Source organism: Oryctolagus cuniculus, chromosome 5, assembly GCF_051225735.1.
Source record: "Oryctolagus cuniculus isolate XC-2025 breed Fujian yellow rabbit chromosome 5, ASM5122573v1, whole genome shotgun sequence".
In the NCBI taxonomy this organism is placed as follows: Eukaryota; Metazoa; Chordata; class Mammalia; order Lagomorpha; family Leporidae; genus Oryctolagus; species Oryctolagus cuniculus.
Window position 1 is genome coordinate 31829103 of NC_142871.1, and position 102228 is coordinate 31931330.

The 102228-nt window shown below is 43.0% G+C and overlaps 2 protein-coding genes and 1 non-coding gene across 4 annotated transcripts; all 3 read right to left on the reverse strand.

Annotated features, from left to right (window-relative positions):
• Window positions 1-385: 385 nt before the first annotated feature.
• On the reverse strand, window positions 386-3838 carry SLC35D3 (solute carrier family 35 member D3). The gene is made up of 2 exons (XM_002714842.6): window positions 3084-3838; window positions 386-2120 (listed from the first exon to the last, which is right to left on the reverse strand). The coding sequence occupies exons 1-2, from the start codon at window positions 3520-3522 to the stop codon at window positions 1291-1293; spliced, it is 1269 nt and encodes a 422-aa protein (XP_002714888.1). The 5' UTR covers window positions 3523-3838; the 3' UTR covers window positions 386-1290.
• A 5636-nt stretch (window positions 3839-9474) lies between these two features.
• On the reverse strand, window positions 9475-89767 carry PEX7 (peroxisomal biogenesis factor 7). Of its 2 annotated transcripts, XM_002714756.6 has the most exons (10): window positions 89322-89541; window positions 87961-88018; window positions 86282-86432; window positions 71425-71502; window positions 70982-71090; window positions 58602-58708; window positions 55286-55399; window positions 53713-53768; window positions 29928-30027; window positions 9475-9946 (listed from the first exon to the last, which is right to left on the reverse strand). In XM_002714756.6, exons 1-10 carry the CDS (start codon window positions 89449-89451, stop codon window positions 9878-9880), a joined length of 972 nt encoding a protein of 323 aa, XP_002714802.2. In that variant the 5' UTR covers window positions 89452-89541; the 3' UTR covers window positions 9475-9877. The 2 variants fall into 2 exon arrangements, with proteins under 2 accessions (XP_002714802.2, XP_089188755.1); XM_089332629.1 differs by lacking the exon at window positions 87961-88018 and having other exon boundaries at window positions 89322-89767.
• On the reverse strand, window positions 82904-83086 carry LOC127493398 (U2 spliceosomal RNA). Its single transcript, XR_007923436.1, has one exon. It is a non-coding gene; the product is annotated as a U2 spliceosomal RNA (small nuclear RNA).
• Window positions 89768-102228: the final 12461 nt, after the last annotated feature.

A 102228-nucleotide genomic window follows, 5' to 3' on the forward strand; every position in this document is an offset into this window, starting at 1 on the left:
ACCATGTGACTGTCAGGAGCATGCTGACAGATAAGAGGCCCCACCCTAACCCTACACTCCCCCAAGAACTCTCCTGGCAGGGGCTGGCAGAAGATCAGTGATCTTACTATCACCTCTCAAACTCCATGGGAACTAGAGTCTGACACGGAGGGCTTTCATCCGTGAGCGTGGGACGGTGTTTTGTTTTACTTCACAAAAAACAAACAAACAACTATGTGCTTATGTTTTCACTGTCGTTTGCAGACAAACTGCCATTTTCTCTTATGTTCCCAACAGGCTGGCACCTACCTGCCTGATGCTACGCAGCGCACACTGAGAGCCCCTTGCACACTGCCCAGCAGCCGTAGAACACACCGTGTCCGAAACAAATGTCTGACACTGCATCTTTTAACATACAGACTCAGATTTTATTTTGACAAATTGAAGATAGAAAAATATCGTAAAGTGAATATAGTGGTTGCTCTTTTTGTGACATGGTTGGGATACGCAGTGCAACTTGAAAGGGATTACGTTGTGGGATGGTCCCTTCTGGCCGAACTTCAGTTAATACTGAGTTATATTCCAGCAATTGCATTTGCTTGAAAGAATACTACACAGTAAAACTGGCGTTTTTTTAAATAAAAGGTTATGCATTCCATAATAAATATTAGAAAGCAACAAACCCAAACAACCTTGAAAATACTTTTATAATAATTACTAAAAGCAAACCTTGGACTACATGATTAAAGCTAAGAACTCACATTTTTTTCAAAATAGCTTTAACATTTTCTACCATGATATAATAGATCACTTACTCTGAGAAACAAGTGAAGGAAACCGAGAGTAAACATGATATTTCAGATGACTATAAACAGTAAACATCAATTCCACCCATTTATAGCTGTCATTTCAACAACACACTGTACACCCAGCCGGCAGTACAAACGGTGGCTCTCTCATCAAAAAATGCAGCCCTGGATGCAATCTTTGAACTTCAGTGCAGTCGTGGGTTCTACACCCCTCTTTGGGGAGGGTGGCTGGCGAGCTCTTGGTACATGCAGCTATGTGGTTATGGTTAGAATGACAAGAGATAAACGTGCTGGCAGTCTGAAGCCAAAACCCCTGCCTGGCCCTGGGAAGCAGCTTCCCACTCTCCCACGCCTTGGGCACAGCAGCGCTGAAGGATCCACCCAGGTGCTGATTGTCTTTGCTTCCCTTCCCCACCTGTCTAGAACAACCAAAAGGCCTTGCGTGTTCTTTCTAACATACAAAACAACTGCAGGTACAGATGCATACACATGCATCTCCTGCCTAAGGACTGGGTAACTCCTCGTTTTCTATCAAATAATCTTTCTTCATATATTTGGTCCCCCTAACTAACCGCCACACTTCCAAGTACGCATCCTTGAGGGATCTCTTGCTGCCTTCTTCAGAGCTGTCTGAGGTCGGCCCGCTCCTGGCCACCAGCGGGACTCCCCTGCGGCTGGCCCTCGCCCCTTGCCCGCTCTGCTGCACGGAGCCACCTGCTGCCTGCCCACCTTCTGCCCCGCCATTTCCACCCTCTCCCGGCAGCTCCTCCATGACGAATGGCAGCTGGTCTCCACTTGGCTGCGCCTCCTCTCCCCCAGGCTGCGCCTCCAGGTCCTCATAGTGGCTTTGCTTTCTAGTCTCCAAGAATTTGGCCACGCAATAAATGATGGAGCCCAGAGTGTTCACCACAACACCGGCAATGAACAGAGAGGTGGGCTCCACGTCGTTGAAGGCCACCATGCCCACCGTGATGGTGGCGATGCTCTTCACCACGCCCACGAAGCTGGTGGTCACGGCCGAGTTGATGTAGGTGCAATGCAGCGTGGTGAAGTTCATGGCGCAGCCGATCAGGATGCAGGCCACGAAGATGCAAACCATGTTCGGGTCCTTCCAGCCCGGGAAGGCCCAGGCGTGGATGGAGTCGGTGCTGGCGAAGGAGCAGACGACCAGCAGCGGCGTGGCGGAAATGGCGATGACGTACTGCGCGGTGAGCGGCCCGTGCTCGGTGTCGGCGCTCGCCTTCTGGATGAGCACCAGGTAGGCGGCGTGCACCAGCACAGCCAGCACGCCTGTCACGTACCCGATGGGGTCGCCAGTCAGGTCACCGGCTCCTGGAGCGCGCGCCGAAGGAAGCCGGCGGGGACCCGCGAGGGGAGGAAAAAGAAGACACCGGGTTGGCGCGCGCGTGGGCAGCCACGGGGTGTAAAGTAGCCGGGGTCGCGCCCCAGCTCTGCCCACCGATTTCCCGGGTGGCAACAGACGCCCACCCTACTCCCGCTCCCTGTGGAGAACGCAGGAGCCAACCTCAGCCAATACCCCGGGCGCTGCACCCTTCCAGCCCTGTCCCCGGCCGCGACAATGACCCCTGAGGGCGCAGATGTCCTCGGGGTGGGCGCTGTGGTTTCCCCTAACTGGCGCTGCGGTCATCAAGGAGAGTGGTGCCTCCCCCGCCCCGAGGGGGACCCACAGGGAGAGGCAGCCCCAGCTACGGTGGCCCCTGGGCCCGAGGGAGCGGGCCAAAGGAGGGTTGCAGGACGACTGCCCTCTTGGCCTCCAGATGAAGCTTTCCCGCTCCCCCGGCCACGCCCGGCCCACCCCAGGTCCGCTTCGTGCCCGCAGCCCCTGCGCTAGACATTGCCAACTGGCCCCGGGCGCCCAGGCGTCGCTCCCCGCCCCCCCCATTCCACCCCGCGTGACCTGAGGAAGTTCACGGCCCCGCTCCTTCCGGCTGGGTCGGCGGGCTCGGCGGACTCCAGCTCCCAGGCCCGCCGGGAGGAAGGGGTGAAGGGGGGAAGGCCGAGAGGGGGCGGCGGGCAGGGCCACGCCGGCGTGGTAGCGGGGGAGCTGGGGCGGGGGTCGGAAGTCGGACGCCGGGCGTGGGGGATCTGGAGGAGGGGGCCGGAGGGCGGGGGAGGAAGTCGCTTCGCCGAGCCAAGCGGCCACTCTAGATGCTCCCTACCCCTCTGCCTCAGTCTCCCCATGGGGAAGCGAGGCCCTTGCACTGAGTGACCCCCGCGGCCTCTGCCCAGCGGGGTGGGGTGGGTGGGCTGGGGGAGGGCGCGGGCCCCTCTCACCTGCCAGGGCGGCGCCGCAGGTGGTGATGAGCACTGCCGCCAGCACCCCCGGCGAGGGCGCGCCGTTTCTGAGGACCAAGACGCCGATGAGCATGGTGACCAGGGGCAGGCAGCGCTTGAAGACCACGTACATGGGCAGGCTGAGGCCGCGCAGGGACCAGAGCGTGAGGCTGGACTGCAGCGTGGAGAGCACTGCGACCCCCGCGAAGGAGCGCGCCAGGCTCAGGCCGAAGGGGGGCACCGCGATGAGCCCGAGGCGCCGCAGCAGCTCCAGGCTCAGCGCCGCCGTGGAGCTGGTCAGGCACTGCACCAGGGTCAGGAAGGAGAACTGGTAGCGGCTGATGAGGAACTTGAGCAAGATGTTGAGGGAGCCCGAGAAGACCCCGTGCGCGATGGCCACCGAGATGCCCAGCACGCGGCCCCGGCACAGCTGCCGCATCGCGCCGGCCCCGCCGCGCCCGGCGCTGGCGGAGCTCGGGGACCTGCGCGAGGGGAGCGGGGAGGAGCGCGGCGGGGGCGCCCGCCCAGCGCCGCGGCCAAGGGCAGGGGGCCCCCCGGCTCGGCTGCAGGGGGCAGCTCCAGCCAGGCGTTCCTCGCGGCTCGCGGTTTCGCCTCCGACTGCCCCGTAGCCCGGCGGAGGCAGTGGCGGGGGCGGGGGACTCCGAAAAGTGGCGGGGGTGGAGGGGGCCGGTCTGGGGGGAGTGGCGGGAATCCCAGCGACGGCGATGTGTGAGTAGGCGACGAGCCGCTGTGGGTTGTGTCCCGCGCGCCTTCGCCGTCAGGGCAGAGACGCTGAGCGCAGGGGAGCGGGGCGGCTAGCGCAGGGGAGCGGGGCGGCTGCCGCAGGACAGCACGGGCCCTCGGGCACCTGCGCCCACCCGCGACGGCTCTCCCGGGTCTCCCGCGGCGCCTGAGCCTGGTGCAGCAAGTTGGGGGGATCCCCGCACAGATGAAGCCGATTTAGAAACAGCAGCGCTCCGGGATCCAGCGCCGTTTATTGGTGGCAACAAGTGACGGCGCCCCCAGCCCCGGGCCCCCGCGCTGCGGCGGCTTTACCGCCCACGCGCCCTGCTACACTCAGGATCTGACACTGCGGGGACCCGCGGCCCCAATCTCCGGCCCGGCGTGCTTTAGAGCCTGGACAGGGCCACCCCCTCCGGGGCCGGCAACGGACTCGTGTCCGCGCGCCCGCCGGGGACGCTCCTGCGATGTCCCACGTGGCGCTGTGGCCTCGCCGGGCGCCGGAGCCTGGGGGCGACGGACACCTTCGAGGTGGGGCGAGGGTGTACAACAAGCTGATGAGCTGAAACCAAGTCGTCTCCGGGGCGAGGAGCCGCTCCCAGTTCCGGGGCAGCGCCAGGCGACGCGGCCACACAGGCGGGGCAGGGTCAGAGGCGCCGGGGAACCGGGGTGATTGGGGGCGCACGTGGGACCAGGTGCTCATGGCCCTCCGCCAGCCAGGGCTCAGTGCAGCGTACTTTCGGTGTAGGGGACGGGTCGCAGCCTGCGGGACTGCCGCGAACAGGGCGTGTAGGCGCCACCTTCCCAAGCCAGGGCACACCTTCACCCGGCAGGACTTGGAAACTGTACGCTTCCCATACGGGTAAGAGGAAAAGGAGATTCTTAGGATTTTGCAGGTGCAAGTCCTCAGTGACTCCCTAATTCAGGTTTCGGGGAAGTAGCGCCCGGACCCGTCGTAAACTCAGCAGCGACACAGGGGATCGCTCCGGGGTTTGTGTGCGAGGGATGGGTTCGAGATGGCTGCGCTCCGCCCCTTTCGCTGCCAGCTGTGCACTTGTGGTGGCCACGGAGACGGCAGCCTCCTAAAGGTTAGATGCTGCACGGCGTTGCTTTTCTGTTATTAATACGTGGAGACCCATTCCTACCGTGCGTCTTCTTTCTGTCCGTTGTTTCCACCTGTGCTGATCAGGACATTTGAGCCCCGGTTTTAATGTGATTATTATTGGAGCAGGAAAAAAAAAAAAAAAAAGATTACAGCAGGGATTGGCGGTTCCTCTGCGGTCCTTCCTAAGGGTCAGGTTTTATGTTGCGGTGTGAGAGAGGGGTCTCGCCCAGGTCCTTAGGTGCCCAGCGCCTAATAGGGACACCACCCCGATCGTGACAGGCGAGCACTCGGAAGTGTTTGTGAATGACCCAGTGTGCAGCTTTTCAGGAATCACACTGGATGGACACCTTAAAGGTCCACTGAACGCGTGCTTCTGCTTCCCTGGGGAGCTCTTGGGTTTGGTTGCTCTAAGTCCTAGTTCCACACCTTTCACTATGCAAGGGACTCTTTTTCAAGCGTTGATGTTATTGAAGTCCGGAGCAACAATTCAAATCATGTATATTGTGTGGAGTGTACATGTTTATTTAAAATATACCCAGTGACAAAAACTGTGAAATCTATCTTCTTAGAGACATCAGCAAATAACAGATTTCTGCTTCTAGGGACCATTCCAATTAAAGGATGGCTGCCCTGAGCCACCCTCAGCGAATATTGTAAAGAAGTGGCTGTGCAGAGCTAGTCTGGGGATGATTCATGGCTGCCAGCGACTATACTTGCTTCCATTTGTGATACTAACATTAGGTAAGAGATTGGGGCTGATTCAGCCGCCTCACCCTTCCTATTTAGGCAAGACTAGCTTAATAGCTGAACCTACGGCACGTTTTCTCCATTGCCTTGCACATCTATAGTTCTCTTCTATGACAACTTTTTTTTTTTTTTTAACTCCATCGCTCACAAAACCAGTTACGAATAGGTGGGTTCCTCAAGAAAACTGGGGGAGAGAGAACACTATGTTTAGCAAGGTTAACTGAACAAGAATGTGGATCTGAAGGTCAATTACAAGCAGCTATTTGATCTCTTAAGGATCAAGGGTCAAGATTCAATAATGGGCCTTTAAGGGAGTCCCACATGGCTCGTAGCTAAGGCCTGCTGACAACTGTGAGTGGTGTTAGAAGCTGATCCTGCAGCCCTAGGTGAGTTTCAGGGCAACATAGTGAGAAAACCGAAGTTTTCAGTAAGCACTGCTGAATTCGGACTTCCAGAAACTGAGACACAAATGTGTGATGTCTTAAACTGCTAAGTTTGGGGGTGATTTGTTACACAGGGATAACAAACGCACACTAAACAGCGGGGGTATTGTTCCAGCTTACAACACTTTGTACTTTTAATTGACTGTCCTTTCTCCTGTAGTCAGGCATTTAAGTCTTACCCACCAACAATGTAACAAATACGCCTGGGTGTTTATTCTTAAATACCTTCAAATATCTCAGGATTTCCAGAAGCGGGACAGGTCAAGGAGTAACTTTAAATCTTGATTCATTGCTACACCGCCTTCAAAAAGGTGTCTAACACTACTCTCATTTTAAGCAGTACTGGACACGTCTAATATTTTTAACATTTGTCAAACTTGTAAGAAAAAAGATCTCATTGACTGAACCTTTGTAAAGCATACGAGGGTCTTTAACCTCATGGAAGATGCCTGTTATGAAAAAACTGTAGGGATTTCAAAATTTTCCCACCAAAATAAACTTATCCTCTGATTCCCTGTTTTGTAAGAAACACCTGTGTATCAAGTCTGTGCCTTTCTTTGTTGTGATCTCTAGTGCTTCCACTTCTGTGCTTGGTTGTTTTACTGCTTTTCAAGAGCTCTTTATCAGTTCTGGGTCTTAACTGTTTTGTTACCTATGATGCAAGCATACCCTTTCATTATTCATTATGTCTTTTAGCTTTACTAATGGTGCCTTTTGTAGGTTGTAGGTTGTCCATCTTTAGTCTTTCCACATGACATCTGCCAGACCAAGGGCAGGCGGCCCAGCACACCCAGCTATAGTGAAGACAAGGATGATCCCTGCACGATTTCCACCGGGCACTGGTGAGCACGCTGGTGCTGCTGGGGGAGAGGGGCAGGCACTGGCCCAGAGGACCTTGCTGTCTGGTTAGCGACCTTGAACATTTTTCCTGTGAGCAGCCCTCTACGTAGAGAAAGGTTTGACACTGAAATTGAGGTAATCAGATTGCACTTTAGATTCGTCTTCAGCAGCTGTGTTGAAGAGGACGGGTGAGGGCACAGAACTGGAAACAGACACACTGTTTAGGAAGCTGCTGGAACTGTCCAGAGAAAAGCCAGTGGTGGCTTGAACTGAGGCAGGGCTGGTTGGACTGAGAGGAAGAGACAGAATGGAGAATAAATAGGGATAAAAGGGACAGGACTTCGTGAAAGGATGGCATTGAGGTCTTTAGCTTGACCTACACAGGTCCATGAGCTTGACTCCTTGTTGGCAAACTCACAAATGGAGAATTTGGTGAGCATGATGAGTTTGGTTGGGACAAAATGAGTGCAAAGGCTTGTGGGAGACCTTGGTGGGGAAGGCAGGAGATAACAGATTTCAGTATAGATGGAAGCAAACAACAGTGGATTAGCACCTCCAAGGAAAGGCCTGCTAAGTAACAAATTAATGAGGGTTCATTTTTGGAAGAGGGAAATTATTGCTAAGACATCCAGCAAAGAAATGCCAAGTGCAGCAGGGACAGCTGGCTCTCAGCCTGGCTCTCCCTGGGCAGGATGGACTTTGGAAGCATCACCCCAGAAGCAGGCTTAGCTTCGCAGCTCTTTATAGGGTTGCAAATGCAAATCTGTCAGAGAACGGCCAAGATCGAGTCACCAGGGAGTTCCACCTTCGACCATTTCTCCCTGGGCCAACTTCTGCTACTCCAAGGAAACAGAGGCTGTGTGGCAGGACCAGGGGTTGGATTCGGTCATTTCAGACTTGAATTCTAGTTGCAGGACTTCCCGTCTATCATGACTGCCGAGAACGCGGGCTTCCGTGTCCAGGAAGTACGGAGGCCTCCCTTGCAGGGATGTGACAGAGATGAAAGGGGACAGCATATATAAGGAAGCTCACGTAGCACCCTGATCACACATCAGTGACTGAGTTGTTCCCTTTTCCTTCACAAACTCTTTAGTGCTGTTCTGTCACAGCTGGTGCAGAAGCAGCCTGGGGAGGTACACAGGATGAAAGCTAACAGCGCAGTAGCCAGGAGACAAGTGCTGCTTCAGCCAACCTGGAAGGATCTGTGCTTATCCACAAGTTGTTTACCTTGGGAGCTACCAAGAACTCAGGAGAGAATCCGGCTGGGTTTCTTCTAGTGTTCCAATCCTACCTCCAGAGAACCAACTGGATAAGCATTCAACCACCCTCTTTCCCACTGACAAACTCCAAGACTCTGAGTTATAGGGCAGGCATCACGGTAGAGCAGTTGCTAAGTTGCCTGGGAATCAGAGTGCCTGGGTTCAAGTCCTGGCTCTGCTTAAATCCAGCTTTCTGCTAACGCACACCCTGGGAGCAGCAGGTGACGGCTTGGAGTACTTGGGTCCCTGTCACCCATGTGGGAGCCATGAATTGAGTTCAGGGCTCCCGGCTTTGGCCTGGCTCAGTCCCAGATACTGCAAGCATTTGGCGAGTGACCACTTGATAGAAAATCACAGTATCTCTCTTTTTCAAATACTAATAAATAAGAAGTTAGAGTTCTAAATATCTCTAACATCCCTGAAATACAGGGAAAAAAATAAACCAAGGGACATGTTAGTTTTTAAATCCCAAGTTTGGGTTTCAAAGGATATGTGGTAGACTATTTCGTTAATAAAATCTCCTGCATTCTAAAAGGACAATAATTCTCTGTTTCGTTTCATTGTAAATACCATCAGGGTTGGGTATTTTCAAAGGCCTACTGTAGTTCTATGGAAGTGGGGAACCACCAACGTGGACCTGCTCTTATTGAACCAAATCTTGGTGTAATGCATTTGTTTCCAGGGAAGGAGCTACAATACCATTGTGTTGAAGGAGCTACATACCCATTATGGCGACAACTCTAAGGAATGAGCACCATGAACGTCACAATCCACTATGTTAAGCAGTGCCCTTTTTATGGGGCCTTTCAAAAATAATTATTGCTGACCTAAGTTCCAGAAAAAGCTGTACTTTCCCTGAGATCATCCATTCAAATAACAAAATTTACCAGGTGCATTCTGCATACCAGGCCTGGTGGCAGGGCCAGCCTAGGACAAACAACAGTTTTAAAATTTTTTGATAGCAGAAAAATGGAAGAAACTGTCTCAGGAGCCATAAATACTTAACATGACTTGGAAAACGTGTAATAAAGTAAACTCGTAACCTACTGTATTCCGTGTTCTGAAAGCATGGCCCAGTCTTTGAGAGAATCTCATTCAGTCCATCTGTCAGGCACACAGCAAATGTTCAACAAATAATTACTAAACAAATGAGTAAGTGAAACGTGTACCACAGCCCTGTTACTCATCCCTGGACATGTAGAATTGCATTCATATATATACAACATACTGGAAAAAGCAATCTGGTTGGGGATATCTTAAGTGATAAATGATCAAGAGATGTAGTTTATTTTGATTTTTATCAACAACAGTGATTATATTTTACATCAAAAGTAACATAAATTAAGAATGAAAAGTATCACTATCAATATAATCTACTGATCTCCCATACTTTAGTCCATTTTACAACAGAGATTACATTTTAATAGACATTATGACATTAATTAGTTCTTAGAAGTTTTAGAAATATGGCTTATGTACCAGGCCTAGATAAGCCAAAGTCTTTGTCAGCTGCCTTAAAATGCATTCCAGGGTAAATCCGAAAAAGTTGAAATCTGAAATAGCGCATGTAAAAGCAAACAGCTGTGCCTGCAATAGTTAATTTATTTGCTGTTAAGCTGTTCTTCACACAGCTTCCTCCGTTTCTGACCATCGTAGATCTCAAGCAGGAGCAGCAAGACAAGCAGGATCATATATCTTTATTGTTTCATCCCAAGAACAGTCAGCCACCTACAAAACAAGAACAAAGCAGGAATCCTGTGTAGATGTATGTAATTCAAAATTGGTAGCAAAATCCCAATATATGCCATTTAGAGTGCAGGTCACCCACTAGTAAGTAGATTTTTAGGTAGGAAAAACATAAGGATAAGTTTTTGATAAAAGGTCTACTTTTCCCTTTTTAAGAGACATTTCAGGGATAATTTTCAACAGACTGAAGTTGCCTGTAAGGAACTGCCCCTCCCCCACTCTACCTGAGTGCTACATGATTCCCTACTTCCTGAGATAGATACTGAGAAATGCATTCCGAGACTGTGAACAAAGATGCCCTGCTCAGTATGTGTGGACAGAGAGGAAGCTACAGCTTAGCGCTCGCCTTCAAAAAATGATCCACTCAGGACCGAATGTGGGAAGTGCCCTAATGGAGGCTCTGAGAGGAGAGACACAAGCACGATTCGAACTGGGGCAGTGTCCAGGGGACTTCAGGACGCTGTGGCCTTCAAACTGCCTCTCCGTACCCTTCACAGGAGTTCCACACCTGCAACCAGACTCTAACCCTGCTCAGGGTATCCACTACAAACAGTGCCTCACAAAGGCAAACTGACGATCTTATTTGGTTACCCTTACACTTTCAAGTTTTTATACCACAGGACACAAAGATCATGCATAAATCTCAGCTCTCTACCCTTTGTCACATGCTAGGCCCTTTAGTATGTTAAGCATCAGCTGTTCTGCAGAAAAGAATCAGAGAAATGGACTTAGGCTTCTAGTGAAAGGTATCTAAAAGTGATGCTTCTGAATCCTTATTCAGCACTCTCCAGTTCAGCTTCTTATTTACTCAGGACTTACAACAGCTGACAAATGTCAAGGCCACCGAATCAGCAATGTTCATAAATCTAGACCTAATTGGTAACACGAGAAAGACCTAGAAGAGTAGTGATACAGAATCATGAATAGGGTGATTCAAATTAATGCAAATAATAATGATATTTTACCATTAGTTAATTAAACCCTATCTTGTTCCATAAATTTAAAGCTTATAATAAAAACCAGGAAGATAATAAAAAGCACTTTACTAAACTAACCAAGAGGCTCCAGAGTCCCCAGGATTAGCCCTTAGAGACTTCCTGGTAAGGAACAAAGACCATGTGTTGGGGGAGGGGGAGGTGTATGGTCTCATTAATTACCATGCCCACCCCAATGGCCTCTGGTGGCATCACTTCCCTCTTTAATTCTAGAATTGAGAGGAAACACAGGGCTCTTCCTTAATGTCCCATGGTTCCCATCTATGGCCAGCCTAAAAAAAATTAAGAAAAAAAGACTGCTAACAAAAATAAAACAAATGGCATGAAAATAATAATGGCTTTACAGGAAGAGATCCACTCATTCTTCCCTGCATGCCCTGCCCGCTTCCTGCCTCGTCCTGACAAAAGCCATCTCCCCTGGCCCCCTGCCCGGGAAGGTACTCCTGGCCACAAAGAGCCCTTCCAGGCCAGACTCAGGACAGAGAGACATGCCAGGATGCCTCCTTTTCTGACCCCCTCAGGTCCCCTGTTCTTCACTCTCAGTTCTGACATGCAGACTCTTTGCCCATTACCTTGCTGTCACAAAGAGTGGAGGACTGAAAGAAAAAAGATCAAGAGGTGTCCTTCCAGAAGACAGCTGGCATTGTCTTGGGACCCGTCCGGGTGGGTTACCTGATTCTGCAGGGGTATATGCCTTCCACACTGCCTTTCACTGGAATATTTTACAACTCTGCACATTACAGAAAACTGAGAGTAATGCCAATGTTTTTCATCCATAAAAGTTGGCAATGAAAGCTGACTTGTGGAGTTGCAGCTGATGTCCCAAGACATAGCTCCAGTTTTGCACCAATTAGTAAATTAATTCCAGCATTCAGTGATTTCCTATGTGAGGGTGCTTCAACACGTTCGTGGAGAAATGGAACTGAAAGATAAATTTGGGATGGGCTTTTGGCGCAGCAGTTAAGATGCTGCTTCGGATGCCTGCATCCCCTGTCAGGGTTCCTGGTTCAAATCCTGGCTCCTCTGCTTCAGCCACAACTTCCTATGCATGTGTCCCTGGGAGGCAGCAGATGATGGCTCAAGTACTTGGTTCCTCCCATGAGGGAGACCCAGATTGAGTTCAGGGTTCTTAGTTTTGATCTGGCCCATCCCTGACTTTTGCAGGCAGTTGGGGAGTGAATCAATGGGTGAAGTTCTGTTTCTCTATTTCAATAAAAATGAAAACATAAATTTAAACAAAATAAAAAAACAAAAATTTAAAGATATATTTATTTTGGTGTAAAAAGTTTTTTGAAATCCATGATTCCAAGAACTTTTTGAAGATCCATGGGTGTGTCTGTTAAGATTTTTTGCTGTAAAGTCTTAAATGAGTTAAATAAAACCTTTGACACCTGTCAAGAGTCATGATTACCGCTTTGAAAATTATCCTTTAATGTGGTCACACAGGCACAGGTTGGTTTGCCTCAAGAGGGTAATCATTATTTCTATGGAGCATGTTACAGGACATAACAGTAAGCAACAAACTCCACTGCATTCTGAAATGGGGAGAAGGTGAAGATAATTAGACTTAAAAGAGTGACTGAGGGGCTGGTATTGTACAGAAGCAGGTTAAGCTGCAGCTTACAACGCCAGCATTCCCTTTCAGAGCACTAGTTCCAGTCCCACCTGCTCTGCTTCTGATCCAGCTCCCTGCTAATGCACCTGGGAAGGCAAGCTAAGAGGGCCCAAGTGCTTGGAGCCCTGCTACTCATGTGGGAGACCCAGAAGAAATTCCTGGCTCCCGGCTTTGGCCTGGCCCAGCCCCTGACATTTTGGCCATCTGGGGAGTGAACCAGCAGATGGAAGACTTCTCTCTTTGTCTCTTCTCTTTTTCAAATAAATAAATATAAAAAAATTAAAAATAGGCTGAGAATATTTGCTAAACTGGGCATGAAATTAAAGGCAACTGATGGGGGTAGCACTGTGGTACAGTGGGCTAACCTGCTGCTTGTGAGACACTGGCACCACATAATTGGAGCACTGGTTTGAGTCTCAGCTGCTCTGTTTCCAATCTAGCTCCCCAGTAATGTGCCTGGGAAGGCAGCAGAGGATGGTCCAAGTATCTGGGCCCTTGCCACCCACATGAGAGATCTGGACGATGTTCTTGGCTTTGGCCTGGCCCAACCCTGGGGAATGAATCAGTGGATAGGATCTTACCCTCTCTCTCTGTCACTCTGCCTTTAAAATAAATAAATCTTTAAAAAAAAAAAAAAAAGAAACCAACATAAGATACACAGATATCATAATCAACTTACCAGTTTATCAGGGGATATAAAAGTGGTTTCCAGTACTTAACTCTAAGAGAAATATGTAATATACATCCATTAAAATTATCATTCAATGCCAAGAAAGTGATTTTGCGATGATAATGTCTTTCTTCATGTGGCCCTCAATAAGGCCAAAACAATAAACTGTACTTTCCCACAGGCATTTCCCAAAGGCTGCAATCCTTAAGCTTCAGGGCGCATCTGAACCATCTGGAGGTCACAGATGGTCATGGGGCCCCTCCTCAGAGCCCTGTTTCCTAAAGTGTGGTCCCATGGTCAGCACCACTGGCATCACTCCGGGCTGGTATCCAGCCTAGGGTCCTTACAACCAACATTCACAGATCAGCTTTGTAAAGTCATTAATGCACCATTTGTCTGTATACACATTTAGGGAAAAAGAGGAGAGAGAATCCATAATTTCCTTCAGACTCTCAATCCCTGACCCCAAAGACATTGATCTAGAGCACTGTGCATCTGTGCATTAGAACCACCCAGAGAACTTTCTAGTATGCAGCTAGAATCTAGAACCTCTAACATATTGCTCAGTGTGCCTCAATTTTCTTAGCTGGGTTTTTGTCATGTGAACTAAGAGTTCTTTAGCAGCACTTTAGGTACAAGGATTTTTTTTTTATTGTTGACTAGAAGAAATTAAAAATTTCATAGGATTAAAAAATACTTAAGGGGCCAGCTCTGTGGTGCAGTGGGTTAACGCCTTGGCCTGAAGCACTGGCATCCCATGTGGGCACCAGTTTGAGACCCGGCTGCTCCGCTTCCCATCTAGCTCTCTGCTATGGCCTGGGAAGGCAGCGGAGGTCCTTGGGCCCCTGCACCCATGTGGGAGACCCAGAGAAAGCTCCTGGCTCCTGGTTTCGGATCAGCTCAGCTCTGGCCTTTGGGGCCAATTGGGGAATGAACCACCGGATGGAAGATTCTCTTTCTCTCTCTCTCAATCTGTGTGTGTGTGTGTGTGTGTGTGTGTGTGTGTAAAACTCTGAAAAAAAATACTTAAATACAGAGATAGACAGAGATCTCTCATATGTTGGTTCATTCTCCAAAGTTCTGCAACAATCAGAGCTGGGACAGGTCAAAGTAAAGTGTCTAAAACTCCACTGGATCTCCAACGTGGGTGGCAAGGACCCAAACACTTGAGTCATCATCTGCCTGCTCCCAGGATACACATTAACGGGAAGCTGGAATCAGAAGCAAAGCCAGGACTTGAATTCAGGCATTTCAATATGGGAGGTGGTTGTCCTAAGAGGAGTCTTAACCAATGGATCAAACACCCACTCCCATCCTTCCTTTCTTGAGGAGAACGAAGAGATTAATATGCCACTAGTACATCAGAAAACACCTTTGCCCTATTTTCACTTTTAATTTTAGAGATTTATTTATTTTATTTGAAAGGTAGAGTTACAAAAAGAGAGGGAGATACAGAGGAAAATAGTGAGATCTTACATCTACTGGTTCACTCCCTAAATGGCTGCTATGGCCAGCACTGGTCCAGGCCAAAGCCAGGGGTCTTGAACTCCATCGCTCTCCCAAGTGGGTAGCAGGGGCTCAAGTACTTAGGTCATCTTCCACTGCTTTCCCAGGCAAATTAGCAGGGAAATGAATTGAAGTGGAGCAACAAGAATTCAAACAAGTGCTCGTGTGGGATGCTAGCACTGCAGGTGGTAGCTAACCCACTGTGCCACAACACTGGCCCCTGTTTTCACACTTGTATTTAGAAATCTGTTTCAATGACAGATCTAAGAGATGGAACATGACTGAACTATCTTTTAAAGACTGATATAGTGAAAGAGAGAAAGAAAGATATATGTATCTTTTTTTTTTGACAGAGTGGACAGTGAGAGAGAGAGACAGAGAGAAAGGTCTTCCTTTTTGCCGTTGGTTCACCCTCCAATGGCCGCCGTGGCCGGCGCACTGCGGCCAGCGCACCGCGCTGATCCAATGGCAGAAGCCAGGTGCTTCTCCTGGTCTCCCGTGGGGTACAGGGCCCAAGCACTTGGGTCATCCTCCACTGCACTCCCGGGCCACAGCAGAGAGCTGGCCTGGAAGAGGGGCAACCGGGACAGAATCTGGCGCCCCGACTGGGACTAGAACCCGGTGTGCCGGCGCCGCAAGGTGGAGGATTAGCCTAGTGAGCCGTGGCACCAGCCGATATATGTATCTTCCATCTCCTGGTTCACCCATAAAATGGCTGAACAGCCAGGGCAGGGCCAGGCTGAATCCAGGAGCCAGGAACTCCATCCAGGTCTCCCACAAGAGTGGCAGAGGCTCAAGCACTTGACCCATCCTCTATTGCCTTCCTTGGTATATTTGCAGGAAGCTGGATGGGAAGTGGAGCAGCTAGGACTAGAACCAGCATTCTGATATGGGACACTTGTGTTGTAGGCAACCACTTATCCTACTTCACCACAATGTCTGTCCCTTAAACTATGTTTATACAAAAACTCAAGCCCTCCTTGAAGCATTCTTAGTCTCAGTCTGTGGAGTTTCCTGGTCCTTTTCTACACAAGCCAATACTGAGAATTTCTACTTAAAGATATGAGAAAATTTGATTAGTTAAGCTATGGTTAATAACAATTCTTTTTGTATCCTGTTGAATTCTAAATGAACTGAGGTGCTTAGAGATGAACCTAAAGAGTAAATAAAGTAAATAAACACCAACCAAAGAAAAGCCAAAATCCATTCTAAGGAGAAGTGGAGCCAAAGCTATTTCCCACATCAGAGCTGAGCACAACATAGTACTTGCAAAAATAACTTGGGTTCTGTGTTGTATGACAGCCACAGAGAAGGCAAAGGTATGACAGGCAATACAGCTTTTGTATTCTAGCAACAACCACATAGGGATGGAAGCACTTGTGTGCAACTAACCCTGAGATTTTTTTTTTTTCATCAAGATACAGTGACTGTATCTTGATGAAATTTCCTAAGTCTGGATTCCTTTTTTTGTACAGTAACCCTTTAATAGATGCTTATTGAATAAATGAAATGAATGAATCTAAAGGTTTCCCTTCTAGTAGGGTTTTGTTGAGTAGAGAGCTTCTCATATGGTAAAGAACAGCTGATCTGGTGTAAGGTCAGAGATTTGGGTAAAAGCATCAAGTTTTTTGGGATTTTGAGGATATATGGGAATCTGCAGTATCATGAATATTATTCAGAAAAGTTTCACAGGCAGCTTTCTTTCCCTAGGAGCTGTTAAATATTCCTCTGCACAAGTCTTTCTAAACATGATTCTTATACACACATATTCATCCATTCAGTCAACATTTATTGAGAGCCTCTTCTGCAGCAGAACTGTGCAGAGGCTCCGGCGCGCAGCACGAGGGTCCTGGTCTCTGTCCCACAGCTCATGAGCCCGGCAGAGAGGTGGAGGAGGGAAGAGACACCCATGACACAGAGTATTTCTGCTATAGGTGATTTCAAAGTATTTAGCACCAGAAGAAACTTTGAATTCTATCGTCAAGAACTTTCTGAAGTACCCCCATATGTACAATGACAGAGGAATTATGAAGCCCAGCAGAAGTAGGCAAAGGTCGCCATCACCACATTTGAGTTAAGTGTGTGCTTCCAGGAAGAAACTGCCTGCCTTGGCCACAGTGTCTCTTGTCACTGTGGGAAAGAGGCACGGGAAAGGAAAATGTGGGCAGTGGGATGAATAAGAATAAATGAAGAATTCAAAGTTCTCGCTTGAAGGCAACCAAACTACATGATAAGCCATCTGAGGAATCCCTGAGCAATCTTTTGAGAGGGGCCTTTTTTCCTGAATCCCTCCTAGGTTTCTTGAGGGCCAGCTGCCAAGGTCTGTCTTGTTGACCCTCTTCCCTTGCAGTGCAAGTGTGCATGGAGACACGGAAGGGTGAGAGCCTCCAGGCTCAGCTTCTGTGTTCAACTGGAAAATGTATTCCTGCCCCTCAAGCCCCATTGTGGCGCATTTCATCTCAAAGGCCCCTCTGAAGCTCCTTATCCTGAGACCAAAATGCAAATTTTTCCATCAAAACTTAGAATTCAAATTATCAACATAAGAAAAAACTGTCAAAACATTGCATTTCTTTATGTAATATAAAATTTGAAGAGAGACTGCATCTTCATTATTGTAAGAGCTGCTATTTTTCTATGGTCGTGAATAATAACTAGTAAGGTAAGATCTCACGTAAGTTCTATTATGAATATTTAATATTTTCAACTTTAAGAATTAGCACACTGGGGTGGGTGTTGTGGTATACCTGGATAAGTTACTTTTCTAAAAAAATATTTTATTTATTTATTTCAAAGTCAGAAAGACAGAATGGGGGGGGGGGAATCTTCCATCTGCTGGTTCACTCCCCAGATGGCAGCAACATCCAAGGCTGGGCCAGGATGAAGCCAGGAATCAGGAGCTTTTTCCAGGTCTCCCACATCGGTGCAGGGGCCCACACACTTGGGCCACCCTCCATGGCTTTCCCATGCACATCAACAGGGAGCTGGATCAGAAGTAGAGCAGCCAGGACTCGAAACAGCGCCCATATGGGATGTGGGTGCTGCAGGCGGAGGCCTAACATTCTACGCCACAGCGCCAGCCCCAAGTCACTTCTTGAGACACCCGAAACCCACATCAAAGTGCCTTGTTCAAGTCCCAGCTACTCTGCTTTCAATACAGCTAACTGAGGAAGCCAGTGAGAACATTAAGAAGCCATTGGAAGGAATGGAAACAAAGATGAAACAGAAAGAGGTGAAAGAGAAGGAAGAAGATGTACACTCCTGGGAACTCTCCATTTATGGCCAAGTAGGACAGAAGGTTAAAAGCCTACATACTGACCTTAAAAGAGGTTGAGAAAAGATACCCTGAAGAATGGTTTTTAACAGTGACCTACATGAAAGATCTCTGTGAGTGAGATCCCGGTGCAAAAAAGGGGCCATCAAAGAAGGAGGTACCTTTCTCTGAAGGGAGGAGAGAACGTCCACTTTGACTATGGCCTTGTCTAAATAATGCTGGAGTTTGTGGACTCAAGAGGCTTCCATAGCCTTGGCAGCTCATGACAAAAGCTTTAGGTGATCACTGACATCATAAATAAGCGTCAATTGATAAATCAACAACAGGAGTCACTGTGCACTTGTTCCCCATGTTGGACTTCTGTCCTTAATGTGTTGTACTAGGAGAATTAAAGGTAAAATTAGTCTTTAAACAGTAAAAAAAAATAAAATTTTGATATTAAAAAAATATATTAGCCCAAGAGCCCAGCTGAAGTTATTTTGCAAGGTACTTTGGGAAAAGTGCTGTGGTGCAGTGGGGTGATGCTGCTTGGGCTGCCTACATCCCATCATGAAGAACCTGCCTAAGTCCTTGCTGCTCTGCTTCCCACCCAGTTTCCTGCTGAAGCAAACTGGGAGGCAGATGACAGCTCAAGTACTTGGGTCCCTGCCACCTTCATGAGAAATCTGGATGGAATTCTGGGCTCTTGGCTTCAGCCTGGCCCAGCCTTAGCTGTTGTGGGCATCTGAGGAGTAAACTAGAATCAGAAGACGGAAGATCTTGATATCTGTCTCTGTCTCTCTGCTCCCCAACTCCCATGGCTCTGCCTTTCAAGCACGTGAAAAAATGAATTTTTTTAAATACAAAAGTAATTTACAATGTGCTAAGTCAGTAAGTTTGCTTGGTTTTTACAGCAATCCTCCACAGTCTATGGAGGGAAAGTGAGTAAGCAGGTGGGAGATTCAGGAATGGGAAGCAGAGGCTAGGGTGTCAACAACGCTGAGAAGCTGCCCTTGCAAGCGCTGTCCGGGTGCAGAGGCCAGGAAGCCCAGGCCAGCCCTGTCCACCCCAACAGTGTGTGAGATCCTACAGAGCTGGGCCTGGGCAGTGTTTATGGCTGGGGGAAAACAACAGGCTCTTGTTATATAACTTTAAGCTAAAAAATTACACAATTAGGAAAGCAGCAAGAGGAAACAGCAGAGACTAATGCCTGAGGACACTGACTGCTCCTGGCTCATGTTCTTTTCAACTCTAAAGCTAGTCTGCTGCGACAGATGCTGCCAACACCACCTGAGATAAAAGGTGCACAGGACACAAATATCCTTACTACCAATCATGTGGGATCCCTTCTAAAACCCAAAATTAACAATTGGGATTACATCAAATTGAGAAGTTTCTGTACTCCAAAAGAAACAGTCAGGAAACTGAAGAGGCAACCAACAGAATGGGAAAAATATTTGCAATTATGCACTTTCAGCTTTAAAATTTTATTTCTTTTTACTTACTTAAGAGAGGGAGAGGGAGAAGGAATGGAAGGAGGAGGGGGAGCCGGAGAGGGAGAGAGATCTTCCATCAGCTCGTTCACTCCCCAAAAGGCCACAACACCTAGGGTTGGGTCAGGCCAAAGGCATGAAATCCATCCGTGTCCCCCACATGGGTGGCAGAGGCTCGAGTATTTGAGTCATCATCCACTGCCTTCCAGGATATGCAGGAAAGCTGGATTGGAAGTGGAGCAGCTAGGATTTGAAACAGGCACTCTGATATGGAATGCCTGTGTCCAAAAGCTGAGGCATAACCACTGCACTACAATGTCCACCCCATGCCATCAGCCTGTTATAGAATACTGTGGGGAGAATGGAACCAAAGTATGAACTGAATTTTTAAATAATATCTAATATTTTTAGTAAAAAATCCACCCCAAAGATATGTTTAAAAACATACCTGAAGAAGTAGTTTAAATCAGAACCAACTCTCAGCACCTTCCACTGAAGCAAAAGAAAAATCTGCAGGATTTCTCCTATTTTAAGGAAGTCTTTTTAGTAGTTCTGTTCCTAGCACAGATAGACTAAGGTATTTATTCCTATAGATGATGTTTACAGAGCATTTGGGGAGTCTCAGAAGTCATGTCTGTAGTATAACCACAACTTTGAAACACATGCATACAAAAAGAACAAAGATTGGAAGACCAAAACTGTTGGGAAAGAGGGATGGGCTAAGATTTGGGAAGAAGCTTCTTGAGTGTTGGCAATGTTCTGGCTCTTAATCTGGCTGGTAGTTGTACAGGTATGGCTACTTCCTGATAACTTACTGAGCTGCATGTATACTTAAAATATACAGACTTTTCAATATGAATGTTACACTCCTATTAAAAAGTTTTTTTATAAGGACTGAAAAAGAAACATGGTAATATGGTAAAACAGAGCTTTTTTCTAGAATGGTAGGATCTTTAATTATTTTTCTTTCTTTCAAATGTAATTTCCCAAATTTCATCATGATGTGAACTTTATTAAAATTTATAAACTTGATTAAACATATAGAAGTGTATCTTTAGACAGATTAATAGTGTCTACTTTAAAAAAGACATAAAAATAACTATGTCTCAAAAGGAATATGGGAATTTATGTAGACCTGGACTCAGCCTACACACTAAAGTAAGTTTCATAGAGCACTCAAAAGACCATAACTGACACTGTAGTAAGTAGAGGAATTCTAATGGTAAATTATACAGTCTAATTATATAAATGGGTATGATACAGGTCTAGAATCACAAACCCCAAAACAGAAAGGAATATCCAATTTAGAAATAATAAGGATAAGGTGGGAAGGAGAAAATGCCACGACTGTACAAATCATGATCAGAGAGAAAAAAAAATCAAAGAAAAAATTTCTCAAGCGAAAGATAATTTCAGCCTGGTTAACAAGAGAAGGCACAGAGTATTTCTCAGCAATTATCCTTAAAGAATGACCCCAGACACTTATTTGTCAAGTTTTAAACCTTTAAAGACTAGATCTTACATTCTGTCAAGAAGAAAGGTGGTAAGAATGCCTTTGGAGCTCATTTTTCAGATCTCTAGGAAGTGAGAATCGAAATAGAAAAAGAATTATAAATACAAGAACTGAAAAAAATCTCTTTTAAGACCAAGAATATATTAAGACACAGAGTCCCAAAGTCTCACCAGCAAGGTCCTACCACTGTTAAGATCAAAAGAGACAACAGGGTGTCTTGTTTTTTTTAATATGTATTTATTTACTTATTTGAAAGTAAGAGAGATGGGAGAGACAGTGAGAAAGATAGAGAGAGCTCTTCTATCCACCGGTTCACTCCCCAGATGGCCACAATAGCTAGGGTTGGGCCAGGCCGAAGCCAGCAGCCAAAAGCTTCTTCCAGGTCTCCCACATGAGTAGCAGTGGCCCAAGCACTTGGACCACCCTTTGCTGCTTTTCCCAGGCTATCAGCAAGGAGCTGGATCAGAACTGAAGCAGCCAGGACTCAAATCAGTGTCCACATAGGTTGCCAGCATCAAAGGCAGTGGCTTTACTCATTATACCACAACGCCAGCCCTGACTAAAGAGTTTTGAAAACAGATGTAGAGATATGAAGAGAAAGATATTTTCTAAAAGAGTAACATATGAACAAAGAATGAATTTACATCAATTTGCAATTAGTAAGCCTGACCATAGAGCATGAAAATAAAGGCTAAATACAACATGTAAAAAATAATGTAGGGGTGGGTATTTGGGCTGGTGGTTAAGTTGCTGTTTGGGATGCTAGCATTCCATAATATCAGAGTGTGTGGGTTTGTGTCCTGATCTACTCCTGATTCCAGCTTCCTGCTAATGTGTGCCCTACAAGGCAGAAGTATTGGCTCAAGTAATTGGTTCCCTGCCAAGCAAGTAGGAGACCTGGGTTAAGTTCCTGGCTCCTCACTTTGGCTTGGTGTAGTCCTAGCCATTGTGGGCAAGTTAGGAATGAACTAGCAGATGGGAGTCTTATCTGTCTCTCTCTGTCAAATGATTTTTTTTAACTTAAAATAAAAAATAATAATTTAACCCACCAACTATACCAAAAAGATTAATGAGGCTGATTTTGAATGACTACAAATTCTTCGCAGCTCCTCCCATCAAGAGGTGAACTGATTCTCCAACTGCTGGAATCTGAGCTGGTCTCCTGCTCTGCTCTGGAACAAAACCATGTCATGTGACTTCAAGGCTCATCTTCAAGAGTACACCCTCTTGTTCCCACCCTATTAGGACATACAACTGCTAAGTGGAGAAACATGAGCCCACTTGGAGAAACTCAGCCTGGAAGACACCCAGCACCATACACCAGACATGTGAATGAGGGTCATCTAAGACCAGGCAATCCCAGGTAAGCCATGCAATGACTGAAACCAACTGAGATCAAAGAACTGGCAGACTGAGCCCAGCCCAAATTGCTGACTCAAAGCACAGAATCTTGAGCAAAACTGTCACTTTAAAATAAGTATCATGGAAGAGTTTACTATACAGTAGCTGATAAACATAATACAAGTGAGAGAAAAAATACGAAGATTAATCATGACCTTGAGTCTTACTTCCTCAGAAACGAGCTTAATATTTCACTGTAAAAACATAAATTATAAGCATAACTCATTTTAATGCATTCTGAATTACTGTGCTTTACACTGCATTTTTTACAAATTGAAGGTTTGTTGCAACCCTGTGTCAAGCAAGCATATTGATGTCATTTTTCCATCAGCATGTGTTCACTTCCTGTCTGTTATGTTCTGATAATTCTAAGAATGTTTCAAACTTTTTCATTATTATTGTTGCTGTTACAATGATCTGTGATGTTATTTTAATTTATTAATTTATTTTTATTTATTTGAAAGGCAGAAATAGAGACAAAAGGAGACATTCCAGAGCTGGTGCTGTGGTGTGGAAGGTTAAGCCACCACTTACAGAGTCAGTATCCCATCTGGGCACTGGTTTGAGTCCTGGCTGCTTCACTTCCATTCCAGCACCCTGCTAATGCACCTGAGAAAGTGGCGGAAGACGGCCCATGTGTTTGGGCCCCTGGTACTCATGTGGAAGACTCTGTTGAAGCTCCTGACTCCTGGCTTCAGCCTGGCCCAGCCCCAGCTGTTGCAGAAATCTGGGAATGAACTAGCAGATCGAAGATCTCTCTCTCTCTCGTCTCTTTCTCTAACTGCCTTCAAATAAATAATCTTTAAAAAAACTGAAAGAGAGGGAAAAGAGAATTCTTCCATCTGCTGGAACTCTCTAGATACCTGTAACCATTAGGGTTTGGCCAAAACAAAACTAGGAGCCCAGAACTCAATCTGGTCTCTCCACCAACCTTCAGTCAGGAGTCATCAACATCGGGGCAAGATCCTTCACCAGCAAAAAGATCACAACTTGCTGAAGGCTCAGATGATCATTAGCATTTTTAGCAATAAAGTATTTTCAAATCAAGGTCAATATATTGTCCTTTTACACACAATATCTTTGCACACTTAACAGATTACAGTATAGGGTAAATATCATGTATATGCACTGGGGGGCAAAAAAATTCGTTTGATTTCCTTTACTGCAAAGTTCACTTCATTGCCACTGTTAACACATAGTATCTCTGAAGTATGCCTGTAATAATATAAATAATCCAAATGTTTGTGTTAAAATGTGTTGGCAATGATGTGTGGAAGGGACCGGCACTGTGGCGCAGTAGGTTAAAGCCCCAGCCTGCAGTACTGGCATCTGTTTTGGGCGCTGGTTCGAGTCCTGGCTGCTCCTCTTCCAATCCAGCTCTCTGTTATGGCCTAGGAAAGCAGCAGAAGATGGCCCAAGTGCTTGAGCCCCTGCAGCCATGTGGGAGACCCGGAAGAAGCTCCCGGCTCCTGGCTCTGGATCAGTTCAGCTCTGGCCATTGTGGAGTGAACTAGTGGAATGGAAGGCCTCTCTCTCTGGATCTACCTCTCTTTGTAACTCTTTCAAATAAATAAAATAAATCTTTTAAAAAAATAATGTGTGGGAAAAAATACTGATGGAGAGCATCATTCTAGCTTCAAAGGAAAATTTAAAGTCTAAACCTGAATATAAATAAAACGGAGACAAAAAACATAAATTTACAAGGAGACAAATATTGCAAACACATCACTGAAAATACTCCCCCCCAAAATAAGCGGATCCCGGATTTGTAGTTAGAGGACCTCTTCTTCAAATCTAAAGTCATAAAGTTTAACCTAAAGAGTCTCTTAAAGTTTCTCACATCTGTCATTTTTATCTTTTTTAATGGGGGTGTTTTGATTAATTATATTTAATATAATTATTGATATGGTTGGATTCAAAGGTTTTCTACATATAAGATCATGTTACCTATTGAGAGAAGTAATTTTACTTATTCACTTCCAATTCTGAAGTCTTTTTAATTCTTTTTCTTGCCTAATGGCACTGGCTAGGACTTCATGATGATGGATGTGGTGTACACAGGCATCTTTGTCTTGTTTCTGATTTCAGAGGAAAACCTTTCAGTCTTACCACTGAGTATGATGCTGGCTGTGGGTTTTTCATACATGGCCTTTGTTATGTTGAGGTGACTTATCATTTTTTCATTATTCTATTTATCTCCACTACTGGTTTATGAGTTATACCTCTTTTTCTAAAATTTCATAAAAGGTACCACAGGATTTACAATACACATATTGAATTTATCACAGTCTACCATCAAATAATATTATATTGCTTTACATTTAGTGTAAGAATTTCACAACAGCATACTTTCAATTCTTCCTTCCTTCTCTTGCTCTATTACTTTCACATATCCTACTCTTCCAAATAAACTTTGGAAGAGCCTAGATACAAAGCTACCTAGATAAAAAAAAAGCCTAGATACAAAGCTGCCTATCAGATACCTTCCTTGGAATGTCAAACAGGAACTATCGCCAACATATCTCATGACTGTTCCTGTTTCAAACTTATTCCATTCCCTCTACTTCAGGAAATTAAACCATTGCCCACCTTGTCTCCTAGACCCAAATCACAGGAATAAACCTTGATTCTTCTGATTCTTTCATAGCCCATTTCTAACCTGTCAGTAAATGCTGTTGTGGTTACCTTCAAAATGTTAGGCCGAACCATATGAAAGTTTCAGCATTTTCTCATGTCTATTCCTTTTTATCTGACTTTTAATTAGGGTTTTTTCACTATGTATATTTAACATAATATTTACACTTAATACGTCTTTTAAAAATTCATGGAAATATACATTATCATTAAAAACTTTTTAAATGTATTCATTTGACAGGTAGAGAGACAGAGGAACAGATAAACAGAGATAAAAGAGAGCTCCCATCTGCTGGTTCGTTCCCCAAATGGCTGCAATAGCTGGGGGCTGTGCAGATCTGAAGCTAGGAACCAGGAGCTTCTTTCAGGTCTCCCAAGTGGGTGCAGGGGCCTGAGCACTTGGGCCATCTTTCACTGCTTTCTCAGGCACATTAGCAGGGAGCTGGATTGGAAATGGAGCAACAGGGACTCAAACTGGTGCCCATATGGGATGCTGGCGCTGCAGGCCATGGATTTAACCCACCATGCCATAGTACTGGTCCTGAATTATCTTTTTTTTTTTTAGAAAATTTTTATTTATTTTTATTTTATTTGGAAGGCAGAGAGAGAAAGAATGAGATCATCCATCTGCTAGTTCACTTCCTAAATGTTCACAACAACAGCTGGGCCAGGCCGAAGCCTGGAGACCAGAACTCTACTAAGGACTCCCATGCGGAAAGCAGGGACCCAAGCACTTGAGCCATACCTACTGCCTCCCAGGATTAGCAGAAAGCTGGACTGGAAGCAAAATAAATGGGATTCAAACCAAGCACTTTGATATGGGGTGTGGCATCCCAGGCAGCAACTTAGCCACTGCACCGAATGTCTCTCTCTCCCCTCCGGTCCACGTGTCATCCTTTCATTCTATTTTGCCATGAACTTTCTGAAACACCCTCATATATTCTGAATCTCTATCTCCCTGTGTCTAGGGCTCTGAGTAATTATTATTCTTTGCCTGGTTTACTTTAAGTGACTCAAAATTGACCTCTTAGCGTCCACTCTTACCTACAGTCTAGTCTATTCTCCCATAGCTACCAAAATGATCTTCTAAACATACAAGTCTGATTTTATCATTTCCTGCTAAACCTCCAATGGCTTTCTAAAGCAATTACAATAACAGTCACACGAGGTCTACAAAGACTACACAATTTGGTCCCTACCTACTCCCTATCACTCCCCCCCACTCTCTAGGCTTCTTTCTGTCCCACAATCACACCAAGCCCATTACTCTCTCAAACAACTGACATGTGCCATTACCTCTGTGAAAAACATTCCTCCCTTAGGGTTTTGAATGGCAGGCTCCATTTCATTAGTCAGGTTTCAGCTCAAATTTCCCTTGGAGAGCCTTTGACAGACCATTCATGCGAAAGCACCCCCTCCTGCGTCATTCTGTATCGAATTGCTCCAATTCTGAAAAGCACTTATTACCACAGACCAATACCCGCGGTTAGCAGGCACTTGACAAATACTTATTAAATTAATAGATATTTCCCCAAAGCAGCCTTTGTGTTCCTCTATTTTAGCATTTTTCACACTACACTGTAATTACCTGTTCCACCCAGCCATAGTACTCAACAAATATGACAGAAGGAGATGAAGGAGTAAATCAATGCATGTCAAAACAGCACTGAAACAGTCACTACATAGTAACACTTTTAACAGATTAAAAACACATTAGATATAAAAGCTGCATTAAATGATAAAGATTCTTCAACACTTCATTCTTATGACCAATAACACATAGCAACATTACATAAATAAAACACCAAAGAATAGGGAATATACTGGACTGGACTGTGCCCTCTGTTGAAGCCCTAACTCCCTATGTGACTATATTTGAAAACAGGGACTATAAAGGGTCCTTCTTATTTTCAGACTCTACATCCGTGGATTCAACCAAACACAGATCAAAAATAGCCGGAAAACAATTACTGTGCTGGAACTGAACATGTGCAGAGTTTTTCCTTGTAATTCTTCCCTAAACAAGTTAGCGTAACAACTATTTACATAGTACTGACATTGTATTAGGCATCAGAAATAACCCAGAGATGCTTTAAAGTACATGGTACGATGTGTATAGGTCACAGGCGCCATTTTAAAGGATCTGAGCACCCACAGATTTTGGCACCTACAGGAGCAGGCAGTGTTCTGGAGCCAATCCCAAGGATACAGAGGGACAATAGTTAGGGGGAGATGAGGTCCAACCAGCTGGGGCCCACGATTAGTGTCCTCATGAGAAGAGCACTCTTTTTCTATCATGTGACGACACAGGGAGAAGGCAGCCAAGAGAGGCCTCACCAGAAGCCGACCCTGTCAGACCCCCATGTGGGACTTCAGTCTCTAGAACAGTGAGAAAATAAACATGTGCTGCGTAAGCCACCTAGTCTCCAGTATTCTGTTATTTTGTATTAGTCTCAGCTAATACAGGGGGAAGCAAAATTCAGTTAATAAGCACAATACTCAATTTTTAAAAGTATTAACAAGTTCTTCAAAATATGCTGTCAGAATTCTCATGCTGAAAACTCTACAATAAATCAGGAGGATATACACTCTTTCACTCCCAAGCACTGGCCTCTCATGGCACAGTGTGTGGCACACTGGCACCGTGGCCTCTGGTGATCTTCCTCCTGTCTCTTCCTATCCTTAACACTTACTTACTCATCGGATCTCAGAGGAGCCTGGCTTCCACACAGACCTTTTAACCAGGTCAAATGCCCATCCTGACCACGGACGCCCGAGGCACAGGGTCCGTTTCCTCTGTAGACCTTGCTTCAGCTGTCTGTTGACATTCATTTGCAGACAATCTGATGTCACCTGGACTAAATGCTTTATGAAGTCAAGGGCCATGTTTATTTTTGCTCCCCATTCAGTGTCTAGTACCTAGCACAAGGTCTGGCATATGAAAACATTTCCTGAAAGAATAAATGAATGAGAGGGAGTACTCTTATTTCTAAGGTCATTCCAATCCCAAAATGGTCTCACTATGGATAACTCAGAGGTGACTGCTACTACAGTTGAACTGTGTAACATGCTGCTGAGCCTGCTGCTTATTTACAGTTCAGACTCCTGCTTCCCGACTCCCGGTTGCTTTCAACAGCACCTACTTCCTTAATACAAATGTAATTTGCTTATCCAACTGGAAGAGACAGATGGCAATCACCAGGCTACAAACAAAATACATGGCTTGGCCATAAAATCTCTTATTATTGAAGGATGTATGTCACCAATTAATAAGTCCTCTGACCCCAAGGTTCCTTTAATAAGGGTGGGCCTATATATGAGGATTTAGACAACATGTGGCACTCCTCGGCCATGGGTGTGAGGGGAGACTGCAGTGCCCAAGGAAATGGAGGAGCCGTAGGTGTTGATGCAGGTCCCAGCCTGGCTCTCACACAAGACGAGTAACAGAGATGTGTAAGAATGAATAGTTGATGAATATTTACTTAGGATTCTTATTTTGGTATTGCTATGTTTCAATGAGTACACTATAACTTGTTTTTTATTAACTAGGATAGGAAACAGGTTATTAAAAAGTATCTGTAAGGAACATATTTCTTGGAAAAGAAACTAGTTCGTTTGCGGCACTTTCACGTTAAAGATAGGGCCATTTCACTCATAACCATTTCCATTTCATCTCTGCTTACATCCTAGTAAGTCACTTTTAAACAATTATTTTAATGTGGAGCACACTCTAATGTCTATTGAGAATATTTTAAACTCAGAATTACATCTTAAATTCCTTAAATTAAGTCTATGTATTTATTTAAATTTAAGAATGTTGTTACGTGAGCTGGCGCCACGGCTCACTAGGCTAATCCTCCACCTTGCGGCGCCGGCACACCGGGTTCTAGTCCCGGTCGGGGCGCCGGATTCTGTCCCGGTTGCCCCTCTCCCAGGCCAGCTCTCTGCTGTGGCCAGGGAGTGCAGTGGAGGATGGCCCAAGTGCTTGGGCCCTGCACCCATAAGTACCTGGCTCCTGCCATCGGATCAGCAGAGTGCGCCGGCCGCGGCAGCCATTGGAGGGTGAACCAACGGCAAAGGAAGACCTTTCTCTCTGTCTCTCTCTCTCACTGTCCACTCTGCCTGTCAAAAAAATGTGAAATGGGATTTTTTTTAACTTCTAAAACTTATCATAAAAGCATAATTCCTTAGAATTTCCACATATTTTGTGTTTCATTGATATGTGAAGTTTTTTCAGTCTCTGTTATAAAGTGCTTCATCACTCAATACATAATAATGTTTCTGATCTGAATTTATAATTTCTGAAACTGAAACAGCTTTAAAAAAACCTGAAGAATCTTTAAAGTCTAAAATATTCTAAGTCCTCAAGAGAACAAAAAGGGGGAAATATAAAGTTTATTCATTAAAATAGTAATTGTTCTCCATCTGAAGCCTGCAGCTCGACATGGGTTGTGGAGACGAGAGAGACAGGCCTGGGGGCACGGATTCACCCCGGGTCTCCCTGCCTATTTGAAGAGCTGAGTCTGGCACTCCCTTCACTCACCTCAGTGGACTTTCCTCCCCACTAAATCTTGCTCTTGTGCCTCCTCTCTCTACTGGGAGAGACCCACTCAAAGCCTTCACGTTAGGCATAACCCCTTTTGAAAAAGTTCCTTTTTGCCTTATGAGAAGAGAGGTATGTCCAGTTTCTGGGTATGTCTTATTCTCTAGTATTTCAGTGCACTGATGATGAAATTTATATAGCAAAGAATATCAGGTTACTTAATGTGCTCAGCTCCACCCTAAAGGGAACGTACATGTTTATTCATAAAGCAACACATGCCACACGTAGAGCCAGCTGGAAACTGTGTGAGCAGCAATCCACGTCATGAGATTGAACCTGTTACCTGAGTAGGGCTTTGAAGACTTAAATCTAAACCACAGGTGAATTCTGTATGATGCTCCACTGTTTCAAGAAGAGGATCAGGCCTTGAAAAGTTCCAGAATCTGTGAAGATAAACACAAAGAAACAGTGCTAGTACAAAAATGATCTTCTAAAACCTTTATACTAAGAAAAATTAAGATAATCGACTTAACAAAGATTTTCTCAAAATAGTCTCAACCAATTTATAAATGCAGAGCTCCACTACTAAAAATCTAGTAAGAAAAAAAGCTCTCCGTTCCACTGTATCAGAAAGCAAAACAGAATTATTAATCAATCTAGCCACATAAAATATCATTGTGTTCCCATTAGTACAGCATTTGATAGACGCGTCAGTTTTAAACAACCATTTCATACTGTACAAGGACATTTGTGATGAGCGACACTGTGCCTTTGTAGCAGTTTCCGAAAGCACTTACGGCTGTAACACAAGCATACTGGATTAGCTGAACTCTAACACTTTGATGTTAAATACTACTTCATTTCTCAACAAGGGACTTGAAAAGACCTTAGGTTCAAGTCATATTTCAGCAGCAATTCAAATCCTTATGAAAACCTCCTTAATTCTAAAGCTTTTTTTTTTTTGAGGCACAGACTTATTACATTCTTTATCAATATAATTTCTAGAATCAAGAAAGTCAGAAACGTGTTTCCTGAGCTAATATTATGTATTCTACTCCTCCTCTATATACTGGGGGTGGTAATATTTACCATAATACAGCTCTGATTTCTACTGTGCAGAGAATTTGGCCCTATTTTCAATACACAAAATAGTACTTTATTTCTAAAGCTTTTTTTTGTTCATCATCATTTTTATTTGGCTCTAAACATACCATAAAAATGACATATTCAGAATCATAGAATCAGATCCCAATTTAACTTCTCTAATGAGCTACAACATGGCACACACTGAAGGTTTGGCAGATCCCTTTGAAGCAGAGTAAACACACAGAATCAACAGTCACAGTTTGTTTAACCTGGTGGTATTATTTTCCTAATAAATACAGAGTTGGCCCTATTAACTTCTGAAAAGGATTGTTGCTATGGATAATTCACTGTGGGGTACCAGAGAGACAACGAATAAACAGCTCATTTATAAGATTACTAAAAGCCACAGATATTTAGGCAGAGGGATTTACTTCTGAACATCTGTCTGTTCAAACAACCGAGGGAACAAGCTATAGGCTTTCTCAGAAATCCTGAAAGTGGTCTCCTCTGTCTTCACATATTCGTCTCTTCAGGTCTAGACACTGAATTGTACCAAAATCAAATTTCCTTGATAACGTTTAAATAAGCAAAAGTAAACATGAGATTGTATAATTTCATTTCTAAAATATGGTTATTCATTGATTTACATGATTTGAAACAATAACCAAATTATTTTGCATATACACACGATGTTCCAAAAGCAATTCAAAATAGTTTGTAAAATATGTATTTCATGACAAAAGAAATGAATTAAGGGAAAATTAAGGGTAGGAAAGAAGCTGGAAACTTCAATGGGATTGGTAAATAAGTTATATATACTTGACAAGCCAGGACCTAAAGATACTAACTTTTCAAAGAGCCAAAGGAAAAGGGAAAATACAATCGGGCCCCAAATTCAGAGTTCTACAACCAAACTGGCCCTGGAAGGTTCAGAAGGAAACTTTCCCTTGGGAGTTCCCTACTAAGGAAACACAGAGATGTTGTTTCAGGGCCCAGGGAGTAGTGCAGCTGTGAAGTCAGCACCCGGGACACCCCCATTCTGCAATGGTTGAGTTGCCTGGTTAGAGTCCTGCCTACTCCTGGGAGGCAGCAGATGATGGCTCAAGTACTTCCACCCCTACCACCCACATGTCAGACCCAGATGGGAAACCCGAATTCAGTCCTGGCCTCTTGACTTTGGTCTGGCCCAGCCAGGGCTGTTGTGAGCATTTGGGGGAGTAAATTACTTGGGCCCTAGCACCCACATGGGAGACCTGGAAGAAGCTCCTGGCTTGCTTGCTTGCTCACTTGCTCTCTCTCTCTCTCCTTCTAACTCTGCCTTTCAAATAAACAACATATTTTTTTTAAAATCCAATTGAATCTGCTCTAATACACAACTAAATGGGCAGTCAAGACCTCAGAGAATTCTACACCAGAGTCACAGACATCATGATTCTAACCTTGGGATAGACCATCTAGTATCAGTCTTACTTTCTGCAAAAAATTCATCAAACAAAATGCAAGTTAACTCTAAAGAGGCTCTTTGGTAGAGAGAGGGTTAGTGTAGTGAATCGCAGAGAAACACTCCTCTCCATTCTACCACTTCACAGTTCTGACAGAAATCACAGGTACACAAAGCATATACCTTACGGTGTAAAAATCACGAGAGGTTCATTTTCAACAGCATGCTCACTAGGTGCCTAGTTCAGCATTTTAAAAGCAACTGAAAGTCCTACATAAAACATAAAACAAACAACAACCATCACAAAAACTTGGAAAGTATAGCAGTAAATGGAATAATGAAGCCAGCCTTTGGCTGGAGAGGATTTGCTTAACATGAGGAACTTAGGCTTCAAAATTCTTAACCTCAAGGGGATCAGTAGCCAGGAAAATCAGAAGAAATTTGTATTAACATGTATCTATTTAAAATAATTTATTTATTTAAAATAATTTAAATAATATTTAAAATAAATAATATTTATAATTAAATATCTATTTAAAATAATTTAAATATTATTTAAAATAATTAAAATAATTTAAAATAATAATTTAAAAATAATTTTAAAAATTTACAATTTATTTATTTATTTATTTTATTTTTTGACAGGCAGAGTGGACAGTGAGAGAGAGAGAGACAAAGAGAAAGGTCTTCCTTTGCCGTTGGTTCGCCCCCCCAATGGCTGCCGCGGCCGGCGCACTGCAGCCGGCGCACCGCGCTGATCCAAAGGCAGCAGCCAGGTACTTCTCCTGGTATCCCATGGGGTGCAGAGCCCAAGCACTTGGGCCATCCTCCACTGCACTCCCTGGCCACAGCAGAGAGCTGGCCTGGAAGAGGGGCAACCGGGACAGAATCCGGCGCCCCGACCGGGACTAGAACCCGGTGTGCCGGCGCCGCAAGGCGGAGGATTAGCCTAGTGAGCCGTGGCACCGGCCCAAAAATTTACAATTTTTAAAAATCATTTCCAAAAAATTTATTTGAGCCAGTGCCACAGCTCACTTGCCTGCAGCTCTGGCACCCTGGGTTCTAGTCCTGGTTGGGGTGCTGGGTTGTAGTCCCAGTTTTTCCTCTTCCAGTCCAGCTCTCTGTTGTGGCCTGGGAGGGCAGTGGATGGCCCAAGTGCTTGGGCCCTGCATCCCATGGGAGACCAGGAGAAAGCACCTAGCTCCTGGCTTCGGATCGGCGCAGCACGCTGGCCGGAGCGGCCATCTGGGGGGTGAACCAACCGAAAAGGAAGACCTTTCTCTCGGTCTCTCTCTCTCACTGTCTAACTCTGCCTGTCAAAAAAAAAATATTTGATGTACTTGAAAGGCAGAGTTATACAGAGAGGGAGAGATAAAGAGAGATTTTCCATCTGCTGGTTCACTCCCCACAAATGTGCCCCAACAGGCAGGGCTAGGCCAGGCCGACACCTGGAGCCAAGAGCTTCATCTGGGTCTCCTATGTGTGTACAGAAATCAAAGTTTTTGGGCCATCTTCTGCTGCTTTCCTAGATGCATCAGCAGGGAAACAGAGCAGCCTGGATTGGAACTGACACCCAATTGGGATCCCCCATTGCATGTTGTGGGTTAACCCACTGTGTCACAATGCCGGTCCCTAAAAATTATTTTTAAATATAGTAAATTACACAAACTAGGTTGAGAAAGCCAAAAGCTAAGCAAAACGTCAGTACACTATAATTTATGTTTAAACTGCTACTGGCTTTTTAGTAACAAAAGAAATATATGTAGTTCTTTCCTCATTCCCTCCGCTGCTAACCACTGTTAATAGCCTGATTTGCATGCATTTTCTATGTATCTCCATGCCAGTTCCACCAAGCAAGGGTGAGTCAAGGGGAGGAGCTGACAGGAGGAAGGGGGGTGTTTCTCCAGGTTTTCTCATGTTCTCAACTCTGGGAACAGGCAAGGAGTCTCTCCCTGCAACTTTCTTCTGGACTCAAGGGTCTCTTAAGTGCTATGTGTTCAGCACCTATCACACACGTAAAATGGGCTCCTTTTTATTGGGAGCAGTCAAACTACATCTACCAGTAAGTGGTCCATAAGACACACTATATTTAAGTGAAATGTTTGTTTTAGTCTAGTATATAATACAACCTGGTGCCTTTTTGTCTCTTTGCTGATGCAATTACTCACTCTTTAAGCGCTCTCATGGGAAGTAAATAGACTTGCTAGGCCTCCAGTGATTAAAATATTACAGAACTATATGGACATTTTTCATTTAAATTGGAGAACATAATGCAACATCAGAATACAACTTGGGTGAGTTACTTTTTGTCTTTTGGTTCCACAATTATTTAACAAACCAAGTATGCAGCACTCTATTATTTCAAAAATTAGGCTGCAATTACTTCTATTTTACTCAAATGTAATCTGAAATTTCTGCAGTAATAGTTTTGAAACGTAGCCAATACATGAATTCAGCAGAGGGTTTAAACTATCTTAAGCTCTTCCTTTTTCTTTCCTGTCCTTAACTTACATGAGTTAGGCATTAATTCTTTGCCAATCTTTGCTAACTATGAGAAAAGTATAGGGAAATGTAAGGTGATTTTTCAATGCCTTGCATGTACATTAATTTCAGTTGTGTTTTATAATCTTAGGCACAATGCACCATTATAATCCCCTCTGCTTCCACTGCTTGGGTCTAACAGTCTAAAGAGCAACGATCAATGGCCTCGGCCTTCGTGCAACTGTTTGGTGGAATACACTATTTCATTTTGTTTGTTTTGAAAAATCACCAAAACATAAATGTATGAGTAACTACAATTGTCAAATACTCCAGGAGAAAATGCAGGATGAAATAAGAATGACAACACAAAGAAGCGACATTCAGCTGAAAGCTCAAGGTTGAGGATTTGGTCAGGTGTACAGCAGCAGCAGAGAAGCTTGCCCCCTGGTCAGCAAGGAGCCTGGTCCTTGTGACAGAGACAACCTGGGGGACCTGGACCAGGAGAGGAGAAAAATGTCACCAGGGGAGGTAAACAGGGCCAGATCACACAGGTCTTATAAGCCGTTTGAAGAATTTGAGATTTTTCTCTTAAACAAAACAATCCTCAACTCTTCCCTAAAACACTGGAGATTCATTAATTTATAAAGTAATTCTTATTTTTTTTAATTTATTTGAAAAGGAGAGAGAGAGAGAGAGAGAGAGAGAAAGAGAAACCACCTCTCATCCACTATTTCAATCTTCAAATGCCTGCAATGGCTAGGACCACGGGCCAAATCCAGGATCCAGGAACTCAATCCAGGTCTCCCACGTGGATGGCAAGGACCCGCCACTTGAGCCATCACAAGTGCCTCCAAGGGTATGCATCAGCAGACTACTGGAAGCAGAAATGGAGCCTGGGCTCCCCGAGCACTTTGACGTTGGACCCAGGTGACCCAACCAGTATCTTAACCACTAGGCCAACTGCCTACCTCACTGAAGGGTTTTAAGCAGCAATTTATATGGTTTGTTTTGCCTTATTTAAAACTTTTTTTAGTAATTTTCAGAAAAGTTTTAAATTTATGGAAAAATTGTGAAGACAGTAGAGAGGATTCCTGTGTGCCCCAATAAGCAGTTTCCCCAAGCACTGCCTGTTTTGCTTAATGTGGTCACTTTTGTCTTTAAAGAAGAACAGACTTAAGGGCCCAAGAGTTAGCACAGGGAAATCGGTGGTTATGAAGAGATGATAGCAGCTTATACTTAAGGTGGTGACAATGATGAAGAGAGGTTGAGGAACTGGAGATACATGCATATTCAGGGAGAAGAATGAACAAGACCAGGTGGTTAATGGAATAGAAGAAATAAAAAATGACGTCCAGGTTCCAACCTCTACTGCAGCACTTATAATAAAAACCTCCATGCATTTATTACTTTAGAGATCCATCTCTACCTGGCACTAACCTCCCTGAATTCATGGATATTGTCCTATTCATCTTGCTGTATAAAAGAGTCTCACATATGGGCACACAAAGAATGTTTCACAAAGGAATGAATAAATTAATAAACCAAATGAGAATATGAAGGACAAGACAAATAACAAAGGCCAACCTCACAAATAATTTTTTAATCTTCCACAGATATAGCTCTGAAATGACAGCCCAAGGATTCATTATATCAGACATTCAGGAAATAAACATTCCTCAACTTTGCGTCTGAAAATTCCAATGGAGGGATCCAGAACCTTCTTTCCAGGCATGTTGATACCTTACTGGCTATTTGGATACCACCAACTAAAGCAGTACTTCCCAACCTTGTCTCGACAAAGATTTGCTCAATTCCCATTAGAAACAACAGTGCTTTCAGGCAGGAAGTGAGCAGAAGGAAAAAGCCAATATGGCACTGGTTCTCAACCCTGACTACCTTGGAATCAACTGAAATTTTTTTTTTCCAGAATACTGATGTATGAGAGCCACAAGCTAGAAACTGTCATTTAACCGCTCTGGGGTATGGCATGGGCATTAGGAGGTGCAAACATTCTCCAGGTGATTATAATCAACAGCCAAAGTTGAGCCTCCTGACATGGGTGGGAGTCATCACCCACTGAGAATCACTGATCTAATCCAGTGATTCTCAAACTTAGATTTGAATCAGAATTACCTGGAGGGCTTGTTAATCCCAAACTCAGGCTCTCTGCAGAAAGGATAGAAAATAAATAAGAAAAAAATCGTAAAACAGAACTTGCATTAGAAGCCAGCTCCCAGTTGATGCTGAGGCAGCTAGCCCAGGACCAACACTGTGAGACCTACAGATCTGAAATTTGTTACTGGTAAGAAAGTATTACACTGTGGCTCCAACCACTAACCGAAGGCAAAACTCGGGATGGACAAATGTATTAGACACAAAGAATAGGATAGGCAGAGACTTTCACAGGAAAGTTATTTCATATAACTGGATTTAATTCTTCTGTATATAAAGATAATTAAAAAATGAATCTTAATGAAGAATGGAATGGGAGAGGGAGTAGGAGGTGGGATGGTCTCCGGGTGGGAGGAGGGGTATGTAGGGAAGAACCGTTATAATCCAAAAGTTGTACTTACGAAATGTGTATTTATTAAATAAGAGCTTTCTATATATAAAAAAAAACTGGATTTGATTAACTCAGCAACTTCATCAAGAAAAGGCTGCTCCCATCTATATTACTGCCAAAAAGCAATGGCACAGAGTCAGTGCTAGGTGCAGCTGCCCACCAGTGAGCACAGATGATCTAGGACTGACTTTGCCATTTTATCAATCTCTCCTCAGCAAGGAAGAATCAACACATCTAGCATTTCACAAAGTATGCATGGTGCTTTCACATTGTTTTTTAAAGGATTTATTTATTTATTTGAAAGGCAGAGTGGCAGAGAGAGAGAGACAAAGGTCTTCCATCCACTGGTTCACTCTCCAGATGGCTGCAACAGCAGGAGCTGGGCCGATCTGAAATCAGGAGCCAGGAGCCAGGAGCTTCTTCCAGGTCTCCCAAAGACCTGAGCCATCCTCCACTGCTTTCCCAGGTCATAGCAGAGAGCTGGATCGGAAGTGGAGCAGCCGGGACTCGAACCAGCACCCACATGGGTTGCCAGCACTGCAGGCGGCAGCTTTATCTGCTACGCCACAGCGCCGGCCCCTTTCACGTTGTTTTATACTGCCTTTGATCATCACAAAATCTAATTTTCAAGATGGATTCAATAGGTACAATAATTTTCATTTTTAGAGATGAAGATAAGCTCAAAGAGATTAAGCAACTCATGGTAATACAACTACTCCAAGGCAGCCCAGAGCGCAGGCTATGGACGTCATGGCCAGTATGATTTTACCAAAACATGCTGCCGTTCACTTTTCTGCCAGGCCTGAGAATTTAGAAAATGGGTGAGAAGGATTTTTTAGGTGAATGTTCAAAAGGGCTTCTGCCAAATCAGGCTTCCCTCAAAGGACATAGAAAATTCCATAAGCCAAAGTCCATGCCAAGACTCCATTAGCCAGTCAATTTGCATTTAAAACCAATACACTAAGAAAATTATGAGCCAGAATAAATCTGAACTCCCATGACAAGGAGTTTAGGAATTCCCTTTCCTCTCCAATATTTTATATGCACTTCCTACATCCTCTCATCTACTGTTATCTCTTCCTAACTTATGTATCACTCAACTGATCCGTTCTTTTTATACCCACAGACTCTGAATCTTTTGCAAGGAATACACCCAAAGTAAAACACATGGAATCATGATCCCATTATTTTATTGTCTGTGTCAGTTTTGGATGGGATTAAAAAACAGAAATTGTAGTTTAGCTAAACAATTTTGTTAAGTGTTAAACTTCCATTCACTTAAAAATTTTATAGACTGCTAGTTCATTTATCTGTGCCATAGGATTGGAAAACTTTTGTTTTTGTGTTCAGAACTTACAATAACAAAATAAAGTTTAAAACAGAAAAGCACCAACTGTCTGCTAAATGAATATAAGATTAACATGGAGAAAAGAACAAAAAATTTTCAAAGATGACTTTTAGTACAATCTATCACAAACATCCAAAGACCACACCATACTAGGAGACTTCAAATTTTCTGTGAAAAAATTGAATTAAAAGATAGCATGTGGGGCTGGCACTGTGGCTTAGCAGGTTAAGCTGCCATCTGCAGTGCTGACATCCCAGATGGGCACCAGTTGAGTCCTGGATGCTCCATTTCTGATCCAGCTTCCTGCTAATAGCCTGGGAAAGCAGCTGAAGATGTCCCAAGTGCCTGGGCCCCTACACCTACATGGAAGACCTGGATGATGCTCCAAGCTCCTGGCTTTGGTCTCGCCCAGTCCTAGCTGTCATGGCCATTTGGGGCATAAACCCACAGATGGAAGACTTCTGTCTCTCTGCCTCTCTCTCTATGTAACTCTACCTTTCAAATAAATAAATCTTAAAACAAACAAAACAACCAAAAGACAGCATGCATCTTCCATCAACTTTTTAAAGTTTCTTCATGTTTTCAAATGTTCAAGGTTAACTATAATATGTTTTAGACTTAAGTTTCTGTATCAAAATGAGTTAATTATTCTATTTCAATTAAAACTGTCATTAGATCAGTATTTTAGAGAGGTAGACTCCACTCCACCACAATAAACACTATGCCCAGGAACCACGTACCACAGAGTCAGAGTACTTTGACAAATTGAAGAAAACCATTAGGCTGAAGGAAGACTTGCTCTGAGAATATTAATGGCTGCAATCCACAGACATGCAGATGACTTTCTGAAGAATGCCACATCTCAACAAGAAGGAAAAGGGAAAAAAAGAAAAACTTCTATAGGTCTGTTCATAGTTTACTAGTACAAACTGAACAGTAATTAAATAATTTTTTGCAATTCAGTTCCAAATAAATATTTTACTAAAAACAAAACAAAACTGGAAGAACTTGCCTCATGAAAGAATATCACAGTTTCAGTGATGAGAACAGCCTATGAGGGCACGTGTTGTGGTGCAATGGGTTAACCCGCCACTTGGGACTCCCACATCTTACACTGCAGTGAGCCTCAGCTACTCCATGCTTCCCATTCAGCTTCCTGCTAAAACACATGGAGGGTGGTAGACGATGGCCCAGGTACTTGGGTTCTTGCCATCCACATGGGAGGCCCAGATGGAGTTCCTGGCTCCTCGATTCTGCCTGACCTAGCCCTGGCTGTTGTGGGCACTGCCAGAGGATGAAAGATTCATCTCTCACTCGCTCTCTTCCTGTGTGTACATTTGTCTCTCCTCTGTCACTTTGCCTTTCAAATAAAGAAAGAAATCCTTAACATTTTTACTTTTCAAAAAAGGATAGTCTATGTACATTTGAACTGTAACCAATCTCAGAATGTGGCTAGCTGGAGCAAAAGTGCATTTTACCTAAGTACTGATGGAATATGTGATCAGACAAGGCTGTGTTTGAATTTCATTCCATGCCAAAATACTGAAAATCATTAAACTTACAACAGTTGCCACCTGAGCTCTGGTCATTTATTATCTCTGTCACCATGAAATACCTAATGTCCTCATCTCGGCAGCTAGGCACTTATGAATAAACTCACTGGCACTGCCAGGCTGTGGCATGTCAGCAAAGCCCGCAATGGTCTCCTCTACTCCTTAATCAGACAACTCTCCTCCGTGGAGGAGTGACACAGGGACGGGGCTTGAGGAAAGTGGGGAGACACACAGCCAAACGTGGAGACAGAAAAACAGAGCACAGCAAATCACTGTTTTCTTTTTTCTGCAGACTGCATGTGCAAGCCTGAGAAAAGAAAGAAAGAAAAAAGAAAACAAATCAGTCTGCAGAAAAAGGAAGGGTGATGAAACAGGCACTTGGAGGAAAGCAGCTGCGGTACCTCCCTTGGTCCTGCTACCCCGGGCTCTGCGGTACCTCCCTTGGTCCTGCTACTCCAGGCTCTGCAGTACCTCCCTTGGTCCTGCTACCCCAGGCTCTGCGGTACCTCCCTTGGTCCTGCTACCCCGGGCTCTGCGGTACCTCTCTTGGTCTTGCTCCCCCGGGCTCTGAGGAACCCCATACCCTGACACTGTTATTTCACTTCTGTATTTGAGCTGCTACAAATGGTTCCTATTTTGCACATGATGCATGTTTATGTACACTCTTGCCCTAAATGATACAGTGGAGAAAGGTAAGGGACTCGGCTGAATCTTAAGATAAAAACAGATTAACAATTGTGGTTTTTTCATCCTTTGTAGAGTTCATTTCTGTAAGTCAAATCTCTAAGAATTTAATTTTAGAATACTTATGTTGCCACATTCCAGATCAGGGTTTCTGGATGGACTTCAAGGGTCACTGACTTATCTGTGACTTCTTAGGGAACACAGTAAACGTCCAAGGCCTTCTACAGTTGACCTGAATAAATAGGTTTAGCATGTGTGCCAGTGGCTAAGTGAAGCAAAGACTGGGGTTTTCTGCTCAATTACCATTTTTTAAAAAACTATAATTGCCAGATTAGAATTAAGACTTATACAAAGAACCACAGGCTTCCTGTCATACTTCTTTATCAACTCTTCACCTCAGAGGCAATCACTTGAGATTCTTCTAGTTGTTTCCTCTGATATTTTACTCTCTATTTCTAAATAATGTGCTCACAGAATTCATTGATTTTTTTTCATTTTCTGATATTATCTTGTGACTTTCTACCACAGAAAATGAGGCAAAGCAACATCACCTACATTAGAAAATACAAATACTTGTATATTCAACAAAATTTACTCAGTTGCCTTAATGAAACTATACAACAGAATTTTCAAAAAATTATAATATAAATTGAGAAAATCCATAAATTTTCTGTTGGAACTAATCAGCACAATTCAAAGTTCAAAGCAGTGACTTACCCGGCATTACGCTAAGGCTTAACATTCCTTATTCCTTTTAGATTTATCTGTGTATTCATGCGCTTGCATTAGGTTGTGAATTAGACATGCATTTGGTTTGATTCTTGAAGAAAAAATTTAGCTCTAAATAATACTGAAAATGTTCTGTAGTTTTAAATCAAGCTACTTAAAATCAGAAGTCCTACAAAGTCTTTTCTAATTAATGTATGTTGTTTAGTTTTATAGGAAATTATTTCCATTTTTCACCTGACATTTAGCTTATGAAATTATACCTCAATTCATGAGAAGATCCTTCCAGTACAGTACAACAATAATTAACAGAAGGCTTTTTTTTTCATTTACACAAGTTAAATGGAACACTCTTTTGAGACATATTACAAAACTAACTTACCAACAAACCTGAAAGTTACTGCTTCATAACCCATACTTTAATACACAAGTATATAAAACTCAGATTAGTATGTTGCATATTACAACAGATTACAGAGAAAAACAGAAATGTCTATCTATAACTGTAGCTAACAATCAAGATACCAATATAATGGTTCCAAAGTTATTATATGACACAATTTTCACTCTCATTGGTATTGACTTAAACACAATAAAATAGCTGAGATTTCTCCCTGTAAAGTATTTCCTCATCCAAACAGGGCTTTCCACTTTAAATCAGTCTTATTAATGACTACTTTCACATTAGTAGAGTAGAAACCATAATAAAATGCAATTGTTTACAAGCTTTTATAGCCAAAGGGTATGGTAATTTTCCATACAATTTAAATTTACTTATATCTGTGAACATTTACTTGGTACATCCATGTCCTAGGGATGAAATAGATGAATCCTATTCTATAATCAGGCTATGTGCTTTATTAACACAAAATATATTCAGTACTAAAACATCCTTAAAAGCATTAGATCTGGGAAGCTAAAGATTGTATGGTAATTTTTAGAAAGGAAACCAAAGATGGCTCCATTGAGATGCTTTCCTGATGTCAGCGGTGAAGTCTGCAAACCTTTGCCATGAAGCAAAAAATGGGACAGGGTTACAAAGACATTTATATCTACTAAGATATCTGAAAGGCATGGAACATTAAACAATCTCCCATCACCTGAAGAAACCACAGTTTCTGCAAATGTTAACAATGAGTGTCGTATCACGAGCTACACTTCACATGGCTTGAAGCACAAATGCAGAGAGATTTATAGCAGGTGCAGTGAGCGTCTGACACCGTGCAGGAAGGAGCTCACACTCAGCCGCCTGTCTCACCTGTTTACTCTGATTGACCTTTTTTTCACAGGGAAAGGGGAGCAGGTGAAGTTGACAGGGAAGGTCTGTGAGACAGAGTACATATTCAGCTATACTATGTGTTGACTTTGCCTGACCTTTTTTTATGGGGAAGGGGAAGAAAGAGAAGTATCTGCCTGTGGAAATCTCTGTGCTAATAAACATAAGGATCAAAAAAGCCCATCAACCACACCGAAGTTAAGACACTTACTATATAAAGGCAGATCCCGTGAGTGTAAAGGTGACAAAGACAAAAGGTATTTCTGTATCTGAGGCTGTGTTAAGATTCTCAGTTGTCTACAATCCAATTAAAGATCATTTTCCTGCTTATGCAATACAATATAGCCATTTATCTTATTTCATAATTAAATACTACAAGTCAATTTATTAGAAGCCATTAGAAACATCTTCAGTGGCTTATTTTGCATGAACAAATGCAATTCAGTTTTTTCTGATTTTTTTTTTAAATTATCAACCTTGGGGCCGGCGCTGTGACGCGGTGGTTTAAAACCCTGGCCTGCAGTGCCCACATTCCATACGGGTGCCAGTTCGAGACCCAGCTGCTCCATTTCTGATCCAGCTCTCTGCTATAGCCTGGGAAAGCAGTAGAAGATGGCTCAACTCCTTGGGCCTCTGCACACACAAGGGAGACCTGGAAGAAGCTCCTGGCTCCTGGCTCCTGGCTCCTGGCTCCTGGCTTCGGATCAGCTCAGCTCTGGCCATTGCGGTCATTTGGGGAATGAACCAATGGAAAGGAAGACTTCTCTCTCTCTCTCTCTCTGGCTCTACCTCTCTCTGTAACTCTTTCAAATAAATAAAAATAAATCTTTAAAAAATTATCAACCTTAAGAAAAAAAATCAAACACCTAATACCCTTCATCTAGTTTGCCAACTGTTAAAAAATTTTATATTTTATCTTTCTCCCTCTTCACAAACTTATGTAAAATAATTTTAAGACATTTATTTATTTGAAAGTCAGAGTTATAGACATAAGGGGAGAAACAGAGAGAGATCTTCTGTCTACTGGTTCACTCTCCACATGGCTGCAACACATGAGGCTGGGCCCGACAGAAGCCAGAAGCTTCTTCTGGGTCTCCCACATGGGAGACAAGGGTCCAAGAACTTGGGCCATTTTTTTGCTGCTTTTCCCAGGCCATTAACCGGGAGCTGGGTCAGATGTGAAGCAGCTGGGACATGAACCAGCACCCACATGGGATGCAGGCATTCTAGGCAGTGGCTTTACCCACTATGCCAAAATGCCAGCCCCAACATAAAACAGTATTTTTGCTAAAGCTTTTAAAAATAAATTACAGATATCATGACTTCAGAGTCTTTGTGATTTTGCTGAGTTTTAGCAATTTTGATCAGAAATATATTTATAATAATATGGTACTATAGATAAAGTTTGAAGAATATATGTTTGAGTATATGGGATTGAAAAAGAAAATAAAAGTTACTGTGTCTCTAATGTGGGCTGGGCACTATGTAAGAAGCTTTCCATCTTTGTTGACATTTACATTTCCTAACAATTTATCTCGGGGCTGGCATTGTGGCATAGCAGGTTAAGCCACTTCCTGCAATACCGGCATCCCACTTGAGCACTGGTTCAAGTCCCCACTGCTCTACTTCCAATCCAGCTCCCTGGTAATACACCTGAGAAAACAGTGAAAGATGGTCCAAGTGCTTGGGCCTCTGCTACCCACATGAGAGACTGAGATGGTGTTGCCTCCTGGCTTCAGCCTGACCCAGCCTTGGCTATTGATGCCATTTGGGGAGTGAACACACAGATGGAAGGTGTCTTTCTCCCTCACTCTCCATTTCTCCCTGTAACTCTGCCTTTCAAATAAATAAACCTTTTTCTTAAAAAAATAGCAAAACAGCAAAAAAAGGACAATACATCTCATGATTGACAAAAAAGCCTCAGGGAGGAGTTGTGTGCATAAGAAATTAAATGTAACTAAATTAAATTTTATAATATATAAATATACTTTTTAAACCTATATAGGTACTACTGCAGTAATTTAGAGGAAAAGATTTAAATAGGTGGCAATGAAGTAGAAACGGTCACTTGGCTATGGATGTAAACAAAACGCCCCCTATGTTCAACTTCACACTGTGTGACCACTGTTCTGGTTCATGCTGCACCAGGTTCACCAGGTTCACTTCCCCTACCTCACCTTCACAGTGTGATAAAATTGTCCATGACAAAGCTCCTTGGTGAGTTTAAGCAATGCAACTGTCTTAATGTAGAGTGGGTAGGGCATTAAGGCATAAATGATTAATACCCAACTCTCCCTAAGGTACTTACACACAAGATAAAACAGGAAACGCATTACTGAGTATTCTCATTCCAAACACCTGCCATTATTCTTAGCGCTTACTACAAGTCAAGAGCATCTACGGGGGCCGGCGCTGTAGCGAAGCGGATTAACGCCCTGGCCTGAAGTGCCAGCATCCCATATGGGCTCTGGTTTAAGTCCTGGCTGCTCTTCTTCCAATCCAGCTCTCTGCTGTGGCCTGGGATAGCAGAAGATGGCCCAAGTCCTTGGGCCCCTGCACCCACGTGGAGACCTGGAAGAAGCCCCTGGCTCCTGGCTTCAGATAGGCGCAGCTCCGGCTGTCGCGGCCAATTGGGGAGTGAACCAGTGGATGGAAGACCTCTCTCTCTCTCTCTCTCTCTCTCTGCCTCTTCTCTCTCCGTGTAACTCTGACTTTCCAACAGAAGCACCTGGCTCCTGGCTTCGGATCAGCGTGGTGCACCTGCCGCAGCGTGCCGGCCGCAGCAGCCATTGAGGGGTGAACCAACAGAAAAGGAAGACCTTTCTCTCTGCCTCTCTCTCTCTCACTATCCATTCTGCCTGTCAAAAATAAAATAAAATAAATAAATAAATAACTCTTTAAAAAAAAAAAAAGAGCATCTATGGATACTACCTCATTTAACCCTCTGAACACTGTCACCAGGTAAGCACCACTTCCCAGCCAGTAAATGGAGGAGGCAGCCTTTCATCCCAAGTCTCACTCAAAGGGCCACATGCTCACTCCACCTTGTAACAGGTGTCTAACCCACTGAACTTGCCTAAAGGTCTTTAGAGAATAAGGTAAGTGGAGGGACAGAGATGATTCTAGAGATCTTCCTACCCTACTTTGTACTTGCCTCTCCCCCGAAAGAAGCAGATGACAACAAAAGGCCATGCTGCGACTGTTTGCTTTCACTACCATAAAACAAAAATGAGTAGTTCACCTTTGAAGGCTAAAGCTGAAATGGACCTCAGACCCAAGGAAACTAGTCTTCTATCACCACTCATTCTGCCAGACAGTTACCCAGCACTTAGTATGCTCCAGCAACTGTGTATATTAGCTCATCACAGAACTTACGCGGTAGGAACTGTTATCTCCAGCTTTTGGACGAGGAGCTATATGGTTTTAAAATAACTTGCTCAGCATAATTATTTAAGTATTAGCAGGCAGTCTGGCTCCACAGCCTGTGGTCCTAACTGCTATGATACTAGGGAATGTGCCAGCCCCCGAGTACTTCATTAAATATGTACCTTCTATGACTCCATATCTATACTTGCATTTGTGACCATATAATCTCCCATTACATGAACGAAACTGACACGATCAGGGTTCCCTCAGGCGTGTTCGTACTTTTCTCCAAGTCTTTATTCTTATCATTTCCCCAGTAAGAATTCCAAAATGTCTATTACAAGGGCTGTCATATAAGATATTCTATAAACATGCTTGATGTTAAAGCAGAGCACAGCTGTACAATTTTGTAACTGAAAAGTAGCTTAACAGTTGAGCTGGAAACATTAGTGCTGCAGGTATGGGCAGAGAGAGATTCCCATCATACAAACTGTGGATGACTACAGCTGGGTATCATTAAAACTAAAATTCACTTCATGTTTTTTTCACCAAAAAAATCTTTAAAAATGAAGTGGTTATTTTGTTTTATTATTACGAAAGATCACAAATTTTTAATTTTGATTTAAGGGTTAGAATACTTACAAAAGTATCATGAAACCAAAGAATGTTACCTTATTTGAGGCTATCATGATTTTTTTTTTTTTTTTTTTTTTTGACAGGTAGAGTTAGACAGTGAGAGAGAGACAGAGAGAAAGGTCTTCCTTCCAGTTCACTCCCCAAATGGCCGCTACGGCCAGCGCTGCGCCGATCCGAAGCCAGGAACTGGGTGCTTCCTCCCGGTCTCCCATGCGGGTGCAGGAGCCCAAGAAATTGGGCCATCCTCCTCTGCCCTCCCAGGCCACAGCAGAGAGCTGGACTGGAAGAGGAGCAACCGGGACAGAATCTGGGGTGCCGGCACCACAGACGGAGAATTAGCCAAGTGAGCCACGGCGCCTGCTCTTCCATGATCTTTTTAGCTTTATCAATTTATGGAATTTACATCTTTAAATATCTGAGAAGTATACACTACCATGTGGAAATGATAAACTGTTACTCTCTCTAAAGAAAACACATAACAGAAGCAGCTTTTACCTTCGTTTGGCAGCCAGACATACCTGGTTTACTGATTTCTGATTGCTTATCAAATGATCTGCTTGATAAGAAACCCAAAACAGCCATTCAGAGCTCAACTCATGCTTATGGATGGTTAATAAAGCCAATAAGGCTCGACAAGGAAGAGAAGTAACCTAAGAGAGGCTACACCAGGAGGAAGATAATGAGCCACAGTCTTTGATGATGACATTCAGAGAAGGATGGAACTCATTCACTATGAAACATATTAGATTCTGTACCAACCTGAGTGAAATTTAGAAAGAATGAATGTATACTTTCATGCAGTACAGTGCTCATTACCAGAAGGAAGTTCTGATATTTTTCATAAAGGTTGAAGTTTTTCTTTAACTAAAACCATGGTAAATAATAGAAAGTGCCATGTTATATATGACATGGTAGATTTTCATTATTTAGTGAAACATAATGAATTACTAAATAAGTAAAGAACTCAAAGCTTCTTCCTCTACAGGGTATGATACACATCTACACAAAACAAACACAAAACTTGCATTTCATAACACTAAAATACCCATGAATCTTCAACTTTGATATAACACCCACCAAATGTTATATGAAAATGCTAGAATGAAAATTTTAAAGTTTGAAAAACTAGGGCCCAGTGTTGTGGCAGCAGGTTAAGTTGCTGCCTGCAACACCAGCATCTCATATGAGCACCAGTTCAAGTCCTGACTGCACCACTTCTGATCAAGCTCCCTACTAATGTGCTTGGTAAAGCAGCAGCAGATGGCCCAAGTCCTTAGGCTTCTGCCCCATGTGGGAGACCTTGATGGAGTGCTAGGCTCCCAGCTTTGGCCTGGTTCAGCCATAGCTGTTGCAGCCACTAGAGGAATAATCCATCAGACGGATAATCTTTCTGTGTCTCTCTGTAACTCCACCTTTCACATGAATAAGTTTAAAAAACTAAACAAAATGTTAACAATGGGCACTTATATTGGAAGAGCCTGCATTATACAGAGTAGCTATCCAAAATCTAACAATGATAGCTGTGTAATTATCAGTGCTAAAAACTAAATAGCTTACTATTGGTCTTATACCATAAATCTTTTTTTTTCTGCTGAAATTATTTTTCTGGCACTAAAAACACCAATTCAATCAGATGTAAAATTCTTCAGAGGATAAATTTAACTCATATCACGTGGGATAAAATTCGACCAAAAACGCACTTTTTTTGACCTTTCCATTTGGTGGTCACCACACAGAAATAATGAGACTGGATTCACAAAAAATCATTAGTGCAATTAAAGTCTTGTCAGCATGTGCTGAGTTACAGATATTCAAGTTCATACACATAATGAATATATCCAAAAATGAAAGTTTTTCAAATGATTTGATTTCCCTTTTTATTTATTTTCCTTTTTATAAGTGATAATCCAATATTGGAATGCACAATTTCTAGCCTCCAGTTATACTTCGTATAGAGGTAAAACAGTACTGCTAGAGCTACAATGTATGTTAAAATTAAAATTCTATTTCTGCAAATGAAATGACACTGTTCTTTTTAGTGCCTGTGAAGGAATTTGGTTTAAAAAGTTTTGCACTCTGCTTCATATTTGGAAAAATATTTATCAATCTCTCAGAAGAGGGAGAATTCCAGGTCTCAGAGTTTGTTTGATGAGGAATAATGTCACCATTAGCTGACAGATAAACAAGCAAGACCAGCAGGAAACAAGGAGCTCAGTGTGAGACATGCCTGGGGGACACTCAGGGCCAATGGCCAGCACTCGGATAGCTGAATTTGAAGGGCTAAGGCGCAAGCCCAAAGAGGGCACAGCTGGAGACAGGGGCTGGGAGTCTTGGCTCATATTGGGTGTGTAAATGAGAGCTAAGCCAAAGGGACCCTGTCATGGTTAACGGGAAGGAAGGAGAGGCCACAACAAAGCACAAGAAGAAAGGGTCAGAGGAGAACAAGGGACAGGAAATTTCTGGAAGGGACGTCTCATCAACAGTGTGATACGGCAGCAAGGCTCAGCATGACAAGTGCTGACAGGTGGACCAGATTTGGTACGACACAGACCGCTGGTGGCTCTTGCCAGAGCGACCTGGGTAGAGCAGTGGAGGCTGAAGCCAGGGTGGGCTGAGGAGTAAGTGTACATGTAACCCTAAGTGTCTGAGCCTATATGCTTCCAAGGGTCTAATGCCTCTGAGTGGAAAATTTTAAATAATCTTACATGAACTAAATTTCATTATATTTAAAATTAATGTAATAACATTATTGATAGATAAATTGGTATTTGGAAACATTTCATTCCATGTGAAAGCAATTTCTAGGTTAGATTTTTTTTTCTTCACAAGAATTCCTGAGTAAGCATAATGATTGCCAAGAAAAATCATAATCGATCATAAATGAATTACTCATGCCAAAGCACTTCAAAAGCAAAGCATAAAAATCTCTTCAGTATAATTAACCCTGTTTAATCAGTGATGTGGATCCATTTTATAGCCTCATAATATAGGGTAAGACCTCCACAGTGGAGTGCCCTGGGACTATGAGGAGCTGAGAATGGGCCTATGAAAGGAAACTTAAGCAGACACTAAAAGTGTGGCTAAAAAGGAAACAAAAACACGGGAGAAAAGGAAAAGGAAAGCACAGGATACAGGAAGGATTTGCAGGCTGAGGAGAAAAGTCAATGGAGTTGCAAGCTGATGATACAGGAGGAAGAAGCAATGTCAGGGAGTAAAGTCCTGGAGACACAGGAGTTTCAGGCATCCAGACCACTCATGTCCAAGGCTGCAATTAAGGAAAGAGAAATGAAGAGGTATAGATTTATATAAATTTGTAGGCGGAAACTGATAGAGCTTGTGCTTGATTTCCATGATTATATTTAAGGAGATGTATAGTCTTTTGCTGAGATTATAGGCAATAGGGTTCAGGACGTGGTCAGAGACACAAAAGTTGAGAACAGGGGACCAGCTCTGTGGCCTAGTAGGTAAAGCCACTGCCTGCAGTGCCAGCAACCCATACGGACGCCAGTTCAAGTCCAGGCTGCTCCACTTCCAATCCAGCTCTCTGCTATGGCCTGGGAAAGCAGTAGAAGATGGCCCAAGTCCTTTGGCCCCTGCACTCACATGGGAGACCCAGAGGAGTTCTTGGCTCCTGGCTTCAGTTTGGCCCAACTCCAGCTGCTGCAGCCATTTGGGGAGTGAACCAGAGGATGGAAGACCTCTCTCCCTTTTTCTCTCCCTCTCTCTGCCTCTCTGTCCTCCCAAATACTACTAATTTCCATATTACATGTAAAGAAACTTGGTCTCTATGTTACACAGGACAACCACCTACTGAAATATCCTTTTCAGCTTTATGTTAAAGCCCTCCTATTATGTAGCTATCATCTCAATGATTCCACATGCTCACAAATACAGCTGTCACACCTTTAATTTTTTGGCATGTCTCACAATCAGGACCTAAGTTATCTCTTGCTCAGCATCTCTTGCTCAGGAGTACTGAAAATCTATCCCCCCAAGGGCCGGCGCCGTAGCACAGTGGGTTAATGCCCTGGCCTGAAAAGCCAGCATCTCATATGGGTGCCGGTTCAAGACCTGGCTGTTCCTCTTCCGATCCAGGTCTCTGCTATGGCCTGGAATAGCAGTAGAAGATGGCCCAAGTCCTTGGTCCCCTGCACCCATGTGGGAGACCTGGAAAAAGCTCCTGGTTTCGGATCGGCACAGCTCTGGCCGTTGGAGCCATCTCAGGAGTTAACCAGCAGATGGAAGACCTCTCTCTCTGTAACTCTATCTTTCAAATAAATAAAAATAAATATTTGAAAAAAAAAAAAGAAAAGAAAATCTATCCCCCAATCTACAGACTTGCTCAGTGCTCAAAAAAGAAGCAAAGCCTAATTCTGAAAAGTAGAGGGAAATTAGACTGTGAGCCAAAAATTGTGATGATTTCTGAGAATGATTTGATACCTACAAGATTTTAAGAGGAATACAGTTGGAAATTCAGAAAAATTTACACCCACAAAAGTAAGGCATTTCCTAACCAGGTGCTTAGAGGTACTGAAGTATACAGACAAAACAGGGAGTAGGTTAAGATCATGATGACAATTCCAAAACCAAGCATGGGTTGTCAGTAGGTCGTCTCCTTTAATCATAAACAACACCTAGAGAGATTTAAGATGTCCCTAAGTTGATAGCACACACAAGTCAGAAAAACCCAATTAAATCTGTCAAGGACACTGAAGATGATGATATCAGCAAAAGATTACACATCCTCTCCATTGCTAATGCCATCTCATGACCAGTTTCAAACACCAGGAAGGTTCTGAAATTCAAGAACTAGATTCCATATCTGGAAATCCCTGTTGATCCCACGAGTGACATTACATGTGAGTGGATCCTAGCCTCCCTCTTCCTCCTGTCCAGCCTATCTGGAGGATCTCACAGCCCCAGCCATCCTCATCTTGCTTAAGCCCTCTCCTCCTGCATTTTCTATGACACACAGCATGCTCCAGGTCTCTTCCTGTTCCTAGCAGGCTGTTCTCCTCTGCCTTCACACACCATTTTCCTTCCAAAAATACTCCTTTTGCTCTTCTTTCTCTACACTTATTTCCCTTTGGCTCATTCATTCTTACAGACTGAATCTCCAGTAAGTGAATGGCCTTCATCTCCACATGCAGAGCTCTAACCCGCAGCCAATGATCTGGCTCCACAGTTTCAGTCTGGAAATGTTTGGGGTAGAAGGTGAGCACTGACATGGAGAACCTAAGTAGGTTACAGCACTTTCCTATTATATAACTGTTAGAAGAAGGGGAAAGGCAAGCAGAACTTCTTCATTTTTAAAATGATAATGAAAAATTATGTATCAGAAATCTTAAGCTATAATTGAAATAGCAAACAAAAGAAAATCTATAGCTTTAAACACTTAACAAAATGAAAGAATAAAAATAAACTCCCAGGTCAAAAAACTGGAAAAAAAAAAAAAAAAGAAGAAGAAGAAAGTACCCAGAAGGAAGCAAAAATAAAAGCAGAATAAAGGAAAGAATAGAAAAACAATTCTAATAAATCAAAATTCCGGCCAGCGCCATGGTTCACTAGGCTAATCCTCTGCCTGCGGTGCCGGCACCCTGGGTTCTAGTCCCGGTTGGGGCACCAGATTCTGTCCCGGTTGCTCCTCTTCCAGTCCAGCTCTTTGCTGTGGCCTGGGAAGGCAGTGGAGGATGGCCCAAAGTGCTTGATCCCTGTACCCGCATGGGAGACCAGGAGGAAGCACCTGGCTCCTGGCTTCGGATCAGCGCAGCACGCCAGCCGTAGCGGCCATTTGGGGAGTGAACCAATGGAAGGAAGACCTTTCTCTCTGTCTCTCTTTCACTGTCTAACTCTGCCTGTCAAAAAAAAAATCAAAATTCCATTTGCTAAAGAAAAATAGCAACACAAATCACTATATAACTTGATCAAGGGAGTATTCACAATATTAAAACTTAGAAATGACAAGAGTGAAATAACCATTGGAAAAAGTAATTTAAAAAGCATAAAGCAGTACACAAATCTATACAAATCTGAAAAATTACACATAAAGGGTAATTTCTAAAATTTATCCCATTAGAAATAGAAAGCTTAAACAAACATTTCCATTTCCATAGAAGAAATTTTTTAAAAATTAAGAAAAAAGTACTGGGCAAAAAAAGGACATAGCAGCTAATATCACAGGAATTCTTAGAAAGCTTCAAAGACCAAATCACCTGAATGCTGCAAATATTGTTCCAGAATTTTGAACATGAAGGAAAATGCCTTAATTCTTTTCTTTGAACCAAGTAAAATACAGTTACAAATGCCAAAAAAAAAAAAAAAAAAAAGTTACAGATTAATACCACCTTTGAATACTGATGCAAAAGCTCTAAATCAAACATCAGCAACCAGAATCAACACTACAACAAGAAAATTAGATACAAAGAACAAGTAGGAGTTAGTCTAGGAATGCACAGTTGGATCAATCCCTTATTATAGTACACTGATGTTGTGGCTCTGAGAAGAAAACAGCATGATGATCTCCATAGATGCTAAAAAAAGCTTTCCACAAAATTTAAGATTCATTACTTATTTTTAAAAAAGAAAACATGAGTCCATCACAGCATTGATAAAGAAATATATTTCTGTCTGTATAATTTATCTTAATTCCACACCAAAGACATTTTCTTTAACACCAGGAATTATTTAACCTTGTACTAGAGACAACTGCCAATAAATTAGACAGGAATAACAGGCTTTTAAGCAGAGAAACTAAGCTTATCTTTGAATAGAAAGAATTTACTCATATATGTGGCAGGATCATGAAAGCAGGAAAAAACCAGTCCTAGTGGTAAATACTCACATGTGCCCAGCTCAGATTATTTTCCTGATAGAAAGGCAAACATACTATCTTTGATAAAAGTTGCAAAAACACAAAATTGCTACTTAGTATTTTATTTCGCAGTGAAATGTATTAAAAACCACTGTACCTTACAGTAAAGTCATAAGAGCAAGAGGCCAGTACTGAAGCGTGAAATGGTGAAAACTGCAGAAAACAGAAACAAAATTGAACTTAGCTATAATGACAACATGCTACTTCCCATGGTCATTCCATAACATTATTACAAACGTAAGTTTAGTCAGGGATGTTACTTAAAAGTATGTTCCTTGAATCTGACATGCTTTTATTTGAGGCAAAAATCTTTTGGTTTTTTACATATCCACCTACAGGAAAAAATTTTATTTTTATATTCTCCAATTAGGCTCAGCTTTTTAGAGTTTATCTGGAATAAAATATTTCCAAAATGTTGCTCTTTTGGAGAAATTAAACATAATTTCATACTATTAAAAATGATTCTTACAAATATAAAGGATTTCTGTATGTGATCATATACACATATATAATTATATAACCTAACAACTTTAAGAAAACATATGATTGCTATAATCATAAGTATAATTTAAATAATAACATCGTTAGAATAATTTTTATATAAAAATTTAACAATTTTGTTATTTCTATGTACAAATACAACTAATGAAAAATATCAAAGATTAAAAATTTCTAATTTAAAAGCAATATATTCTAGAGAAGTAATAAACATACTTTAATAGGCTGTCCTTTATAATTGTATTTCTTCAATGTTTGTCTTACCAGCACTGTAATATAACTACATCTGAATAACTCTTTACAGGTTTTTTTGCAAAGTATTTCCACTATATTACCCCATTTTATTCTCAGAACTGTGCAGAAATATACATATGGAACATTTTTCAACTATTGAAAGCTGGGCACAAAAGGGTTGCCAAGAAAAACTAAAACAGAGTACTGTGCCTCATGTGTTATGTTACAGCCAGTATAAGTTTAAATATTAATCTAAGTGAAATTCAGAATTTTTAAAACAGTAATAACATAGTAATCTTATTAACAATATCAATAAGGTACTTTTCTGCCCTTAATGTAAGAAAAAAAGAATCGGCCCTGAAGATGTCACATAGTAAGACTGTGTCCACAATCACTAGTAGAACCTGCCTGAACAAAAGCTGAGACACTCACTCAGGTCACTGTAAGGATGGTCAATCAAGTTACGTCCTTCCTTGCAAGTTACAGAGAGGAAAATTTTCTATGTATCTAACATGTGTGAACATTCACATACGACACCATACTAGGGAAAACAAAGAATTAACCACCTCTTTATACCAGTTTCAAACAAGAAAAGACAACTGCCCACTACATGGAAAATTATAACCTAATACCAAAAGTAAACTACTATAGTTATAAAACAGTATTAAAAGGAGTAAGTAGACTGAGGATGACAGAATGTGAAAACATTTTTATTCAATTCTAAGTCCTGAAGGTCTACCAGTTCTGAGTCATTAAAAAATTATTCAAATAACTTACCTAATTTTATCTTTCAGTAGCCATTATCATTAATTAGGTAACAAAAACAAACTATAAAAGAATCATTAACCCCAACCCATAAACACAAAAACATTCTTATACGTGCTTCGTTGATTGCTTATATTTTTATTCTACATATAAAAGTAAAAATAAAGACTTACTTTCACTCTCCTAATGGCATAGGTGTGACCCAGAAGCTCAAACACTGGTTGTCGTACATTTCTTAAGTCCCAGCCTCTCAAACTACAATCAACTGCCCCTGTTACCAGCAAATTCTGGAAAACAATTCAGAGAAAAATAAACTGTTACACCTAGGCAAGCAAGCAGTACACGGCCTCTCATACTGGAAAGAATATCTATTTTCTGGTAATTATCTAATACGAACCCAAGAGTTATTCTTCAAAAGCCAAAAAAAAAGTATGTAGGAAGGGATCAAAATAGACACCACACAGCAAAAATTAATGTAACTTGAGAGAAAGGAAACTCAGCTTGTTTTATGACTATGATGGAACACTACATACAACAGAAACAGGCACAGTGCTGATGGCATTGTGGACTCTTCTGCTCACCTTTGGTAGTAGGAGTAAGTACATATTGGAGAAATATGTACTTACTTATCTAACAGGGGCCGGCATTATAGCACAGCGGATTAAGCAGGTTCAAGTCTGGGCTACTAACTACTCTGCTTCACATCTAACTTCCTGCTAATGTGCTTGGGAGGGCAGCAGATGACCCAAATACCTGGGCCTCCGCTACCCACATGGGAGACTAGGAGGGGGCTTCTGGCTTCTCTTGGCTCAGACCTAGCTGCTACAGCCATCTGTGGAATGAACCAGTAAATGAAAGATCTCTCTCTCTTTCTCCCTCTTTGTCACTGTGCCTTTCAAATAAAAAATCTTTTAATAAACTGTATCTGACAAATGAGCCCACTTTTCTTTTCAAAAGGTTTTCAACAGGCATTGAAAGGCAAGTAGTCTATTAATTTTAGAATCTTTGAAAGAGCTCAGGGTATAAATTAAATTTTTATGTTCTTCTAAATCTAAACCAATCATTGTTCCCAACTCTCTTGGATCAGGCCTTAAAACAAAATCTGAACAGATCTGGGAATCTATGCCAACAGTGGTGAGTCTCTTACCTAGTCAAGTGCAGAAATCTCACTATACAGGGTCCAACATGAACCAAGAGTTCCTGGCTGAATAGGCCAGATGCTGGGTCCACACTCAGCCTACCCCACATCAACCAGAGCAGCACTTCATTGTCTGAGTATGTTGGGATTTAACGTAAGTTCACTGGAGGAAAATTTTCAATGATTAAAAAAAATTTTTTAGGCCGGCGCCGCGGCTCACTAGGCTAATCCTCCGCCTTGCAGCGCCGGCACACCGGGTTCTAGTCCCAGTCAGGGCGCCGGATTCTGTCCCGGTTGCCTCTCTTCCAGGCCAGCTCTCTGCTGTGGCCAGGGAGTGCAGTGGAGGATGGCCCAAGTGCTTGGGCCCTGCACCCCATGGGAGACCAGGAGAAGTACCTGGCTCCTGCCATCGGATCAGCGCGGTGCGCCGGCCGCAGCACGCCAGCCGTGGCGGCCACTGGAGGGTAAACCAACGGCAAAAGGAAGACCTTTCTCTCTGTCTCTCTCTCTCACTGTCCACTCTGCCTGTCAAAAAAAATAAATTAAAAAAAATTTTTTTAAAGATTTATTTACTTATTTTGAAAGAGTTACACAGAGAGAGGGAAAGAGAGAAAGAGAGCTCTTCCACCCACTAGTCTACTACCCAAGATGGCCACAAGGGCCAGCGCTGGGCCAGGCCAAAGCCAGGAGCTTCTTTGGGGTCTCCCACATGGATGGCAGGGTCCCAAGGGCCATCCTCTGCTGCCTTTCCCCCAGGCCATCAGCAGGGATGTTGAACTGGTGCCTACAGGGATGCTTTACCCTCCATGCCACAACAATGGCCCACCAAAAAATTTTTTAACACTTTCCAATATATATCAGAATCCTTTTCAGAATTCCCAAAGCTATAACACATAAGCCACCATTTAACTACCCTAACATGGAAAATTCATTTCTAGTGAGAGACTGAAACTATAGTCATCAGAACTGAAAGTGTTTTTTAATCAAGTATAATTATTGAATATGTGCTATATTTATTTATTACTTTTTTCATTAAAAGAACTTGGCCAATACAGCATAATGTTCTTTTAATTTTTATTAAGTAATTTACAACTAGGACAAAAACAAAGCCTCTGTCACGGTCAACAAACCACTTCAGGTACATAAACAAAACATTAACACATTTTCATCCATTTCTCTCTCCAATTCATGTGCTCATGTGTTTAACTGAAACTTTTACAAAAAATTACATCGGGACACTGCTTTTTTACAAAAGCATGAAAATTTAGTAAGCTTAAAAAGGAAGACGAACATAAAATTATGGTGCAGCAGGTTAAGCCGCTGCCTGCAATGCCGGCATCCCATACAGGTGCCAGTCCAAGTCCCAGCTGTTCCACTTCTGGTCTAGCTCCTTGCTAATGCACCTGGGAAAACAGCAAAAGATGGTTCAAGAGCTTGGGTCCCTGCCACCTATGTGGGAAAACCAGATGGAGTTCCTGGCTCCTGGCTTCAGCGTTGTCCAGCTTTGGCCATTGTAGCCTTGGGGAGTAGACTAATGGATGAAGATCTCTTTCTCTGTCTCTCCCTCTAACTCTGCCTTTCAAATATAGTAAAAAAAAAAAAAAAAAAAAAAAAAAAGAGGGCCAGCGCTGTGGCACAGCAGGTTAAAGCCCCAGCCTGAGGTGCCAGCATCCCATATGGGCGCTAGCTCTGGTCCTGGCTGTTCCACTTCTGACCCGGCTCTGTGCTGTGGCCTGGGAAAGCAGTGGCCTGGGTCTTTGGGCCCCTGCACCCATGTGGGAGACCTGGAGGAAGCTGCTGGCTCTTGACTTCGGATGGGCTCAGCTCCAGCCACTGTGGCCATTTGGGGAGTGAAACAGATGATGGAAGCTCTCTCTCTCTCTCTCTACCTCTCTCTGTAATTCTGTATTTCAAATAAGTAAAAATAAATCTTAAAAAAAAGAAACATGAAATTTGTAAAACTGATAAGACTGTCTAATTAAAAACTAAGTTACAAACAGTTCAGCTGCCTAACAAAGTGAAAAAGAAATGAATAGAAGAGATGAAACAAAGTGGCAGGGTTAAGACCAATCAAGAAAAAAATTCAGTAAATTGTTTCCCAAAACAAACAATTTAGGCTGTGCTGCTGAACTTTTGAGAACTTCTGTTTCTTATTTTGCCTGTTTATGAGCACTTAAATCCAATTAATGCTAATACAGGTCAGTAAGAATCATTAATTGGAAATGAAAGGCATTGAATTTAACTTAATGGGTCCAGGAACACAATCAAAGCCCACAGAAACAAAGATAAATAAAATCGAGAACATTTTAACATGAGGAAGAGCAGCAGCTCAGGACGGTCATTTCCTATACCTCATTGTATTTACACCAGTCACAGCTCAAAACTTCTGCCTGATGGGCTGGAATCACAATTCTGACTCCCGTTGTCTTCACATCCCAAATTCTGAGAGTCTGGTCACCTGGAAAAAAGGAAGATTTGGTCACCTTCTACCACAACATTTGGATACTGCTCACAGTGATAGACCCAGCAAAAAGACTCTGCTTTCACTGGTAGGATACTTTTCTCTTTATGCATTTCTTAAACCATAATAATGCATAAGAACTACTAAAAGTGAAGGACTACAAAAAATTAATGCACCATGATAATGTTTTTTAGTGTACTCAAAGAAAATCTGAATCTTACCCTAAGACAAATACAACAGTGATTAAACACATGCCCAGTTATTTTACTTTGGGGTGGGAAAAGTACTGAAAATCATCATGTTTAGTAAACAATATCAGCACTCTACACACAATTCTCTACGAAACAACACAGAGATTGGTTCTAATCCACCTCAGTCATTTGATAGCTGCTGGGGTTTAATCATGTCTCTCAGATTTGCTGATCTTCAGTTTCCTTCCCTGTGATAACGTACGTGTTTTATAAAGTTGGAATAAAGGTAGTGAGGGCTTCTTATGTATATCTTCTTATACAAGATATACACTAAGTTCTTAATAACTGTTTAAAAACATAAAATGAGAAATACACCCATGTTTAGAAGTCATTCTATGTTCAATATCCTATTTATTGAGTGTTTCCTACATGTCAAACACTGTTGTAAGCATTTCATGTATATTAGCTTTTTGTAAGACATCACAGTAACTATGCAAAGCAGGGATTCTGACAGCATAAAATGATTAGAATCCTTTACAGATGAGGCGCCTGCAGCACAGAGACGAAATAACTCCCCCAGGACACTCCGCGGTGGGAGCAGGAGGAGAACAGGAACCCAGGTCAGCCGGCTTCCCAGTGACTCACGCTACACAATGCTACCTCCTCAGGCTACTGCAGGACAAATGCCAGAAAGTCAAGGATGGCGGCCTCTCGAGCCACTACTCTTTCACCTGTGTCATTTCTTCTACAAATTATGGAAAAGGCATTTTTTCTCAAACTTTTTAAAAAAAATACTTAAAATTATTTGATTTGAAAGGCAGAATGAGACAGAGAAAGAGGGAGAGAAGACAGTGTAAGAGGGAGAGAAAGAGGGAGAGAGAGAAAGAGAGAGTGAGAGAGAAACTCCTCAAATGCCCACAACCAGGGTTGGTCAGGCTGAAGCCAGGAGCTCCATCTGGGTCTCCAAAGTGGGTGGCAGAGACTCAAGTACTTGAGCCATCATCTGCTCTGCCTCCCATGCACACCAGTAGCAAGCCAGAGTGCCAGCAGAGTAGCCAGGACTCAAACCACTGCAACATGGGACGAGGCATAGAGGCACTGCTCCACAACACGGGATGAGGGATACAGGCATCTGAGAGGCAGCTTAACCCGCTGCGCCACAGTGCTTGCCCCCAGATACTTTGTATATTTGCCCCAGTTATTTTAGAAATAAAATAAGATGCTACCTAAAAAGCTGCTATTTCCATTTGCATTTCCAATGTCACTTCCCATCTTCCCTGTCCAGAGGACACCATAATCATAAATTTGGTATGTGTCCTGTATTCTGTGCTTTTGTAACACTTTCACTCCATTTTTATGGATCCATTAATATGTACTATTGCTTTGTGTGGGGGATTTGCTTCTTCTTTAATTTAAAAACACCATCCCGCTACTTTATAAAAGGCTAAAAACCACTTTGATAGATGAAAGTAACTAACAATTTTTTATATCTAGATAAGAAGATAGGGATGAAAGAGAACGATGATTCTGAATGTACCGAATGGAAAAGACTCAGAACTGCTGCAGTCCAGAGCTTCAAATATCTTCAGGGACCCTAAAAATAATCACTATCCGTGGCCTGACCACGTAGAATTTGTTTCAGAATTCCAAACAGTTTTGATGCAACAACCTTTCATGACCTTCCAGCCCTCGGTGTGTAAAGCAAGGTGACACGCATATCTGCTGACTGGTCTGCCGGGAATAGCACATCCCCGTCTCATCAAGTGATGATGCAGCTCCACTGATGCAGGCTCCCACCAACCAGGGTCACGTCCCAACAAGGCCAGTGGTGGGATTTCATTCCCTGCTCTGATCTCAGCTTCTAGGGCGAAGACGGCCATTTGGGGTTTTATTCCTGAACAGTTTGCTGAAAGTATAATGCCAGTGCCTCTCTTCTAGCCGAAGGTACAAAGGCCATGCATCTGGTTATGTAGGGAAATCCAGTCTGGGGTGACACAGTACCCCTTCCCTTCCAGGGGTATGCTTTTCAATACATTTCACAGCCACTGAGGTGGCTCCAGTTCTAGCCCTTGTAGGCAAAGGAGGTTATTTATGATGGAGGTAGTTAATGGTATTTACCCCAAATTTCTATTCTAAAAAAGCCCAGTCCCAGAGAAAAATGTTTGATTCACCACAGACCTAAATGCTGTCTATATTAGCTTTCAAACATTTGTATCTAATATTAGGTCTGAAATGAGAAAGTCTGCAACAGCCATGACTAAAAGCACTAAGATTACTGAGTTGGTGCTTACCCCATTACATTTCATAAGTACATAAACTGCTTTAAAGGACCAAAACATTACAATGAGTGTGGACTAGGAGATAAGAACTGTTCAGCTTCACAAGACATAATGCTCAAAAACATCCTACACGAAGGATCTCTGTGAGACTCAGTGGAAAGAAAGGGTCATCAAAGAAGGAGGTACTTTGAAGGGAGGAGAGAACATCCGCTTTGCTTATGGCCTTGTCCAAATACTGAAGGAGTCTGTGGTCACAAAAGGCTTCCATAGCCTTGGCAGCCCATGGCAAAAGCCTCGGGTGATCACTGACACCATAAATAAGAGTGTTAATTGTTAAAGGAACAACAGAAGTCACTGTGCACTTACTCCCCATGTAGGACCTCTGTCCTTGATGAGTTGTACCACGAGGATCGACTGCAAATCTTGTTCTCAAACTGTACTCCCTACGTTGTGTGTGTGTGGGTGGGTGCAAACTGCTGAAATCTGTGCTTAACATGAAGTTGGTCCTCTGTATATAAAATCAAACTAAAAATGAACCATAATGAAGAAGGGGATGGGGCCGGCGCCGCGGCTCACTAGGCTAATCCTCCGCCTAGCGGCGCCGGCACACCGGGTTCTAGTCCCAGTCGGGGCGCCGGATTCTGTCCCGGTTGCCCCTCTTCCAGGCCAGCTCTCTGCTGTGGCCAGGGAGTGCAGTGGAGGATGGCCCAGGTGCTTGGGCCCTGCACCCCATGGGAGACCAGGAAAAGCACCTGGCTCCTGGCTCCTGCCATCGGATCAGCGCAGTGCGCCGGCCGCAGCGCGTCGACCGCAGTGGCCATTGGAGGGTGAACCAACGGCAAAAGGAAGACCTTTCTCTCTGTCTCTCTCTCTCACTGTCCACTCTGCCTGTCAAAAAAAAAAAGAAAAAAAGAAAAAAAAAAAGAAGGGGATGGGAGAGGGAGAGGGAAGTAGAATGGGAATTGGGGTGGGTGGGGGAGTATGGGGGAAAGAACCACTATATTCCTAAAGTTCTACCTATGAAAAATGCATTCATTAAATAAAAAATTAAAAAAAAAAAAAGGACATAATGCTCAGCTAAAGAAACCAGACATGGAACTGGCATTGTGGTACTGCCCACAGGAGCACCAGTTCGAGTCCCACTTCCTTTTTTTTTTTTTTTTTTTTTTTTTTTTGACAGGCAGAGTGGACAGTGAGAGAGAGAGACAGAGAGAAAGGTCTTCCTTTGCCGTTGGTTCACCCTCCAATGGCCGCCGTGGCCGGCACACCACGCTGAACCGATGGCAGGAGCCAGGTATTTATCCTGGTCTCCCATGGGGTGCAGGGCCCAAGCACTTGGGCCATCCTCCACTGCACTCCCGGGCCACAGCAAAGAGCTGGCCTGGAAGAGGGGCAACCGGGACAGAATCCGGCGCCCCGACTGGGACTAGAACCCGGTGTGCCGGCGCCGCTAGGCGGAGGATTAGCCTAGTGAGCCACGGCAGCGGCATCGAGTCCCACTTCTGATCCAGCTCTGTGCTAATACACCCTGGAAAGCAGTGGAAGATGGTCCAAGTGGCTGGGCACCTGCCACCCATGTGGGAGACCCAGACAGAGTTCGATGTTCCTGGCTTCAGCCTGGCCAGCCCCAGCCATTGCAGCAGTGCCCCAGCAGATGGATACTCTCTCTCTCTGTCATTCCCTTTCAAATAAGTAAATCTTTTAAAAGACAGAAAAAAAACCAGACACAAAAGTACAGAAACAGGCAACTGGAAAGCAGACAGAGATCACGCTAGTGGGGATCGGGTGGAGGTCTCTGCTGATATTCTGCTCCTTGACCCAGATGTTGGTCACACAGATGTGCTCACTGTGAAATTTCATCAAGTGCTTGCCTGCTGAGTTTATTCACTGTTCTGTATGAGTTTTTACTTCAATAAGAGATTAAACAACACAACAGCTAAGGTTAGGCATGACGTTATTCTTAAATTCTATGATGTATTTTTGTGCTGTGGAGTAGCAAGTTAAACCGCTGCCTGCAGTACCGGCATCCCATATGGGTGCCAGTTGAAGTCACAGCTACTCCATTTCCAATCCAGCGCCCTGCTAATGTGCCTGGGAAAGCAGTGGAAGATGACCCAAGTCCTTCAGCTCCTGCTCCCATGTGGGAGACCTAGAAGAAGCTCCTGGCTCCTGGCTTCGGTCTGACCCAGCCCTGGCCATTGCAACTATGTGGGGAGTGAACCAGTGGACAGATCTCTCTCCCCTTGCCTCTGCCTCTTCCTCTCTGCAGCTCTGCATTTCAAGTAAAATGAATAAATCTTAAAAAAAAAAAAAAAAAAGCAAGGCCATGGATTTGTAGTTTAACTTAAGGGGTACAAAAAGTGATGACTGCTCTGCAGGAGTTAAGAACTCCACTTCCTTGAGAGTCACTCCTGTGTTTGTTGTACAGGTTTGGCACTCTGTCCTCATCACTTTGTTTTCCAGGTAAAAAAGGCCTTCTGGCCAAAAGGTACAATGACTCACTCAAGTCTCTCAGCCACCAAGACATCTGTGCTTACAATGCTTGTTTTAATCACATCTTGTGGCCAACTGGCCTTTCACTGTAGCCAGACACTTATCAGAGCCCTGTGGTGGTGCCATGGAGGCACCTGATTTGCCAACTTCTCTTATCAGCTGCAGACCTGCCACCAGCTGTAGAACCCGCAAGTTTAAACACACAACATGGAATCAGAAGTGCTGGCCATGGCTCTAATTGCAAACTGCAGTAGGTAAGAAGTTAGGTAAGGAGAATGAGTACAAACGGAGCCTCCAAAACTGTGAAATAAATAGAGTAGCAGCAAAAGAGTGCTTTGGGACCCAGATAACTTTAATCTAATTGAAATGCCAGATGCCTATCAGACTGAATACGCCTTTTTCTTACAGTAGAACAAGGTTTATTTTTACTACTGGCTGGACCCCACATATTCAGGCATGGCTATGACTTATGCAATTATATGGAGTCTGCAATAACAGTAATTTAGTTTTCATGGCTCAGAAGAAAGTTATTTCATATTAATCATATTTATGTAAAAAGATAAATATTCTTCCCTTCTATCTCATACAATTTAGAAATATGAAGTTTGTACTAATGTGACTATCATAAACTAGATAAAACATAATGTCCTTTGAAAAGTCTGTTATGGAAGGTAAACGAACATGTCACTCTAAAAACTAGTCACATTTTGTCTTAACTTAGCTAGCGATAAAAAAATTGGATTCTGGATTTGCAAATACTATACAACCTAGAATGTGATTAAATTATTGGAGTAACCTAAATATTATTCCTCATATATTATCTTAAAATAGAAATCGTTATCAGCAGTTGAATGACAGAATTAGCTATAAGTGTAGCACAGGATTAGATATTTAAAAAAATCTTGATTGTCTATCATATAAGCTTCTACCATAAAAACAAGTATTTTACAACTTTGGGTTTTATAACCAAGAGTGTTGCAATTGAGCTTATATTTATTCAAAGATCATGGTATGTTTTATAACAAGCTTCTGTCTGTAAGCAAGAAGACAAAACTAGAGAATTAACTATTAAAGGCCATAATGTCACCAAGAAAATGAGAAAAAAAAAAACAACAAGAAATTCTGAGCCAAAAGACACAACTTTCTCTCTGAATTCAGTGCTGAAAACGTTCTGTATTTCTTTCAAAGAGATGAATATATTTCTATGAAAACAAACATGCAATTCCCACTCCATCAACAGGAACAAGTAACTAATTTGGCATCACAAACAGAGCTATTCCACAAACTAATGCAGGGCTTCCCACGTGGGACTGCTCACTTGATCCAGCTGGGATTAAAAACACGCCTCCCAGAGGCACTCCGATTCAGCAGGACTCAGAGCCTAGAATTTTTTTTTAAGCTCTACCAATGATGCAGATGATTAGCAAGGTTTAGAATCATCAGACTCATGTGCTATCACACAATCGTGCACTCCAGATTCTAGTCAGAGCAAGTTTCTTAAACCTGTTCTCAGAGTTTTAGTTCTGATAAGCAATGACCGTTCGTGCTTGCAGCACATACACAGTGCGAAGGCCATTCTGATGCTCTGCTCTCCCCGTATCCCACACCGCTGCCTCCCGCTTCTCATCTGCTACCTCTTACTCGTTCACACAGTAGCAGCTTAGACACAATTTCTTCAGGGACGGTCAGCCAACCCTGACAAGATCAGGAATCCATTTCCAGGTTCCCACAGAACTCTGGGCACATGTGTTACAACAAGAGATAACTCTGAGGTAGTCCTTACTCTGTGCCAGGCTCTGTTTTATGCCCTCCAAGTCCATTAACTCATTTAATCACTCGCAGAACTCCATGATGGAGACATTATGGTCATCCCTATTCTAGAAATGGGAAACAAAGAGCTGGTGATTAAACAGTAACACTAAAGTCACACAGCACTGGAGAAGCCAGAACTTGATCATGGGCAGTCCAGCTGCAGAGTCCATGTTCCTGGCCACCATGCTGTATTACCTGTCCTTCAAAGAACTTCACATTCCTTGCCCTGGTGTATTTCCAATTGTCTCTCAGCAAGTAACTGACACTGGAACATAGGCTGTCAAAGGGCAGGAGCACTGTTTTCTTCCTCATTAAATCCCCAGTGCCCAGCAAACAGCAGACACTCAGTAAATATTTGACTGGGCCAGCACTGGTGCAGTGGGTTAAGCCACCACATGTAGCAACGGCATCCCATGTGAGTGCCAGTTCAAGTCCTAGCTGCTCTGCTTTCCATCCAGCTCCCTGCTGATGTGCCTGGGAGGACAACAAAGGATGGCGCAAGTTCTTCAGCCTTTGCACCCAGGTGGAAGACCCAGAGGAAGCTCCTGGCTGTGGCCTGGCCCAGCCCTGGCTGCTGCAGCCATCTGCAGACTGAACTAGTGAAGAGACGATATCTCTCCTCCTCCTCTCCCCACGCAACTCTGCCTTTCAAATACATAAATAAAAATCTGACTTTCAGACAAAATCTTTCTCAAAAATCACAATGAACCTTAGATTTGGTTTAAAAATTCTAAGATGGTTACTCCCATAACAACCAAAAATACTGTTGGCTGTGTATGGCATTCAGCTATATAAAATAACATACAAGTGCAATAGAAAATACATAAAAACAAGTCAAGCAAACAAAATCTGCTAAGTAGTTCAACTGCCTATTTTTTTTAAGATTTATTTATTTATTTGAAAGGCAGAGTTAGAGAGAGAGAGACAGAAAGAGAGAGAGATCTTCCGTCCTCTCATTCACTCCCCAAATGGCTGCAACGGCTGGAGTTGGGATGAACTAAAGCCAGGATCCAAGAGCTCCTCTGGGTCTCCCAACGCAGTGCAGGGGCTCAAGGACTTGGGCCACCTTCTACTGCTTTCCCAGGCCATAGCAGAGAGCTGGATGAGAAGTGGAGCAGCTGGGACTCAAACTGGTGCCCATATGGTATACTGGCACTGCAGGTGGCAGCTTTACCTACCATGCTACAGCGCGGCCCTTTGACTGCCTATTATCGCACTGTATATAACTTGGTAAGCAAATCTGCCTGTCTCCCTTGAAATGGCTAAGGCACAACAAAAGTTTCAGCATCTACCTTAACTTTTTGCCATACCACAACTCCTTCCATTATTTTTGTAAAGTGAAAGAGAAACTTCAAATTTTTTCAAACTTATTAAGTAGGCTAATATTTGAAAATCATCAGTAAGACTGTCTCAGCAAAATGTGAAATGTTTGATAAATCAGTCTTCCAATGAATTTCCAAAATTATAAAATTTTGGCAGAGAACAGATTTGCTGTATTCAATTTCACAGAAACTACTTTCAAAGATATTTTGTTTTAAGACATAATTTATAACTTATAGGTCCATTGCTTTATTGTCATCAAATTCCATCTGATTTCTTTTAAGCCTTTGATGTACAGCCAATTCAATGGACACTGGCCCTCTAGAATCTATCCACTAACCTCACCTAATCAAGATTTACTCTTTGCATTCTCCGAGTATGTCACTTGGGTACCACCTTTCCCCAGTTTCCATTCTCAGCTGCAAGAACTATGCTGGGCTTAAGCCAATCAAGACATTACAAACTGCTCCCCCAAGAACAGTAATCAGTTCAGGAACATCCACATGGAACCATCAGAGCCAATGAGAAAACATGAAATTCTCCTGGACGTCTAAGAATCTCTCACCATTTCCTACTGGACGGAAATCAGGATGGATGTGGGGTCAGAGTTACTGCCATCATGCATTGCTTGTTACCTAATGATGAATCCAACAGAAGACAGAGCCCTACACCTAAGCACTGCCTGTAAGCCAGCTCTAATTTTTCAACTACATGAGGAAGTAAATTATCTTTTTTCTTAAGACAGCTGGGGTCAGAATTTCTTGCATTTTCAACCAAAGAATTCCTGGTTGATAAGATCACTATTTACATTAACTTCTAATGCAACACTGAAGGTAACACAATTAAGCAGATGATCTGTTCTATGAAAGCAAATGATCACTCTGTTGATAGCAGACTGTTTTTATATAGTACCCATTTAAAAAGCTGTAATTATCTTGCTAACTCTCTATAAACAATGAATCTTTTTTTCTGCTATTTGGTCTCATACACCAAATGAGTGTTCCATGTGTAATATCCAGAGTCAATATTATATGTGAGTATACCATGCCACACAAAAGCCAATATAAAAGGAAGAGGTGCATGACTCAGCCCAAATAAAGGGCTAATACACACAATATACCTGATGTTTAAATAAATGCAGCTGTACTAGTTTATGATTTTGTGGCTACCAGATTTCATATTCAGCCATGGGCATAAAAAGAACAACAATTATAAGCATGAAGACAATTTTAGAACTCTAAACAATAATATAAATTAACAAGGTAACATACAATAGTAGGATAAAGGACTTTCTAAAAACTCATCAGGAGTTCAATGAGTTCTACTTACTAATACTTTTCCCAATACGCAAAATTATACTCATTTTTAACTTCAGTTTACTGTGAATGTTGCCCATCAGAATCCCAAGCAGACACGCTTTCACTGTTTTACTTTCAGAAGGAAGCCTGTTTCTGCCCATTTTGAAGGCGGATCTATTCTTTACCTCTAAATTCGTTCAGAGTTTGAAACAACTTCTCTGCATCATAGTTACGGCTGAAGGGCATCTCACCGTAAAGAAAATGAAGTTAAAGTCAGTCTAATTCATATCCTTACAAGCATTTTAATTCAACTTGGGCTAACACTCTCTGTGTTAGGGCTTTTCACCAATGGTAAAATTATATCCCTTAAACTATAGTCATCTTACAGATCTGATCCATTATAAATATAAAACTCAGCATTTATACTATATACAGGTTAAATGGTTCATTAACTCAAACTAAGTGTATTAACACTACTACCATTGACTTAACACACACCCAGCCTTATGGTTAGCTGTGTCACAGAAGGATAAAACATCAAAGAAGAAATTCATCCTTGGAAAAGGAAATACAATGAGGAAAAATATATCACTGATCCCATCTCAAGGTATTTTAGAAAAGATTTAACTTAGATTATGACCAAAAGAAGCAATGACTTGTTAACTTAGAAATTTAAAAATAGTAATAAAATTATATAAGTTTATAGAGTACATTGCTCATCATTCTAGAAAATAATATCAGTAATTTCTTTCAGAGAACAAAATGTTTCTTAAATTGATTGCCTCTAAATAGATTAGTCACCATTAGGATCTCAAAATAATAATCTAAATGTATCTAGTTGTCCATATACAGGTTACCTAAGGTTACCTGTTTGTCTATACACAGGTTACCTAAGGTTTCCATTTTTGAGTGTCATCAGCTTAGTAATACTTTCAGAATTTGAGCAATTGGGGGGAGGGGGGGGAATAGTGAGTGGTGGCCAGTGAGTGAGCGACTTTCCACCTGCTAGTTCACTCTCTAAAGGCACACAACTACTGGTGTTGGCCAAAGCTGGGAGCTGGAAACTCAGTCCAGGTTCTCCACATGGGAGGGAAGAACTCAATTATTCGAGCCATCATTACTGTCTCCCACAGTCCACATTAGCAGGAAGCTGGAGTCAGGAGCTAAGTATTCCGACATGGGACAATGGTATCTTAACCACAAGAGTAAAGTCATGTCCCAGTTTGACTACTTGTAGTTTTTAGAATTAAAAAATTAATAAGAAAATCAACTAATGGAAAGGATTTCTATGATGTCCTATTTCCTAAGGAAGCCAACTCAGAGCACTGATAGTTTATTGGCAAGTAAGGTACGATTACCCTACCTGTTCTTTGTCTGGATGTAGCATAACTAAATGAGAGACACCTGGAGACACACTGTCACTCTCTCTAGCTCCTGTCTTCTCTCCTCACTAAAACAACCAACTGTGCTCAGGATTGATCTTCCCTCAAGGCTCTATGCCAGGGGTGAGCAAACAGTCCCCATAAAGGGCCAGTCTTTTATGGCTTTGAGGGCCAGTTTCAGATGTCACAACTATGCAACTCTGCCACTGTACTTGAAAGCACCCACAGACACTATGTGAATAAATGTCATGGTTCTGATTCAACAAAACTTTATCTACAAAAACTGTCACTGAGTCAGTCACTGTGACATGAGGGCAGTAGTTTGCCAACTTTTGTTCCATCCCAAGTTTCTTCTGTTTAGTCTTCCTGGGTACTCAGATTTCCTGCCAGCACTTCAATTACCAGTCATGAGCCAAGAGCACAATTTCGGGTCACAAGGCTAGACTGAGCTCCACAATGAACCTGCTTGCTGACATACCCACATATACGTCTTCAGAGTCAACAGTGTTCTAAAACAAAACTCAAGGGGCTGGCGTTGTGGCGTAGTGGGTGGAGTGGCCGCTTGCAGTGCCAGTATCTCATATGGGTGCTGGCTGCTCCAATTCCAATCCAGCTTCCTGCTAACATGCCTGGAAAAGCAGAGGAAGATGGCCCAAGTGCTTGGGCCCCTACACCTATGTGGGAGACTAAGAGGAAGCTCCTGGCTCCTGGTTTCAGTCTGGCCCAGCCCTGGCTATTGCAGCCATATGGGGAGTGAACCAGCAGGTGGAAGACCTCTCTCTCTCTCTAACTCCACCTTTCAAATAAATAAATATTTAAACACACACACACACTCAAGACCTTCTCTTTCAAAAGTATTTCTTACCCTAGTTTCTGATCGCCATCCATGGATTTGTCCTTACCAGGAAGCTATGAGTTATTCTCCAAGAGTTAGAATCCCCGAGAAGTAATCTGGGCCCCTGGCTAACTCTTGTCAAGAGGTTGGTAATGAATGAAACAGTCTTTTTTTTTTTTTTTTTTTTTTTTTTGACGGGCAGAGTTAGACAGTGAGAGAGAGACAGAGAAAGGTCTTCCTTCCATTGGTTCAACCCCCAGATGGCCACTGCGGCTGGCTCGCACCGCGCGGATCCGAAGCCAGGAGCCAGGTGTTTCCTCCTGGTCTCCCGTGCGGGTGCAGGGCCCAAGCACTTTGGGCCATCCTCCACTGCCTTCCGGGGCCACAGCAGAGAGCTGGACTGGAAGAGAAGCAACCGGGACAGAATCCAGCACCCCAACCGAGACTAGAACCCGGGGTGCTGGCGCCACAGGCAGAGGATTAGCCAAGTGAGCTGCAGCACCAGCCCAATGAATGAAACAGTCTTAAGAGTACAAAAGAACAGTATGTCATATACTCTGGGTTCCACCCTGAATCTGAGGTATACAGCACCACCTAATGGGGAAAACAAGGCCACGCTTTTCTACAAATAATGCTTCTGGTAAGCAGACAATTATTTACCTGAGGCTGAAGCAAAACAACCAGGGATGTGGGGAGACCAGATTGTGCTATAAATGACACTCTCGTGGCCTCTAAAGGTGCACAGAGACTTTCCAATAGTTGGGTCCCACTACAAACAAATGAATAGATCAGTTACTTAACAAAGGGAAATTCAAATTCATGCACATGTATATACTATATATATATAAATAGGTAATATACATACACAAGCAATACATATCATCAATTTTAATATCTATTTTTATGTAAAGCAAGAGGTACCAATTTTAAGGGGCCAAAATAATCAATGCTGAGCTAATTATGGCCCAAAGAAATCTATTTTAAATTCTAATAACCATTTCAATACATGTCTTGAAAACAAAACTATCTGTGAAATTACAGAAGTTATGTTTTGGAAAAGAAACAATTCAGTGTTTGTTTTAAATACAGTAATGCTGACATACCACTTTGACAGACTGATCCCATGAGCCAGACACCACAAGCTGTTCACCTCTGGTTTGGCTCCAATCAACACTATACACCTAAAAACATTTTAATGCGTTTAGAAAGCAAAAGGGCATCAAGTTCAACATTACATTTTATCTCTTTATTGCAGTGATAGCCAGTTAGAACAAGTAATTTGCTTCATTAAAACATCAAAGTCATTTCAACACGCTGAGAAGTGGAAAGGTGACCTTGCCCATTCTTCCACATTATTCCCCACAGACCAGACTCCACCTTAACAGAACTCTACAGAATACTCCCAAACCTTCCCTAAAACAAATTATACCTATTTTTAAACCTGCCCACAAATCACTGTTTGCAGCACCATGAAGAAATGTCAGAGAAGATTAGAGAGGTAGTCATCTAAAAAACCTTACTGGGTCAGTGTTTATCAGAAAGCATTATAAATTCAATTAATATCCCTATTTGGCCTTTCTTAGAAAAAGCTTATAGAAACCAGGTGATCCTTTCAGATCTCTTGGTAAACAGCTTTAGTTATCCAATGCTGCTATTCTAATTTATGCTTCAGTATTCTCACTGAACCATTTCAAACGGACCATCTGAAAACTTAACAGAAATATTTTTTATTCCACCATTTTATACCTCTGATTATATACAGATCACTGAGTTTAAGTTCAAGAAAATATGCACAATTATACTTTAGAAAAAGCCCAGACATGAACCTGAGTATATGTCATTAAATGTGACCACCCAGCAGGCTAATGTGAAGCTGACAAGTCTCACTCCCACATACCTGTGGAGACAATGAACAAATGGGGCGCTGCAGCTGCAGGCTGGGCTCCTTGCTCTCTGCCGCCCAATGCCCTGCTGAGCAATGTTACGGCCTAAGGGGGTGAAAATCAGTGATACTGATCCTCCCTTTATTTCAAACTTTTCATGCTTCATCACTTCTATGCAATCCAGCACAGTAGAACTTAAGAAAAACACACTGTACAGTGCTGGCTGCCAAGGGTTGGGGGGTGAGGAAAATGGAAATAAACTTTCAGCTGCAAGTTAAGGTCTAGAGATCCAATGTAAAGTATGGTAATTGCAGTTAATAGTAATGTATTCTACATTTGAAATTTGCTAAGACAATAGCTTTTATATGTTCTTGACACACATACAAAATGGTAACCGTCTCAGATGATGGATATGCTAAGAGGCTTAATGGGAGTAATCATTACTCTATGTATACTTGTATATTAAAGCCCTACTTTACATACCTTAAATATATATAATTTTTATTTGTGAATCATATCTCAATAAAGCTGGAGACCTTTTGAAAAAAATTAAATTTTATTAATCTTCCAAAAAAGAGGAAGGATAAAAGAAAACACAATATTGGTATTTGGCTCATCATGAATTTTTTGCATCCATTTTTATTTTTTGAAAACACTGCATTAACAGACTATTACCTTAATTATCAAGTTTTGGGGAACTCCCTTAAACTGTATACTCTGTGAGTGCCTCACAACCCCACCCCCCCCCCCACAAGCCCTGGCCCTGTCACTGCCCATATTCATGCAACAGAAGAGCAGCTAAGACATGAAAAGAACCATAGTCTCGCAACAGACAACAGCTCATACCCAAAGAGCTGCTGTGGCCGTATGTCAGCCACAGATGGAAAAGGATGCGTTCAGAAGCAGTCACTGAAGATCTGCACAGCTGAGGGGTTTGAGTTTACGCTCTACATTTACTTTATAAAGAGCCCTATAGTATATGGTAAATTTCTTCCATAAAGTTAAATCTCTTCTATCAGGGCCATAGAGTAAGTATTTCAGACTTTACAGGACACATAAAAGCAGCCTAAGTCAATACTCAATGAATGGGTATGGCTGTGTCCCAATAAAACTTTATTTGCAAATCAAACAGCAAATCAGGGTAGGCCATGGCCCATAAGTTGTAGTCTGCCAATCCCTGCTCTAGGCTGATGTAAGCAGTCAAAAAATAACAACAGGAGTAAGCATTTAGCCTCGTGGTCAGGATCCAGTTAAGATGCCCACATCTCACACCAGAACACGTGGGTTCAATGCCCAGCCCCAGCTCCTGCCTTGAGCTTCTGCTACTGCAGACCCTGGAAGGCAGCAGTGATGGCTCATGTAGTCGGGTCTCGGCTACCCACATGGGAAACCCAGGCTGAATTCTCAGTTACCACTTTGACCTGGCCCAGCCCTGGCTATTGCAAGATTTGAACCAGTGGAGGCGCAGTGACTTTCTCTCTCCCTCTCTCCCCCAGTAAATAAGTAAATAATTTTAAGAAAAAAATGCTAACAACAGTAGCAAACCTTTATTAAGCACCCTGTGTGCCAGAGGTTGCCACATTCTCCGTGATGCTTCCAGGAAGCAGATGATATAATCTACTTGGCACAGGCCAAGGCCCATAGAGGTTGAGTAACTTGCCCCAGTTCCCAAAGCTAGAAAGATGCAGAGTTGAAATCTGAACCCAGGGAAGCCTAACTTCAGAGCCAACTAGTAATTGCTGTGCTAGCCTATGTGTACGGCCTGCTGCTTGAGGGCCCTGTTGAACCAGAACTTCTTGATTACACGGGTGCGAGATCAAGGAAATGAAAGTCCTGCCCTTGCTGGAATCACGCTTCACTGGAGCTACCCTGGGCCCAGAATAATTCCATGTTTTCCAGATTAAACACCTCCAGGAGTATGAAGGGCCTGTCCACTTGTGAATTCCCACTTACCCCACAGCCTGACTGCATCACATCCTCTGTGAAATAAGCCTCCTCTGACAAGCCCCACAATGAGTCACCTGCCCTCCCCTGGGCACACCAACAGCAGCTTGTACCTACTTCCAGTTTAGCATGTCCCACATCCCTAAAAGTAGCATTAAATAACTGCCATACTTGATTTTGCACATCTAAGTCCATCACAATAAAACAGGTACTCCACGTATGTTGGGTAAAATAATTTATCCATCCAATTCATCTTCAAAACCTGCATCACTGCTAAGTCAGGACGGACAGCTAACTAAAGACTAACAGCATCGGCTCTCTTTCTACTGCCTCGACGCACTTCTAGTATGATGCAGCAGTCCAAACCTTATGACTTCTCACTTTTTTAAAAACTGCAACAGCCTCCATCGGCTCAGAGAAAACCTAGCCCTGGTAAGAACAAAAGATGGGAGGTAAGAAAACTATGCTGATGGCAGTGTTGCTGCCAGCTGTCTCATCTGTCACGCATCAAGCATTTGGTCTCCCAGGACATACATGGTGCCGAGGTTACAAATAGAATTTTTCAAAAAGCCAACAAAGGCCGCTTAATCAATATGTATTCTTTCCAATGTCCTAGCATGTTAAACCTAGCAAAGAACAGGCCAGGAGATTGGGTCAAAAAAAAATGGCGAAAAAGGAACAATCAGAGATGTAAGTACAAAAGAATATGGAACGTAAGGCCCAGAAGAGAAGGATTCAAGCAGTGCCTTCTTTGAGAGTTCGCCGGCAGAGTGCAGAGGGGAAACAGTCACCAGAAATGTCCCTGCAGACATCAGCAGGGACACGGAGCACCCCAAGGATTAGGGCTAGGAAGCACTGCAAGAGAACATTAGTGTTCGGTGCTGGGAGCCTAACAGAAGGGGAAGACTGGAGGAAGGAAGATAAGGCGTCATCCCGCACACACTGAGTTTGAGGTGGGCCGCAGGACAGCCAAGTGGAAATGTCTAGGACAGACAGGGTTTAGCCACTTACCTCAAGCTCTAAAAAAAGCTCACAGCCAAAGAGATATTTGGGAGATGACTGAAAAGCGATGACTGAATTCCATTATCCCAATCTCAAGACAGTTTGTCCATTTACTCAACAAAAACTTATTAAGCATCTATTTTGTACAAGGCATGTGGCGTGTAGGAGTTGTGGCAAATTACAATGTCAGCCAAGACTAGCCTGCACCAATCCTGTATTTTGGCACAACTTCCTAGGTTTTGTTTTCAAAGCTTATAAATGAGCATGCAATTTAAAATTGTGATTAAAAAAAAAAAAGGCTACGAAGAAAATAAAGCAGAGGAAGGAGACTGGGAAACAATGACAAGGGTAGGGGCCAATTCTCCACTGAATGGTCAGGGAAGACCTCTTTCAGCAGAGACCTGAGCCCAGTAAAAGGTCGGACTCTGCAGATCTGAGAGGAAAGCTCAGGTGGAGGGAGCAAGGAGACCCCAAGTGGAGGAACAGCAAGGTCAATCAGTGAGCAGGGGTTGAGATCGCATGGGTAGGGGCCACGGTAAGGAAGGGTCTGTGTGTGATTCCTCCGCAGAGGCTACGGCCACCCGCCATCAGCCATGACTGAAGACTACAACATTCTTGTAACTGCTCTCCCCATGCATTCTCGCTTCCTCCAATCCATTAATCACACAGCACAGAAAATAATCTTTATTAACACAGGTTACTAACTGTTATCCCCTGTACCAAGTCTTCCCATGGTTCTTACTATGTGGCTCCTGCAACTTATGCTCTGCACTCCTCAACATTAAGTGAGATTCATCCATGCTGAGTCTTACGACCGAAAGGTCAAAATCATGCAAAACTATGCGTGATTTAGGGATGCATACATATGTAGTAAAAAGAAAAAGTAAAGCAAATACAAATAGAAAATCAGGACAGTGGTTACTCCTGGGAAGAAGGGAGGATGGAGAAAGGCAGGAAAGGAGAGACAGAATTATAAGGGGCAGCCAGGGGACTCCCCTAGTGTAAGCAATATTTTATTTTTGAAGCTGGACGAATATGCAAGAGCCCCATCTATCACTTTTACATCTTACATATATTTTTTATTTATGAAATACTTTAAGATTTTTAAAATCAGCAATGGCTTCTCACTGATCTTAGCACAACAGCCAAAGGCTGACTGCTCCAGCCAGCAGGCTCCAAAATTCCCCGCCAAGTGCACTGATTTGCCTCTCATGCTACTCCCCTGGCGTCTCCACCAAACTGCTGATTCTCATTCGCCCACCAGACTCAGAGGTACTCTCCCTGCCCCTGCCCCTGCCCCTGCCCGGACTCGCTCCTCCAGTCCAGGGACTGTGCGCTTATGGCACTTTCCACCTTACACCTTAGGCACCACAGCCTCAGCCTCTCTCCAGAAGGGCAAGGCATGCCTGAGTTTTCCTCTGCCCAGGCAGGCCCCATGCACTTCCTTGCATATGGCAGTTACATGTTTTGGGGATGAATGAAGGGCCAGAGAAACAAATCTGAATGGGGAGTATGTCTTGTATCAGCCTACTCTGCTGTCTCTCCCCCATTCCCAATTTCACCCCTCCATTCCCAAACAGTGGACGTGGCAAATGGTCAAATTAAATAAAAAATGGAGCGCAGACATGCTGAGTCTGATTTTATGCTTTGAAAGCAGGGTCCTCTAAAGGCCCATCTTAGGAAATTACTCTTGGCAGTGGTAAAGAAAATTAATCGACAAAATGGGAAGGGGGAAAAAACACTGAACAATATTTTGTACTGCTTTATAAAATCTGAACCTCATCAAAATCAGTTTCAGAGGACAAATTTTATTACTGAAACCAATTCCCAAAGAGCTCATTTTTAATCTACTGTTCAGTACTGACCTTTTTAAGGTGTCCTATTTAATTAAAACTGTCAAATAAAAACTATGTCCAGAATTTTCATACAGATGTGTACCAACACAAAGGAAAGGGGCACTAACTTTTAATTACTAAGTGACCAGAAATCACTATTTACTTCTTTCAATGTGTAACTTACATTTAAAATTTTTTTTCAAAATGGAAATCTGAAAAATAGAATAATAACCCCTAGCTTTATCATGTTATTATTTATATTATAATTATGTCTTCCATAATTATCAACACTTTGCCCCTCTTGTTTCTTCTGTCCCATTACTCTCTGATTAACAAACCTAAACACTTCAGCAGGTAAGACCATTTGGGTGTTTTGTTTATTTTCTTTTTCTTTTAATATTTGAAAGGCAGAGAGAGAGCAAGCAAAAGAGAGATCTTCCATCCAATGGCTCACTCCTCAAATGGCCACAACAGTCCAGGCTGGGCCAGGCCAAAGCCAGGAACCAGGAATTCCACTGACGTCTCCTAAGTGGGTGGCAGGGACCCAACCACCCACGCCATCACCTGCGGCGTCCCAGGCACAGCAGCTGCAGGAACCTGGATGGGAAGCAGAGGCAGCACTGGGATTCAGGCAGCCTAACGTGGGAGCATCCCACGGGGCAGCCAGGCCTGCTGCACCATGTCACTTGCCCTGGTTACTTATTTTGTTGCCATTGCCATTCATAACAAGATAACAGCTCTTTAATATCATCTGATATTGAGTCCATACTCATGTTTCCCTGTCACAAACAAGTCTTTTAGACTTGGCTTATCTGAATCAGTATTCAAACAAGACCCGCATTTTACACGCAGCTGTTAAATCTCTTAAGTATCTTCTTCTCTAGAACCATCCCACATACCCATTTTGCTTTTTCTGTCTCCCCTCCCCCAAGACACTTATTTCTGAAAAAACCAAGTGGTTGGTGCTCTAGGATGTCCTACGTTCTGGATTTGGCTAATTGCTTCCTTGTGGTGGTATTTAACTTTTTCCTCTCCCCTTCCTATTTCCTTTAAATTGGGAGCTAGATCTGGAGGCTTAATCAGATTCACTTCAATATTTTTTAGCTTCCTATTGTATTAGGAGGCATATAATTTCTGGTTGGCCCACTTTTAGTGATCCTAGATTGTTCAGAGAATGTTTCAATCTTAAATTAATGATTTTAGCATCCGCAGATGACCCTGGCCTAGAGTCATTATTTCATTAGGGGCTACTAAATGGTGATTTTCTAATTCTGTTTTTCCTTCTGCATTGATTAGCTAGAATCCTGTTATAAAGAATGTTTCTTATCAACTTTTTGATTACTCCAAAACAAAACTCATAAAGAAAAGGCAGAATAAATGCCTTGGTTCTTTACTTTTGTCAGTTTGCTAGCTGTCCTAACAATCTTCAGTGGTGATAATATTTTTCTAATTATCACGATCCCATGTAAGGAGTGAAAACATGCATGTTTGTGTATAAGTGTGTGTGTGTGTGTATATGTGTGTGTATAATGTTTCAATTCATGGCTATCATTCTTTCTGGTGTTCAAATTGTCCCATCTTTTGCCAAGGTGAGCCCTTTCAAGTTGTCACATCTAAATTTTGAACATGTCTCCAGGGGCCCACTTTCTGATGCAATACAATGTCTTGGATTCCCTTGCCCAGAACTAGAATAAACAATTTCTCCAAAGGTTGCTGTTCCAGTTAGTGGGAAATTATTTAGAAGCCATGATCTGGGTACCAAAGATGTTCAATGCTACTAAGCTGTCATTACTTCTAAGTCTTTATAGTGCAAAGAACTAAAAAATACATACTATTTCTAAGACAGGAAAAATAAACCAAAAGTTTATATGGTTACTTCCCATCCAATTTTAACATTGTTTCTGCTTCTTTAATGTCATCTCTTTTTTCTTTCATTAAAACTTTTGGGGGCCAGCACTGTGGTGCAACGGGTTAAAGCCCTGGCCTGAAGTGCCAGCATCCCACATGGGCACGCGTTCTTGTCCCGGCTGCTCCTCTTCTGATCCAGCTCTCTACTATGACCTGGGAAAGCAATAGAAGATACCCAAGTCCTTGGGCCCCTGCACCCACGTGGGACACCTGGAAGAAGCTCCTGGCTCCTGGCTTCGGATCAGCACAGCTCCAGCCGTTGCGGCCAGCTGGGGAGTGAACTAGTGGATGGAAGACCTCTCCCTCTGTCTCTACCTCTCTCTGTAACTCTGTCTTTCAAATAATAATAAAAAAAATTTTTTTAAACTTTTGGTTTCTAATGACATAAATATTGGTATGTTTTATTTAACAATATACATGAGATTTTAAAATAACAATACTGATTTTTCTGAATGCAGTTAAAATTCCTTTCCAATTTTTTTAATCAGACATTTCCCATTAGGAATGTATAATCACAATGCTGTGTTTTTGAAGTCACTTGGAACAATTACTTTCATTCTTGGTTACGTATATGACTGAAAACCAGATTAATCTGCTTGTTTTCAATATTTAGCATTATTTTTCCTTTCAGATTTAAATTGTAATTTTTAATTATGTAAAATATTTCAATGGTTCCAAGGTCAAAATTATGAGTTATACTTGGAGAAGGCTTATTTCCACCCTTATCTTCTCTCTTCTGTTTTCCTCCCCACTCCCTTTAATGATAACCAAATTTAGAATTTATGCTAAATTCTCTTTCCATTGCTTTTTCTAAACTTTATGTATAAAATATGATATATATATATATGTATATTTGTAAATATTTATTTATTCAAAAGACAAAGTGATAGGGACTGTTGGTTCACTTCCCCAGGTGGCTGCAACGGCCAGCTTTGGGCCAGGCTGAAGCCAGAATCCAGAATGTCACACAGGTCTCCTGTGTGGGTGACAGGGGCTTAACTACATGACTACTTCCGGGAGCATTAGAAGGATGCTGGATTGGACGCAGAGTAGCCAGGACTCAAACTGCCACTCCAACATGAAATGCTGGTATCACAAGCAGCTGCTTAACCCTCTGTGTCACAAGACCAGGCCCATGATATGTATATTTCTAATAAATAAGATATATTTAAACAGACATGCTTATATTCCTTAAATGTTAATTCTACATATATTTAAATAGCTCTGTCGATCAATCCACTTCAAATCAGCTTGCAGCAAAAGAAATTTCTAATACCATGTGATTAAGTAAAATTACATAATTCTCCTACACGTATTTCCTAATAGATTCTAAAACAGACTATAGGGCTCTGATTCCTATCTACAGTTCACTCACTAACTTACTTTAGAGACAGGCAGATACCCACACTGGGCACATGAAAGTGACCACAAACACAGTAGCAGTAGTCATGCCAGAAAGTTCTCCACCTGAACATACTTTATTATGTTTTATTACAGTTTCCCCATTTATTGAAAACTTTTTCCCCATTTATTGAAAACATTTTCTCTTCTTCAGAAAATTGCAGAAAGCTTAGAGGTTATACAAGCAAGCTGCAAATAATGACTTTGCAAGGTAAAATGAAATAATCCCCTACTAAAGACTTTTTTTAAGATTTTATTTATTTGAAAGAGTTAGAGAGAGGTAGAAACAGAGAGATATTCCATCCACTGGTTCACTCCCCAGACGGCCACAATAGCCAGGGCTGGGCCAGGCCAGAGCCAGGAGCTTCACCCGGACTGCCCACGTGGTTGGCAGGGGTCCAAGCACTTAGGCTAGCCTTCACTGCTTTTCCCAGGCCTAATGACCAATTATCTAATATTACCTCCTACTGATGGTAAAACCCCAAATGGAAGAATTGATTCAACTGAGACAAACTAGAAACTATTTTTCTCTAGTCACATTTTTAGGGGGTAAGGTTTTGTTTTTTTTGTTTGTTTGTTTGTTTGTTTTTTGTTTTTACTGTGTGCTTAAAGAGCAGGGGTTTCTTTTGGCTCATGGTTACAGAGGTTCAGAGCCCAAAGAGCCTGACAGGCTTTGCCAAAGGCCCCCTGGCTGCATTACACCATGGGAATGGCCCGAATGTGTGTCTAGATCCATGTGGTCTCCTCCCACCTTCTCATTAAGCCATCAGGATCCATCCTGGGAGCTCTACCCTAATGACCCAATCTATTCTAAACGAATCCACTCACTTCCTAAAAGCCCGGCCTCTAAACACTAGAGCTGTTGAATGAAGCTTGGAAAGTTCTTTCTTATTTAATTAAGATTTATTTATTTGTATATTCATTCATTCAAAAGGCAGAGTGACAGAAAGAGAGGGAGAAACAAAAAGAGCCAGAAAGCTTCCATCCACTGGTAAACTCCGCAAGTAGCCCCAAGATGTTGGGTGGTGAGGGACCAAGTGTTTGAGCCACATCTGCTGCTTTCCCAGGTGCATCAGCAGGGAGCTGTATCGGAAGCAAAGCAGGAGACACTAGAACCACTCAAGCTGGCATGTATGGGATGCCACGCTGCACGTAGACTTAATCCGCTGAGCCACAGCATGGGCCCCAAGTTTGGAAAGTTTTAAAACTGCTATTTGAAGCTGTGATAAAATCCTACAGCAGAAACTCACTCCAAAAGAAAAGCTTAGCTTTACTAAGCATGTAAAATGAAATACATTAAGTCAAACTGTGGGGGCCAGTGCTGTGGTGTAGCAGGTAAAAGCCGCCATCTGCAGTGCCGGCATCCCATGTCGGTGCCAGTTTGAGTCCCAGCTGCTCCACTTCCAATCCAGTTCTCTGATGTGGCCTGGGAAGACAGTGGAAGATGGCCCAAGTCCTTAGGCCCTTGCACCTGCATGGGAGTCCTGGCTTCTAGTTTTGGATCGGCGCAGCTCTGGCCACTGCAGCCATCGGAGAGTGAACCAGCAGATGGAAGACCTCTCTCGCTCGCTCTCTCTCTGCCTCTCCTTCTCTCTGTGTAACTGTGACTTTCAAATAATAAATATTAAAAAAAAAAAAAAGTCAAACTGTTCCTGCCAATTGTTCCAGTTGTGTCCAACAGAAAAGGAAGAAAGGAAAAAGAAATATCCTTTAATCAACAAGCCTACGTACAGCTTTAAATGTAAATCCATTTCTAAAGAGAACACATTGGTATTAAATACATAACTATCATTCTGCATTATTACTTTTTTATTGGTAACCATCATTATATTCTCAGCATCTATCATTACCAAAGGGTAAATAATTTATTCCTTTTTGAAGTAAACAAGATTTAACCAAAGGACACATCTTTATTATGATATGTATAACTAAACACCTTCTTTCCATGAGATACTAATAGTTTCACACTTAACTCAAAGATAAGTTTCTTATAAGCAATGCTCAAAAACTTTAACAGATCCAATATCTCATTTTAAAAATTCAGCAAAGTGGGGGCCAGTGCTGTGGCATAGCAGGTAAAGCCGCCGCCTACAGTGCCAGCATCCCATATGGGCACCGGTTCGAGTCTCGGCTGGTCCACTTCCTATCCAGCTCTCTGCTATGGCCTGGGAAAGCAGAAGATGGTCCAAGTCCTTAGGCCCCTGTACCCATGTGGGAAACCTAGAAGAAGCTCCTGGCTCCTGGCTTCGGACTAGTACAGCTCCGGCTGTTGCAGCCAATTGGGGAGCAAACCAGCAGATGTTAGACACCCCACCAAACCTCTCCTTCTTTCTCTGTAACTGTCTTTCAAGTAAATAAGTAAATCTTTAAAAAAATTTCAGCAAAGTGGGGCCAGCATTGTGGTGCAGTGAGTTGAGCCATCACTTGCAATGCCACATCCCATATCCAAGAGCTGGTTCAAATCCCAGCTGTTCCACTTTGAGTCCAGCTCCCTTCTAAGGCAACTGGGAAAGCAGTAGATGATGGTCCAAGTTCTTGGATTCCCCACACCCATGTGGGAGACCCAGATGGAGTTCAGCCTGGCCCAACCCTGGCCATTGAGGCCACTTGGGGAGTGAGCCAGTGGATGGAAGAGCTCTCTCTCTCTCTCTGTCTTCTACGACCCGTTACTACGCATTTCAAATAAATAAATGAATAAAAAAATTTTTTTAAATTTCGTCCTTGGTAAGCCTTTTTTAAGCTGATAAGAACAGATACTATACTTGATCTTAGTCAAAAGGCTGAGAAATGATATGCCTTTTTTGACAGTAAAATTTTAACTCTTTTTGAACTATAATGCCCAAACTGGAAATAGGAAATTGAAATAAATACTAAGTCACTTCAACTCACTTTTAATAGCACAGTGATGTAGGTCATGAGGGAGAAAAACAAAAATTTTCAGTTTACTCTTAGTGTCCTTGCTAAATTTCTAAATTTTTTTCTATTATTCTATTCCTATTATATATTCAGCATAAGCTAAGCCCAAAGCATTTTATGAGGCTCAAAAGACATACTGGCCTCTCTAGACACCAGCTCAATACAAGTAGAGAAGAATCCGACTCCAGCTTTGATGCTAAGTTTAGAAGCTACTGCACAGACAATGTCCATGTTTTTCCTTCTTTTCACTTCACTAAGACCTTCATTCCTCAAAGCCTAAAATACAGCAAAAGCTTGTAGTTCTCTTTATGCTTCTCTGGTCATCTGAAAAATGATAATTAGCCATTTCTGACACAGTAATCAAGTGGTCAGAAAAGTAACTGGAGAATTTCTAACTTGTTTTACATTTCTCTGACCCTGTATAGCCATCCAGATGATGGTACTGGGTTACAACAAACCCAACTGACTGATGAGGAATTAGTACTGAGAAGTGGGGGTACTGCAATAACAGATATCTAAAAAGATTATTTCAGCTAATCATTTCACATACCCATACAGACTATGTAAAATAATAAAATCTGATGACCAAAGCCACTTTTACTTGGGTTTTCTATTACACTAACAACCACAGCATCCTAAATGATACAAATGCTTGTCAAAACTAGTCATTTGAAAAGAAAATGGAACCTAGAATAATAGTCTATAAAACACAAACAAAGGCCGGCGCCGCGGCTCACTAGGCTAATCCTCCGCCTAGCGGCGCCGGCACACCGGGTTCTAGTCCCGGTCGGGGCGCCGGATTCTGTCCCGGTTGCCCCTCTTCCAGGCCAGCCCTCTGCTGTGGCCAGGGAGTGCAGTGGAGGATGGCCCAGGTGCTTGGGCCCTGTACCCCATGGGAGACCAGGAAAAGCACCTGGCTCCTGGCTCCTGCCATCGGATCAGCGCGGTGCGCCGGCTGCAGCGCGCCGGCCGCGGCGGCCATTGGAGGGTGAACCAACGGCAAAAGGAAGACCTTTCTCTCTGTCTCTCTCTCTCACTGTCCACTCTGCCTGTCAAAAAAAAAAAAAAAACACAAAGGAAAACAAAGTGTGTCTTCGTTGAAAAACCCAGCTGATTTTTATTATAGAATGTTGTAAATCTTGTTTAACGGAAGATCAAGTAACAAAGATCTAAGTGTTTTATTGGTGGATTCAGAGTGACCCAAAACCAGGACATGGCTGAAGACAATGCACAGCCTTTTCGGATAAGATTAGAAGTTCAGGATTACGGTGGCAAAGTCTTAACTTTGAGCCCTGCTCATCACATATCTGGAATAAATTAGTGTACTACATTGAAAGGAACATGGAAAACCGGGAAAGTAGCAAGGGAGGGTTACCAGGAGGGCAAAAAGTGTAGAGGCCATGAAATGTGAGAACAATCTGAAGTAACAAATGCACAGTCGGGAAGAGGGAAGACCAAGGGGCATAATGACTGGTTTCAAGGGTTGCATGGAAAAGAGGGACTAGATTTATTCTCATTGCTTCAGAGAAAGGCATCAGAAGCGATAGTTGGTTGCTACAAGGAAGTACATTCGGGCTTAACAGAAGTGATTTTTTTTAAAACAATTAGAGGAATCTAAAGATCAAAGAAGTTATCTCCTGAGACAGTGAAATTTGCTGCCTACCCATCCATCAAGGACATTCTAGGACAATATTTCTCAGGGAAGAGTACACACATCACCAGCAGAGCAGGAGATGGCTTTGCTACTTACATGTATTTTTTTCATTACACTATGCTGAGTTTACATTAAAAAACAAGTAAATGCACAGACTAAACTAGCCATCAAAACCTACTGATTTAGGGTAAATGGAGTAAAAATTTTAAATCTTAAATTAATTTAAAAGGAAAACATTAAAACAATGTATATCATATAATATAATTGCATCTATTACATTATGATCTGTTAGTTACCATGTTAGAATTACACAGATAAGCAATAAAAGGCGTAAGATTTGGGGGGGGGGGGACTTTTGAGATATAAATATCTAAAGAAGAGGAAAGATAAACAGTTCATCTAAGTGGGATTTGAAGATGGCAAAAATCCTGACAGTACCACAAAAATGTCTGAATTTTGAAGATGTACTATGTGGTGATTCTTGCATTAAACATCCAAAAACCACTGTTCTTCCTTTACCAAAGCAGTCTGAGTGCCCAGCGATTCTCTGAAACCATGGTAATTTACAACCACACCAGTTCATGAGAGGAACTACAATGTTAGAGAAATTAAACTTCTTCCTTATTTTCAGTGAGAATCTTAGAAGTATTAACACTTAATAGCAATAGCTATACAATTACGGCTGAAATTCTCATTTTAACAAATTTGTATCACAGCAGACTAATAATATTGTTAAACCTAGTAAGTGTTTATTGATGGCCTTCTAGGGGACAGGCACTGGGGTGGACAACAAATTTCAAAGTCAATCTGCAAGTTTTCATTGGAAGAGTCTGTGGCTACCTTGAAGAACATTCTTAAGCATTTAATGAAAAACATCAAAAAAAAAGTCTTGGCCGTGATGTTCAATCAAAATGTATGTATTTTAGTATGACTGAAACTATTTTCTATGCTATACACAGGAGACAAACACATGAACCAGATGTAAACTTTCTTCAGTAAACCCTGCCTCTTCTTTACTATTTGATGCTCCCGCTGCAATACATTCTGGAAATCCTTGAGAATCCTACTGAAGCCCTGCAGACAACCTCGGGTCTACGAAGCCTCCACTTCCTCCACATGAAGGCACTGCAAGGCTGGCTGATTCCCCCAGCAGACAGCAAGCACTGGGCCTCTCTGGAGGCGAGCATTTCCACTGCCTAATGAGAAGACTGACCTTTTCTTTTCTTTCCCAACTCCTTAAGGCCAAGAGATACTTTATGTTCGGATAATCAAATTCTAAGTGACATCTAATATATACAAGAAACACTCAACTTTGAACTTGTCCCCTGAAGACATTTCCCCATGCAGCCATCCCCAAGTTGATTTCAAGTGAAGTCTAGGAAGGAAAACCAGTCTGCCCCAGGGACGTCCCTCCTACCTCCTGGCTGTGCTCTCGGTAGACCTGCAGGGGCCCAGCGGCTTTGGCGGTATCCCAGAGCTGCAGCGAGCCGTCGCCACTGCAGGTGACAAGGACGTGTTCATTGTTCTCGCTCCAGGTCACGTCAAACAAACCGTCGTTCCAGTCAAAGCTACACCAGAAAGATTCAAAACGAAAACAAAAACTGACACAGGCAGCTGATCAGAAAAGATGATCAATCATAATTTCATAGTCTTGGGTTTGTTTTGTTTTCCTTAGTTTATCGTGCATTTTGTTTAAAGATTTATTTTATTTATTTGAAAGACACAGAGAGAGGTAAAGATAGAGAGAGAGGTCTTCCATCTGCTGGTTCAGTCCCCAGATGGCCACAAAGGCCGGAGCTTTGTTGATCCAAAGCCAGGAGCCAGGAGCTTCTTCCAGGTCTCCCATGTGGGTGCAGGGGCGCACTTGAGCCATCTTCTACTGCTTTCCCAGGCCATAGCAGAGAGCTGGATTGGAAGTGGAGCAGCTGGGACTAGAACCGGCGCCCATAAGGGATGCTGGCACTTCAGGCCAGGGCATTAACCCCCTGTGCCACAGCACTGGCCCCTATCATGCATTAATACACATTAGCCCATACAATGTTTACAAGTAGAGCGTAAGGCGTACAAGTTCAGAAAGGTAAAAGGACTAACCCAGACCAGACAGGTAGGAAAGCACAGAGCTGGATTACAACAGGTCTCCCAGGCATGAAGACAGAACTCCACGTGAGGCCATGCTGCCCTAGTTGGGTGCTCATGGTCTTTTGTGACTCACAGGATGGGCTGGCTAGCACTTCAAAATGCTAATTTAGACCAGTAACTTCAACTTTCCCAGTAAGCCTTTCACCTGAGCTATATAATGCTTGCCACATAAATCTCTATCTACCCTGAACAGCTATGAATAGCTACGAGTAGGGAGTTATTTTCTGCCAGAATCTCCTTTCTCTTCTCTACCTCTGACTGGCCCTGCCGGAAGTGTTAATGAGCTCAGCGGTCACCCAGGGAAGACAGGCATGGGAAGAAATGAAATGAGGTCCTGGGCAATCTACAAAGCGAGCCATTCACTCCTACACGATGAAAGCCACGTTCCAGCAGGAAGACTAACGGTAAGCAATGTTACAGGATACACTAACTGCTTCCTTTGTTTTCTTTTTAAATGTTATGACTTACAAATTGACACTATGAGATAAGCTTTGGAAGAAAAGTGGCACAATCGTCACTTCATGGAAGAAAAGAGTTCTACACTACAGAAATACTGAAGTTCCTTAATACTGCTGATTAAAACATCGATCCAAAAGATTCAAAACTGGGCAGGCAATTGGCCTAGTGGTTAAGACAACACGTCCCACTTGGGAGTGCCTGGGTTGAGTGCCTGCCTCCAGCTCCTGACTCCAGCTTCCGGGTTGTGGTGTTGGCCCACGTCGTTGTGTCCCAGCCACCACGGTGGGAGACCTGGATTGAGTTTCCCTGCTCTGGGCTTTTTGCCTTCTGCTTCAGGCTGTCCAGGACATTTGGGGAGTGAACCAGTGGATGGCAGCTTGCTCTCTCTTTCTCTCTGCCTCTCAAATAAATAATTTCTAAAATGATTCAAAACCTAACACTATTCAAGATTTCACAACAACAGGGATTTTGTATATTTATTCATGAGAGTCACTTTACCTTCGAAAAACCCTAAGCCCAGATTCATCCTGATCCAAAACAAGTAAGGTTCCACAGCCTCAAAAGAAAAAAAAAAAATCAAGATTATGCCATTGAACCTGCCAGAGGAACACCTAAGGTCAAGGAGGTATCCAGTCCTGAGTACCTGATTTTACTACCATAGCGTGCTTCAATCATTACATTCATCACCCTCTCACCTATGACCTGAATCCAGTCCCAGCCCAGAGGGGAGAGACACTTCAGTGCCTGCTCTGGGATGCACCTGCCAACCTCTGCCCCCCCGCATTCACAGATGAGAAACCTCTGACTAAGTGACCCTGCCTACCACCTGTGCTCTTCTACTAAATCACCCTGTCTCACCAACAGATCTAAAATACAGCGAACACCAGATTTCACAGGAAAATCCAATCATGCTTGGAGATGAAGTGCTGAAAACAGTATCGATACCAGCTAACTAGCAAGGATGAATTATTTTCCTAAAGGACCAATATATTTGAAATGTTATATATCTTTATAGAAGCCAGGGGAGAAATACCCTTCTACCGAGGAGAGTAAATGTTAATGGCAACTCCTTCCAAGTTTTTGCAAAAGATGCAAAGCAGCATCACAGGCTCACAAGTGCTCAGCGTGGCTGGTGGACATGCATTTGTTAAGTCTGATCATTACAGACTCACCAGTATTGAACCTAACTAGTGGGCGGGTTCTGTAAACCGGAAGTGCAAGCACCAATCACTAGTGGTGATAATACAAGCAAGCGGGCATTTCTCTCCCTATAATTGTAGAAATTACTTTTTTTCCCCTGCTGTGGGCTAACAAAAAGTACCATCAATCCCTGACATTATGCAATGACAATGCACGTGCTTCAGAGCGTAAACCACAGCTAGGCTATGAATTTTACTTTGACAGTACACTCAAGATGGACACTCAACTGTCCACCTACAGTCCACGAACTCAAACAACGAGCTCGCGCTTCTAAGTGCTTGCAAACATCTCGGTTCCCAGCGAAACAACCAAAGGCAGCACAGACTTGAACGTTTCGTGCATGCACTCTCGGAGGCTCAGGGCTCGGATGCAAACGGTGAGAAACGTGGGCCCGGTCAGCAAGCACTGGGGTCCCCCTGCACACCGTCTCAAGAACAAGGAACCGGCTACTGGTCTACCGCCACGCTGCCAGGGGAGGAGTGGACCGATTCTCTGCGGACCAACTCACTTCCCAGGCTCAGCAAAACAGGCAAGCGATGCGGGCCGGGGCCTCTGCCGCCCCCTGGCGTCGGCACACGGGCACTGTCCACTCTCGGCAGCGCAGTTCCGCGAGCGGGAGGTGCCGCCGCGCTCCAGGCCCCCACCCCGCCCGGCCTCACCCGCGATGCCGTAGTGCTGCGCGGTGGCGCAGGCCAGGCGACCCGGCAGGTACGGGGAGAACTCGGCCGCGTAGCCGTGACGGCCCGGCACCCGCAGCGTCCGCGCCGCCCCGCCGCGCGCCCCGCTCATGCCGCCAAGCTGCCTTCGGCCCCGCCGCCGCGGCCCCGGAAGCACTTCCCGGTCGGAGGCTGACGGGCGCGACTCTCCTGGAGAAGTTAGGGAGGCCCGGGAAGAACTGGCGGAAGTGAGGACTCCGGTGCCCTGAACTTGGGATTCCGATTGGTCCACGAGGAAGGGCGATGATGCCGAAGGAGACCATTTTTCTTTTGGGCAAAGCCCAACTTTTGCGCTGGCTGGCAATATCTAAATGTGAGGGAAAGTAGGTAAGGTTGGGTTGGCGGGGTAATTCGGAAAACTTCAGCTGTTGCATCTCAGCCTGTTCTGGGTTTTATAAGTTCGTTGAGATTTTAAAAGACTGGCAGGAAATTTTCCTGCCGATCACAAAATCTTGAGATAAACTACAGCAAACCCTAGAAATGTTGCAGCGAGTCCAGAAGGCAATTTATTGTGTGGCGGGTTGCCCAGGGTTACTTGAAGCAGTGTTAAGTCAGGCGGCGGAGAAGCCAAGGGAAAAAGACACCATCGTAAGCAACTGACTTTCGAAAGATTGTCAACAAATCCGAGTATATTGTATGGGAATAGGTGCTCAGATGCCAGCTCTCATTAAGGAAAACCAGGACTTACTAATTCATACACTGAAACCTTTGCCAAGCACATGCTACGTGCAGATAGACCATATAATTTGTCTGCCAGACCAGACACTTTTGAGAGTGAAAGAGGTGTAGTTAATAATTAAGCAGGGTGAACAAGCACAAGATCACATTAATTATACACCACACACAGCACTAGGCTTTGGGATTCAAAAGGCTAAGATAGGATCTCTAGCCCCCGGAGCTTAGTCTCCTAAAGAGAAGACATGTACGCTGTTAATGTGGCATCCAAATACTGTAGGGACCATGAGAAATGCATGCCAGGTATTGTACAAAGGAAATCGGCTGTGCTGGAGGTGGAGGGATGGTGTGGAGAGCTTCAGAAAGGAGGCAGCCTTTGTGGTGAGTGCACACAGACAAGTGGGTTTTCATGAAACAGAAAAGACAGAGGTCATTGCAGGACCCAAGGTCCCTGAGCAAGCCAGGAGCCCTGAACCAGTGTGCTCCAGGGGCTGGGGGTGGCAGCTGCTGGGACTCAACCTGGACAGGTGGAAGGGGTTTAATGAAGAAATATTGAGTGGAGGGACTAGAGTGTTTGACAATGCACTTGAAAAAGTTTATGGAAAATTATATTATGGATAACATTTTTCATAAAACATTTGAAATCTATACATAGTTTCTCATCAGAGACATTTTCTATAAACTTTCTGAGGATCCCCTGCTCTAAGAGTGGATCACGAGTCTCGTAGGCCATGCCAAAGGGATTGGACTTCTACTGTAAACAGTGGAAGCTGAGTTTTGTGATGGAAGACACTAAATGCATAAATATTCATGTTAAATGTCTTTTGGAGGGGCCCAGCGTTGTGTCCCAGCAAATTAAGCCGATCCTTGTGATTCCAGCATCCTATGTTGGAGTACCAGTTCTAGTCCTGTCTGACCTACTTTCAATCCAGCTTCTAGCTAATGCCCCTGGAAAGCAGCAGATGATAGCTAAGTATTTGAGCCTCTATCACCAATGTGGGAAACCTGAATGGAGTTCCTGACTCCTGGCTTCATCCTGGCCCAGATCTGGCTCTTGTGGCTATTTGGGGAGTGAGCCAGCAGATGGAAGATCTCCTGCTCTCTTTTCCCTGTCACTCTTTCAAATAAATCTCTTTCTTTCTTTCTTTCTTTCGTTCGTTCGTTCTTTTTTGTGAGATCTTTTGGCAACACTAATCTGGAGGATAGAGATTAGAGATGAGGCCAGTTAAAAGTCTTTAGCAATACTCAAGCAAAAGATGATAATACACAAAATTATTATTTGTGTAAGTTATTATCATCTCATATGGGTGCCAGCTAGTGTTAAGGCTGCTCTACTCTGATCCAGCTCCCGTTAATGGCCTGGAAAAAGCAGTGGAAAAGGCCCGAGTATTTGGGCCCCTGCCACCCATGTGGGAGACCTCGATGAAGCTCCTGGCTTCAGCCTGCCCAGCACTGGCCATTGTGACCTTCTGGGGAAAGAGCCAGCAGATGAAAAATCTTTCTCTCTCATATCCCTCTCTCCCTCTCTCCTTCTCTCCCTCCCTCCCTCTCTCCCTCCCCCCACACTTTGTAAGTCTGCAAATAAATGAATAAAAAGAATTATGATAATAGAAGTAGACAGTAAGATTACAGAAATAGGAGTAGAGCTTAAGGGTCAGATGGGATTAAAGGTAGTAACTCATGATATGTTGTATGTAAGGAGGAGGGCAGAGTCTGGGTGGCTGCCAGGTTTCTGACTTAAATGGATGGGTGTTGGTACTGTACCCTGAAATAAGGACTATCAGAGGGGAGCAGGTCTGGGGAGAAAGTTAGCTCCAGTTTTAACATGTTGCGTATGAATTTCATATGGGCTCTTGGATATATACACCGACAGGACCTCAGACTGGAGATTTCCCACACTGTGGCTAATATGTAGATCATGAAAATGATGGTCCTCTCTCAGGAAGAGTGGCACGAAAAGAGAAGAGGATCAAGGACAGAACCTTGGGAGAAACACCAGCAGACAAAGCTTGGCAGAGGAAGAGGAGCTAGGGAAGTAGGGAAAGACATGCAGGATGGACCCTATTATCTTGCAAATTAATCTGTCCAAGCGTTCAGTTCCACTTGGGAGGATTTGTACACCACATTCTGTTCTAGGGCCATACCACCCTGAACGTGCCCGATTTCATCTGTACACTACATTCTGGTTCATGCTTAGGTGGACAGGTTATCAGGTGAACACTTAATGAAGAAAATGACTCAACAGAATTCTTAAAAGAATATTGAAGAGAACAAAATAAACATTTATTATAGCACCCACCTGACACATAAAAGACATAGAAAAAATGGCAACCATCACTGATTGCAGGCAAGAATTTATTAGCACTAAGTCAAGTCTGCAAGAAATGGACCAATTCTTTTATTTTCTTCAACCAAATTAAATCTCCATAATTTAGGAGATTCAGTCTCACCATGTTTGGAGCCTCCAGGCACTTCCTTGGGTCTCACTAGTACCTGACACTGGCCTGTGAAGTCTCTGAAGGCAGGACCCTTGTTTTATCCGCTGGTGTATCTCCAGCTTGTAAAACAGTGTTAAGCAAATGGCAGAGTCTTTAATTTTCAAATAGCTCCCTGTGGAGGGCTGCATGGGCATCTGAATTTGTATTTCCATGTCATGCTTGGGTACAGGTAGGGCCCAGGCTTCATTGTGGAGATGGGCTCCCTCTTACCTGAGGGCCCCAGGAAACCATTCCTGCCAGGGTGCAGGTGCAGATCACTGTCACTTCCCCATGATTTAGAATGTTCCCTCCAGGGCTCTGCCCCTCACTACCATCACGTGGTCATCTCATGCCTGTCCCCCCTCATGGAGGAGTCGAGGCTTTCTGTGAGTGTCAGCTTTCACCAAAGATTATGAGCAGCTTCCATGCCAGTTCTTCAAGTGCCGCGAGGCCAAGGATCACAAAGGGTCTGGCTACCAATTGGAATGATGGAAAGAAAAAAAAAGCAAAACAAAACATAAATTAATGTATTACTAAATTGCCCTGTCATCCTGTTAATGAACAAAGATAAATGACATCAATAACAATTAACAGTAATAGCATAGATGTGTGGAAACAGACAGTCCATGTGTTACAGTTTGAACAGAATTTAACTCTCCAGACTCTTGTAGACTTTTAACCCCCAAAGTTGTATATTACAGGTTGAGGTATTAATGTTAATGATTGATAGATAGAGGGTGGGGTTGGGGTCTTTCAGATGTGACCGGATCCATGATTGAATCATGACAGAGTTATAAGGAGAGCACACAGGACACAGCAAGTGCTCTCTGTGTCCCTCTGCTTCTTGACTCACCCTGCACCATCTTCTGGCCTTACCAGGTGACTGAAGAACCAGTGGGGCCATCTGGTCTTGCACTGAGAACCTCTGAACTGTCAACTGAAGCAAGTCTTCTTCCTTTCTAAGTAGCTTCTCTCAGTTAGTTTAGTCAAAGTAACTAAAAGCAGACTCATAAAATATGTCTTCCTTCAACCTCAAGCCACACATGCCCCACATTCTCTCCCTTCCCTTTGAACCAGAGATTGTAACAGGATGTAATGGGGTGCAGGTCACTAAACACAGTGTAATGGGGTGTGGGTGACTAAGGGCACAGTAAAGCTAATCATAGACTTTAGGGGGCAGGGAGTGGGCCTCATTATGGTTAATGAAACACTAGAATCTGAACACAATGCTTTGCCTCTTTCAGATGCTTTGCATCACTCACGCATGAAGAACATGCTGTTATGATCCACCCATGTTAAGATCAGGCCATCAATTCTCTTTTAGCCTGTTCCTTAAAAATTTAAGGACTTTGAGATTTACAAACATCATTCTGTTACTGGACCTGCCACCAGGTTAATTGGTTGTTTACTCCTGAGCCCCTGTTTGTCATTCCTGACATAGTTTTAATCATATCCTCCCAAGCCTGGCATTCTCTTCTGAACCCTTTAAGACCCCTGGACCATCTTCTCTTGGGAGGATGGTAATTTAATTTTTTAAAAGATTTATTTGAAATGCAGAGTTACAGTGAGAGAGGAAGGGGGAGAGAGAGAGAGAGAGAGAGAGAGAGAGATCTTCCATCATCCACTGGGTCATTGCTCAAATGGCCACAATGATGGGGGTGGGGGTAGGCCAGGCTGAAGCCCAGAACTGCATTTGGATCCCCCACATGGGTGCAGGGGCCCAAGCACATGGGCCTCTCTCTGCAGCTTTCCCAGGCACATTAGCAGGGAGAGAGATCAAAAGTGGGGCAGCCAGGACTTGAACTGAAATTCTTATTGGATACCAATGTTTCAAGTGGTTGCTTAACCCATTGAACTACAACACTGGCTAACAGTAGTTCTTTAGACATCCGTTTCATTGCTTCTCGGCCTTTGGGCTAAGATCAAGTGTAGACATCACTTGATCTACCTCCTTATTCTATTGATAGAATAAACTGTCTTTATCCTCAAACCTTGTCTTTGTTTTTCTGATTGGGCACCATTGACAAGGACCAGACTTTCGGTAACAAGATGACCGTGTGTGCCTCATCTCCTAGGCAGCATTCCTCATATTTCAGATCATTGCTTCCGGATTTTGGTTGATTTTTCTAATGTGAATTCTTGGAACACGCCCTAGACATAGTCTTTCAAATTCCCAGGGGTTCCTATAAATATGCACTTTAACAAGCTCCTCTAAGTGATCCTTACATGCTGGCTGAAGTGCAGAGAAGAAAAACACATTTGGGGAAAAGAGCTCCGGGTTAAACAAAGGACTTGGGCAATGGAAGCAAACACTGGGAGCTAAAGAGAGACCATGCCCCAGGCAAAGCAAGCTGAGATTCTTCAGATGTTCAAAGAGGGGTATCATCCATGCAATACTGATGTCTTGATTGAAGTCCTGAGAATTATTTGACATCTTCCTCCTAAATCCAAGGACCTCAAGAACTGAATTGCTCAGATAGCCTATGAGTACAGGCTCCAGAACCAAAAGACTTGTGTCCAAGTCTGACTATCAGTGTTATAGATTAAGGCTAAGAACTCAATCTTCAGTTATATACTCTGGTTTTATTAGCCTATAAACATGCAGAAGGTAATACTTCCAAGTATCTTAGGAGTTTTTATTTGAGGGAGACATTTTGTATGTTTCTTTCAGGTCTGTGGTTTGGGTATAGTTTGCCCCTCAAAAATTCCTGTGCTTGGAATTTGATCCCCTGTGTGGTGGTGCTATTGTGGCAGAATGCTTAAGAAGCCTGTGTTGGTGGGGATTAGAGGCCAGTATTGTGGTGCAGTGGGTTAAGCCGCTACCTGGGACCCCAGCATCCCATATCAGAGCACAGGTTTAAGTCCTGTGGGGAGCAGGGTCCGTCTCCCGCAACATGGCGGGGCATCCGGGAGACAAGTACTGAGACTGTGGACTGAAACTAACTCTATGCATCTGATCTCCCACCATATGGCGCTGAAAGGGAGTAAACAAATCTTACACAGCTGTTTCGTTAATTAGCTGTTTCCCGATCTAGCCTCTGATGGGAGGAGAGAGGCGTGCTCAGCACGTGGGCAGCAGAGCACGGATTGGTGGGAGAGGACTATAAAAGGGGGAGAGAGCCGCCATGCAGGGCCCCTCTGAGAGAGTCGGTCAGAGAGCTCGCCGGTGCCGCTCCTCCGCGGAGGCGGGGGAGTGGCAGCAAATCTGGGAAGGACCGGGGAAAGAAAACAGCGTCCGGTGTCGTTCCTCCACGAGTGGGGGAGTGACAAGTCCCAGCTGCTCCACTTCTGATCCAGCTTTGTGCTAATGCCTGGGAAGGCATTGGGCCCTTGCCACCCATGTAGGAGACCAGAATGGAGTTCTAGTTCCTGGCTTCTTCCTGGCCCAGGCCTGCATGTTGCGGCCATTTATGGAATAAACCAGAGATGTGAAATATCTCTCTCTCTCTCTGGGTCAATCTGCATTTCTTTCTTTTTTTAAAGATTTATTTATTGAAAGTCAGAGTTACACAGAGAGAGGAGAGGCAGAGAGAGAGAGAGCGGTCACAAGGTCTTCCATCTGATGGTTCACTTCCCAACTGGCCGCAATGACCAGAGCTGTGCCTATCCGAAGCCAAGAGCCAGGAGCTTCTTCTGGACCTCCCACGTGGGTGCAGGGGTCCAAGGACTTGGGCCACCTTCTACTGCTTTCCAAGGCCATTAGCAGAGAGCTGGATCAAAAGTGGAGCAGCCAGGTCTCAAACCTGAGCCCATATGGGGTGCCGGCGCTTCAGACCAGGGCATTAACCTGCCGCATCACAGCCCTGGCCCCAATCTGCCTTTCAAATAAGTAAATCTTTTTAAAAAAAATTAAAAAGAAAGAGGTGAGGCCTAGTGGGAAATAGCATGGTCCTGGGGGCTGCCCCTTCGTGAATGCTATCTCTTGAGAAAGGGTTGTTACCCATGAGCCTGATACATCTCCTATATTCCCCCTCTAACACAACTCCTGCTGTTGTGATAGCAGCCCCAAGACCCTCACCAGAGCTCAGCAGATGCCAGCGCCATGCTCTTGAGTCTCCAGAACTGCAAGCTAAGTACACTTTTTCTTTAGAAAGTCCCCAGCCTCAGGGGTTTTGTTGTAGCAACACACACACACAAACACAAAACGGACTAAGACAAGTTACTTTAGCGTCTATGTAAACCTGAGATTCCCCATGCAGTTGATGTCATTTCACTTACAAGCCCCTGTGCTATGTTTTCAAGTGTGTGACACAAGACAGCTTATGAACTCTTAAGTCATCAGTAACATGAGCCCTGCAGTTACTCAAGTTAAATCCCAACTTAAACCACGTTATCCTGACTGAATAAAGACAGAATGGGAGTGCTCACATGCCTTGAATTCACAGTTATGAAGCAAGACAAGAAAGTTAAACAGCAGGCTGACCACAGTTACATGTTTCTACAAACAAAAAAGGAAACTAATCAACAGCTCCAGGCTGACCTCCGAGGAGCCACTGCCTATGAGAAGGCTTGGGGAGGATGCACTTCCCCAGGGCGTGGCCATCTTTTTGAATGTTTCACCTACAATGCAATCTTTAGCAAGAGTGGAATTAATTAAATACCTAGTTTATAAGCCTAAGAGAGTTTTCATTTAAAGATGTTAACAGATACTGGCAAAGCCTAGAATAGCTAACTGAAAGTAAGGAAGTGGACCAAAAAATGACAACAACTGTGAAAATGACTCAGGGATTTTCTGGAGGGAGTTTAGAGGGGTTGAGGACCAGCTCACCCTGGGCAGATCTAAGTCAGTAAAATATTGACACTTAGACATTATAGCCTAGAGTATAAGAGTCTATGAAATGTTTCCATTATATTTGGCAGGAATCATCAATGGCTGTTAAAGCAAATGAAGGAAATATAAAGAGAAACAGGACATTTGCATAGCCTCAAAGTGTCTCCCAATGGGTTTTTTCCAATGGTTTTTATTATGGCAAAGTATACATAACATAATATTTACCCTCTTAATCATTTTCAGAGTACTGTTTGATGTTATTAAGTGCATTCATTATGTTGTGTAATTGTTGCCACCATCCATTTTCAGAACCTTGTACATTTTGTAAAACTGATACTCTATGCCCATTAAACAGTAAGTCACCACTTTCCCCGGCCCCACTATGGCAATCACCATTCTACGTTCTATGTTTATGATATTGACTAAACTAGGTACTGGATGTAAATAAAATCACACAGTATGGATCTTTTTGTGATTGATTTATTTCACTTAACATAATGTCCTCAAGGTTCATCCATATTATAGCCTGTGTCAGAATTTCCTTCCTTTCTTAAGCTGAATAATGCTCTATTGTACATATATGCCACATTTTGCTTATTCATTCACCTGTCAGTAGACAACTTGGGTCATTTCTATGCTTTAACGTTGTGAATAACGCTACTGTGAATGTAAGTGTACAAACATTTCTTTGAGACCCTGCTTTCAATTCTAGTGGAATTTTCCACTAGTGGAACTTTTCACTAATGGGTCATGTGGTAATTCTACTTCTAATTTTTTTAGAAAACTCCATCATGCTTTCCACAGTCACTGTACCATTTTACATTCCCAACAGCAGTGTATAAGAGTTCCAATTTCTCCACATCCTTGAGAACCCTTGTTTTTTGTTTTTTTGTTTTTTCATAGTAGCCCCTCTAATGGTGTGAGGTGGCATCTACCAGTTTTGATTTGCATTTCCCTAGTTATTAGTGACATTGAGCCTTTTGTCATATATATATTGTCTATATTAGCTCCTTTATTTTCAATTTTTATACTTACTTACTTAGTTCAAAGTCAGAAAGACAGGCAGACAAAGAAAAAGAGCTCCCATCTGTTGTTTCACTCCTCAAATACCCACAGCAAGCCAACTAGGAACTCAATCCTGGTCTCCTATTTCGGTGAGAGGAACCCATTACTTGAGCCATCACCACTGCCTCCCAGGGTCTACATTAGCAGGAAGCTGGGGGTCAGTAGCCAGAACCAGGTATTTTACACAGGTACTTTGATGTCAGTCACAGACATCTTGACTGGCATCTTAACTGCTAGACTAAATGCTTGCACCTATTTCTATGTATCTTCATTGGAGAAATATCAAGGTCCCCCCCCATTTTTTAGTTAAGTTGCTTTGTAGTTGTTGCTGAGTTTTTGTTCTCTACTACATGTAATATGCTGAATATCAATCCATTTTCAAATCTATAATTTGCAAATATTTTCTCCCATTCTGTGAATTGTCTTTTTACTCTAATAGTAGTATCTTTTGATATGCAAAATTTTTTAATTTTAAAGAAGCCCAGTTTCATTTGTTGCTTGTGCCTTTCCTGTCATATCTAAGAAATCACTGCCAAATCCAATGTCAGTAGCTTTTGCCCCGGATTTTCCTCTAAGAGTTTACGGCTTTGAGTCTTACATTTAGGTCTTTGATGCAGATTTTTATTAGCTGCAAAGAGAAAAAATAGTAACTTTATAATGAAGAAAACTGGCAAACAGTATCTAGCCAAGTGATTAAACATCACCACTAAAGGACAAATCAACACCATGTGCTTGCTGGTGCATTGCACTGGGAAGACACATGTTGCCACCAAAACCACATAACCCAAAGAATTCAGATCAAAATAAATATCAGGCAAATTCAAATTGAGGGACACTTGGCACAGTAACTGGCCTGTATGCATAAAAATATCAAGGTAACGAAACACATTAAGACTGAAGAACTACTGCCAGTTTAAGCATACTAAAGAGACATTTCGACCAATGCAACGTTTGACCCTGAGTTAGCTCGTGGGCCAAAAACGGTTGTAAGTAACACTAGAGGACAACTGGCAAAGAAGACCTTTTCAAATGTTTGTTAGTTCATAGTTTTGAATATATGTCAATTTCCTGATTTTGATCATTGTTCTGTATTTATGGAAGGTAATATTCTTGTTTGTAGGAACTGTGTACCACATCTGCCAGTTACTTTCAAGCATTTAAAATTACAAGATAAATGATAGGGAGGGAGATAGATAGATAGATAGATAATAGATAGGTAAAGAGATGACAGAGCAAGTGAGCAAGTGTGATAAATGTTAACTTTTGGAAATCTATGTGAAAGGTATGCTGGGCTTTGCTGAACTTTCTTGCAACTTTTTTTGTATTTAACATAAAGAAGTTTTTTCTTTGAAAATAGTCTGGTGCATTCAAAACAAATCTGAATGGCAAGTAATGTTCTTTAGTAAATTGGAAAGTTTTAGAATTATATAAACGTATGCTGATTACCAAATTCACTAGTACCAAGACTGGCTATTAGTCTCCATTATCTATCAGAATGAAAAATTTCAAAAAACTAAAAAATTAAATTAAACGTGCCCACCTCCTTTCACTAGAGATTTGTCTACAGATATCTTCTGAAAGATTCTTGTGTTCCCTACTGCCTTTCGGCATGTTCTTTGATGCTGCCCCCTACGCAGGCATATTCTCTGCCCTCCCATCCCACAAGGGAACGCTCTGGCCTCTTTCATATTCTCCATCAAGGTTGAATGCATCCAGAAAGTTTAGTCCCCTCTAAAGATTAACTTCCAAACTTGAAAAGAGCATGCATCTACTTTAGTTTATAAGAACTGTAACGCTTTGCTTCATTCCCTCCCCCCTTTATGGGAGTTTATCATACAAGTTACCTCGTCTTTGTGACAAATGCAATGAATACAATATATGTGAGGTAAAGGTTAAGTTTTCTTTTTTTCAATGGAGAAAACCACAAACTGAGTGTCAAACATCCTGGGGTTAGGGTACTTTACGTCAAACATTCTGGGGTTAGAATACTTTACCATTTGGGTCCTGTTTTCTCATCTGTAAATTAAGTATGACAGATTCTGATCCTTTTAAACTTTTTTTATAAGGGAGTTATTTATTATTCAGTTTTCTTTCTTTGAAAGGCAGAGAGATAGAGACAGAAAAAGAAAAACAGAGAGTCCTTCTTCTGGTTCAATTCCCAAATACCTGCAACAGCTGGGAGGGACTAGGCCAGGTCAAAGTAATGAGACCAGAACTCAATCTGGAACTCCAACACGGGTGACAGGGACACAGCTACCTGAGGCAACGCCTGCTGCCTGTCAGGGTGCACATTAGCAGGAAGCTGGAATCAGGAGCAGACCCAGGACTGAAACCCAAGGTGTCCCATTAGCCATCTTAACTGCTGTACCAATCCCCCATCTCCTTTTTAAGTTCTTGATATTATGACTCCAGGACGGGTTACAGAGAACATCTGTTGTAATTGAAGGTTCTCCTTATTCCTTTATTCAAACTAAGACCACCAGATGGTAGGCAAGCTTCACTCTAGAACTTGGATTCTACATTTTGCAGACACAGAAGAACATACCCTTTTCATCGTGAGTTGTTTTAGTAGCTTCACCCAATGCAAAGCTTAACTCAGAAAGAAAATGTTGCCGCAAATCATGTTCCTCAAGCACTAGAAAGTTAATGGTGCCATAAAAAAAAACTTATAAAAAAAAGATTTTGTTTATTTATTTGAGAGGTAGAGTTACAGACAGTGAGAGGAAGAAACAGAGAGAAAGGGTTTCCTTCTGTCGGTTCACTCTGCAAATGGCCGCAACGGCTGGAGCTGCGCCGATCCAAAGCCAGGAGCCAGGAGCTTCTTCCCAGTCTCCCATGCAGGAGACCATGCAGGTGCAGGGGCCCAAGGACTTGGGCCATCTTTTACTGTTTTCTCAGGCCACAGCAGAGAGCTGGATCAGAAGTGGAGCAGCTGGGACTAGAACTGGTGCTCATATGGGATGCCAGTGCAGCAGGCAGAGGATTAACCTACTGTGCCATGGTGCCAGCCCCACAAAAAAAACTTAAAAAAGTGAGTTGATCTGGGGCCGGTGCTGTGGCGCAGCATGTTAACGCCCTGGCCTCAAGCACCGGCATCCCATATGGGCACCGGTTCTAGTCCCGGCTGCTTCACTTCTGATCCAGCTCTCTGCTATGGCCTGAGAAAGAAGTAGAAGATGGCCCAAGTCCTTGGGCCCCTGTATCCACGTGGGAGATCCGGAAGAAGCCCCTGGCTCCTGGCTTTGGAATGACGCAACTCCAGCCGTTGCAGCCAACTGGGGAGTAAACCAGTGGATGGAAGACCTCTCTCTCCCTCTGCCTCTCCTCTCTGTATAACCCTGACTTTCAAATAAACAAATAAATCTTTTTAAAAAAAAGTAAATTGATCTTGAATTGGTTTTCTTTAAAATCTTATTATTTGTTTCTGGAGTCTTCATCCAAATATTGAGACTATGCAGAAGTTTCTTTGTAGTGTATTATAATTTTAAGAAAGCAATGCATGTGCATGGATTAAAAAATTAGCTAGAAGCACATATTTGGCCTAGCAGTTTAGGTGGTTAAGACACCCACATCCTTTATCAGTGCCTGCATTGGAGTTCTGGCTCAACTACCAATGTCAGACTCTTGCTAGAGCAGACCCTGGGAGGCAGCAGTATTGGCTCAAGTGGTTGGCTTCCTGCCATCCAAATGGGTGACCAGAACTGAGCTCCTGGCTCCTGGCTTTGATCTGTGATCCAGAACATTGAGGGCATTTGGGGAGTGAATCAGCAGATGGGCTCTGTGTGTGTGTGTGTGTGTGTGTGTATGGCTGCTGGTCAAATAAATATTTGAATTTTTAAACATAATTCAAAGGAGAATCCAG

Excerpts from the sequence above, each read along its gene's own strand:
- SLC35D3 (XM_002714842.6), bottom strand. The coding sequence starts at position 3,522 with ATGCGGCAGCTGTGCCGGGGCCGCGTGCTGGGCATCTCGGTGGCCATC. Across the intron at positions 2,121-3,083 it reads CTGCGGCGCCGCCCTGGCAG|GAGCCGGTGACCTGACTGGC; the intron begins GTGAGAGGGGCC and ends CGCGCGCTCCAG.
- PEX7 (XM_089332629.1), bottom strand. The coding sequence starts at position 89,752 with ATGCAACAGCTGAAGTTTTCCGAATTACCCCGCCAACCCAACCTTACC. Across the intron at positions 86,433-89,321 it reads GCAGCACTACGGCATCGCGG|CTTTGACTGGAACGACGGTT; the intron begins GTGAGGCCGGGC and ends TTTCTGGTGTAG. Across the intron at positions 9,947-29,927 it reads GTCTTCAAAGCCCTACTCAG|GTGGCTGACTGTTCTTGGGA; the intron begins GTAACAGGTTCA and ends CTTGTTTTGTAG.